This window comes from Spermophilus citellus (assembly GCF_964194105.1).
Source record: "Spermophilus citellus genome assembly, chromosome: 7".
Classification (NCBI taxonomy): Eukaryota; Metazoa; Chordata; class Mammalia; order Rodentia; family Sciuridae; genus Spermophilus; species Spermophilus citellus.
In genome coordinates, this window is record NC_138188.1 from 31,254,107 (window position 1) to 31,398,285 (window position 144,179).

Consider the following 144,179-nt stretch of genomic DNA (forward strand, 5'->3'; position numbering starts at 1 on the left):
TAGAGCAGATTATGCTTAGTAAAGCTAGCCAATCCCTAAAAAACAAATACCAAATGTATTCTTTGATATAATGAGAGCAACTATGAACAGAGCAGGGAGGAAGAGCAGGAAGAAAAGAGTAACATTAAACAGAGACATGAGATGGGAGGGAAAGGGAGAGAAAAGGGAAATTGCATGGAAATGAAGGGAGACCCTCATTGCTATACAAAATTACATATAAGAGGTTGTGAGGGGAATGGGAAAATAAACAAGGAGAGAAATGAATTACAGTAGATGGGGTAGAGAGAGAAGATGGGAGGGGAGGGGAGGGGGAATAGTAGGGGATAGGAAAGGTAGCAGAATACAACAATTACTAATAGGGCATTATGTAAAATTGTGGATGTGTAACCAACATGATTCTGCAATCTGCATTTGGGGTAAAATTGGGGGTTCATAACCCACTTCAATCTAATGTATGAAATATGATATGTCAAGAGCTTTGTAATGTTGTGAACAACCAATTAAAAAAATAAAAAATAAAAAAAAAATAAAAGATGTGTCCTCTAAATTGAAGTTATAGAAATTTTACAGCACATACAGGAAAATCATATAGAAGGTTGCCCTTTCAGACTAGCTTCTTTCACTTCGTAGTTTATTTCTAAGCCTCCTCCATGTCTTTCTGTGGTTGGATGACTATTTTCTTTTGACAGCTAAATAACATTTCGTTGTATGAGTGGACCACAGTTTCTGTGACCATTGACCTTATTGAAGAACATCTTGGTTGCTGATAGTTTTTGACAATTCCGAATAAAGCTGCTATAAGCATTCATGACTTTCATGTGAATTTTTATGTGAATATAAATTTTCAACTCATTTTGGTAAATATCCAGAAGTACAGTTGTGAGATCACATGTTAAGAATGTTTAGAGGCTGGGGATGTGGCTTCCACCGAAAACTTAAAATAAATATTAAAAAAAAATTTCTCTCTCTTCTCTCTCTCTCTCTCTTAAAAAAAAAAATGTTTAGTTTTGTAGGAAACTGACAAACTGCCTTCCAAAATGGCTATAACACTTGGCATTCCTGTTAGCAATGAATGAGAGTTCCTATTTTTTTTCTACATCCTCATCAGCATTTGGTATTATCAATTTTTTGGACTTTAGCTATTACAATAGCTAAAGTTAGAGTTATCTAATTGTGTAGATTTATCTTATGGTAATCAGCAGTTCCTTAATCATTTCATATGCTTACTGGCCATCTGAATGTCTTTATTTGTACAGTGTCTGTTCAGATCTTTTACCCCTTTTTAAATGGGCTATTTGTTTACTGAGTTCCAAGAGCTATTTGTTTATTATGGATACCAGCCCTTTATCAGATGAGTGCAAATATTTTCTACAAGTCTATTGTCTTTTTTTTTAATGTTTTAACCTTAACAAAATACAGCTTATCATTTTTTTCCTTAGATCCTTCTTTTGGAATTGATTCTAAAAACTCATCACCAAATAAAAGGTCCTATAAATTTTCTTCTATGTTATCTTCTACAGGTTTTATAGTTTTTCTTTTACATTTAGGTCCATTTTGAGTTAATTATTGAGAACGATAATAAGGTTTTTTTTTTTTTTTTGCATATAGGTAGCTAGTTGTTCCAGTACCATTTGTTGAAAAAACAGTCCTGCCTCCAATGCTTCTTTGTCAAAGACAAGTTCACTATATTTTTATGGGTCCGTATCTGCTATACTCTCTGTTCTGGTCCATTGATTGCTTTGTCTATTATCAACACATACTGTCTTGATTACTGTAGCTTTATCGTGAGTCTTGGAGGTGGGTAGTGCCAGTCCTTCAATTTTGTTCTTCCTCAGTATTGCATTGGCTATGGTCCTTTTGCCTTTCCATATGAATTTTAGAAATAGTTTGTAAATGATGTTGTGTTTTTAATTTCAAATTCCAATTGTTCATTACTGGCATATAGGAAAACATTTGACTTTTGTTTATTAACTGTGCTTATTAGTTGCAGGATTATATTTTGGGTTTGTCAGTTCTTTGGAATTTTCTACACTTGCAATCATGTAATTTGCTAATGAAGATAGTTTTATTTCTTCCTTCTTAGTCTGTACATCTTTTCTTTCCTTTTCTTATCTTAGTGCACTAGCTAGGACTTCTAGAAAGATGTTGAATAGGAGTAGTGAAAGAAGACACTTTGCCTTGTTCCCAATCTATTATGTGAAGTAGATCTCCCTAAAGTAAGTTACTAAAATCTCTTCTGTATACAAGCAGTGAATGGATAGAAGATATAAGGAAAACTATTTTTTAATTGCAACACAAAAAAAGAGCTCAAATTTAATCAAATGACTAAGACACAAAGAAAACTACAGAAACTTCACTAAAGGGCATAAAATATTTGAACAAACAGAGAAAGATGTTTCTTCTTCAAAGGGAATATTTAGTATTCTAGAGATTTCCCAAATTAGTTTATAGACTTAATGAAATCCAAATCAAAATTGAAATAGTGAAACTTTTTTATTAACCTGTAGAAAATCAGTCCAAAGTTTGTCTGGAAGTACAAACATGAGTAGTAAAGACATGATTTGAAAGAGTACTGTAATGAGAAAGAGTTTCTCTGCCCAAAATCAAAACATTTTTTCAAGTAATACTCATTAAAATATCATCTTACAGGTACAAAAGAAAAAAAAAGGTACATTAGATTAGGGCAACAGACTCCAGAGTCCAGAAATGGTTTCTAGTATATTCAAAAATTTTAAATGTAACAAAGGTAGCAGTCCAAAAACTGGGGGAAAGGTAATTCAATAAATGGTTTTGGAAAAGTTTATTGAGTATTTGGGAGAAAATGAATGAGATCTTCACCATATATGGTATGTCAGAGTAAATTATAAATGGATTGAACCATTTGTCTTAGCCAGGAGACCTGGGGGAGGAGGTTTGGCATAGGAAGTTTCACACTGGGTGCTCTGGGAAGCTGAAGGAAGGAAACCAGGCAGGAGTACAGCAGCTGCCACGCCACTAACGCAGAGTTCAGCCATCTCCTTGGAGAGCTGTCAAACTGGAACAGCCCTTTAAAGTTGTCCCAAGTCGAAATAAAGACTTCCATGCCCAGGAATTGACCAGGTGTTGAATGTGGGGTATTATGGCTTGGGTCTGAAATATGCCTCAAAAACTCACACGTGGAAGACTTGATTCCTAATGCAGCAAAGTTTAGAGTTGGAGCTTTGGGGAAGTGATTGGCTCATGAGGGCTGTCATCTCATTAGACTAATCCATGGGGTGGATTAATAATTTGAATGGCCTACTGGGAGAAACTAGAGACTACAGGCAAGTAGGGCATGGTTGGAGGAAGTAGGTCACTGGGGGCGTGACTCCAGGGACTATACCTTGTCCCTGACTCTTTTTATCTGTGTCCCACTGTATGGAGCTGAGCAGCTCTCCTCTGCCATGCCCCCCACTGTGATGTTTCTGCCTTGGTGTCAGCCAACCATGGACTGAGACTTCTGAAACCATGAGCAAAAATAAATCTTAACACATTCTCCACGCGATTTTTATAGGGTATTGATCAGCTGACTAACACATGGGGTTCACCTTGGAGGGGTGTAAACATGGGCTGGGCAGCTTTCTCTGGCAGAAGGAAAATTCCTATTGTAGCCCACCCTCCTAGTAATGTGGAGGGTAAGAGCCTCAGTCTTGGAGAGGGGATCTGAGCGACATAGACATGCACTGCATGGCTAAATGTAAAAAAATGAAATCATAGGACACAATTATAGAAGAAAACATTGGTAAATACTTCCAAAAACAGAATAGGGAAAGACTGTTCCTTGCTTCAAAAAGAATTCAGAACAAAACCCCATAGACACAACAGAGCAAATCAAAGCCAAGTAACCTATTGGGGGAAATATTTGCAGTAAACATAATAGTTAATAGGTAGATATTCTTGACATAGAAAATTGCTTATGAATAAATTTTTAAAGACTAGAACTGCAGGAGAAAGTTAGACAATGATCACAAGCAAAATAAAATAAAGATGAATAATGAATTTCTAGATAAGTATCCAACTTCACTAATAATCAAAGAAATGGAAACTTAATATAATTTTTCCTCTTCAAGATGTCCCAAAGTCACATGACTGGGCCATAACAGAGGACGCATTCAAATCCAGGGTTGAACTCTGGTTAAATGTTGCACAGTGTGGTACATGCATTGAATCAAAGCCTCATTAAACTAGATAGTACAGAAAATAGAAAAGCAACCACAGCAATGTAACTGAGGACTCTAGAAGACAAATGGAGAAGGTGTAACTTCCTTGCAAACCTGAAAACGTTGAATAATAGATTGTGACCGGGGAAGACCTAGAAGCAACCCCAGTTGACCCTGAAGAATGCCCCAAGGCTCAGGAATGGGCAGTAATCCCAGGAACCTCTAGAAATGGGAGTGAAGGCCAGAGGATTGGTTGAAAGGCCGTGTGAGAAGCATTTGGATCTCCAGAGCCTTCCCAACTTTCATGCAGCTCGGGTGTGTACTTCCCCTGGCCCCAGCAGAAGGCTGGAAAGTCACTAACAAACCTGCTCTCTGCAAACAACAAAGTGCAGGGACACGGGGGGAGCACCAGGCGCCACATACAGAAGTCAGGTGATAAAGAGAAGCATACACACTACTGCTGAGACCCTGGCTGCCTTTCTCAGCCTGCTCCTGTAGCCACCACCACCCGCTGCAAGGGCAGAGACCAAGAGGAGAGATCCAATGGCACTGACACCCTGAGTCCCTCAATCTGATTACAATAACTGTGTCATTTCTTCCATAATAGCTGGATATTTTCTAAATCATATTTTTTTTTTTAGAAAAAAGGGATTGTAAAGCAACAATTGTGACTCTTGGTTTTATTGAAGTGGGGATGTAGGAGGGAGGAGGCAGCAGTGGGAAAAGACACTAGAACCCTCAGGGGAGCTCATCTACCTGCAGGGACTGGCTTTCCTTCCCAGCTCTGCTTTACCCAAGGCCCTGAGAGGAGTAGTCTGCCTTGGTATTCAGCTGAACTTCACCTCCAGCCCCTCTCCTCCCCTCCCCAGAAGTGGGGATGCTGGAAGTTCCTACTCCATTGTCACTTGGTTGTTTCCCCTGGGCCACCTGCCCCCATCCACTGTCCAGGAGCCCTCAGCCACCAGTCAGTTTATTCTGACTGGTGTATATTTGGAGACCAAATACACATTTCTTCTTATGTCCCAGCACCTTACCAGCTATGTAACCTTAACCTTGAAATTTCTCTTAACCTGAAGGAACCAGTAAGACTTTTGAGCAGGTGGAAGAGACCCTCTTTCTGGAACACCAGGAAGCTGTAGACAAAGGTGTCACTAAGGGATGTAAAGGTGTTGGTAATGCTGCCTTCGCCCACCTACCCCAACCCCGTGAAGTATGGACAGCAGCGTGATGATGATTTTTATCTTAAGTCAGGAGATCCGGTTCCTGGAAAGTTCCTTCGACAGAAACGTCTAGTGCCAGTCTTACTTCTTCCAAAAAGAGGAAGATGCAAAATCCCAGCCTGCAAGAGCAGAGGCATAGCAAGAATTCCACCATGACTTCACATCCCAGGGTGAGGGGGCGAGGGGACCCAGGCCCAGCACTGCCATATCTGCTTCTGCCCTGTGCTGTCACCCATCTGTAACCCAATGCATTAGGACCTTCATCTATCACTCTGCCTGAGCGCTACTCATGGACTGACAGAGAAAGTCTGGGGTGTGAGATCTGAATTGGGAGAAAGGTGGAACAGTAGGGAGAAATATTCAGGCGCCTACTTATCTTCCCCAATCCCTTTATCTAAGCTCTGTCTTTCTGAAAAAAAAAAAAGAAAAAAAAAGTGCTGTGCCTTGCCTGCTAGCCAATTTGAAATCACAGAGCCCAATTCGCCCAAACTCCCTTTTATCAGTCCAGGGCAGGCAAGTGAGCTGTCACAAACTTTGTTCCTTGACATTCTGGAGGTGTTCATTGGTTGTGCATTAGTGGGTCCTGGTCCTTTAAGGTTGCTTAGCAATGAGATCACAGGAGTCAGGGCGAGGGGCTCTTGCTTCTTCCCCATAGGTTTGTTTCCACTTTGCTTCTGTTCATTTTAGTCTCCTTATTCTTCCGGAAAGTCTTGATCTCAATTTTTGTTACAAGATTTACTGCCAGTGGCTCTCCTGTTGCAAACCACCCTGCAGCCCTTTGGAAAGCATACATCACAGACAGATGCTGTCATGTCAGGCCTCTGAGTCCGCCGTGAGAACGTGGCAGGCACCACGCCGGGCGTGTGCCAGTGAGGCTCTGAGCTGGAGGCAATGCCCAGCTGTGCACATCTGGAGATGCAGACCCATGTGGAGCCACCCAAGAGATGTGGTCAGGCATCTGATGGATTCCAGCCACATCACAGGGGCACAAAAGGGTGAGCTGGCATCTGCAACATCTCCTGCCCAACCCCAGGAGAGCTTCGCCAACAAGTGTGTCTATCTCAGTGAGTCCTACAGAAAGAAATCTTAGGGTTTGTGTATTGGATTCTAGCAGCACCTCTGTGAATCAGGGTGAGGTGGAAAGAATGGGTTTGGGGTTAGACTCCTCGTAATGACCCAGTGCCCGCTCTGCCCCACCAGTGTCCTCCCCCATCACCAGATCCCACTCTGCCAGACAGAATCTGGCAGGCCCAGCTCAGAAAGGGGTCTAAGGAGCCAGGCAGACTTCTAAGCTTGTAGCAGGAGCTTGTCAGATCTTACTTTAAATGTCATCTAACCATTTTTTTTAACATGGATATAAATTTCTAATTTGGCTTCTTCCTTTACACATTCTTTTGGCATATGTGCTAAGCACATGCTTCAAAAATCTAGCTGTAGTTCAATTCTGAATTTCTTATTTAAAATGATCAGCCCTTCACACTCTTATGCATAATTCAGTATGTCAACCAAGATCCTTTTTGAGCTCACGAGAGGGAAGTGGGGTGGGCCAGCAAGTGTGAAGATAGTTGTGTGGGTCACACCAAGTTAGCACCTACACCTATCCCATAGTGAGACCTATTTCCATCCAGGTGACTTCCAGTGCCCTTCTATTTACCTGGAAGAATCTGAGAATCCCTACAGAGAATTTGGGAATAGTTGTAAAGAAAAAAAAAATGCTACATTGAGGTCTTTGGTTTGGTTTGGTTCATAAAGTTCAAAATGAGGACATTGTTTAAGTAAGCACAATGGGTTTATGTTGTTAGAGAAATTTCTGTTTGTTTTAAATCTTTCTGAAACCAGGGTGCATATCATGATCCGCCATCTGCCAGACTACTCTTTGATGCAGTTGTCACTACCTGTGTGGGGCAGGTCATGGTTCACCTCTCTATTTACATTTCACCATTTGAGGCATGTGCATTGTTGATACAATGTGAAACTTAGTGCTTTTTTTTTTTTTTTGAAGTTTTCACAAAGATTCCCTGCAACTCAAAATCGAAACAAAAGGTTGTGACTACTGAAGCAGAGTAGCAGAGATATTTGTGGAGGAAACAATAAGAATGGTCTCTAGTGGAGCACAGTGTCACACACCTGTAATCCCAACGGCTAGGCTCAGGAGGCTGAGGCAGGAGGATGGAGAGTTCAAAGCCAGCCTCAGCAACAGGGAGGCACTGAGCAACTTAATGAGACCCTGTCTCTAAATAAAACACAAAAAAGAGCTGGGGATGTGGCTAAGTGGTTGAGTGCCCCTGAGTTCAATCCCCAGTAACAACAAAAGAAAAAAAGAATGGTCTCCATTCCATGTTCTGAAGCCACAACCAAATCCTAAATGGGACCAAAAGAAAGAGGACATTTGCAAAGATAAAGCTGGATTGTTTTGTTATTGAGGTGTATAGAAAAGGATCAGCAATAGTACACCCCAAGCCATAATGGAAGGCAGCAGGGACATGTGGTAGAACTGTCTAGACACGTCTAAAGGCGCTCTTTCCGTCAAGATAGAATAAAAATTGTAAATGTAAGGAAGTGTGTCACAGTTTGATTGACAGTATTTTTCTCTCTCTCTCTCTTACTGGCACAGAAAACCATAGTGTGTTGCTTTTTTATATTTGGTGCAATAAGATTACTTAAATCAGGAGAGCTGGAATTTCCTTAGATAACTCTTACATCTATTGCCCCGTTGTTTGAAGAGAGAACTTATAAAATTCATTTCCAGAATCAAATTGGTGTAGCTCGTATCTGGATACAAGCTCCCTCACCCTCAGATAACTTGACTTGGACAACAAGGAGTTCTTGGGCTGGTAGAATGAGGGTGCTGTAAGGAAATCTGTGGTCTCAGATGTCCAAATCTCAAATTCTCAAAAACCTCAGATTCTCTGAAGCCCAGAATCCAAAGCCTCTGCTTAGGCACCAGACACTCATTGAAGAGGAACATGAAGCACAATGCACTTTCTGCCGTCCCAGGGGACTCCTGGGCATAAAGGAGTTGGAGATGAGGATGGAGAAGTGGTTGCAGACTGAAAGGTCCCTCACTGGGCTCTTGGCATTTCTATTGTCTTCCGTCTCTGCTCTGGGACACCTCTCCCCCCTCCATCCCAGCCTCCTCCGCTTCTCTCCACCCCTCTCCTCTCCTCTTGTACACCTGGAAGTGGCAGATTTGTTGGGGCAGGGAAGGAGTGGGGACATGCAGGGACAAAGAAAACAATACAAACGGCAAGGCTTCGAAAAACAGTTTGAAAGTCAACTGGAACCTTCCCTACTCAAAGCCTGCCGTGCTCTAAATCAGGAGTTGGCCAACCTGACAGCCTGCCCCTCCTCTTGGTAAATAAGGTTGTGTTGAAACATCCTCACCCGCCCACTCACCTCTCCTCTGTGGCTGCTTACACACAAGGGCAGATTGGAGTCAGGGTGACATACTCCTAAACACGTTTACCACTTGAACAGTCACAGAAAAAGTTTGCTGATTCCAGGTAAACCTGGAGTGCTTTTTAATCCCAGGACTTGGTAGATTCTTCAGTAAGCTCGTGTACACACCCTCTTTCTAAGAGGAAGCTGTCATAGATAGATTTTTTTCCCCAAGTTTTTATGGGAACCCCTTTTGCTACATTAACACCTGACAGAAAAGCAGCCACTTCAGGAAAACGGCTGCTTAAGAGTCTCCAAGACACTGTGGTAGGAAAAGCCAGGTTTGTCTAGGACACACTCATCTGTGTAAAAACTGGGTGGGAGGGCTGGGGTTGTGGCTCAGTGGTCGAGCGCTCGCCTAGCATGTGTGAGGCACTGGGTTCATTTCTCAGCACCACATAGAAATAAACTAATAAATAAAGGTCTGCAACTATTTAAAAAAATATATGAAAAAGAAACTGGGTGGGAAAACGTAGGGAAGTATTCCTGACTGTTCTGATTACCTCTGTAAAGGTCTCTCAGGGGCAGGTGACGCTGCCCACCTTTGTGGGGTGGAAACTGGGAAGTTAATGTCACACTGTATTTATTTTCTACATTTTGACTTTTGAATTATGCTAATATATTTTATTACCTAAGCAATCGATTAATCTGTCAATCAACATAATTAAGTTTTAAAATAGAAATGTGAAATGGTAAACCCCTTGGGAAAACAGTTGGGACGTTTTTAACACAGTTAAATATATACTTACCATATGTCCCAGCACTTCTGCCTCTAGGTATTTTTACCCAAGATAAATGAAAACATATGTCCACGCAAAAGCCTGTAAACAAGTGTTCAGAGCAGCTTCATTCATAATAGCCCTGAAGTGGAGGCCGCCCAGTTGTGTTTATTGACAGATGAATGATGGGCAGTACCATGTAATAGAATACTATGCAGTAATAAAAAGGGAGCAAGCCACTAATGCACACAGAAAATCGATAGGTTTCACAACTGTTAGGCTGAGTGAAAGCCAGACACACAATTCTCTCATTCCACATATGTGAAAATCTAGAACAGATAAGACAAGCCTATAATGATAGAGAGAGATTCGCTTGGACTTGTTGGGGGCAGGGGAGATTTGACTACAAAGGGACACAGGGAAACTTCATAGGGACATGGAAACGTTCTATATCTTGACTATGATTGTGGCTACTCATGTGTATTTGTCAAAACTCAGCAATCTATGTAAAGTTCAAACCAGCTGATCTTCAAAGTAAAAGACAATTAAGGAGCTATTTAACCCTTAGAACACCTCTCCTGATTGAAATGATATTATGAAGCGTTTTTAAAACATAAGAGGCCAATGTCTAAAATCCCACCAAAGTTCTAGGACAGGACAGCTGTCACCTAACCTGGGGGCCACCAGCATTCTTTGTTCCAAAGCCAAGTGTCCTTTTATACTGGATATAAGAATTAGTCTTATCTGCCAGCTTCTAAGGGTGATGTTCTTTCCTATGACATATAAAAGACCTACTGGTCATTTCTGCCTCCAGATGTTCACGTGGTATCCTTTGGAGTCTAAAAGATGTCTCTCACCCGGGATACAGACCCGCTGGGGACTGCAGCCTGTGCAGGGAATGTGGCTGGGCAAGTCAGGCGTGGCTCTCAGCCTGTGCCCAGAGCCGTTCAGTCCTGGGCATGCATCGAAGCTCTCCAGCTATGCAATTTTAGGCAAATCCCTCAACCCCTTTGCATGTTTCTGCATCTGTAAGATGGCTCGGATAATAATCCCCTGTTTCAAAAGTTATGTAGGGTTAAACAGATAATGTAAGGAGCTCCACAAAAACACCCCCCAAAACTAGCATCTTAAAATGATGACTCACTTCATTTTATTTGAAAATTGATACCTGGAAAGGACTTGGTGGGGACAGCTCATCCCTGCTTCATTCAGCACTGCAGTCACCTGAAGGTGTGCCCACTCACATCTGAGAGTGGTCACCAGGAAGACTGACAGCTGGGGCTTGGTGGGCATCTGCCACCACCTCTGTCCTCTGTCCAGCAGAGGCTTCAAGTAGCAGGACATGTCAGCCCTCATGACCTAGCCTTGGACCTCACGGTCACTATCGCCGTAGTCCACTGGGCTGCCCAGATGCAAGGGGAGAACAGAGACCCCGCTGCTCAATGAGTCAACGTCACAGGAAGAAGAGCCTGTGGGATGAGATATGTTGGCGTGTTCATGTTTAGAAAATCGAATCCAGCACAGCAGTGGGTGCGGTACCTGGAACATAACAGGATCAAATAAATGATATCTGACCATTTCTGCCTCTGCAACTGCTGTCGCTTCTATAAGCCATATTATCAGCATTGTTGCCAGGAAACTTGGTGCGGCTGTTATGCCGACCATCTGACACTTGCCCTTCCTGCTGTGGGTGGGTGACGACTACAGACTCAAAGCTACTTCTAGGAAATAAAGTAACAGGAACTTTGCTGCCGGCCCAAAAATTCTGCAGCACACTGCATGGTGCCTGAAAGTGATATTGTCGCTGTGAGCAGAGATGGCTGCCAATACATAAGCTGTAAGTGAAAATGAAACCCAGTGGGTGGACAGCAGGACAGGCTTCTGTGCCCTGCGGAGTCAGCCTCCTCCACAGAGATGATGTCCCTCCTTCCCAGCTCTCCGCCACGATCCCCAGGGAAAGAAATGTGGCCTGAGCTTACCAAGTCCTTGAATGCACAATGGATCATACCCACACTACAGTGCATGGGCTCCTCTGGATTCAAGTCCCTGTTTGGCCCCACAGAAGATCAAGGGCAGAATTTGGACCGTCCCAATTGAAAGGCATCCATTTGGTTGGAGCCCAAAGGAAAATAAAGACCATGAATCCAAAGTGCAGAATCATGGAGTTAGCGCAGCCTCCTTTCATGAAGCTCCTCCTTCTTCTCCCCTGGCTTACAAGCTCTTGGAAAGTAGATCCCTCAGGAGCCAATCCACTTGTCATTGGCTGGCTCCTGGGCTCCTGCCGCTTTTCTCTGGCACTATTTCAGGACCTCAGCTGCCCCTCTGCCCCATATTCAGTGGCTGATGAGCACACAAGAGAGAATAACAAACATGCCTTTTGAGGTCATGCTTTACAAATGCAAATTGATTCTACCAAGGGCAGACAGGTTAGATGCCATTTGTTCTTGGATCCCTTGAGCTTTAAAAAAAGGAGCAGAGGGCAGGGAGCCAGCCAGCTAGAGGGCACTGTTTCCAGAAGCAGTGGTATCTGAAGGAGCCTGGGGCACTGCCTTATGGCTCCCCTCACGCCCCTCTCCCTTCCTAGGCAGTGGACCCTGCACAGCTGGGCCCCGATCCTCTGCACTCCTTAGGCAAGAACCTCCAAACTTTGGCCAGAATCACTGGAATATTTTGTTTGTTTGTTTGTTTGTTTGAGCAGATTGATGGACCTTTCCCTGGAATTTCTCATTCATTTCCTGTAGAACTAGAGCCCAAGAGTCTATTTATACACATCCCCAGGTGCTAGAGATGCTGCTACTGGCCCATGCTTAGAGTAATTCTTGTAACAGGACATATTCCTCACTTATGATATTTATTATATTCTGCTTTTCTTTATTAATTTTAAAGCAAAGACTTAGATCAGCACCGTCCAGGAGAAATACAAGTCACAAATATAATTTCAAGTTGTGTAGTAGCCATAGCAATAAAAAATATTAAGATTTTATTTAATTCTGTATATTATCATCTTTACATGCAATCAATATCAAAAAATTAAGGGAATATTCTAGATTTTTTTTTCATATTAAGTCTCCCAATTTAGGTATGTATTTATACTCAGAGGGCGTAACTACATTTTGAGTGCTCGGTAGCTACATTTGGCTGGTGGCTACCATATTGGAAAGGGCAAACTTAATGTCTACCATGTGCCAGACAGTATTGTAAATCTCATATATATTAACTCCTCTAATCCTCACAATAATTCTACAAAGTTATTCTCGTTCTACAGATGACATAAGGAAGATAAAAAGAGCTGAAGTAACTTGCCCCAGGTCCCCCAGCTAGCAAGGGGGAGAGAAAAGTCTAAACCTCAGCAAACGGCATCAGCGAACATTATTTCTTTGTCCATAATATAGGCAATGCTTAGCTCAGATAGGACAGCCAGTCCCCAAATAATTTAAATGAGTGGGAGAGGAAGGTGGGGAAGGGATGATGGCTGTGTAAGACTTGCCCAGCCAGCAGAATTAAGTGCCTCAATGATCGCTGTGAGGGGAGATATTTTTAAATTAAATTTGAAATTATCTATTCCCAAGGAGCTTCCTAGCTAAAATAAAACAGGGAAAGGGGTGATCAGAAGCAGTGTGGGATGCAGTGGGGCATGCCTATAATACCAGGAACTTGGCAGGCTGAGGCAGGAGACCAGCCTGGCCAACTTAGGGAGACCCTGTCTCAAAATAAAAAGGACTGGGGATGTAGAGCATCCTGGGTTCAATCCAAGTACCATTAAAAAGAAGAAGAAGAAGGAGGAGGAGGAGGAGGAGGAGGAGGAGGAAGAGGAGGAAAAATCAGCAGTGTTTGGATACCAAGTATTATGGTCTAGATATTAGGTGTCCCCAAAAACTCAAGTGTAAGACAATGCAAGGTTTAAAGGAGAAACAATTGGATTATGAGAGTATTAACCCAACCAGTGAATGAATCCCCGGATGGGATAAACTAAATGGTAACTGAGGGTGGGTGGGGCATGGCTGGAGGAGGTGAGTCATTGCAGGAGTGCCTTTGGGATATATGTTTTATATCTGGTGAGTGGAGTCTCTCTCTGTTTCCTGATCATCGTGTGAGCTGCTTCCCTCTGCCACACTCTTCCACCATGATGTTCAGCCTCACCTGGAGCCCCAAGGAATGGAGCCAGCTGTCTATGGACTGAGACCTCTGAATAGTGAGCCCTCAAATAAACTTTTCCTCCCCTACAATTGTTCTGGTCAGGTCTTCTAGTTATAGCAGCAAAAAAGCTGACTGAATCACCAAGACCAGATAGAAGCTGGAAATTTGCATACAGGAAGTATTTGGGAAGTGCTTCCACATTGACACCTTTAAGAGAGTAAGGGGAGCAGTCGGGGGTTGGGGAATAGTTGGGCTGCAGTGCAGTTGCTAATCCTAAGGGGAACCCTAGACGGGGTTTGCCCTTCACCCTTAGCCTTGGCCTAGGGATTGGAGCCTTTCAGGAGATGTGCTTCAGCTTTGATTCAGATATTTTTTAGGGGTTCAACTTGGAGGCAGTTCTCCCAAACTGAGGCCAGGGCACCTGTCCTTTTAGCCCCACCTGAACCGGTCACTGGACACAGGTTTTCCAGGAATGGGGTGTAACCCTGAGCAGAGCAACTCATTTAAATCCAGGACCAATTACTTAAATAAACTCAGCTGTGCATCAGCTGCCCACATTCCTAGCAGCCAGCGGATGACAGCCTCATGGTTGGAGGGTTGGGGAAGGAATCGAGGTGGTGAACCTGGGAGTGTCTATGACACCAACTCAATGCCAAAGCTAAAAGAAACAGAGAGAAGTCACCATGATCAATGGAGGCAGCAGGCAGAATCCCCCCTGATCAGACAAACTGACGCAAGGTCATGAAGCTGGCAGGTGGATTTGTGCCTTGGGCTATCTACTTCCAGGTTTGTTTCCTCTCCACACCTCCCCAGGAAAGAAGAGAGAGGGGAAGAACTTAAGTGTCCTTTATTATACAATATCCTGTTCCTAGGTCTGTAGGGTCCAAAGACTTTGTCTTCTAGATTGTAAAGAACAGCTGGACCACATTGGGGGTGGGGTGCATTTACCTTATGCGTTTGGGGTACCAAGGTTTTGGGGAGCAGTGATTGGGGTGAAGGAGGATCAGCTAAGTAAATCTCAGAAGCAAGAAACCACCTCTCCTTCCTCCCCCTATCTAGGAGATGGGAACAGCCACTTTCCCTTGCTAAGCAGGGTGTAGAGACAACATGGGAATTCTTCTGAGCTGGGCTCTGGTAGTCCATCCCCACTTCACCCCCAGCCTTGGCCTAGGGATTAGAGCCTTTCAGGAGATGTGCTTCAGCTTTGATTCAGATCTTTTTTTAGGGGTTCAACTCAGAGGCAGGGTTTTGGACTTGGAGTGGAGACGGCCAGACAAGAGTGGCATAGCTGTCTCTAGGGAGCCTGACTCTGCTGAGGCAGCAGAATCTGCTGAATCTAAGAGCCTTTGATCGGTGGTGAGCTAACTGGGAGCAGAAGTAATCAAGACTTGCTACTAAAAGTGGTTTACAAGTGGCAGCATCCACAGGTAAACCTACTTAAGGGAGTAGGTCCTGGGGGCGGGGGGGGCTTTCCTCCCCTATTTCTTTTTTTTTTTTTTAGTGAACAATAAAATTATTTCTAAAACAGGAACATATTGATACCACTGGTTATCAGTGACGAGTCCTGCTCCCTCACATGTTGGAGTTTGAACATTAGAGAAGCATGCCCAGGCAAGCACATAAAGCAGGGTTTATTTTAAAAAGGGTAACATTGGGGCTGGGGATGTGGCTCAAGCGGTAGCGTGCTCGCCTGGCATGCGTGCGGCCCAGGTTCGATCCTCAGCACCACATACCAACAGAGATGTTGTGTCCGCCGAGAACTAAAAAATAAATTTAAAAAAAATTCTCTCTCTCTCTCTCTCTCTCTCTCTCTCTCTCTCTCTAAACAAAGGGTAACATTAGACCTCTCCCCTCCCAGGAGAGAGAAGGAGCCAGAGCTGGTATCCTGGTATCCCAAGAAGTGCGAGCTTTCTGCCTTTTTATATGTCCTGGGCTTCCTTTGTTCTTCTGCTCTCTTCCCCTTATCTCTCTCCTTGCCTACTTGACTAGGCCAGGGGAGATGCTCCCGGATGACTAAAAGGTAAGAAGCAGGGGCCAAGGTGGAATGATCCATGCAGGAAGGGGACCCAGGGTGCATTAATTAACAACTTTTACAACTCCCTGTATGGAGGGACAATGCCTGGGACAGGTTACCTTAGCAACAGGTTGGAAGAGGGGCAGGTTATCTTGATAAGGGTGGAGGAAGGGCTCTGAAGGAATTAACATTTCCATTTCTCCCTTCTCTGGATCTGACCTTTCCCTATCTGCCTGTCTAATTTTGCTTCAATACCCAGGGGAGCATCTTAGCTCCACCTTGAATGTGTGACCTTGAAAAACATCTCCCGAACCTCAGTTTTAGGCAATGAGACCCACCTCACAAAAGTTTTGGTGAGTATTAGATCAGTTTTCAGGGGTAAAATACTTGCAGACATCACAGGTGTTCAATAATGTGTATTCCTATAACGAACACGGCATCCTATAGAATGTTTCCTTCCATGTATAAACTTACCTTTCCAGAATTTTCCAGGCTTTTCCCCTACCCATATTCATTTTATGGCCCGTGGTGGGAATGAGGTGGTAGCAGCTGTGCTGACACCAGTTGACTAATTACAAAGCTACTACACTCAGCACTCCATAAATGTTTGCTAAATGTGTGAATGAAGAGATGAACAAATAGTGGAGTGATTATAGGAAGACTCAGGTCTCTCCTCTTCCTGGAAGCCTTCCAGGTTCCTCTAGCTTTCATGAGTCCCCTGACAAGCTGCTGCACATAAAATCCACCCAAAAGAGTCCATCTCCCATCTTTCCCTCCCTGTTCTGTGGGTGTGGTTCTTGTCTCTTCAGCTCAGCATGAATGGAATGACTTATTTAGCATTTCTACCATGAACTTACCTTCAGGTCCACATTGAATCATTCAGGTACCTAAATCCACAACTTTATATTCCCCCCCCCCAAAAAAAAAGAACATGTAAAAGGTGGAGGGTGGATACTCCTGTAATCCTATAGATGATTGATATTTGCTCTTAGGACTTTGTGAAGATTAAAATGAAAATGGCTTAGTTACAGTGCCTGGCACTCAGTAGGTACTCAACCAATGGAAATTTAGCATTAAAGACAATATCAGTATTGGTTATGGGGAGAAGGAAGATGGGGAGGGAAGCTTTAATTCCCCAGCACACACAGCCTGGAGGGTAGAAGGCTGTATTTCAGAATTCAATTGTGAAATCCAACTCATGCCCGAAAACCTAAATTATAGCATGGGCTATGGGCACCCTGCCTTGAAATGGGATATTAGGCAATTTCACAAGAATGCACAGATGTGTGGCCTGAGCCATTTTGTTCCTGGCAAACTGGAGCAGGCAGTGAACCTTTGGCAGTGGAGGAGAGCAGGGCCAGACAGCCCTGCAGCCAGCCTGACAGGGAACCGCGCGGGAATACCAAGCAGCTTTGCATGAGGCTCCAGAGAACCTGGAGCAGATGCCGTTCCCTCCTGTTCCCTGCCTGACCCCTCCTCCAGGATGCTTCCCCACGGGTCCCTGCCAGCTGCCACCCTTCTCCTCTCTCCTCAGAAGCTCTTTTATTGGGAAAGGGAGTTGCTAGAGGATGACACTTCAGACTGTCAACATGTCCATGAGGATGTCAAGTCAAAAGCCCCAGAGCACTGGGTTCTACGGCACACGCCTGTAATCCCAGCTTCTGGACAAGATATAGTCCCCCAGGGCACACTCCTAGAGACCAAGTCCCTGGAACCACAGGTCATAACTTTCCCAACGTCACCTCTACTGCAGGTCTCTGGGGAGAAGAGTCACAATAGGAATGGGAACAGAGTGCCCTGGGAGCTCTGGGCAGGGAGATAACATTTCTGCCCTGCAAGATGAGGAAACTCAACTTTGTCAGGATGAGGTGAAAATCAAATTGGGTTTTAGAGGTGAATTCATCATCACCTAACAGGAAAGGAGTATGGGTATGTGTAAGTCAGCTTTCATCACTGTGACAAAATATCTGAGAAAAACAACCTAATGGAGAAAAAATGTTTTGGGCTCATGGTTTCAGAGTTTGGCACAGGATGGCACAGGAAGCTACTCAGCACACAGCAACTAGGAAACAGAAAAAGGTTGGGGCTGGGGTACAAGGAGGAACCTGGGACAAGATATAGCTTCCAAGGGCACACCCCCCAGGACCTACTCCCTTCAGCAATTCCACCACCTCCCAAATACCCATTCAGCTATTCAACTATGAATTCATCAATGGATTGACCTGAATAAATTAAAACTCTCATCCAACTACTTCCCAAAAGCTTTATCTCTGAACATGGTTACAGTGGGGACCAAACCCTCAACACGTGAGCCCTTGGGGACATTCTAGAACCAAACCATAACAGGGCAGAGACTTTGAAGGAGGATGGGTGTGTTCATATCCCATACTTATCTGGCCTCTATGTTTAAGCACCAGGGCAGCAGAGCACACGGGATGATTAAGCTCTAATTTTTCCTTACCTGCTTCCTTGGTCAAGAAAGTCATGGTTATTGATGGTACACAGATGGCATTGACCCTGAGTGAGCAGTTGGAACTTTTAACCCTGAATGGGTTTGAAAAAGCTGTACGTCGAGGCTGCTAATCTCCCTGACCCTTTCACCTCCAGACTCCACACTGTGATTCCAAATGAGAATATTAAAAAGATGAAAATCAGGGAATTATCAATAGATGCAGCAATACTCATGGAGTCTTTACCGCTTCCTCTCCCTAGAAGGTTCCAAAGCCTTTCAGTAGGTAGGTTAGCCCAGAATATAGCCACTTTGCTAAAAAACCATAAGCCAGCAGCTGGCATCAGGGCAGGAAGGAACTCAGGCCCCTCCTCATCTGTCTCTCTGTGTCTTTGGGCACATGGTCCCACTCCAGGTTGCTGGGAAAGTCAACCACAAACTTCGCTTCAGTTCTGTCCCCTTCTGAGTCAGCCCATGCGATGGCCTTACGTTGTCCCCACTATCTGACCTCCATAGAGCATTTTTTTTAAATTTCTTCATTTTAGAATAGTTTTAAATCTACAGAGTTGAAAAGGCAGTACAGAGTATTCCTAGATACCTGTGATCCGTTTCCTCCGTTATTCATCTCTGACATCCTCTGGTTCATTTGTCACAATGAATGAACCAATCTGAATGCACTATCGTGAACGGAAGTCCAGACTTCATTCAGACTTCCCTCGTTCTTGCCTAATGGCCTTTTCCCATCCCAGAATCCCACCCAGGATGCCACGTTATGTTTAGCTGTCATGTCTCCTTAGGCTGCTCTTGGCCAGGACTTCCCTCATTTCTGATGACCTTGAGAGTGTTGAGGAGTGCTGGTCAGGTATTTTGTAGACTGTCCCTCAATGTGGGCTTTTATTTCCCCCCTTCTGGGGTTTATACTGGGATATGTGCTTGAGGGGGGAAAGGCTGCAAAAAAAAGCAGAATGCCATTTTCATATCGAATTCTATCCCGTCAGCATGATTTTTGCATCATGGTGGATGGTGACTTTGATCACCTGACTAAGGTAGCTGTCAGTCAAATTCTCTTCTATAAAACATATGGAGTGCTCTCTTTAAAGTTTAATTTTGTGGTGGATCAGCAGATCAGCAGCTTTTTCACTGCGGTGACCAAAAGATCTAACAAGAACAGTCAGGGGAGAGAAAGGTTATTTGGGGTTCATGGTTTCAGAGATCTCAATCCAGAGATGGCTCATGGCTGAAGAGTATGGCAGAGAGAAGGGGCTCAGCACATCTCACAAGGAAACAGAGAGAGAGCTCTGCTCAATAAGGAGGCAATGTGTACCCCAAAGGCATGCCACAGGGACCCCCTCCTCTGGCCACACCCTATCTGCTTACAGTTATCACCAAGCTAATCCCTATCCAGGGATTAATGCACCTAATGATTACGTTAAAACTCCTATAACCCTATCTATCATTTCACCTCTAAATATTCTTGCATTCTCTCACACATGAACTTTGGGGGCACACCTCATATCTAACCCTGTAACAGCAAATAGTAATTGTATTCATTTATGGGGCGCGATGTGATGTTTTGATAATGCTTACATTGTGGAATGATTCAATCAGGCTAATTAACATATCCATCACCTCAAATATTTATCATTTTTCTTTAATGGTGAAAACATTCAAAATTCTATTACTTATTTGGAAACATGCCACCCATTGCTGACTGTAGGCCCCGTGCTGTGCGACCGACCAGCGGGACTCATTCCTCCTGAGACCTAGGGCCCCTGCACCCACGTCCCCCTTGCACCAATGCCCCCACTTCCCCGCTTGACCTCACACCTGCCTTTGCATCACTTTTATGAGCCTCTTCCTTTCTGCTGGGGAGTGGGCAGGGCCAGCAAGATAGAGCACTTGTGTCAGCAAGATGTTCCCTGAATACTAACACGTTCCTGTTGTACTTTATGAGAGGCCAAGCTGACCTTTACCTCCATCTCATTCCGACTCTCCCTTTTGTCTTTGGGAGGACGCCCTCGCTGTGTGACCTCACATCCCCACCACAGCTGATTCTATTCCGTGCCTGCAGGGTAGCTCCTGGGAAGCAGCAGCCATGGCCTTCAGTCTGTGGAGCCATGTACCGTACCAGCCTCCAGCTTTATTCCGTCGACCTCCCCTCTGTGCCAGGAGCTTTGTGTCACTCCTTGTATGCACTTGCTCCTTTCTTCCTTCAGGGGAGCCTAGAGCCATGTGTCAGAGACATCATGGTGCTGTGGGAAGAGCCCAGAATCAAGATGTCTTCCTTCCCAGAGTCTGAGCAAGAGAAAGGACAGTAGGAAAACCCAATTCAAATATCCAGCACTGAAAGTCCCCTGATGTCTCAATCCATGCTGGTCACTGAAAGGGCTTTGATTTCACTTCTCTGTGAGTGGCATTCTGGTTATTATTGCTGCCTCACAAACCACCCCAAGATTGAGCAGCTTAAACCAATAGAAACCACTCATTTTGATCATCAGTGTATAGTTTGGGTAGGGATCACTGGTCTCTGCTTCACCCAGGCTGGGTGGCTTGATGATGGGTGCTGGGAGATGCTCTTCCAAGATGGCTCACCCACATGGTTGGCAGGTTGTGCCAGCTGTCATCTGGAAGTCCAGCTGGACTGAAGGCCAGGGGCCTGCCTCAGTTCCCTTCACATGGGCCCCTCCCTGGGCTGCTCAAATTTCCTCACAGCATGCTGGCTGGCATCCAAGAGGAAATACCCCAAGAACAAGGAAGAAACTTTTCATCTTTATGGCCTGGCCTTGCAAGTCAGGTGACATCTCTTCATCCAAAGTCACATTTAGAAAAAAAGAGTAGGTTGAGATGTACAGTGATGGTCATTTTTAAGCACCGCCACTGACAGACCAGACCGTGGTCATTTCCATTGAGTGAGATGCAAAGGTACAAGTGAGGTTAGAGATCACAAGCACCCAGAAGGGATTCCTAACAAAGTCTTTGAGGCCTGGGAACCCTTCCAAGAACAATCTAGGAAAATGTTTATTCCAAGTCAAAAGACCGAGATAGAAAGCTGAAGAGAAAAGGCAGCATAGTTGCCTCATGTGTGCCTGTACTTAGGAAAAGTTTATTTTAAATTGCGATGCTCAATGATAATAGTTGTTCTCATCAATAATAACAATCTTGTTGTTGTAGTCAGCTTTTCTGCTGCTGTGACTAAAATATCTTACCAGAACAATTTTATAGGAGGAAATGTTTATTTGAGGGCTCCTAGTTTCGAAGGTCTTAGTCCATAGAAAGCTGGAACCCACCAGGTGATGTCCCGAGTTAGATCCTCAGGGCTCTCGGTGAGTCGGGACATGGTAGCAGAGAGTGTGGTGGAAGGAAGCGGTTCACAAGATTAACAGGAAGCAGAGAGAGAGGTCGCCACTCACCAGTTTCAAATATATATCCCATAGGCACCCCCCAATCCCCACCTCTTCCAGCCACACCCCACCACTTCAGTTACCACTCAGTTAATCCCTATCAGGGGTTAATTCACTGATTGGGTTAAGACTCTTACAACCCAATCGTTTCTCCTCTGAACCTTCTTGCATTGTCTCACACATGAGCTTTTGGGGGACACCTCACATCCAAACCTTAACAGTTGTTATTATTGTTATCTTTAGCAATAACTCTTCTGCTCATGTAGGACATTTTCCTAGATCAAAATTTGTCAATCCATGGCCAGCGTTGTTAGTGGAATGCTCAGAAATAGCCTGCAATTCCAGCTACTCAGGAGGCTGAGGCAGGAGAATCACAAGTTCAAGGCCAGCCTCCGAAACTTAATTTGAGACCTTGTCTCAAATTAAAAATAAATAAAAAGAAAGTTCTCAGAGGTAGAAAACTCCTGAGTTCAATCCCAGTACCCAAAAGAAAAAAAAATATTTCTCAGTCAGTCCCCAGCATCTCTATGTTGAACCATGACACAAAGAAAGACCGCCAATTACAATTTTAAATCAAATTAAAGCAAGCTTATATTGTGTACCAGAGAGAGCTGGCCAGCAACTGTCTCACCCAAAGCTGGGCTAGAGAACAGCACTCCAGCTCTCCAGGAAAAAGATTTTATTGCACAAAAAGTTACAAAATGGGGTGTCTTGGGAACTTATAGCTAACGGGGTTCTGGCAAGCATAATACAAAGGCAGATAGCAGGTTAATGAGCTACATGGCTTAACATTTCAAGGTAGGGAGTAAATCGAGATTCCAACATCAGAATTTATGAGGCCCCGCTGAGGTTTTAGGGAGGGTTAGTATCTGGTCAAGGAGAGCCAGACATGGGTGAGTTTGGAATTAACTTTGTGACGAGATGGCTCCCCATCTTAGGATAGAATTAAATTGGGTTCCTCATCTGGGGCAGCCAGGATCAGAAAAGCCTGGTTTTAAATCCCGGGACTGCCACATGGTGGCCCTTTTGGCCTTAGACTTAGCAGTGAGTTAACTTGGAGATGATGGGGGGACTCAGGCTGCAGATGTGTCATGCTCACCTGTTTTTTGCTCCCAGGAAAAAGAGGTGTGTATGTGTGTGTGTGTGTGTGTGTGTATGTGTGTGTGTGTGTGTGAGAGAGAGAAAGAGAGAATGCATGCACAGGGAAATGAAAGGAAGAGCGTGCAAGTGTGGGCACATGTGTGTGCATGTACGTGTTTTTGTTGGCACACTGTGACCTGTCAGCCACTCAAAGCTGCAGTACAGGATCGATTCGTGTTGACCAGAGGCCACGGGTGTGCCTGGGGCCCCCGGGCCCGTCTCACATGGTTTTCTTGCATGTGTTCTAGAGATTGTGCTCTGGGAAACGGTTCCCAGTGGAGTCATGGACCTCATCAGTCCAGCTGTTGAACCAGTGATCTCCGGACATTTCTGGAACCCACCAGGTGATGTCCCCAGTTAGCTCTAAGTACTGAGCAGCACCTTCTGCCCTTCCGCCCTGTGGTTGGAGGCATCTCCCTAGCAGAACTTGATGGGAGGGAACTTTTGAAATGTGGCCCTATAGAAAAGGCAGCCACAAAGATCGGTTCTGAAAACTCTTTGGTTCCATTTAAAAAAAAAAAAGCACCAAGGTCACAGGTCACAGGCATGGCTTATGCCTGTTGAGAGCAGTCACTCAGCTCACCCTGAGTCAAGGCTGCATATTTATTTCTGAGTAAGGAAAACCAGGCTCCAAGGATCTAGGAGTTGATACTTAATCTTGAAGATAAAAGACATCATTGGAGTTCAGAGGTCAGAGCACACGGGAATCCTGGAACCACGGGGAATGGAGAAACTCTGACTATGGAACTTAGTGGACTTGGCCAGCAGTGAATTGGCCATGGTCCCTCCCAGCCCTCCCCCCATGTGGCTGAGTGCCCAGGGTAAGTCATTTCACTTTCTTGGGCTTCCACCTTCTCATCGGTAGGATGATACCAAGAGAGCTAACATCCCTTCCAAATAAAAGGTGATGAGCTTGAAATTAGAAAAGGTCATTTCCTGGCAAGGTTTCATATTACTGCCCATGTAGACAACGGCTTCCCTGATGGCCAGACTTGGTGTGCTGTCGACACTCTTTCCTTGTGTTCTCCAAACATCACATGCAGAAGCTAAAGTCCCAAGTGTCTTAGGTCCTTTTGTGCTGCTGTAACAAAAATGTCAGAGACCGGGTAATTTATTTTCTCACAGTTTCAGAAACTAGGAACTCCAAGATGGAGGGACTGGCATCTGTTAAGGGTCTGGTGCTGGGTTATCCCATGGCAGAAGAGATCAAAGGGGACCCAATTCATCTCTTTAAAAAGGACCGTCTTTTGCTCTAATGAACCTTCTCCCTCCAAAAGGACATGAATCCATGCATGAGGGTGGTGCCCCCATGACCCAAATACCTCCCACCGGCCCCACCTCCCCACCTTGAAATTAACAACTCATGATCTTTGGGGGACCCATTCCAACCATTGCAGCCAGCATGTTCCAATAAAAATAAAAAAATACCCATAAGAGGCTTAAAGCAGTCGCAAAATAATTTCTTTGTTCAGGAATCTCAGGGCTAACTGAGCTCAGGGAGGCAAGTTCTCACTGGGGTGGCTTGTGTGATTGCTGTCCAGGAGCCAGGCTCATCTTGTAGAACTTATTTACTGTCAGGCCTGGTGCCTGGGTGGGACTAGGACAGTGGGGGCTTCTCAGGTGTTCCTGCCGTGTGCCTCAGGGTCTACTCCATGTGCCTGCCTTGAGGGCTCTTGACTTCTCACATGGGAGTTCAAATTCCCCAAGAGAAATGCAGAAGCTGTAACCTCTTCTGCCCCAGCCATGGTAAGCATGTGATGTCACCTCTGCCGCACTCTGTTCAAAACAGTCACAAAGACCCACCTAGGCACTAAGGGAGGAAAAATAGATACCGCCACCCCCTGCTCCTCCCCACCCCCACCCCCCAGCCTTGGTGGAAGAGTTTCTGAGAACTTGCACACGTGACTTTAAAACACCATACCAAATATTCAGCATGGCTAAGCTGCTGCCTTGCTTACTGAAGTTGAATGACTCCGACTCCTGTGATTCTCTGCCACAGGGATTTCAAAAGGCAATGGCCAAGCTGGGTGTGGTGGCACACACCTGTAATCCTAGGCAGCATGGGAGGCTGAGGCAGGAGGATCACAGGTTCAAAGCCAGCCTCAGCAAGAGTGAGGCACTAAAGCAACTCAGTGAGACGCTTTCTCTAAATTAAACACAAAATAGGGATGGGGGTGTGACTCAGTGGTAGAGAGCCCCTGAGTTCAATCCCTGGTACCCAAAGGAAAAAAAAATAGCCAAAAAGATCTTGCAGTAGAAACTTAGTTTAATGTGAAAGGAGGATCTACTTACAAGAAGATATTTAAAATTGCAAGGAAATGAGATAGATTTTCTATTTTTATGAATTATCCATGGATCAAATATGCTGTGTGTCTGTGTGTAAAAGCAATTTTAAGAAAAATTTAATTTATGTATGTAATTTTTCTTCTCCCAAACAAAGGCATGCATGAGATGTCAGGATTGGGAAAGAGGAGTGAATTAAAGCAGGGGTTTCTGATGCTTTTATTGTCCTGATACAAGCTTCCCCACCCCCACCCCCATACATGCACAATAAAGCTAATTAATGAAATTATTTAAAAGAATATCAAATGTGTCAAACGAAGCCCTGGAATCAAGATAGAAGGAAATAGGTAAGAGAGAAGAGACCAGCAGGGGAAAATAATTACCAAAGATTGTAGATCATTACTTTTGACTGTGCGGAGCATCCTGAGGGGGCAGAGGGGTGGGACAGCAGAGCAGGCTTGGTAAGTGAAGTGGTTGATAGTGTAGACTCCGGGGCTACACTTCCCAGGTTCGAATCCCAGCTTGCCATTCCCCAGCTGTGTGACCATGAATGGGTTCCTCTGCCCCTCTGGCTTCTTTCTCTCAATTGTAACAGGGAGCTAGTAATAGTACTTGCCTCATCAGGTTGCTAGAGGATTAAGTATGTCCATGCAGGTTACCTTTGAGTAGTACGTGGCACATAGGAATTGCTCAGTGTATTAAACAATACTAGACATTTTTTTCTTTACCAATTGCCTTTGCCAGATGCAAATGTCATGCCCACTATGGAGTATAGGCAGCCAACCAAATAAACACACGAGAAGGAGTCCCTTTCCTTCCCTTGGCTCCTGAGATCACGTATGCAGTGGAATTCTAGGAAGAAGGAAGTCTTCCTGCGACATCTGGGCATCTGTCAATCTGTGGGCTTCCATCCCCAACACCTACCCTTATTCTGACATGTTTTAAAAATTGGTTCCACATTTTAAGCATGTCAAGCTAGATTTTCGTTTTAGTCTCTCTTAGATATTTGGAATTAGAGCCTCCAGAGTCCATTATGCAAATCAATGCAAACGATATGCAAAACAGCAGTAGCCCCAGATTGTGGGGAGGGGAGTGTGTAGGCCAGCACAAAGGGTCTTGAATGAAAATTTGCATGTGTTAGGGGAGCCCGGGTTGAAGGCCTTGCACGTTTATTGTGACAGTGTGCATCACATTCAGTTGCTAACATTTCGTGCCAAGGAGGAGAGGTGAACTCCTGTCTGATTTCCATAATGAAGGTGGCAATGGTGGTGGAAGGGCATGTTGGGGCCGTGATTTTATGATACAATTGAAAAGTTGCTTTGAAATCATGGCCGTGGTCCCGTGGTCCCGTGGTCCTGGCGGTCTCCCCAGCCAGCTGTGTGTTCTCCAACAAGTCCCCTCCGCCAGTGTCTCCCAGTGTGCAATGAAGGGATTGTGTTAGGTGAACTTTAGGGCCCTTCATTGTGACGTCCAAGTGTCATCCTCCAGGTAAAAGCCTGTGATGGCTGTACCTGTTCGTTATATCAAGGATTCACTCTAATCTCACGCAGCGGCTCACACCCGTAATCCCAGCAACTCTGAAGGCTGAAGCAGGAGGATGACAAGTTTCAGGCCAGGCTCTGCAACTTCATGAGGCCCTAAGCAACTGAGCCAGACCCTGTCTCAAATAAAAAATTTAAAAGGACTGGAGGTGTTGCCCAGTGGTTAAGCACCCCTATGTTCAATCCCCAGTACTGAAAGAAGAAGAAAAAAAAAGAAGATTAAAGAAGTGGCTGAGAGGTCATTTTACAGTCCTCCTAGAGAGGACTGTGTGACCATGAATGGGTTATAACTTCTAGGGATGCAGACAAACAGCAGCAGCAAGGGCCAAGAGACTTACAGAGTAAGTTCCAGCAAGTTCCTTGGGCTTCCTGCTGGGAGGCTCTGAGCCTGTGCAGTGCTCGCAGTTGGGGAAGTCAGGGCAATTTCTCTCCCTGAGTATTTTGAAGACTAGGCCGTATAACCCCTCTGCCTCTGAAAAAAATTCTCCTGGAGGCCAGAGTGGCTGCTCTTTCACAGCAAGCCTGTCCATGGGGCCAGTTGGTATCTTTCCCAAACCTCTGTGCCACCCTGGACTCTGCCAAAAGACCACTGTGTCCTTAGTCTCTGGGTTGTGATTGTATCAGACACATCTGGGGCTTTGCCCCAGCAATCCTCAGGAGTCTATGGTTTAACTCCAGCTGTTTCAGCCCCATCAGCTGAGTGCAGGCATAATCTGTCAGACCCTAGGCCCAAGGCTTCCCTGACTCAGCCTCATGAGGTCCAGGGAGTGCAGTGGAGGCCCACTCAGCTAGTGCAGGCTAGTGTAGAGGACAGCCCCTAGGTGAGTGAGTATTCTCCAAGCAGGCAATGTGGGGTTCAGCATACCCAGCTCCTCAGACATACCCAGTGAGTTTGAGTTGCCCACCCCATCATCTCAGAGCTGCCCCGGATGGTTTTTCCCTATTTCACTCATCTCAGACCCCGACGGCTGACCTCACATCACCTCCAATATAAACTACCTGCACACAAGCCCCTGTTTCTGTCTCTCCCTTTTCAGACAAATGCTTATATTAGTTTGTATTAGTTGGCTAGGCTTCTATAACAAAATACCACAGACCATTATCTCTTTATGGGTTCTGGAGGCAGGAAGTCCAAAATGAAGATGGCAGCAGGGTTGGATTCCTAAGGCCTCTTTCCTACCACCTACACACTTTCTGCTTTGACCTCACGATTTCATCCCTCTGCAGACAAAGCCCCTGGTGTCACTCTGTAGGTTCTAATCTCTTCGTCTTAGAAGAACACCAGTTGGACCAGATTAAAGTTGCCCTATTGGCCTCATTTTAACTTGATTATCTCCAAATATAGTCACATTCTGAGATTCTTGAGGGTTAGAACTTCCATATATAAATTCAGGGTGGGGGACACAATTCAGGTCTTAACAACATTTATATCGGACCAAGTCATTCATGAAACAACCTGGGGGCTTTTAAGGGAATATTCTATGAAACATTGCCCATCGGCCTCAAGACTGTTCCTTTGGTGCTAAGCTACAAGGTGTGTGTGGGGTTCGGTGAAGGGGAGCTGAAATAACACAGAGCCAACAAGCATAGCAACACATTGTTTCTTTTGTGGATGCAATTTCAGATCCTCTTCCTCTTCCTGTATTAATGGGTGCAGTTGACCAGGAAAAGCATACATTTAACATACTGGTTTCACATACTTCTGATATGATCTCTTCGAGCCTCAGTTTCCCACTGTGCAAAGTGGTTGTGAGGATTAAATCAAGCACATTTTTAGGACTGACTGAAATAAGCCAGGTGCTCTGTTGATGTATGATTGAAGCCATGAATGAATGCCTAAAAGAATAGGGTGCTTAGGGCTGACCATTGGTCCTAGGGATGATGGACATGGTAACCTTCACTCAACCCCCAAGTTCCTTAACCCTTCACCTCTCACTTAGAAGTTCAGGTGAGAGGCACAGGGGTCTACACATGTACCTAAGGTGATCACAGGGCTTTGGGTCCCTGCCCCTGTCAGCAGCTGCTGGCCCTCCCAGCCAGTGTGTGAATCCCATTTGGGGCCCCTGCATTGACCATATGTCCTGCTGGAATCTGGACAAGAGCTCTGACAAAGTTAGTCCAGGGGCCAAAGTCTAGAACTGCAAAGAAGTGTGTTCATATGAACAAAGGGGAGTGAGCAGGTCAGAATCAGGACCTAGGAAATGTCTGCCGCTCCTCAGCAGGAAAGACCAGCTCTTCCTAACCCACGTGCGGGCCCAGTCTGCCTGGCAGTCTGTGATCTGAGGGATCCGATGGTGTATATGAGATATTATTTTTGAAGACTGACTCATGCTACTAAGATTAATAAGACCATGCATATTTAGAAATGTTTTTAAATGTATAGGTTTTTATCTTTTGCATCTTTTCAATGAACTAAAAAGTACACACATTGACTATCATGCATTTTTTTTTAAATGTTCAAAAGGGCTCCTCCTACTCAAAAAGACTGGGTACCACCCAGGAGATTGTTCAGAGTTCAGCCACTTAGGTGCCATCAGAAGAGCTGTTACTAATAACAAAAATTACAATGCCAGCTGGCTTGTATAGAGTGTGTTTTCTATTCCAAACTCTGTATCAAGTGCTTTATGGGTGTCTGATCTGGATGCCCTTTCCCTGGACCAGTGTCCCCTTCCTTCTGTCCCTCCTCTTTGACACTGAGACACCTCTGCCTTCTTTTAGGATTGTTTGTGGATTTATGCAAGGTCATCCAGGGCCAGGTGCTGCCCTGCTCCATTTGGGGTCCTCAGGGTCAAGGAGAGGGTAGCCCCTCTTTAATTGTTCGGTGATTCGGTCTTGGTGAGCAGAGGCTCGACATTTGGACCTTTGTCCAGTTCAGAGAAGGGAAGAGAAGCTGGTTCGCTCTGCCCGGCCGGCCTTCCTCAGGCAGTTCTGAGTGGTTCATGTGGCCAAGTTGGCCTTGCTCACTCTTAAATTGTAAAAGACAAGGTACCATGGAAGCCACAGCCTCTGAAGCTCCTGCTGTGCCTTAGGCGAAGGCTGATGGCCTGAGACATTTGAGAAAGGACGGTCCAGCCAGTTCCACTGGCTCTGGGTCTCCTGGTGTTGGCATCTCTTCCTAGCCGTGTCCAGCTGCGCATATGGTTCTGTGTCCCCCTGAGTGTCGTGCATCAGTGTGAGTCTCAAACATCCTCCTGACACATCCCCTGCAATCCCAGAACTTTCTAAGGTCCTGGGTAAAGAGGGCGCCTCTATAGACGGCTCCTTGGGGATCTCACCTCTCCTCTCTGTCTCCCTCTCCAGGCTTCCTCCTGACCTTGGCACTGACCGAAGCACTGGTACTTGCTGTCCAGGAACCATCTCCCAGGGAATCTCTCCAGGTCCTCCCCTCAGGCAGTCCCCCAGGCACCATGGTGACAGCATCCCACAGCCCTACTAGACCCTCCTCCACGGCGCTGAACCCCCATCCCGATGGACCCTCCTCACAGGCCGCAGCTACCACGGCAACGACAGCCCATCCAGATGGGCACCCTCCTACAAACACTGTTCCCACCGTCGTGGTGACAGCAACCACCCCCCATCCCGAAAGGCCCCTGCTCACAGGTTCCCCTCCAGTTCCTATGGCAACCACACCCTCGCATTCAGAGGGCCGCCCCCCGGGGGAGGCCGCCCCCACCATCCTGCTGACAAAGCCAACAGGAGTCACCAGCCGGCCCACCGCAGCGGTCCCCCGGGCCACCACCCGCAGGCCCCCCAGGCCCCCCGGCTCTTCCCGAAAGGGGGCTGGGGGTTCATCGCGCCCTGTCCCACCTGCCCCCGGCGGCTACTCTGGGAGGAAAGAAGGCCACCGAGGACGCAATCAGAGCTCCACGCACCTGGGGCCGAAGCGACCCCTGGGGAAGATATTCCAGATCTACAAGGGCAACTTCACAGGGTCTGTGGACCCCGAACCCTCAGCCCTTTCCCCCAGGACCCCACCCTGGGGGAACGCCTCTTCGCCACAGCCCCAGACAGTGGCTGTGACCACAGCATCCGGAAGTACCTCGTGGGCACCCCCCACTACCCCTGCGGTGCCTGCAGAGGACAAGCCAGGCCTTAGCAGAGCAGACCAGGGGGGTGTCCCCACCTTCACCAGCCCAGGAGGGGAGCCAGTCGCCACAGCCGCCTCAGGTGCCCCTGCCCGTCCACAACCTGCCCCAGTGCCTTCTCAACGCCCCCGTGGTGACGTGCAGGACAGCCCCAGCCACAGTGACTCTTGGCTTACCGTCACCCCTGGCACCAACAGACCTCCGTCTGGCAGCTCTGGGGTCTTCCCCGCTGCCCCGGGGTCCACCCAGGCTGCCTTTGATGCCAGTGGCTCAGCCCCTTCCCAGGGGATTCCTCAGGGAGCATCCACAACCCCACAGGCCCCAGCCCGTCCCCCCGGGGCCTCAGAAAACACTGTTTCTCCAGCCGAGGAGGAGGCTGCGGCCTCCCCCACCGTGACCGACAGGGTGCCCAGTCCTCTCTCCACAGTGGTGTCCACAGCCACAGGAAATTTCCTCAACCGCCTGGTCCCCGCCGCGGGGACCTGGAAGCCCGGAACAGCAGGGAACATCTCCCACGTGGCTGAAGGAGACAAGCCCCAGCACAGAACCACCATCTGCCTGAGCAAGATGGACATCGTCTGGGTGATCCTGGCCATCAGCGTACCCATCTCCTCCTGCTGTAAGTGCCTCGCTTCTCCCCACTCCCCTCCCTCCTCCCTCTCCGCCCACCATGCCAACAGTACTCATCCTTCGCCCTAGAGTTCTCCCACCCCCACCCAGTGGGCTGCAAGGTTCCCCGAGTCCCAGGAAACCAGGGAGCAGGAGACAAGAATCGCGGCTTCACCCTGTCCCTGGTTCTGGGACCCGCCAGGCCATGGCTCAAATGTCCTCAGGTCATAAAGCCACAGTTCCCAAGAGCTGGGGAGGACCTTGCAGACAATCTAATCCAACCATGTATTTTTCAGGAAAAAAAAAAAAAAAGAAGAAGAAGAAGAAAAAATAAAAAGCTTACTCAGGTTCCAAGAGTCACAGGCAGGGCTGGGACGGGACCTTAGAGCACCTTCCAGGGAGTGCTCCTGCCATGACACTGCCCTGCCTCCTGGGCAGCCTGCCAGACCCTACAGTAACATGGCATGAAGTCAGAGGGTGAAAGCTGAGCCCTCCAAAGAAACAGCCTGCAACCAGCCAAGTCCTCACTGACCTCTCCTCCTCCGCGTTCCTTCTTGTCTTTTCATTCTTTCTCTCCTCACTCCCTTCTCCTGAGAAAGAAGAGGAGAGAATGCTTCCATGCAGTGGGGAGTTCCATTGGCCTTAGGGGGAAAAACAACAACAACATGGCTCTTGCAGCTAAAGGAAGGCTTGAGAGTTACGTGGTTATGTGCATTTTAGCTCCTCTCCGCCTGTACGCCACCCCCAGCCCGCTTTATTTGTTCTTGGGTAGTATGAGCTGGGTGCAGGGTGGACCTCATCCTTCCATTTTGCTCTCGTGAGGTCCACCAGCATCTCCTTACTGCTGCCGGTCCCTGTGTGAGTGAGGAGTCGGGGGACATTTTCCCTGATGTCTCCATAAAGAGTGTGCTGTGGTCTCTCAGAACCCTAGGGCTTCCTTCGTCTTCTCCGGGTGGTTGATCTTCTATTCTCAGTTTCTCTGGTAACCTTGCAAGAATCTTCACTGGCCTCAGCCCCATCCCACCCCACCTGGTTGCCATCCAGCCACCCCCTGGACCCTTCTAGGGATGAGAGCTCCCACCATACTCCTCACTCCCTGGACAGCCTCTTCTTCTTGGACCCTTCAGGATTTCTCCTGCTCTCCTGGGGGCCTGAAGTTGGCCCCCTCATAATTTTTACCCCATGACCCCAAGCTGTGCCTTCTGAAACCACACAAATCAGTCCATCTAACAATCTGGAAGCAATGGAACGGCTCTCAAGGGCAGCGTTCTTTGTCCAATCTGCTCATCCCTGACCTTCAAGTCTCCTTCACAGGGCTGCCTTGGCCCTGGTCCTATCTCCCATCTGTCCCCTCTGTATGGCCACCACTTTTTTCCTGTTTATCTAGAAAGGAACACAGTTTTTCACACATGCCCAGCCATGACGGAGGGAGCTAATGGTGGACGCTTTGGCCACAGTCAACCTGTGCTGGCATCAGCCCTGTTGGTTGTACTGACTTGAGGTCACGCCATGGGCTCACCTTGATCTCAGCAGGCTTCCACAGGGCAGAGGCCTCCTCCAGTGCAGGCTGAACCCAGGATTAGTGCAAGTGGTCTGTGCCTTTAACATGAGCTGTGATTTCCGCTTGGCATTAGACTCCCCCCAGATATTTTCTAATCTGGAATCTAGATTCTTCCCAGGTGCCACTTCCGCCTGCTCATTAAGCCACACAAACTTTCCGTGTTTGCAGGCAGCCTGCTGCTGCTCTAGGACCCTAATCAGGAAAAGTGAAAATATTTGCAAGTTGCATATTTCATTCTTAATAAAAGCAGCTGTATCGTCTCTCGTGGAAACACATAATTTATAAACTGTGATTGCCTACTTCTAAAATGGAAGAATGATAATGAGACAATGTAGCACTCTTGGCCAATTTTATTTATTTATTTATTTATTTATTTATTTATTTATTGTACCACGGATTGGACCTAGTGGCACTTTAGCACTGAGCCACATCCCCAGCCCTTTTCTATATAGATACATTTTTAAAAAAAAACAGGATCTCACTGAGTTGCTTAGGGTCTTGCTAAGTTGCTGAGGCTGGCTTTGAATTCATGAACCTCCTGCCCCAATAAAATGATTAATGGTCGTGTTTGAGAAGGAACCACACAAGAGACAGCTTTTTACTTTTCCACCCTTTACATGTGTCTTGGACACTCTAGTTTACAAAGTGAGTTCCCCGTATGTTTTCTTAATCATTCCTTCTTTAAAACAAACTAGTCAGAGAAAATAAAACAAAAATGGAAACAAGGTGCTGGGGTGGACTGTGGTCATCATCCACTCTTTACAGATGGGAATTAAGTTGCTAGGTAAAGTAATTTGCCCAGAGTCCCCATCTTGCAGCAGTCAGCCCCGAGGTGGTGTGTAAAATCCATTTGTCTGATTCGGTGCAGTGTTTTGCAAGTGCCCACTGTATGCCAGGCACTGTGCCAAGCACTCGGGAACCACAGATGTGCAACTCTCCCCATCTCTCAGCACCCAGTAACCCCCTGGCTGTCCTTTGCCTGAGCTAGAGAGGGCAGGGTAGACCCAAAGACCCTGCAGACCACACCCACCTGGTTTTTGCTGTTCTAAAATGACTCCTACTTCTCCCCCTGTGCTTCTGGAAAGTGTGAGTTCGAAATTAGATCCTGCTGCAAAGCTGAAAATCCCAGAGGCTGCCTACACCATGGATCCAAATGTCAGCAGAGACAGGAGCAAGGACATAGCCCAGGACTGTACCAGGAGGACACTCCTGATGTTCTGAAAGGAGACTTCAGGTGCTGGGGGTAGAACATCTTATTTTCTAAAGTGAATTATGAATGCTCTTCAAAGTAGACTCTGGTAGCCCCTTGGGAATGACAAAGCCCATCTCCATACTGAAGGCCCCTCACTTCTGCCTGACCCTGGCTGCCTTCATATCAGCTCTGTGTCCTTGTTCATGGTCCCGACTCCTATGGGACCATCATTAACTCTGTGAAGGCCCCTGTGAGAGGGAAACTAAGATAAAAAAAAAAAAAAAAGTTTATGAGCCTCTAAACCCCAGGCTGTCTCTGGAAATGTCCTCATCTGTCTGGACGATGTTCCCACCAGGTATTATAGGCCATGTGGGCTAGGTTCAAGTGCAGACTTCCTCCCTCTGGCCATTCAGACCAGCATCAGTTCTGGCCCTGGTCAGGGGGTGCATGATTTCTCTGCTTCTGGTAGAAGCAGCAGGGAGGGTTAGCAAAACCTCCCCTGTTTGTCCCAAGAAGGGCACCCACAGTTCACCTGCCCTTCCAGATCACTTGCCCCACCCAGTGACTGGAAGAATATATTTGTGCCAGGGCTAGAAAACTGAGTCCTGCCAGACACTCGCAGCCAACAGGGTTTCAGAAGTGCTAAGAACTGAAATTGATTGGATCCAAGCCACAGCCAGCCACAGCAGGGGAGCCATGTGGCTCCTGAGCTGGTCTCTGCTGCCACCATCAGGGTGCATGGTACCTACAGCCTCCTACTAGAAGCCCCTGGCCTGGCATGAATTGTGGTCCTCACCCACCAGTCAGTGGTCTGGGTTTTCACAGGAACATCAGTCCGGAGGCCCTACCAGGCTCTCTTGCCTGTGTACACGTGTCACATCCGTCCTCCAGAATATTTTCTCCCTGCCCCGCCATTAGCAATGGGGGATGAGATCAGACAGCGAGGCCCCTGGCAGGTGCTGCTCATCTGCCAAGCTGAGCCTGGCAGACAGAGTTGAGCCTCCCAGCAACCCTGGACACCTGAGAGTTCATGTGCACCTTGCTCCGGGGCAGTCTGATTCCCTCCAGACTCTGGAGCATTAGGCAGCATTCCTGAGATAACCTATCGTTGCATCCAGTGACGGGTAGCCATGTTGGTTGTTCATGCAGCCTGCTCTGAGAATATAGGTTCCTGTGTCACTCATAGGCCTTCAGTCATTTTGTAATTCTATAAGACATCCTGGGTCGGAATGACTCCTAGCAATGAAAAGAATAGAAGATGTTGGGATTAGAAGGAAGGGTGAATGGGAGGCTTTTCTCCTTAGAGTTGATGGACCAATGGAAGAAGGGGGGAGGGGGAAAGCCTAGGGCAAGGTACGGTTGTCCAGGGAATGTCACCCTGCCACAGCAGTGTCAGGCACTCATTCTGACAGCTCTTAGCAGTGCTTCCCAGCTAGCGCCCCCTGCTGGGCTTCTCTAGGCATATTCCCACCTGGAGCCAGACACTAAGCCCCACAACCTGGCTTCCCCAGGCCTCTGGCCTCATCCCACACCCTAAGGTCTCCCTGCAGGCTCCTCACTCAATCCCCAAAGGAGGGCAATGACCGTCCACAGTCCTGCTTGGTCTTCACAATGACACTACTGGGTTCTTCTACTCGCTGGTCTGTTTTCTCATCTGTAAATTGAGGGGCCCAATCTGAAATATATCACAACTTCCTGTTCTCTCCTACTTCCCTAATTTGTACCCTGCATGGCTAACCCTGCTGCGCTAGAAAGATCTGGCTCATGGAATCAAACACGCTTGCATGTCAGCCCAGCTCTTGCCACTCACCGGCTGTGGGACGCAGACGTTTCCATGTCTGCAACACCCACCTTGAAGACTTGTAAAACAGCAGAGGTGATACTTGCAAGGACTTAGGTGAGGGTCCGCCACGGAGAGGGTGCTCACAAATGGCAGCGATTGAGTCACATTCGTTATCCATCTCGTTGCTATTAGGATTTACAGTGTGTGCCCAAACGGGCCAGGCAGAGAGCCATTCAGCAGGTGTTAAGAAAGGTCGGCTCCCTGGGGACCTATGGGGCTTCATTTCCATCTCTTAGCCCATGGCAGATCCCTTCATCTGAAAGCATTTCCCCTCCCAGAAATTTGAATATAATATCTAGGGCTATGCCTTAAAATCTGTGACCTCCTCTTCTCCTGTCACATCTGACAAGCCGTGAATGGTTCCCCGTTAACATTCATGGAAAGCCAGGAGAGTTTGCTTAAATGTCAGCCCTGTTTGAAAACTCGAGGAATCAGGGGCCTCATTCATGTCTGCTGGCCCTGATGGCCATTGCCTCTGGTGACACAGACAACTGAAGATGTTCAACTAAATGGGGGAGGGAGTGGCTGGCAACCTGAGTTTGGATACACCTGTGAAGTTGGCATAGCACTCTCCATACCCAATGCAGGTGTCCCCCAGTGTTCAGGATGACATAGGATGGCAGGCATCAACTTGAAGGTCACTGAGACCTGTGTTCAAATTGCTTTAATTAACTGGGTGATCATGATCCATCTCGTTAACTCCCATGACCTTTAATTACCTCTTCCATAAATAGGATGAACACCAGTACCTTTCCAAGGTGGTTCGTGTTGAGGGCTTAAATTGGCATGTAAAGTGCTCAGGTGCTGGGAAAACATTACACACTCCACAATCTGAGTTGTATTTATCTCTTAGGTGAAATTTCAGACCACTGAAATAATGAAAATTCTAAGCCCCAGGTGGAGCTTGGGCCTCGAGCATCCCAATAGGCATGCAGCCCAGCTTTTCTTTCTAGATCTTTCTTGTGCGGGCTGCTGGGAAAACAAGAAAAAAGCATGTGTTAATGAAGCAGCCATAGTGGGTCAGGCATTGTGCTTACAACCCCATGAAGTCCATATTGGTCAGAGAGATGCAGTGGCCTACCAGGTGTAATATGTGGCAGAGCTGTGACTTGAACCCAGGCCTCTCTGCTGCCAAGCCTGCTCTCTCTGTAGTGAGTCTGGCTTCCATTAAAAAGATGAAATGGAGAGAAGCCCTGAAACTCCCTGAGAGAAACATAACCAGCCAGGCACCCTAACACCATGTGACAGGGAGAAGCATGGAAGAGAGCACCCTGTCCCAGTCCTAGGTTATCCTGCAATGGCATCAGCCCTCCCTGCAGGGTAGGATCCCTGCACCTGGCTTTCTTCAGATCCAGGGGCAATGTGGGCTGTTAGACCCAGCACTGGATGAGGGGCCAGCAGACCAGGATTCTGCCCACTTCCAGCCCCGTGGGCAAGCTCACCTCTTGGGGTTTCCATTCCCCAGTTTGTAGAGTAAGAATGTAGGATGGAAGAAGGGACAGGTTTGGTTACCCACCTACTGTTCCCAGGAACAATTTCAAGTGCCTGGTTGCATCTCATCATCCCAGAGGAGGCTGAGAAGGACTAAGTAATTTACTCAGGTCATGCGAGTGATCAACTATCATCTAGATTCTAAATTCTACATCCCTCCTGCCATTCTGACTAGGGGACAGCTAAGACCACATGGGAGGTGCAGATACCCTTCTCCCTTAAGGGGCTGCACAGACTATACAAATCTAGCTCATGGGCACCTTTCCTCCCCTGCCAGCCTGTGTTTGGGGTCTGTGTGACATGATGGGAGGTGGCTCTGAAGAGTTGAAGAGTGGCTCTGTTTGTCCCAACAGAGGAGACCTTCCTGACAACCCTCCACCAGAACAGAGCAGGAGCTGAGGGAGTGTCACTTTGCCCACATCCCTCTCTTCATGGCTTCTGTTTCACCAGTTTGAATTCCCCCACTATTTCACCATCCCAGGTCCAGGAGCCGGCTGACAGGTAGTGGCCATGAAGAAGAATCGCATCAGAAAATAAGAGAGGGGACTTGAAGTGCTGTCCCAACCCAGCCACTCACAGACCTGTGGCCAGTGGCAAGTCAGTTGGGCTTCGGGCTGTGGTGTTTCACCTGCAGAATGAGAAGGTGGCCTGAAGGAGCAGGTTTCCAGGCGGATCCTTCCTGCACCCTGTTTTCTCCTTTAACTATTTAAAAGAAAGGACTTTTAAGACAAAGGAGGGCAAGAAGGAAATCCACAAAACTCTGAATAATTAGATACCAGCTAATCTCTAGAATCCCTTTAGCCCATTCAGAAATCTCCCTTATGTTTTAGAGCCTTTTTAAAAGGAAACTGGAAGGATGAGAAGCAATTTTAAAAAGAAAAGTTCCTAGCAGATTCAAGGAAAGGGAAGCTCACCCTATCTCTTGACCTTGTTCAGAGGCCTTTCAGGTTGAGATGCCAGCAAGGCTGGCAGCTGGAAAGAAAACTACAGAATACCCAGTCACCCCCTGGGGCTCTGGGTCTGGCTCTGAGGTCTCAGTCTGCATGGATGCCAGCTTTTGCAGCTGCCTGGTGCACTGACGCGACCCACAGAATGCTGGCCAGACCCTCCGGCTGCTGTGGATGGAACCGGTGCTCTGCTGCCCCCTGGTGCTGGCTTCTGGCAGCGCAACCTGCCCCCGTTAAAGGGTTATTCAATTTATTGCTTATTGCAATTTATTGCCCGTTGTCTCACACAGAAGTGATTGGCACCACCAGGGGTTGGGTGCATGCAGCCCTGGCCATCCCCGGCGCCACACCCAGAGATTCTACTGGTAGAGAACCTAGAGTAGGATGCACTCAGTCCTCACTTACTGGCTTCTCCCCATGAGGACTTTTATCACCCTGTTGCATTGCCATCCCACTGTGTGAATTAGGATAGGCCACTCCACTCAATGACCTCAGAAGCCTTCCCTGCCAGCATGCCCAAGCCACTCTGTCCATACCTAGTTCATCCACAAAATCCAGACGTGTGCCTTCCTCCTGGGGGCTGGGAGTCCTAGCAATTAAGCGGAGAGAGCCACACGTCACAGTGGGTGCATGCAGTCAGGCCACTGAGTCCTGATCAGGCCACCTGCACAAGTTGAGCCTCTGTACCTGCCCAGCGCAGAACCATGGATGTTTAAGGGCATGGGCTTTGGAGTCCAGGTATCTAGGTTTGCTCTTGGGCATATCACTTTTCCTCCCCAAGCCTGTTTTCCTATCTATAAAATCAGTAAGCCTGGTAATACTGACCTCAAGTATTAAATGGAGAATTAAATGAAAAAGAAAATTAGGGGCGGGAAGTACAGAGAATGGAACCCAGCACTTTATTACTATGGCACATCCCCGGCCTTTTCATATTTTATTTTCCGACAGGGTCCCAGATTGGTTAGGCTAGGCTCGAACTTGCAACCTCCTGCCTCAGCCTCCCAAGTCTCAGATTACAGGTGTGTGCCACCACACCCAGCAATGAAGTCATATTTCTAATGTGCCCAGAACATAATTCTTGCATAGATTTTAGCAGGTTTTTTGGTTGCTGATTTTTCTCATGATAGTGCCAGAAAAGCTGTTCTATCAGGGATTTTCCTGTGAGCCTCTGCCCTCCAGATCCTCTATGGAAGTCAAGGGCTTATTTTGTAAAGTTCACTGAGCCCTGTTCCCCTTTCTGCCATACTTCTGCTCCAGCTGAGAATGCTCCCCTCAGTCCACACGTGCAGCTCAGGGTGCATCCACTCTTATTTGCAGCCAAGCTCTGGGGAGCCTTCCCACCAGATGAGCAAGGGAAAGACCACTCTTGGCTAACTAAAACTATAGACCTGCAGTAACAATAGATATCATCAAGCTCCATGCAAGTCCCGGGACCCTCAGCCCCTTGGGGCAGCCTCTAAACACTGCTCTGACCTCACTTCCTGCTCCACACACACACTCCATTCCACTGCTGCTCTTCCTGTTCTCCTGCACAATTAGCTTGTCCCCACCTCAGCCCCTTTGCACATGCTGTTCACCCTCCTAGAACATACTGTCCCATCCCACAATAGAACTGACTCTCTGCTCTAAGGTTACCTCCTCAGGGCAGCCCATCATGGTGATTCTAAATCAGCCTCTCCCCCAACTCCCCTCATCATCTCTCTCACTTTACCCTGTTATCTTCATTGAATGGTTATGACTCCCTGAATTTGCCTTATTTATTCATTTTGTCTGTGATTATTGTCTAACCGCTCTGCATCCCTCCATACTTGTGTTGCAATAGATGCGCAGGAAAGTTAGGGGTCCTTTTCTTCTACCCCTACCTGCTGAGAGCCACAGCCAAGTTGGAATGGCCCCTGGCATTTTGCCAGAAGTAATAGTTGAGAGGCGAGCCATTAAGATGATGCTGGATTGATTCAATTGTATATTAGACCCCTGCTGTCCGCCTCAGCCTGCTACTTTGGAGTTCTCGCAGGGATTCCTGGAGAGTTCGCATTGGTTGGGGAAGTGCCGGGAGAGGGAGTTCCAGTGTGGTGTGTTCCTGGAGGAGCCGCATGGGTGGCATTCGGGAGAGTTCCCGGGGAGTGTTCCCGGGGAGTGTGCTGGTGGAGTTTGGAAATAAAGTTTGTTCCTGTTTGAGTGGCTCGTGATTTGTGCCCAGCCAGACTGCGGCACCTACCTCCCCAATAATTTTAACAGTTTCTGGTACAAGATAGGCACTCAATATACATAGATACCGGTTGGAAGGACAAAGGAAGAGAAGAAGGAAGGATGTCTGGCCTTCACAAGCCCTGCCTGGAGACGGGCATTCATCGCCAGGACCATTGCCTCCATCCTTGTCCTTGTCACCTCCCTCTCTGACTTGTACTCTCTCCATAGCCGTCTTGCTGACTGTGTGCTGCATGAGGAGGAAGAAGAAGACAGCCAACCCCGAGAACAACCTGAGCTACTGGAACAACGCCATCACCATGGACTACTTTAACAGGCACGCCGTGGAGCTGCCCAGGGAGATTCAGTCCCTGGAGACCTCCGAGGTAAGGAGCCCCACACCTCAAGGTCCCCCAGGAGTGCAGGGAACAGCACGGCCCCTCAGAGAGAGCCACAGAGCCCCCGCCCATCCCAGTGCTCTATGCTCGGGCAGCAGCCGTCATGCCCACCCCTGCCCTGCTGAACCAGGATCTGCATTTTAACAAGAATTCCCAGGTGCCTTCTGCACATTGGAGGAGCAGTGTTCTTAGCACTCCTGGTTTCCGGGAATAATAACAAATACTGATTGAGAATCTGTTTGGTGGCAGGCACTTTGGGGGCACCATGGAGATGACAGCTTCTTCTCAGGGGCTCAAAGTCTGAGATGTGGCTGGGAGATGAACCCCAGCATCCCTCAGAAACAGACTAGGGGACACAAGGCCCGGTTACAGACAAAGAGCTACAGGGAAGAGAAGCATGCCCAGGGGAGGTGCTGGGAAGGACATCTGGATTTCAAGCAGGCATCATGGAAAAGAAGAAGCCTAAGTCCAGGAAGGGATCCGGTGGGGGTGTAGTACATCAGGCCAAGGAGAAGGCACTGGAGAGGGAGAAGTCACTGGGAGAGCTGGCCCGCGGCTACTGGCTGGCTGGCCAGTGAGAAAGCCTGGGCTTGACTCTGTGATCGGAGTCCACACTCTTTTTATTCCCCATGGAGCAGGGGGAACAGCAGGGGGGAGCAAGAAAGAGGGATGAAGAGGCCAGATGAGGCATGATCCTGGATGGGGTATCACGGATTGTGGATGTTACTTTGGGGCAGCAAAGGGTCATTGGAGGTCTCCAGGGCTGGGTGAGCCAGGGTTAGGAGAATTATGCTGTTGCCTGGTGAAGGCACTCCAAGTGTGGTCAGAGAATGAATTAGGAAGGAAAAGAAGGGTGGTTTGGTAGATGGATGAATGGATGAGAAAATAGGCAGAAAAACCAAGCAGAAATAATAGGTCAACTAGGGCTCAGTGGAGACAGGCCAAGAGAAAGATGGCGGACTTCTGAACTGGCAGGCCGGTGAGAAGAGCTCTTTGGGAGGCACACCCCCCACTTCCCCGGCAGACCATTACAAATGTCATTGTGGCCACAGAGCTCCATGCTCAAGACCCTTCTGCAGCTTCCCATTGCTCTTTAGCTAAAGTTCAAAGTGTTTTACAAAGTAGACCTGCCTCCTGCCAACATTCTGGCGTTGCTCTCCCCCTCACCTGCTGAGATCCAGCCACACGGGATCCCTCATGGTACCAAGTGACATCGCACGCTCTCTAGACCTGTGCATGGGCCATTCCCTCTCCTGTAGTGTCTCCTGTATCTCCCCTTGTTCACCTCAGTGACCTCTGCCATCATTCAGGGCCCCGTCTGCATGTGACCTTCCCTGATCTGCCAGGCTGACCTTGGCCTTCTACCCTAGGGCCTCGGCTCACTGTGCTTGTCCATTTTAGCATTTTAGCATTCACTGGAGTTGTGATCACATGGCTCCTGGTCTGATCCTGCTCACATGGAATAGCCAGTTGATTCCACACTGCTAACCCCAGTGGTCAGTTCTAAGTACCCTTCTTACCAGATCTACCAGCCGCGTGTTGCCAGTTAACCAGCCATCCCCTCCTTATTTATTTATTTATTTATTTGGTACCGGGGATTGGACCCAGTTGCACTTAACCACTGAACCACATCCCCAACCCTATTTTGTATTTTATTTAGAGACAGGGTCTCATTGAGTTGCTTAGGACCTTGCTAAGTTGCTGAGGCTGGCTTTGAACTCCCGATCCTCCTGCCTCAGCCTCCTGAACTACTGGGATTACAGGCGTGCACCACCACTGCATGTCCCTCTCCAGCTCTCCCCTACTCCTGGCAGATCCTTCCCAGTTTGTCACTGAGTCCCTGTCTTTCCCTGGCTTTTTGTCCCTGGAGCCCAGGCTCAGTCCTGCCTTGGCTCCTCTTTTTCTACTTAAGTTCCACAATTGAAAAGCCATTGCTATTGCCACATCATTGACTCCAAATTTCTCTCTTGCCTTGACATGTCTCCTGAACACCAGACCCAAATGCCCGGCCACCTACCACACACACATCTAATAATTGTCTCAAATTCCACCTGCCCAGGTCTGAATTCTTCATTCCTCTCTCCCACCCCCAAACTCAAAACTCTCATGGTTTCTTTGTTACATAGATGCCAGCAGAGGGTTTTGCCTCTGGCGCCCCAGTCTGGGAAGCCCTGCTGATCCTTCCTTCAGCAGGGCCCAGCCCAGCCTCACCCCACCTCATAATGGCTGCAGCCAGCTCTGAAATTGGGGCTCCCCATTGCCATCTGGCCACCTGCAATCTTTGAAGACAGACAGCCGCCCACCAGCCAGACCCCGTGACAACCAAGGCTCCCGACTCTCAATGGCTCCTCTTCACACATTAGATAAAATTCAGGCTCCTCCTTCCATACAGACTCTTCAGAAGCTGGCCCTGCCTACCGCCATGTCACCCCACACACCCCCAAGCCACTTAGTGGTGCTGGGATTGGACCCACAGGTGCTGTACCACTGAGCTACCTCCCCAGCACCACCACCTCCTTTTTTAAAAATTTTCCGGATTAAGTCATCCAGGCTGGCCTTGAACTTGCCATCCTCCTGCCTCAGCCTCCCAAGCAGCTGGGTTTGCACTGGTGTTTTTGCTCTTCCCCCTACCCAGGAAGCCGGCTGCCCTGGCACCTCTCTGGAATGCTTTTCTCCTGCATGTCTCCATCTCTCGATTCCTTCTGGTCTCTGTTCAAAGGTCATCTCCTGGGGGAGTCTTGCCCTCACTATTCTGAACTGATAAGAACCCCCGAATGTCACATCCTTATCCCTCTTTTGCCCTGGTTTTGGTCCATTCCCTGCTGTAATGGGGCCTTGTTCCTTGGGTTCACTACTCCATTCCCAGTACCTAGGACAGTGCCTGACCCAAGGCAGCCCTCTCTAAATCACATGAAATGAAGGAACCATGAATTCTGTTCACTGCGGTTTACCCTAACACATAGTAGTCGCTTAATAAAAAAAATAAATTAATTAAACAAAGGACAGACAGAAGGCCAGCTTCATGGGAGAATAAACTTTGAGTGGAGACAGAGCACATTCTGTATTAGAGTACGTGAAAACAATTCTAACTTGGCAAAAACTCCCTAACTGGCCCCATTTTGAGTATGGCCTGTGAGCCCCTGAACTCCCAATTTCACATATGCTTTTTGCATATCTGTAAATGAAAACCAAAGCAAAAGACAGTGCTCCAGAGCTCACCGCAGTAAAGTCCCCGCTTGCAGAGCTCCACGGTCAGGCATTATTCCAGCCTGGAGCACCAGAGCCACCGTCCAACACAAGCCAAAGCCTCTGGTGGAAAGGGCTGTCCCAGCTGCTCAGGGTCTCCAGAACAGGAGGGCGCCACCCAAGCCCCAGCTAAAAGCTCAGCTTGGCTTCAGAGCAGATTTTAGTGCTGTTTGCCTCCCGGCACTCTACTCACCTACTTCTGCTTTATTTAGAGAAATATGGCCATTTGTTCCAATTATCTGATCTCATGCTGTCTGAGGGCAGAGGAGGGCAGCCCGGAGCCTGGACAGAGACAGCTGGGGACATGCGTGGGCTGCAGACCATGCCAGATGTCCTGGAGCAAATTCCACCATGCTGTACACCTTCAGATCACCCACCCCCTGCCTTTTAGCCACCAGCTTTAGAAGCACCAAATGCTTTGCCTAAGCAAGTTTCTCTGCTCCCTGCTCCTCATCCATGTCCATGGAAGCAGCCAAGCAAATCCAGAATTAGACAGGCAAGATGGTGACAGCCAGGGGTTCCCTGGTAACTTTCCTATTCTCTCTTCTTTTTCCTCCTCCTCCTCCTCCTCCTCCTCCTCCTGCTTCTCCTCCTCCTCCTCCTCCTCCTTTCTTTCTCTCCTTTCCTGCCTTGGTTGTTTTCTAAATAACCTTCTTTCTATGCAGTGACACGTATGATGTGGTTCACCCAGGGCACATTCTTACTTTGGAAGAACTGTAAACCAGTGGACCACATTTCAACCTCCAAACCCCCTCAACCCAACAGCAAGGTGGACAAAAGGGATTTCTGTCCCCTCTGAGTGCCGCCCTGTTGTCCTTTACTACAAGGTGACCCAGGGCCACCCTCCTCAGCAAAGTCCCACCTGGGAAGGATCTTCTTGTCTCCTGAAAAGATATTTTATCAACAGTGGAGTTTCTTCTCTCCTTGTGATCCATGAAGCAATCAGCCCTCCTCAAAACGCATCGATGTTTTGTTTAAAAATAAACTACAGAGAATTAATTGTGGCTTCTTAAAAAAAAGAAAGATATTTATGGGCAGATCTGGCATGAGCCATTATACCTTAAGTCTGCTCTTGAGTTCATTTGCCCTGAAATGGCTCAGAGGGTCTTAGATTTCACTTGTTTAGTGTTGGAATAAGCTGTGGCTTTTCTTTCTTCCATTTTTCTAAATGAAACAATTAATTCCCAAGCTGTCAATTCTGTGAATATAATAATTATCTCAAAGTTACCATAAGTGGTATATTCATTGCCTCAATTTTAGTGTTTATATGTGTCCCAAATCTGGGACAATGGGACAAAATGGGTTAGTACCTGCACCTGAATCTGAGGACAGCCCTTTAGCAACCCACAGGTGTGGCAATCCTTCCTGATCCTTCCCTGCCAATGCAATCATATTGCCTTCTGAGCAGTGGATTGCCTATTGCTAGGCTTTCCTGCTCCTGGGGTTGAGCAAACAGGGCTTGAGCATTTTCCCTGACCAACTATTATACAATCGCACAGAGATTCAGGTTCCCTGAGCTCAGCTTCTAGCTATAAGCTCAGCTTCTAGCGCTACAAAAAACTGGGCAATAATCCTGAACAGGCTCTGAGAGGGTCAGGTGGAGGAGGAAAAATTGGACATCAAAGACTCTGATGGGTGACAGGAGAGGAAAGAAGTGAGTGGACATAGGTGCGTTCAGGAAGGAAGAGCAGAGACGTCTCCCAGAGATCTATGAGAAAGACACAAGTAGAGTCTGAGGTCCAAGTGAACCAATGTTTGCCCTTGAAGGAAGCAAGCCATACACACGATGTCTGTCCTGCACGGTGAGCCCCTCTCAGACTTTGTTAAGGAAAGCAGTACCATCTCTGGCAACCTTAGGGTAGGGGTAACTCAGGAAGCAGGAAGCCTTTTTTGGAAGTTGTTAGAAAAAAATCTGAAAGAACAGCAGAGAGCACTCTGCGCCCCCGCCTTGGCAGTAGAGGTGACAAACGCATACCAAGCGATCCTGAAATAAATGTTCCTCTGTGTGCATTTGTTTGAGAACACCTTCCCCAGCTCACAGCATCTCCTCCCTCTCTCTCCCCAGGACCAGCTCTCAGAGCCCCGGTCCCCAGCCAACGGCGACTATCGAGACACGGGGATGGTCCTCGTGAACCCTTTCTGTCAAGAGACACTGTTCGTGGGAAACGATCAAGTGTCCGAGATCTAGCTGCAGCAGCCTTCACTCTGCCGTTCCCTATTTTTCATCTCTAAATTATAAATATACAAATATATATATTATAAATATAACCTTTGTGTAACCCTGACTTAATGAGAAACATTTTCAGCTTTTTTTCCTAAGAATTGTCAACATCTTTTTTATAAGTGTGGTTTAAAATCAGAAAAAAAAAAAAAAAACTTTACAGAATGACCCGTGGCTTTATAAAATAAAGGTATTTCTAAGCAAAGCAGTGGCATCAGTTGCTTCTCTTGATAACTGTCTCTGAGCCCTCAGGGAGTCGTAGGAGCCCGGGCAGGTGAAGGAAGAGATCGACCTCCTGGACAAGCAGAATGCTAAAGTGGTCAAGGGCATGGTCTGTTGCCCGATTCCTTAGATTGGAGACCGGTCTCCTCCCTCCTCATGTGCACATGCGTGAAGGGGACTGGGCCACCCAGGAGGAGCACGAGGTACAGCATACTCAAACCAAAGCAGGAAAAGCGAAAATGTCTTCACCCTGGAGGACAGGAACCCTGGGGACTCGCGGTGACACCATTGGATGTCAAGTTCAATGCCAATGTCGTAGGCGGAGGCAGGAGCCGACCACCCTCAGGAGATCTGAGGAGGACGTGGAAGCATCCTAAGGCGCCTGCCCTGTGATCACCCCATGGGTGCTCCCGCCAGGCCAACCACAGGACCTCCCGTCCCTGGAAGCCCCACATCTGCATCCCACAATGGCACCTCTTCTCTCGGGGAGGGTGTAGGCACAGGTCCCAACCCTGGAGCTTTAGAACCCTCGCCCTTCCTTAAGGATCAGATGTTCATTGGGGTTTTCTCCAAAAGTGATGATGGTATTGTGTCCCAAGGAGCAGGTCTAAGGGCTTGCCACTTTTGAAACCTTCCTCCTGCACTCCTAAAGCAAACCAGATTGCCAAAGCCAGCCACTTGGGAGAAGCCAGAAGCTGGTTCCGTCCACCTGCAGAGGTACTGCAGACCCTCTTGCCCCTTGGGCCCAAGGATCTGCTATGGGCTCTTCTTTTGCCCTCCTTTCTCTCTCCTGCTCCCCGCATCCCGCCAGGCTGCCTCCGGACTCCCACGGTGCCCAGAGACCAGTACCAGTGAGGCTCAGACTCTCAGCCACACAAGAGGGGCTTCAAGAGGTGGCTAGAAGAGAAGATAACTGCTTTGACACTTCCTTTCTCTAAAAAAGAAAAATAGTTTGATAGTATATTTTGAATATAGATGTTCTTATAGGCAGATTGGGAATTGAAATTGAATGTCGGTTCATCCGTTTGTGTTGTTACTTACTGTGGTCTTCTTACCATGACTTTCTCCTTCCCACCCATGTTGCCCTTTTTCAAAAAAGCAAGATGGCCTTCGAAAATGTGTGTTCTCGATGTCTGTATGAACCTCCTCGACCCGAGTTCTGTGGTCTCTCAGCCCCCAAAGGAGCAGGTTAAATGTTGCCCTGAGATTTGTTTTCTCTGTTACTGTCTATGTTGTTCTCTGACCTTAACCTTCTCATGTTTCTTTAGCTATTGCATTGACTGTATCAACGTGTGTGAGTATATAGAGTGAGAAATCTGTTTGTAAAGTAAAATTTATATATAATATATGTAATCAAGGATACATATGTTATATATACATTTGTGGATGTATGACTTATTTTTCCGTACCCACAGAATTCCGCTACCATGGATATATAAATAAACTTATTTTATTACCCAAAGGATTAAGTCGCTAATATATTTTGCCTTCTTTTTCATCAGAAAATAACTTTCAAGTCTCGCTAATACGTGTCCGTCTGTGTTTTTTAATCTGCTTGCACGTGAAGTTGGGTTTTGTGAGTATGATGAGATAATAGGATGAGCAGTGTGTCATTTGGTAAAGCGGGTCCTTTAGAACATGCTTGTGACTTTTCCAGAGGAGAATCCTCTCTCTTAGGGTCTCTGGGGTGGATGGTTGGTGTCCATCAGGGTACCTTCCTTCCCCATTCTCCACTCTGTGGATTTATGGTAAATATCCTTGAGTCAGAAAGACCTGTAAATTAACCTGGCGACTGAGTGTTACCATTTGGTGCAATAACAGTGCATGAACATGACACCTTTGCCAACATTTTAATGGGTAGCTTGATCCCTTCAGTTAGCTTGGTAGGTACATCCTGGAATTGATAGAGTACAGATCCTCAGGACCCAGCCAACATCACCTGTTGCAGGAGGATGTCCTTGTGATACAGTCTTCAGTGCACCATGGGCCCTTCTTGTGCACTGCAGGGATGCCACACCCAAATAAACCAGGGTCCTGTAGGCCTTGACTTATCCAGAGGGCTCCTCCATCTGTTAATCAAATAGCAAACATTTGCATTTATAAAGTACCTTCCATGTCATCTCAAATAGACAATGTGGAAGGGGGAAATGAAACAGACAGAAGGAAGGGTTATGGTATCCTAATCACACAGAACATTCTGGTAGGCAACCAGATTTTTTTTTTTAAGAGAGAGAGAATTTTTTAATATTTATTTTTTAGTTTTCGGTGAACACAACATCTTTATTTATTTTTTTTTTATTTTTATGTGGTGCTGAGGATCAAACCCAGCACCCCGCACATGCCAGGCAAGCACGTTACCGCTTGAGCCACATCCCCAGCCCGCAACCAGATTTTTTTAACTTTGCCTGTGTGACATCAGATAGGTGCTCTGCTTTCTGGGTGGTGGGCACCAGAGAGGGTCCTAAATAAGTTCCTGGACTAGGAGTCAGAAGAAGCCTTCTTAGCTTAGCTCTGCTACTTTCTGAACAAAGGACCTTAGGCGAGTCACTTCAGTTCTCAGGGTCCTTATCACATAGGGGGACAATAGCCAATTGTAGACAGGTGATCATGAGTTGTGCAGGACACAGCCCGAACAGCCATACATGTCAACTCATCTTCCAAGGTAGAATTAAGATTTCAGTGAAACAAAGATGGAATCAGGTACGGCACTGGGATGGAATTTGACTTCCCTCCTCTTATCTCACCTGAGGCACATTTCCACATTTCATAAATATCCAGCTCTACATTTGGGCCGTCTGGTTTTTCCAGGGCAAAACTTCAGTGCAGTGATTTGTAAGTCCATTTTGTCATCCCTGGGGCTGGAGGCACCTTTCTGATCCTCTGGAAGGGACTGGGGTATCAACCTTAGCAGCATGACTTAGTGACCACTCAGGGTAGGAACTAAAACCGAGAGGATCCCACCAAATCCTAACCTGGAGCTCCCTCGGAGACCTTACCAGAAAACACTCTCTTGGTTGTTTTTTGTTTGTGAGTTTTCTGATAAATGGGGAAATGGCAGCGTGGGGGACAGACGGAGCAAGCAGGTGTCCAGTACGTGGCATCTAAACTTGCTCAAGAGCCCATCAGAGGGGCTGGGGTTGTGGCTCAGTGGTAGAGCACTTGCCTAGCATGTGTGAGGCACTGGGTTGGATTCTCAGCACCACATAAAAATAAAGATCCATTGACAACTAAGAAATATTAAAAAATTAAAAAAATCAGCGAGTCTGAGGAAGTAAAGTCCAGAAGGTCAAGCAGCAGGTCAAGTGCAGACTCTTGGAGGGCAGAGATGAGAATGAGGAGAGGGACCTGAATCAGGGGGGGACCTGAAACTGCTTCTCTGGAGCTGAGAAGCAGGGAAGAAGCAGCAGGCTGCCTCCTGTGGGGCTGGTTCCGGTCCATTCTCCACTTCAATCACCTGTCAGGTATTTGTGCATCTTCCCCCACACCAGCACATGTAGGAAGGTGGAAAGCATCAGAATTGGCTCTGAAACACCTATGTAGAGTCCTGGCTTGCAGCTGAAATCTGGGGAAAGTGATCTTTACACTTGTGATCAGAGGTCCCTGGGCATCAGTTTGTAACCTGTGAAATGGGGCGGCAGGGGGCCTACTTTGCCCTCTCTCCGGTTGTGAGATCAACAAACCCCAATCAGCCGCCCCCACAGCCTGCACTGACCCAGCCTCCCCCACCACCAGCAGAAAACTCTGGGAGGTTGGGCACCTGACCCCACATCAGAGAACGCATGAGCGCCTTTCTGCACGCAGCCCTGGGCAGGGCCCATTGCTCTTTCAGCTCAGTGAATGGTGGAAGCTCATGGAAGGCAGCAGACAAAGAGCCCCCGGGGTAGGGGAGCTTCCAGAGAGGCCCATGACCAGGCCACAGGGCTGCTGGGGCTGGAACCCAAAAGCCACTGGACTCTAACCCTGCTGGGCGCTGCAGAGGCAGAGGAGTGATGAGTGAGAGGAGGGTGGTGGTGGACTCGCCCGCCGGCACCAGCTCCAGCATGCCCCTCCAGAGGCGCAGGACATCTTTCAGGGGGACAAGATCATCGTCCTCCCTGGACAGCCCCCCAGCCTCCAGGACCAATGTCATGGGCAGCCTCATCCGCACCCCTGGGGTCTATGTAGGGACAACGCCCAGCGGGGGCATAGGTGGCCTGGGTGCCCGTGTGACCCGCCGGGCCCTGGGCATCAGCAGTGTGTTCCTGCAGGGCCTGCGGAGCTCAGGCCTGGCGGCGGTGCCTGCTCCGGGCCTGGAAAGGGACCATGCTTCTGTGGAGGACCTAGGGGGCTGCCTGGTGGAGTACATGGCTAAGGTGCACGCCCTCGAGCAAGTCAGCCAGGAGATGGAGACGCAGCTGCGGATGCACCTGGAGAGCAAGGCCAAGCGTTCTGGGGGTTGGGGCGCCCTCCGGGCCTCCTGGGCCAGCAGCTGCCAGCAGGTGAGTACCAGGCCATGCCCAAGGGCTCGGCAGACAGCTCTCAGAGGGGATGCTGAGGGCAAGGGGAAGGGTCGTGGGTGCTCTGAGGCCAGAAAAATTGGCCACACCACCCACACTTTCATATTAAAAATGCTAATGGTCCAACGATGAGGACATCGGGCCCCCATTTACTGAGTCTTAAAGAGGCAGGACCTGCTAGTCCAGCTCATGCACTTCTTTCTGGAACATTCAAAGCCATGCTGTGTGTCGAATCACCATGGATTGCAATTTTCAGATGGAGAAACTAAGGCATGTAATTTGGTCATAAGCTAATAGGGAGATGGAGCTGAGATTTGAAGCTGAAGATCCCCAGCTCCAAAGTTGCCTTTGTCCCATTACCCTGAGCTGCCGCTATTGAGAAAGGGTTTTTACAGACTTCATCTGACTGAATACACTGAATGAATGGGTATTAAAAACTATGAATAAATGGACATGTCACCACTGGTGTGTGGCCGGGTAATGCTGAGCAGATGCCCACAGGGACTCTCCATCAGCCTCCTGCCCCTGCCCCATTTCACTCTGCAATAGCACTGTCCAACAGAAATATGAGCCACGTCAATAATTTATGTTTCCATTACCTACAGTAAAAGAAAGGAAAAAGAAACAGGTGAAGTTAATATTAATATCATATCTGAATTTACTTAGTATATCCACAATGATGGGATTATTTTAATATGTACTCAATAGAAAAAAATATTAATGATATGGTGTGGATTCAAATAGAACCTTCTAGAGCAATGGAAATGTATGTGTATCATCCAATCAGCCAGCCACTAGCCATTTGTGGCGAGAGAGCACTGGACATGTGGCCAATGAGATTGAGGAATAGAATTTTTTATTTTAATTTAATTTTCGTGACTTTAAATAGCAACATGTGAGTAGTGGTTATCTTACTGGACAAGGCAGGATGTGGAGGTTCCTGTCTCTTGCTTGGTGGCCCCAGCTTTCCTGCCCTCCAGAGTGATTTCTGCAGAGCATGGCACTCATCCATCATGTCTGCCTGCAGCCTGAGGTTCTAATGCTGAACTTCCGCCAGCACTGCCCGTCTCAGCTGGGCTCTCTGTGGGTGGCTGGCTTCTTTCCTCCTGTCCCTTCCCCAAGTGCTGGCCTTGGGATCCCTCTGAGCTAAATCAGTCTCTAATCCTGAGAGGAACTGATAACTCAGACACTTTGCCCCCTGGGGCATCATGCAGTCTCCCAAGAGGTCACAAATCATTGGTGTGTGACCGGGTGATGCTGAGCAGATGCACACAGGGACTCTCCATCAGCCTCCCGCCCCTACCGCATTTCACTCCACAATGCTGCTTCTTTGCTGTCACCAGCATCTGAAGGACAGCACAGTACACACGATATACAACATTGTCCTCTCAGGCTTCCCCAGGGCTACTGTTCCACTCCCATCCATCTGGGCTGTGGAGAGAGAGCCATCTTAGAACATTCTGGAGCCTTCTATCTGTCGGGACAAAGAGGCTGCTATTCCTCCAGAGTGTCCACAATAGTCCTGTTTCCAAATATGGTGCCCTAGCAGCCATTAGAACACCCAGATATTCCAGCGTGTCAGCATCTTCTGGACAAGTGCATTTGGCCACGCAGACATGCCCAGAGGAATCAAGCATTACAATACCGAGGTTAGGAAGTATGGCCACAAAACCTACTCACGCTCAATAGATGCTGACTTGCTATAGAAGTTTTTGCAACTTACTCCACTGCTCTGGACCTCAATTTCCTCATCTGCAGAGTGGGTGTAATAATGCCTGAATAATTCAGCAAATCCATAGATAAGCAGACTAGAGACTGGAGAGCTGTAAAAGAACCTCGTGGCAGAACAGCACAGAAGGACTGCAGGCCAAGACTTTCGACCTCTGCCTCTAGGGCTCAGAATCCCCAAAAGGAGTCATGTTCCTCTTTAGTGCCCATAAATGAAGTCCTATATGTGAATAGAGACCTATGATTTTTCTTTTTTCTTTTTTGAATATGGACTTAAAGATATAGTTAACCAACCTAAAAAAAATGGAGTTATTTCTGCCTTGCTGATCTGCCTTCTAGTTATTATGAAGCTCTATTCCATCAAAAAAAAAGAGCAAAAGATCACTCTGCATACCATAAATACACATGATTTTTCCAGCCAGCCCCCAGCCCCTGCCAGGCCTAATGGAGAGCCCACCCAGAGTCAAGTGACCTTCATGAAGTGCTGTCCCCTCCTCCCTTGGGGATCAGAGGCAGCCACGTTGTGCTCAGTGCTCCCAGCCTCCAGGAATCCAGAGCTCCCTCACTGACACTTCTCGTTCTGGGGCGCACGTTCTGAACTCTGACCCTCTCCCCTTTGTAGCCTCCTTTTCTCCATCAGCAGCCACCTCCTGCCCAGCCCGTCTGTATAGAGGAACACTTTCTCCTTCCAGCCCAACCCCAGGCGCTCAGCTTTCCTGGTCCTCTTTGCCTTCACCAGGCCCACAGCACAAAATCTCAGAGCAAGTTCCCAGTCACGGCCCTGAACCGGCTGAAAGGTGGCCAGGCACCTGGAGAAAAATCCCTCGTGCTCCTTACAAACAGCTCCCAAGAGGACCTGAGTCCCCCAAGAGCAGGTCGGAGGACACCTGTTTGCATGGTACTGTCTCAGACCAGCCTGGAAGCAATTTGGGAGGGAAATTCAAAGCATTACCTCTATAGATGTGTTTCAAAGGAACCTGTTTTCCCAGGGAATACAAAAGGGTTGGGAGGAAGCAGACTCTGCCTCCCCTCACCCTCCTCACCCTCCGGAATGCAGAAAGTTGCCAAAGCCATTCTGGGAAGTGGGGCCACCTCTGTCCTGGAATCTCCTACTACCTGCAAGAAGACAATGGAGGGCTTTCAGAAAAACAAGGAAGAGGGCAAGAGGGGAAGGAATGGGTGCTATCACTGCAGAAAGTCATGACTCAGAAAGCAACACAAAACTTAGGGACCAGGAGGGCACCACCCACCTTGTCAGAATCAGCAAAGTGTCCTGGGTTGGGGAATTTTCTCCAACCTTGCCACTACCTCTGTTTGTGAGGTTTGGATGGTCATCCCGAGGGACAAGGCTGGCTTCCCTGGAGCCCCATGAGTGCAGTCCCACAGGACCCTGTTCTCACAAAGGCCACACTTGGGTCTTGATGCTCTGAGGTCACCATCTTGACATTCTCAACAGTTTCATCTTTAACTTGTGTTTTGTTGACTGAGGCCACACCGTAGAGACCGTGTGGGAGCTCCTGCTGGCTCTCATCCCCTTCTGGCTCCCTGGGATAGGTTCTCGGCTGCCCATTTCCCTGCCTCCCGAAGCACCAGCCCCTCTAGAGTGGCATGTGGCCCCTGGGGGTGACACCAGCTGGAGAGAAAAGACAAGCCTCTTGGGCACTCTGATCCAGGTCTACAGGGTGGCCCTGAGGTTCTAATGCTTTGGGAGTCAACATCTCTTCAACTATCTGCCACCAGAACAGCCCAGTAGCTGGTGAGAAAGGTAACCCAGCAGCTGGTGGGCTGTACACATGATGGAGCAAGCCCCGGGTGTCCACAAGGGTCTACCTGAGTATCTCCAAGCCCAAGAGAGCGCAGGTTTAAATAGCAAATAAAATCACCATAACAAGAGCCTGACCGTAAAGCAGTGTATGGTGGTGCACACCTATAATCCAAGCAAAGAAAAAGAAAGAGACCATGAAAGAAAAAAAAAAGCTTTATATTTTAATTGTCCTTTTGTCCTGCTATTTGAATAAGGGGCCCTGCATTTTCATTTTGACTGGAACCTACAAATCATGCAGCCAGTCCCGGGTTCATATCATACAAAATGTCTTTTCAATTCCAATCTTCTCTCTCTCAGGTCCTCAGCCATGTTAGCACCACCCTGTCCCTTCTCCCACTCAGCAGTGGAAACAAATGGGAAAAGTCCCAGGTGGTGGCCCCCAGGAAGACCTGGACACCCTCCCCACTGCTCAGGCAGAAGGTGGCCATTTCCCTCCTGGCCTTGCTCTTGCCAAGTGAATGATGCTGATAATAAGCTCTGTTGGCAACCCCAGGCCTTTCCTTCTCCAGTAGGCTAAACACAAGCTTGGAATGAGGCCATCTCCCTGTCCGGGAGCTACAGAGGGAAGGACAGAGGGACAGCAGGCACACTGTGAGTCCCAATGCAAGAGGAAGCAGCCAAGGGCCAGGCAAGGACAAAGCTGCAGGGGGAAGAAAGGGGACCACAGAGGCTCTCAGTGGAGAAGCAGGACGTTGGCTGTCTCCCCGGGAGGACACAGCAGCTCACCCCTCTGCCAGCCAAGACTGTCAGCCCAGGCAGGGGAAATCAAAATGACGGAAAGGCACAAGGGCTAGAGTTTGAAATGGGCCTGACAGGACTCGCTCTCCTGCTGCTCACACCCCGTCTCTGTCCCTTGGCAAGACAGCCCATACTCTGCACATTTATTTGCCAAATTGGGGAAACTGCTGGAAACTCCAGCAGCTTAGATCAGGGCTAGGTTCTCCCCCACAGAACCTGTGGCCCTAGGAAATATTTTTGAAACCCACCAATGGGGTGGGGTGTAGCTCCGTGGTACAGTGCTTGCCTAGCATGCATGAGGCCCTGGGTTCAATCCCCAGCACCTCTCTGGAAAAAAAAAAAGAAAAAAGAAAAAAAGAACTAATTAATCCTACCCATAGGGTCATTGTTCATGATTGACAAGCTGATGGCCCTGAAAGGAAGCACGGGAGCGAGGCAGAACAGGACTGAGCTATTTTGGTACCTGCACAAGACTGGATGAGTTTCTCCCAGACAAAATCACCCAGGGGATTTCTTACTAACTGCAGTGTGTTTAGCAGAGCAGAACACTATAGTTTGGTTAGAAATGTAATAACAAGGAAGAATATATTCAGGAGACTTTTTCGTAGGGAGAGAGATGAATAAGATTGGAAGAAATAGATAGGGCAGAGGGGGACAGGCAGCAGTAGACTGATCTCAAAGGTGGTTGCTAAACTGTTTTGCTAGGCAGCAGGAGTCTGGGAATGAGGAAGACGCTAAAGAGAGGAAGGAAGAGCCTGGGCCTGGCACTCAAGGCCTTGTTTCCCGCCCTTCCCATAGGCTGCACTTCGCCACCCTTGACCCTCTTTAAATATCTTAAAAGTTGAGTTTGGAGTAATGAAAAACAGGGAGGGGTGCTATGGAAGATCCCAGGTTTTGAAGCCCAAGGTCAAACCCAGGCCCTGACACTCAATAACTGCATAACCTTGAGCCAAGTTCTTCATTGATCTCTCTATAGCTCGGGATATTTGGAGATGTCTTTGATTTGATAAAAAGAATATCTCTAAGGAGGACATGGTAGAGACCTTCTGCAGAAATTAGGGTATTAGGAATGATAAAAGGATGTCCAGTCTCTCCCCTGCTCTGTAACCTTGGTCAGAGGTAGTAGTCTATGTGATTAGACAAGAGAAAGCAATGATGTAAGAATTAGAAAGAATAAGGGGAAATCTTGATCTTTGTGGAAAACCCAGAAAGATGTAGGTAAAAACTATATAATAAGCAATAAGATGATTGAATAAAATAGTAGGTTCCAAAAAACATGTCAAAAATCAATGATGTTTATCTGTATAAACAAAGATACAATTGAAGAGAAATTTTCACTTGGGATAGCATAAAATAAAATGAAATTCCTCTGAATAAACTTTTTAAATGTCTCAAATCTCTATGAGACAATAGCAAAACCCTCCCAAAAGACTCAGAAGTAGTCTGGAACAAATGGAAAGAAATCCCATGTGCTCAAATAGAAAGATTCATTAGCATAGAGAGAGCAAATTCTCCCTAAACTCACTTATAAATGTAATGTCCTTAGAATTTTTTTAATTTCATCTTTCTTTCCCAGAGCTAGATGAGTAGAGTATAAATTCTATTTGTAAGAACAAAGGCAAGCTGGGTTGTGGCTCAGTGGTGTAGTGCTCACCTTGCACATCCAAGGTGCTGGGTTTGATCCTCAGCACCACATAAAAATAAATTAATTAATTAAATAAAGGTATTTTTTAAAAAAAAGAACAAAGGCAAGGATAAATTAAAATGACACAAAATCAAGAGGGAAGACACTAAGACATACTACCCTCTAGAACTATTTCATTTAGAAGAAGATAGGACGCCCAATGGAACAGAATAGAAAATCCAAAGGCAGGCACCTTTGCGCGTGGAAATGCATTTGTTGATAAAGACAGCATTTGAGGCCAATAATGGATTCATGGTCTCAGATAAGTGACATTCCAACAGTTAGATAGTCACAAGGAATATAATAAAACTGGATCCATCCCTTGCTGTATGCTAGAATGGATTCTAAGCATATCCTAGATTTAAGTGTTAAAAGGAAATACACATAGAAATATATGATGAATTTCTTTATAATCTGCAGATGGAAAGTATTTTCCTCATTAAAATTCAAAATCCAAGAGCAACAAGGAGACATATTGATAAATTTCATTACCAAAAATTTAAAAAAATGTTTGCATTGCAAAATAACACCATAAGAAAAATTAAAAGATAATGGTAAACTAGAAACAATATTTACAACTTTGAAGACAAAGGATTCATATCTCTATTTTATAAATAGCATTTAAAATTTGAGGTTAAAAAGAGTTATCAGAACTACTTATAAATAGACGAGCGATATAAAAGGTTGACATAAAAATAAATGAAAAATTTCTGGATGATATAAAAGGATGCTCAACCAGCATAAGAGAAATTTTTAAAACCTATCTGAGATACCAGTTTCACCACTCAGATTGTCAAAACATTAAAAGTGTGTCCACTTATTTGTGTGTGTGTGTGTATGTATGTGTGTGTGTGAGTGTGTATGTGTGACTCTGGGGAAACAGACATATTTTTGCCATGCTGGCAGGACTAGAAAATGATACAACCCCTATGGAGAAGAATTTGGCAGCATGTAGGCAAATGATATAGGCATTTATGTGGAATGTGACCTAAGAATCCTACTTTGAGGTCTCTCTGCCAATGATACATTGGCAAAAATCTGATACGAATGTTCATTTCAATCCTATGTGTAATACCAAGAGACTGGAAGTGATCCAATTGCCTATGAGTAGGGATACTTCTCTGCAGATGGGAAATCATCCATATTATGCAGTGATTCTTTCCAGGACAAGTTAAAAGACAAGTTAAAAGGGAGAGTGTGCTGTCTGTCCTATTCTCTACAGCAGAATACATCAGACACTAGAATGGCAATATGTAAATCAAGGGAAGTGTAACTGATGTGATACAGCAATCTGTATACGGGGTAAAAATGGGAGTTCATAACCCACTTGAATCAAACTGTGAAATATGATATGTCAAGAACTATGTAATGTTTTGAACGACCAACAATAAAAAAAATAAATAAATAAATAAAAAATTTTAAAAAAAAAAGGGAGAGTGTGGACTTTACCCCTTAAGAAAGAGGAAGAGAGCCAGGCATGGTGGCACAAGCCTGTAATCCCAGAAGCTCAGGAGGCTGAGGCAGGAGGATTATGAGATCAAAGCCAGCCTCAGCAAAATTGAGGAGCTAAGCAAGCTCAGGGAGATCCTGTCTCTAAATAAAATGCAAAATAGGGCTGGGGATGTGGCTCAGGAGTCGAGTGCTCCTGAGTTTAATCCCTGGTAGAGAGAAAGAAAGAAAAGAAAGAAAGAAGGAAGGAAGGAAAGGAAGGAAGGAAGGAAGGAAGGAAGGAAGGAAGGAAGGAAGGAAGGAAGGAAGGAAGGAAGGAAGGAAAAATGTATTTAAATGATTCCTTAAAAGAGGAGGGAGTAAATAGATGGAGGGAAGGAGGAATGGACACTGGAGTTTTTTAATTTATCTTCTTATGTGGAGATGATTTGGGAACCATGAAAATATTTTACATAATTGTAAAGCAGAATTAAATCTTAAGCAAACCCTAAAATATAAAAGAAAACAAATGAATCCAATGATGTATCAAGTTGATGGTGTAATTACACACAGAAGAACTATTCAAAGTGATTATTTAAACCACAGTAATTTGTCTGTACATCCCTAAGAGGAATGTATAAGAGAACTGGGGGCGAGGGTGCTTAAGTTTTCAGGAATCACATCGTTGGCAGTAGCATTGGTGTTTTTCTGACACTGGTGTGTGTGTGTATGTGTGTGTGTGTGTGTGTGTGTGTGTAGATGTATACTGTAGGATAAAGTGAAAGAATCATTATATTTGTGTTATTAAGAACTGAGACTTTAGTGTGGGTGAATGGAGATACTATTGAAAGACTGATTAAATTTCATGGCAATTCTTTAGTCCTGGATTTAAACTTGGAATTATCAGTACAAACCTGTGATGTCTGTGATCATAAAAATAAAAATATACCTATTTCCAAATATGAACCACTGAAAAGATCTAGGAACGATGAAAAGCAGCAATGGCCAACCTATTGGCAGTGGACAGTTTTAGGCTCCAATTTTGGTCTCTAACAACCATGTTTCATGAAAAGCTGAGTTCCTTGGAGAAGTGGCTGAATCCATGTTTGGGGAACCGTAGATGTACAAGATGAATCTGGAACATTTTGTCATACCAGAAAGCAAGGAAGCTGTCCAGAACCACTAGAGTCATGTCAAAAGACACAGAAATCAATCCCAATATTCCCACTATCCAAAGATGGTTCCATAGATTTTAACTGGGTGGGGCAGTGGCACATTTCGGTAATCCCAGAAACTTGGGAGTCTGAGGCAGGAGAATTGCAAGTTTGAGGCCAGCCCCAGAAACTTAGCAAAACCCTAGAAACTTAGTGAGATTCTGTCTCAAAATAAAAAGAACTTGGGATGCACCTCAATGGTAAATTACCCCTGGGTTCAATCTCCAGTGCCCCAATAATAATAATAATAATAATAATAATAATAACTGGAGTGGGTCAAAACACATCAAATACATTTTAATCCATGAATTCAGTATAAAACAAAAAGAATTAATTAATCACCTTTGTAGTCTGCTGGGAAACCAGCTCATTACTTTGAAAACTGGTAAATATTGAGGAAGAATTAAATATTTTTCCTCACCTACAGATGCATCAGGTGGGGGAAAAAATAGAAATAATTGAAGACATCATTGTGTAGAAGTATTCCAACTAATAAAGAAACATTATTAATCTTTATGATTTTATTAAATAGAATTATAACATCACCATTTTGCAACCATAATAAAACCTTGGCTCCAGATCATAAAAAATCATTGAATAACTACTAACATCACAAAAAGAGACCAGCAGGCATCTGTACCTTGCTGATAGAGTACAAAAAAAAAAACACCTAGGAAATAGGCTTGGGGGGAAAAAATCAAAACTAAATGTGACTAAGACTCAAGATTAAACTACTAATTTATAGAAAAATACAAGGATCAAAACAACATGTTAATTGACATACAGGGATGAAATGAGCAAAACCTAGACTTCGAGAAAGTCTATAGAATAAAAGACTCAATTTTTTCATAAATAAAAAATTGCTAGGGGAAGGAGGAAAATGGAGGGAGAAAGCTGTAAATTCAGAGACCAAGTTGATGCCAACCCACGGAGATGTTCTTTGTCTGGATCACTATTCAAAGTGTTAAAAAATATATTAGACCAAGGAAGGGAAATGAACATCAAATGGATATTTGATGGTATGGAAGAATTATTAATTTTTAAATATGACCATGTTTGTGAAGTTATAAATTTTTAAAAACCATTTTTTTATATAAATGAAACAAAATAAGTCACACGTTTACATTCATGGAACTGGGTGATGGGCCTATGGGGGTCCATTCTTTCTTTTTATATGGGTTTGAAATGTTCTGCATCAAAACAAAGATAGAAGACCTTCTTCATTGGGTTGGTCCATGGGTATTAAATGAAATAACCTATATATATCACTGGTGCATAATCAGTGACAAATTCAAGGTTATGGAATTGAGTGAACTTGAAGATACACACCTTGGGTGAGGAGTCGCATAAACAGCCGTGTTTCTCACATACAGTCATGAGTTCAACCCACACAGGCTGCAGGCGTTCTCAGAAAGAGCAGGAGGTAGAGGATACTCAGGTGTAGAGACTGACTATGGATCCAAAGTGCATCCCTTCAGACTGGGGCCCAGCGTGGACCAAGGATGAGGAGTGGCCACGGCAGGGCAGCCTGCAACTGTGTCCCTCTTCTATTCCCAGAGCCTGGCACTGAGAGGTAATACAGGGCACATAGCAGGTATCCAACCAATGTCTGCTGTGAGAGCTGAATATGGAGCTACACAGGCTCAAATCAAATCCAACCTGAAGATGGGGGGGAGGTGGGGGTCTTCTTTAAAATTCCAGACCAGAAAAGAAAGGGAACAGCTTCAGCATCTAATACCCCTGAATAACTGGGCAATCCTTTGCAGTTGTAAGAAAAGAACAAGGGAGCTCAGTACATACTGATGTAGAATAGCACCAAGATGTAGGGGTGGGTAAAAAGCAGACCACCAAACCGTGTCTGTGTACTCCCAATACTTGTGTTTAAGAAAAGCCACAGTGGAAGGGCAGCGTACATGGGGGAAATAGCAGTGAGGGATTCAGGGAGAGGGCCGGGTGCCTGAGACGTGGCTGCCTTTGGCTACATGCTCTTTGGCACTGTTAGAACATTTAGCTTAAATAAAATATGTAGCAATAAATAAAACTCCTGCCAGCAGCTTATTACTAGTGGTGATGTTAGGAGGTGGACCCTGCCAGGTCCAGAACAGGGAAGCCCTTGTAGCCTCAGAGAACCTTCCATGAGCATCCCCTGGCAAGAAGGGAGAAGACCCTTCCTCTCAAATCAAAAACCCAGCAAAACTCAACATCCATACACAATAGTGGTAGCTCCTGCTAACGGGCCACCCTCTCCAGAAGAACTAAATTAAATCTTAATCCAGGCGGTTGGCACAAGTGTTGAAGACAAAGGTATGGTGGCTCTTTCTGGGGAATTTCTGAAAGGAGGGCTGAAGTGCAGGGTCCCCCAGGGAGCCCCCGCAGGGTTCATGCTGAAGTCGAAGTCTCAATTTAGGCAAATAAAACATCATTTATGGTCATCTGGCTGGGGAACGGCATATAAAGACTCATTTATCTGGTTGTAAACGAGCCAGTGGAGCTGACAATCACAGATGCATTATTCAGCAGAATCGAGAAGCTATTTGAGTATTACGAGGAGGTAATGAAAAGAGAGAGACAGTTCGACCACAGCCCTGACCGGCTAGGGAAAACAACTTGCAATTTTTATTTATTTATTTCATGGGCCAATGAATCACCATCTGAACAAGTCTCGGGGGTGGGGGTGGGAGTGTGCAGAGAGAAATGATGCTAGCAGGCTCTGGGCACCGTTTCACAGAAGACAATGCACTGTGCCTGAGCCCTGCCCAGCCCAGCCCCAGCCACCTGAGCCCTGAGCTGCAAAGAAACGACCCCAGCTGCAGATCTCACTACCTCTTCCTCATCTTCTTCCCACCCCCAGGTAAGACCCCCTCCTTCAGGCCTGCTCTCAGCCAGCTCTGGGGACAAAGGTTCCCTGATAAAGGAATCTTTCTGCCAACTGACTAGAACCTTGTCCAGTCCCCTAACTTACAAGAGCTTAGGTTCCTCTGCCTAAGGAAGGTGTAGACATCCCTCATGAGTAGTGGGAGGAGTAAATGAGATAAGGAGGTGGATCCCTGGGGCCTGCCGGGGGCTCACGGGTGTCAGCTGGTGGTCCCCAAGTAGCAGCACCTGGGAAATGAGTGGCTTTGGTGGTATTTCAGACAGACTGCAGGTTCGAAGGAGGGAGCAAGCCCAGGCCAGGAATCACCTCCAGGGACAGCTGTGGAAAGGCCCTCAATTCCCAGGTGCAGTGTTGCTAGATCCAGTCACCCCCAGAGTCAGCTCAGGGTAGGATCTTGTTAGGTTGCCCAGTCTGGCCTCAAACTTGCGATCCTCCTGCCTCAGCTTTCCGACTCACTGGGACTGCAGCTGTGCACCACCAGACCTGGCCACCTGCTAGTTTACTTGCTGTCTTTTCTGGTCCTCAGAACAGTATATGGAGCTACCTAGCATGATGGGGTTAGTCAGCTCGGGCTGCCAGAACAAAGAACCCCAGACTGGGAGCTTCAACAATAGAAATTTATTTCTTGCTTGTCTGACACGGCTGGAAGTCCAAGATCAAGGTGTGGGCAGGACTGTCTTTTCTGAGGCCTCTCTCCTTGGTGCATAGATGGGCCTCTTCTGCAAGAGCCATCCAATGATCTCATCCCTGTATATGTGTCCAACTTTCTTTTTACAAATACCCCAGTCACATTGGATTAGAGTTCACCCTCTTGACCTCATTTTAACTAATTACCCCTTAAAAGACCCTCTCTCCATAAACACTCCCGTTTTGAGATACTGGGGAGTTATGATATGGGAGGGGTCACCATTCAGGGCATAACCCTCATTTTATAAAGAAACTGAGGCCTCCAGAGATTAAGTCCCTCACTGAGTTCATGCTCCAACCAGAAACAATTTGGTGTGGTTTCGACCGCCAAAATATTACTTAAGAGCTTCCTATTACAGGCCAGAGGGGCCTGTCCCAAAATGCTTGGGGCTCAGCAGGACCACTGTCTACTTTGACCTCCTTCCGTTTGGTAAACTGGATCAGCACCAGCAAAGAGCCTCCCCAGTGGGTTCAAATCTAAGGGTTGTGCCTCCTTTCTGTCCCCTTCTCTGCCTCCTTTAGTTTGGAAGAAACTGTCAGAAAGGAGGATTGATCCTCATCCAAACTCAGCTGTGGCTGGAAATAACTGCTTGAATTGGGACGCAGGAGGCCGGGGTGGCTTCCAGGTCACCAGAGAGCTCAAGACTGGGGCTGGAAAGCTTCATGGCCTTGCTGCCGGGGAGGGGCGGCCTCCCTGGGGATTTCTATTTTTTTTTTTTTTTTCCTTTTCAGTGATTCTAATGCTCAGGAAAAAATATGCTGAGCAGTGGGCCCTTGAGGCAGGACATCTTTATCTTCGTAGATTCAGAGATTCCCCAAGGTGTGTGGCTCCAGCTACCCCAAGCCACTCCACCACCAGAGGTGGTCACCTGCCTGTGAGGGAGAGGCCTCTACCCCCCCCCCATGACACCTACATCAGGTTGGGATCCCTGTCCCCCACAGGGCCACCGTCTCCCACCAGCACCTGGTTTCCTGGGCAACCTGGAGAGCTAAGGGATCCTTGCAGGAGATGAAGCCACACTTAGTATCAGGGGCCCCAGATGCTAAATCCCATGGGTCCTGGGGCTGTGGGGTGAAGCATGTGCCTCTTAAATCCCACCAGCCAAAGGCCACTGAGAACATACTTATGGAGGGAAGAGGATGGGTGGGCAAAGTCAGGCTTATTAGTTTGTTGCAGCAAAAGAGAAGAAACCAGGGCAGGTGCAGTGGCACATGCTGTAATCCCAGTGGCTCAGGAGGCTGAGGCAGGAGGATCACGAGTTCAAAACCAGCCTCAGCAACTTACCAAGATCCTAAGCAACTCAGCAAGACCCTGTCTCTAAATAAAAATATTAGAAAGGTCTAGGGATATGGCTCCATGGTTACGTGTCCCTGGGAGAGAGAAACATGGGCAGAACCTGGTGTCTTGGGAGGAGGAAACAGGAGAGACTTGTTAGGATTGAGTTCATGCTGGGTGGTTTTGGAAGGAAAGGTTGAAGAAGTGAGGGTTTGCTCTGCATTGGATGCCGGCAGGAAGTAGGGTGGGCTCGATGACTGGGAATCTTACTGGAATTTTCCCAGGAGGCCTGAGGAATGAGGGGGGGCATAGAGCCGCCACCACCGGGAAACCACGTCGCTCATCCCTAAGGCCGGCTGGAAGAGGGCTGTTGGGTTTCCGTGGTTGATAATGTTCTTGCCTCTTGTTCAGATCTAATCACAGCAGGCCCTTGTCTCTGTCCCTTTCTGCCATGATCACAGGGCAGCCTTGTCTGATGGTGGCCCATGCTCTGTGTGTGTTCACATGCAGGTGAGCAGGGCCTCGCTGTTGGCTGCCAACTCTCAGGCTGTGAGAGTTCCTCACACCAAACCAGGTTCCTCAGCCTCCTCGCCCACAGTGTGGCAGGACTGAGGACACAGAACTGATATGCAGGGACCTCTCATCTCGCAGGGCCACGAGGGTGGCCACGGGCTGAGGCAGAGTCCTGGGCCCACTGTGCCTAACAGGTGCTGAGAAGGGCTCACCCTCCTGCCCATCCCCTTCCTGCCCTGCAGAGCCTGTGCCAGCGCTCACACACATGAGCAGCTCACAGGTAGAACAGAGCCAAGTCCAAGCCCGTCTATGTCCTTAACAGAACCCCCCCCCCAGATCCTGTTCCTTCTCTATAAATTGAGGGAGAATAATCTCTATTTCATAGAATTGTCACAGAGGAGCTCAAGGCAAGCTGGCTTTCTCCAGCTCCCAGGACGGTGCCTGGCACATCATAATATTTAATCAATAAATATTGATGAAATCAACCAAAAGACATGCCCAGCAAAATCGTAAAAGGCAGCTGTGTCTGCCTCCTAGGGCGGCCATGGCAATGTGCCACCAACTGAGTGGCTCAAAATAACAACAACAAAAAAATTATTCTCTCGTAGTCCTGGAATGGAATTGGAAATCAAGGTATCATGGAGGTGGGTTCCCCTTGAGGTTCTGAAGGACAATATGGTCCACACAGCTCTAACTCCTGGCAATGGCTACAAGTCCTTGGCGGTGGTGGTCCTGGCTTGTACCCACAGCCCCCACCCCCAAGTTCTGCCTCGTTCTCTCCGTGTCTGTGTCCAGATGCCCCTCTTCTCATAAGGACGTCAATTGCATTAGAGTAAGATCCACCCTCATGACCTCATCTTAACCTGAGTTACACTTCAAAGACCTTATTTCCAAAGAAGATCATATTCACAGATCCTAGGGACAGGACTTCTGCTTATCTTTTGGTATCTGACCTGTACTGGGAGCTGTTGGAGGGGGGAGCAGAGTTGTTCTGTTCACAGTTGGAAATACCTGATTTCCAACATTTTGTTCTATTTTCTCAAAAGCCACTTAAAAAGTTCCCTGAAAAACCAATGCTTTTTCACCTGACCCTCTTCCTTTTGCATTTGAAATCAGATCCTACATCCTGTTTAAACCACATGGGACTTGGGGTTCAGAAAGGAAAGTCAAAATACAGAAAGCCCTGGAGAATACTACTCATGTAGTAGAAGCACAGCAAATGTCCCTAAATTACTGTGTGACATTGTGACAAGTTATCCTACCTCTCTGAACCTTAGTTTCCTCAACAGGTAAACGAAGGGATTAGATCTCACTGACATCTTCCTGCAGACACAAAGGAAATGGACCAGATTCCCTTTCATGAGTCTGGCAGGCACATGAAATGGATCCTCTTCATGGACATGGACTCCCAGGGTAATTAATTATTTACCCTGAGACAAATCCTTTTCCCTCTGGGGCTCTTCATTTGTAAAATCAGAAGGTAGAATTCTCTGACCTCTCAATCCTTTAGATAGAGACAGTTTCCAGGGGTATAGTACAGTGGTAGAGTGCTTGTCTAGTATGCACAAGGCCCTGTGTTCAATCTGAGAGAGAAGGAGAGAGAGAGAGAGAGAGAGAGAGAGAGAGAGAGAGAGAGAGAGAGAGAGAGAACCCTTCCTGAGCCCATTTCTCTAATCCTCATCAGCTCAGCTGGGTGGCTGTTGAAGGCTGGAAATGTTCAGGACACGTGGGCCTCCTCCCTCATCCCTAAGCATCAGGTGGTGGCCTGTGCCCCAACATTGATGAAGCAATAGTTCTATCAGCCAGAATATATCCCCAGTGTTGCCAAATGAGGGTGAGGGGAGAAATCACCTAGGCAGGGGGTTTACTAACAATAAGCAAAGTCCACTCCTGATCCAAACTCATAAAAATCCAGATGAAAGTAAACCAAAGAACAACTGAGATTTCCAGCTTGGATGACCCGTTGCATCGCGTCCCGGGTGAAGTTGGTGCTGAATACCTCTGAACATTCTTTCCCCTTTTGGACACAGACCATGACAGCTCGGGTCCCCCAGGGCCGCCATTCTCAGTCTACTCATTCTACTCATTCTACTTCATACCTCAAGAGCAGAGGTATGTTCCCATCATTCCTGAACCTAACGGGTACCTAGCACAATACCAGATATGAAGTACAGAAGGGAGGCAGGAAGGAAAGAGAAGATGGAGGGAAGCATACCATGATAGCATACCACAGCGGTGACTGGTGCAAGAGACAGGACCTAAAGAAGTGAGTTCAAACTCTGGCTTGGCCATCCACCAACCTCGTAAGCTTTACAACAAATCCCTTTACCTCTTTGAACTTCGATGTTCTTGTTGCTGAAAGCTCGGTCCTTGTCCCCAGTGCCAATCCAGTAATGAGGGCACAGTTTTGAGAAAATGGAAAAACAAGGTTTATTGCTTTGTTAGTAAAGGAGAAACACAGGAGACTCCTGTCCCAGCGGCTGTGATTCTGCCCATCAGCCAGAACAGGGGGCTTTTAAAGAGGTGATTCAAAGGCTAGTTCTGTTCCTTGTGTTCTCTGCTGGAATTGTAATTCACTTGTTAATTTGGGAGATAGTCACTTCTGAGATCTTCTGATGCCATCCCCAAAGTCTGGATTACTTCGTTCCTATGGTGGATGTGTACACAGGAACAGATAACTCTGCCTAGGATGGGGAAGAAAGGTAATCCTGTTTCCCTTGAGATCAGGGAGGGGGAGACATTAGGGAGGAGCCAGGAGAGAAGAAGAGAAATAACCATGTCCACTTTAAAAATAAGTCACAATGGCACAGCAGCAAGGGCCATATTCAGAGCATAAAGTGGACACTGTGACACTCTGATTTGTAAAATGAGGGTAATATTTCATGCCCACAAGGTGGTTGTGGGAATTAAATCAAATAATTTACCTGAAGCACCTAGTATAGGGGCCTGACCATGGTGAGCACTCAATTAACTGTGGGAGTAATTTGTGTCCTTATTTGCATTTGTTAAAATAATCATAATCACACAGGGCCCTTCTATCACCACCTGCCCTGCCAACTCTGCAGTATCTCAGGGGGAAGGAATTAGCATTTGCCCAACAGCACATAAGTGTGGGACCTTGGTGTCTTAGGAGCATCCCTCTTTGTGGTAGCAATCCCAGAGTGGCCTCCAAGCCCCTTGGTGGGGGAGTCCCAGGCTCCTACCTTTGACCTGGTTACCTTTGCAAGTGGCACCACCTGCTGGCTGCTCCTGGACTGGTCTTGCACACCTAGGTTGCCCTCCAACCCTCCCCTGCAAAACGTTGTTAGTGTCAAGTCCTGGATTCCTATAATCATCTTCTCACTGCCAGAGCCTCCTTGATCTTGGGATGGAAGCCACACAATTCTCACCACCCTGCATTTGCTCTATCATGTCAGAATTTCCATGACAGCTCCCAATTTCCTGAGGATTATATATCAACCATAAAATTTCTCTCTGCCCTAAGACTTTGCATAGATTAGCCCAGCATAGCTGCCCCTATTCTCTGCTGCTGCTATTAGTGACAGAAGAAATGCTCCCGAAGTCTCCTCCCTCCTTTGCTTTTTCATTTGTATTTCGTGTTTAGAGCAGAGATGGAGTTTGGAGTCAGGGGTCCTGAGTTCCAGTCTTAGTTCACCAAAATACTTTGACCAGCTTCCTAATCTCTCCATCAGCCATCAGCTAGCCTCCTCCTCTGCAAAGGAAGGAGATAATTACACTTGCCCTCAGCTGCGGTCCTTTTGAAGCTTAAGGGGAAATCACAGGAGCGGGAAAGGCTCTGTCAGTGTCAGAGTAGAGACCACACGCCTCAGCCAGGGTGTGTAATTAGTGTCACATGCATTGGCCCTGCCTCCGCCCACACCAGCAGCACCAAGTGTGACATTTGTCATTGTAGATACTACGGGGATGACACAGAATTCGCTTTTATTCCATTCCCCTATGTGACACTCAGTGTGGCTCTTCCATGCACCAGGTCCTGTGAGATTCGAATATCAAAGTGCTAAGGTTCTCAGACTCTGGGCTGTAGGAGTCTAAAGGGGATTACGAGTTAACACAGTTAACACGTCCACACTGTGGTCCAGCCCTGTTAAGTGCCTGCGAAGTGCCAGCACAGTGTGGGCTGTGTGATGAATATCAACATGCATTGAACAGCAGGGACTCATGAAGTCGAGTTATAAAGGCAGCTTTGGTCTGAGAGTGCCCTCTCCCAGGATCTCATCAGACTGCTCAGGATGAGGCTGATCCTGCATCTTGGTTTCTGGATAAAAGCAGTTCCATGATTTTTCTGATCCATAGTAGGTAACTAAAAATTCTACACTCTCACTTTAAGTCACAAAACACAGTCCTAATTCAGGAAATAGAATATCTGATCAATACCTTCTTCAACACATCAAACCTTATTTTCACCCCCTTCTGCAGAGTAGGCCTAATGTCTGGGGAGGGGTGAGGTCAGCTAGGTTTTCTCTTTGGTTGTTCTTCTCAACCCCATTTCTCTGTTCTTTGCTGTCTTTAACCCAACTACAGTCTAAGCAAAAAGAAGGGAGAGGACAAGAGGGCAGGAAAGTTCTTCCTTGGTAGACACGGCGTCTGGGTCTGGCTAACGTTTAGACAAGATATTTGCTCTTGAGGACACGTTTTTGTATTCTGAGACGTCTCTGCTCCACCATCTGCAAACACAAGACCTGCCTTCAGCAGTGTGTGAATGATCCCCCCACTTCTGACCCTGGCAGGATACCCCACTGACATGCCCTCACCTTGCAGGCTGCCCTTTCAAATGACCCTCCCTGTCCCAGGCTCCACATCTGCTCCCCAGGATGGGTACACCTAAGGGTCTCTGTAAGAGGAGGGCAGTGACTCAGATCAGGCAATTGAGTTTCCTGTTTCTTATATGTCTCTTTAAATCATCCGTAATTCAAAGGAGAAAGTTTTCTGATCCCCATTGTTACGGTTTGGATACAAGGTGTCCCCTCAGAAGCTCATGGGATAGACAATACAGGAATGTTCAGAGGTGAAATGATTGCATTATGAGAGCTGGGACCTAACCCATGCACTAATCCATTTGATGGATTGACAATTTGAATGGATTACCCAGTAGTCACTGTAGGAAGGTGGGGTGTGGCTAGAGAAAGCAGGTAACTTAGGTGTGACCTTGGGATATGACCTCAGGGTTTTGCTCTTATCTCCCTGGCTCTTGTGCTCTCACTCTCTCTCTTTCCTGGCTGTCATGAGTGGAGCCATTTTCCTCAGCTATTCATTTCCACCATGATGTTCTGCCTTACCTTTGGCCCAGAGCAATGGTGTTAGCAATGGACCTCTGAAGCCGTGAACATGAAATAAATTTTTCCTCCTCTAAGTTGCTCCGGTCAGGTATTTTGGTCACAGTGATGAGAAGCTGACTAATTCAGAAACCCACTCTATGAATAGGGAGACTTTCAGAGCGTCAGGCAATCCCTGAGTGACAAAGGTGGGATTTGAGCCCTGTCTGTCTGAATCAAAGCCCATGATTTTCCCCTGAGTCCTTGCTGCTGGGCTTTAGAAGCACAGGACCCACTCTGGGACTTTGCATGAGCCATTAAACCCCTGCCTTGATCAACTTTCGTGACCTCTAAGAGCCCTTTGCATTCTAAAATACTCTTCAGTTCCAGGGTAGAGGTCACCTAGAGGCACAAGGTGGAGAATCCTGCAGAGGTGGGAGGGTCTGCTGCTAGCTCCTCCCCTTTCTGCTCTGACACCCTCCTCCTGTGGGCTTATGGCTTCAGGTAGCCTGAGGACCACCAGCTAAGCGGGGCTGGCACTTCCATTCCCTCCAGGAGATGCCCAAGCCCGGGGGGCAGCTGGAAGGCACGCATCTGCTTCCCTTCAAAGATACTGGGTTCTCTGTGCCTCTCAGATGGGTGGGTGTGCCATACTGGAGCTTGAGGCTGGTGTCGCAAGAGAGGAACTTTCCAGATAACAGGATTCCTAGTTGAAACCAAGGGTCCCATCTATGGTTCAACCAGAGCGACAGCAATCTGTCCAAATGCTGACCTTATTGACGGGTCTCTGAGCCCTGCCCTTCTAAAGGTCTCAGTGTTCTAAAGGTCGCCGTGTTCTCCTAGGGCCCTCACTTTGCCAGTGCAGATGGGACTCCAGGGCCTAGCAGCCCAGGGAACCTGGCTCGTTCTCCCTGCCGTGTCCCCTAGCTCCTCACAGCCTCCCTGTGTAGTAAGCAGAGCAGGTTTAGTTACCTCCTTCTGACAGAGAGGGAAACTGAGGCTCAGAGATGAGAAACAGAGCCAGGATTGGCACTTTGGTTTCTCAATCCCCTCTGATACTTTGACTCCTTTATCCTCTTCATTTCTGTTACTTGCACAAAACTAAGTGACTGGAACATTCTTCTCCCGTTCCTGATCCTCCACCCACCAGAATCCCATTCCCTGACCTATGGGCCCCAAGACATTTCCCTGTTTTTCTGTCCGCTTAGATTGGGGGGGTGGGATAAAGTCTCAGGCAGAGCAAAGGTGAGGATTCTTCTAATCTTTCAACAGAATATCAACCACATCCACCCTGCCAACAATCTACAACATTGCCCATTCTGTTCTATCAGAATAAATTGAGGTTCTATGTCTGCACAGCAGAGCACAATTCTGCATTAAATTAGGCTGGCTTTGAAGACCTAGGCTCATGGGTAAATCATTTCTATTCCTTGATTACTCATAAGTTTCCCTTGGTTTCAGTGAAGAATAGGAAAACTAAAATTTATTGAGCACTTACTATAGAATTTGTTCTGAGGGCTTTGCACATCCTGATTCCTTAACCTCACAACCCGATGAGGTCATGATTTTCATTACCATATGTGTGTGGGGGGGGGGGGCGGGTAATGGATCAGGAAACCAAAGCCCAAAGCAGTTATATAATTTTTCCAAAATCCCACAGCTAGGAAGTGATAGAGATAAGACTTTGAACTTAGGTCTTGTGTTCCAGAACCTGGGTGCCCAGGTCCACTCCAGACTAAGACTCCAGATAGATGGTACCCCTGAGAGTTTCCAGGAAGAGGAGCACAAGGCAGAGAAAAACACGGGGCTCAGGTGCAATTCCCAAGAAGCAGAACCCCAGTCCAGGATGCTGTGGAAGTGCTCCGGGGAGTCTTGCAGGGAGCAGGAAAGGACAGGAGAGGCTCCAGCAAGGGGCCCATCTCTGGCCAAATCCCAGCTTCAGTCTCAGTGTTGCTCTGACCCCAAGCAAAGGTGCTAGGCCTTCACGTTCCAGCAGCTGTCTATCATGTGAACTTAAAGGGGGGTTCTGGAGGCCTGGAGGCTCTGCTCCAAACAGAGCCACTGTCCTGGCTGTGGGAAGTGAAAGGACAAGGAAACTGGGGACATAAGAAAAATGATTTTTTTTTTTTAAAGAAAAACCTAGAAGATCTGTTGGCCACACCTAAGCAGGAAAGGAGTGCCTGTGATCTGGTTTAAGCCTCAACAAGTCCTGAGCGTTTTTCTGAGGACATAAATTCCTCTGATGTTGGCTGAGCGCCCAAAGTCGGGGATAATGGTTTCTGCACGTCCCCACCTCCAGGCCCATGGAAAGGGCCTCCTGGACAACAGGGGCATCTGTGTTGATATCCAAGTGACCCACCCACTGCCTGCGCTTCTGCAGACTCCCTGTGCGCTGCTCCCTGTGGCCACACTCCAGGCCCCAGTGAATCCCACTCTGTTTCACTGCTGCCACCTTCACAGGCTCTGGCCTGGCCACCACCTACTCACTCCCTACTGGCTCTGGCCTGCCTTCCCCATCAAACCTGCCCCAGCTGGTCTCTCTACCAGGGACCATCATGCGTCAGCCACTGTGCTAGTTTTTTTTTCAGGTTGATTTTGCTGATGTCACCTTATATTTTTATTCTGAATTCTTCTGAACGTATAAAAAGGGTCCCCAACACTCAGCATGGTCAAGTCTCAACATCATGTGCTGCAGGCTTCACTTTAACCTAAAATGAAAGGCTTTAGGTACAATAGAAACCCCTTCCTGATCTACCGTGATTCAGTTCCCCTCCACAGAGGTCACTCCTGCTCTTAATGTGGCACCTGTCATTCCCATGCATATTGCTCCATTTTTACTACAAATGTATAGAAACCCTTTATAGGATTGTTTTATGTGATTCGAAACTTTATATTAAATTGTATTATACTGTGTATTAGAGCTATCCAGAGAAACAGAACCGAGAGAGAGAAAGAGAGAGAGAGAGAGAGAGAGAGAGAGAGAGAGAGAGGGAGAGAGATTGATTGATAGATATTGGTATCAAGGATGGAACCCAGGGATCTTTAACCACTGAGCTACATTCTCAGTCCATTTTATTTATTCATTTATTTTTTAGATTTTGAGACAAGGTCTCACTAAGTTGCTTAGGGCTTCGCTAAATTGATGAGGCTGGCTTTGAACTTGCCATCCTCCTGCCTCAGGCTCCGAGTCACTGGGATTACAGGCATGAGCTACCATGCCCAGCATATAGATTGATTTTTAGGAAATTGGTTCACATGATCCTTGAGTCCATGATCAAGGTGTCAGTTGGTTGGAAGGCCAGGCAAGAGCTAATGTTACAGCTCAGTTCCAGTCTGAAGACCATTGACTGGTAATTTCAGTTTTCCCAGAGAACCTCAATCTCTGCTCTATTCAATTCTGCAACTCATTGGAGGAGACCCACCCCCATTATGGAGGGCAATCTCCTTGACACGAAGTCCACTGATGTAAATGTTAATCTCATCCCAAAACATTCTCACAGAAACATCTAGAATACTCGGTTGACCAAATATCTGGGCTCTGTGGCCCAGAGAGAATGACACATAGAATTGACTAGCACATGCTTAATTTCCTTCTGAAACTTGCTTTCTTTGCTCTTTCTGTTTTTGAGATTCATCTGTGTTCAAAAATGTAGCATTTCATTCTATATGTACCATAGGTTATGAATTTTTCTACTGATGGACTTGGTTTCTTGCAGTTTTCTGTGTCACAAGTAGGCTAGGGTATAAACTGTCTTCCTCATATTCGCATAGCCTAGTTTCTCTAAGTCAGAGGTGTACCATCTGTTTTTGTAAATAAAGTTTTATTAGAACACGGTCATGTTCTGTTTTTGTAAATAAAGTTTTATTATAACACGGTCATGACCATTCTTGTACTGCCTACAGCTGCTTTTGCATTGCAAGAGCAGAGTTGTATAATGGCAATAAAGATGTGTGACCCACAAAACCTAAGATATTTGCCACCTGTTCTTGGAAAGAAAGGCTTCCCAACCTGCTCTAGGTTAGAAATAGAATCAACAACTTTTTTTTTCCTTTTTTAAGGTCCTAGGGATTGAACCCAGGTATACTCGACCTCTGAGCCACATTCCCAGCCATTTTAATTTTATTTTGAGACAGAATCTCACTAAGTTGCCCAGGCTGGTCTCCAACTTTCGATCCTCTTGGCTCAGCCTCTTGAGTAGCTGGGATTACAGGACTGCTCCACCTTGTCTGGCTACAATCCAGCTTTTATATATCATTGCCCAATTTTTCTCCCAAGTGGCTACATAAATTTACCCTCCCAGAAACAATGTGTAAGAGCTCTGATTCCTTCATATTCTCATCTCCCTTGGTTTTTCAGACATGAAAAGATTTGCCAATCAGATAACTTGCGAACTGGTTTCCTCATTGTTTCCATCTTTGGCTCTTTCGAAGTATATCACTTATTGAACAAACATGTATTAGGGGATTTGTATGCACCCAGGACTATTGAGATAAAACTGACCCATTTTTCAAGGGAAGGAGCAGAGCTCTTGAATGTTAGAATCACAATTTCAACAGGGCGTCAAGGCAGGATGGCTGAGCATGGATTCCACAGGCCCGCCCTGAGGGCGCACCAGGAGAAATAGTCAAATAGTTGGCATTATTCTGCAGGCCCAGGGATGCTCAGTTGGGAAGTAAAACAACAATTTGGCCATCTGCCCGCAGCTCCTGACAGCCAGGGGCACCTACATCGTAATTCTTAGCAGAAAAGACCTTTATTTCACACAGGCAGAAGCACAGGAGTTTGGTAATTAAATTGGGGTGTTTTTTTGTGTTTATTTTTTTGTCTTCCCTTTTGACCTTAGAAAATAAAACATCTGTGATCATAAAAGAGAGAGTACAAGCAATTGTCTATAATTGATACAAGAAGAAATAGAGCTTTATTATTTAAAGTCACCAAGTTAGCCAGTAGAAAGGGAGGGAGATGACATCCTCATCTGCCAGCTGGGAAGTCAGTAAACAATGTCTGGCTGGTAACTCAGTGGACCAGAAAGATGTACAGTCATCAGGGCAAGCTCTAGACAAAAGAAAAAAATGAAATTTCTGGAAGCAGGTTGTGGGGGAAAAGAAGATGATGTGAGACAGGGAATTGATTTTCTTTATAAGATCTTCAGTACTACTGAATATTTAAAACCAAGCATAGGTGTTATTGTAATAATTTGGGGGAAAGGGGCAGAGCTGAGGATTGAACTCAGGAGTGCTTAACCACTGAGCCACATCCCCAGCCCTTTTCATTTTGAGACAGAATCTTGCCAAGTTGCTTAGGGTCTCACTAAATTGCTGAGGCTGGCCTCAAACTTGCAATCCTTCTGCCTCAGCCTCCCGAATTGCTGGAATTACAGACAGGAGCCATGGTACCCAACTTTATTTTAAATTAAAAAACAAACTTTTTAAAATTAAAAAACAAAAACAAAAAAATAGAGCAAGGACTACTGAAATAATTATAGATATTTCAAGTGCTGGATGTAGGATAATCTCAGAGATGGAGATAGAAAATGGTATAGGAGTTTTTTAAAATTAAACATGAGATTTCGACTGTTGAAGCAGGAAGATGTGGGTTAGTGTTCTTGTCTCCCTCTAACTTAACATAACATTGTATTTTTTTTAATTTTCCACAATAAGAAAAAAAAGATCATGGGCTGTGAAGTCAGAGAGTTGTGAGCTAAGTTCTTCCTGGGCCACTTAGTTATGTGGGCAAGTTACCTAAACTCTCTGGGCCTCAGTTTCCTCATCTGTACAATGGAAACAAGAGATGTAGGCCCATTTTGTACAATCTTTTGGCATGAGGTATAGGGATTAAAGAGATCATGCCTGCAAAGTGTCTATTATTGCAGCACACACAGTAAGTGCTTTAAAAAGCTTGAATTTGGTGGATTCTATTTTAGACTTTATAAAGTTTGACCCTAAAATTTGAGTTCTGCTGCTCAGAAATCTTCTATTTATTTCTCTGCCTTCACCTGTGTCCTGCCTTATGTTTACTAGAATAGTGGGTTGATTTTCTCTCTTCAGCAAGCTGCTTCATCCATTCAGTTAACATTTATTGAGCACCTGCGTGCCAGGCACTGGACTGGGTGCTAAGGAGGCAGAAATGAGAGATTGTCCCTGACCCCAGGACACCAATGTCAATGGTAGAAAGAAAAAAGATTAGAATAAAATACAGCATGACAACTTCAGAGACTGAGATCCACCTCAGGAGGTCTGAGTAGAGGATACCCAGCGCTGCCTGAGTCGGGTTTTAAGGGATGAATAGGAGTTCACTGGGCAAAGTAAAATACAGAAGCAGGGGCTGGTAGGTCACGATGTATAGAAGCAGCAGCATTAGTCAAGGTCTGGAAGCTGGAATGGCCTGAGTCTATGCAGAAAATTAATTCAGTCCATGCAAGCAAATGAGGAAAAGATCAAACTAGAGAGAAGAACAAGCCCTAAATTGTAAGGGGCCTTGTACCCCAGGCTAAAGAGTTCATGGGGCATGGGGACCTGGGAGGGTTTGTTCAGGAGCACACTTTGAATAGTGTGTGAGTTCAAATCTGTATCTTGTAAGGACATCTAGTAGACGAGGGGATGATGGGAGGCAGAAAGCAGAGAGGTCCTAGAGGGAGGCCAGCTGGCTGTCCAGACGTCCCCAGGATCCCTGAATCTTGACGTGCTTGATGTTTACAACTTAGACATTATAAGGCATCCAGAGAAAATCAAGCCTTGAGAAGCTGGCTCTTGACAAATTCTGCAGACCTATGCACCCAGGAAGGTGTTATAAGTATTTGGGGTGAGACCTCTGCGGTGTCTGGCACTGGTTCCTGTAGCCCAAAGCCACCCCCCTAGCTCCAAGGAGGCTCCAGGTGCAAGGCCAGGTGAGCCCTGCACCAGAACCTGAGGGGTGGAGAGGTTCCCAGGAAAGGTGGGGCCTAAGGACGGGTCCTCATCGTGGCAGAGGGCAACTCCTAGGAACCAAAATGTTCCTGTTTGCCCAACAAGGGCAACAAATGTCCCCCACCAGTTTCAGCCCCACTGTCCCTGCTCCCCCTCTACAAGGGTACTCCTCCTTCAGCCAGAGCCCAGCCTGACGCCGTCAAGGGTTACTGCAGTCCAGCCTCAGTAGTGTCCACGGCTCTGACCTTCCAAAGCACGCCCCAGCCTTGACCCTCACGTGTCCCTCATGCTCCTAGGACACCCAATGGCTGCGACTGTGTTTGGGTTGAACTGTCTCCAGAGATGGCTGACCTCCTCCCTAACTGGATGACGGTTCCCTGGGTCCACTTCCAGATGCCCTCTTCACCTCAGTGCTTGAATTTCTTCCCTTCATCCCCAGGTAGCAACTGCCAGGTTAAACCAAAGAAGAGACATTAGGGCTTGAAGCAAGTTGGATAATGGAAGGGGAGTGGATTGGGAAGTTAGATAGATAGATAGATAGATGATAGATAGATAGAGAGATAGATAGATAGATAGATAGATAGATAGATAGAGAGATGGAATTGGTAGTGTTTTGACTTAGAGATAAGGAATGGGAAAGTATCCGTGGTGATTCTCAGGTTGGAGTCAGGTGGGAACCTGGGAGTTCTCTGAGGGCAGGAGGCAGCTCGTCCCCTGCTTTGGTTCCACATAAGGAGGCAGCACTCTTTGCTGGGCTCATTAACTCCACTGACCCTACTGTACCAGACGCTGTGCTAGGACAGAAAAACCAAGAGGACAGGAAAGGGAGTTTCTCTAGTTAATCACCAAATAAAAACTGATCATAATTACAAGTCATAGCAAGTGTTTGAAGGAAAACTAACAAGACAGAGGGGGACGGAACCAATGAAGCTCTACTTTAGGTAAAGGAATCAGGGTGAGAGAGCTACCCAGGCAAAGGAGAGAAGATGAGGAATCCAGGCACAGGCATCAGCATTGCTAAGGATTTGAGGTAGGAGGGAGCCCGGAGTGGTATCTAAAGACCAGAGACCAGCATGGTTGGAGCCTTGTGAGCACTGGGAAGATGGACAGGGTCTTAAAGGCCATTGTCATGAGTTTGGGTTTTATTCCACCTCTAAAGAGTTGGATTTAATTAAATCAGGCTGACATGATCTGATTTGGGGAGCTTAAGACAATCCCTCTGGAAGCAAGATGTAGAATACACTGGAGGAGAGAAGAACAGAACAAGGAGTTAGAAGACGTGGCTTGGGAGAACGTGATGGTGACATGCATGGGTGACAACAGGAGAGATGGAGATGAGCAGATGGATCTGACGTGCCCCATGGGGCACAGCGGATAGACCCCGTGTTAGATTTAACTTGTAGATCAGAGAAAGTGAGAAGTCGAGATGACACCCTGGTTTCTGGGGAAATGGGAAAAGGAAAGATTTGAGGGCAAAAAAAATCTAGATTTCCATCTTGGGGACATGTTCAGTTTGAAGATGCCAGGGAGAGTGGGTCTGCATGTCTGGAGTCAGAAGGACAGTTTCTGAGCTAGGGATGTACAGGTGGAAGTCACTAGCATGTGCAATGGCGCTTAAGTCCGTGTGAACAGATCAGATCAAAGGAAGCCCCTAAACCTGAGGCCAAGAAACTCTACCACTTAGGGGTCTGGTAAGGGAGAACAACCTATTAAACAAGAGAATGGTGAGAAAAAAATAATCAATGAAGTGGGAGGGAGAGCAGGAGAGAGTGGTGTCATGGAAACCAAGAGAGAAAAGTGCATCTTCTGCAACCCGTGAAACTGGAAGGTCAAGATGAACGCAGAGAAGCACCTGAAGCTTTGGTCATAGGGCAGGCTCCGCCATCTTGGTAAGGTCAGTGTGGCTAGGTGCTGGGATAGATGATGGCTTCTTGTTCATTTATTGTTAGAAGCAAGTCATGCTGAGCATCCCTCCTAAACTTGAAAGTCAAAGAAATGTGATAAGGATTTCCAAGGGAATCCTGCCTCTCGCCTCTGTGCCAGCTGAGTTTAATTTCCCAGGAGCCCCGTCTTGCCAGCCTCCTCCCCAAGCCCGCAATTCCAGCTGCTGGGATGCCAATATCCTTAACTCTGAGTAAAACGTTAATTGTACTCTTGGGTCCAAATGATAATCTTTTTTAAAATGCTGCTTGTCTTTGCCTTTTTTAAACACAATAATGTTCCAATCCCTCATTTGCCACTACCAGCTCCGTTCGTTTTAATAACCACATCCCTGATGCAGACAGTGGTAGGAAAGGATAAAATCCTCATCCTCATAATACAAATGATCAGGGTTTTTCAAATCACTCTGGACAGGAAAAACTGAAAGAAAGAAAAAAAATTATTTTATATATATATATATATTAATAATCAAGCCACTAGATGGAAATCTTTTTCCAACTGCCTATGCATTCAGAAAAACTGGAACAGAGGAATCTGGGGATGCAGCTCAGTGGTAGAGAATGTGCCTAGCATATGCAAAGCCCTGGGTTCAATCCCCAGCACCCAACAAAAAGAAGAAGAAAGAAGGAAAAAGTGGAGTGCGAACAGTGTCCGACTATACAAACCAATCTAATTCATTCGACATTCATTGAACAACTGCTTTGTACAAAGACAAATAACAATAATAATAATGGGCACTATTCATAGCGTGCTCAGCCTGTGCCAGGCGGTCTGCGAGTGCTTCCCATACATGGGCTCATTTAATGCTCCCAACCACCCCAGGGAGGTAGGGAGTGCTGTTATCCTCCTTATATGGATGAGGAAACCAAATCTTAGCATTACTTTCAGTTACTGGCCCAAGCTGGTGAGTGGAGGAGTTAAGTTAAAGAATAAGAGCTGCTGTCATTGACTCTAAAGTACATCACACTGAATGTGGTAAAGCAGGGATAACAGGCCACTGGGGTGGGGTGCAGATACAAGGATGATCCATGGAGAAGGAAGAGCATCAACAAAGGCCACACCATGTTTTCAGTTGCTCGGGCTACACACCTAGGAGTCATCCTCCATTCTTTTCCCTCCATCTCCCATGACTACTCCAACCCCAAGAACTGCCCATTCCATCCCCCACTATGTCAAACCTATCTGCTGCTCTTCACCTTCCCTAATCCACCCTCAGGGATGCCACCATCAATAAGATAGACTCCCTGGACTATGCAGGAGCCTCCTGGCTGACCCTCGGCATCCTCTCCAGCTCCCTCCATTCTCCTCTCCTTGGTAGTCAGGGGGGTCTGCTTAACACAGAGGCCATGTCTCTTCCCAGCAAATCCCATCTTCTTTCCCTGGTCTCTGGGGCCGTCCTTCCAAAATCAGGACTTTGCCTACCTTTTAAACCTCAGCTCCTACATTGGCTGCTAATTCTCCAACAACTGGCCCAGAAACTGGCATCAAATCACCAACAATTACATGCAGAGGAAATGAAGGTGAGAATAAATGGTTTCTCAAGCAAGAATGGCTGGGAGTGCGAGGTGGTAAAGCAAGGTGCTCCAGGTATCACGGACAACAGCTTCAATGAGGGCCAGGGCGTGCTGCTACAGTGTGCAATGAGCAAGCCTGGGGGCGGGTCTCAGGAAAGCGTGGTTCTCAAAGTCCAGTGGGCATGGAAGCCCCTGAGAGCAGGCTGCCTGGCACCGGAGAAGCATTCCATGAATAGTGGCCATCATGACGATTGTTGCTTGTCTTTGCACAAAGCAGTTGTTCAGTGACTGTCGGATGAATTGTTCAAATAAGAATCGTTGCAACCCACCCCCAGAAATCCTGATTCATACATTGGAGATAGGCTCTAAGAATTTGCATTTCTCATGAGCTTCCAAGTCATACTGATACTGTGGGCCCAGTAAGCAAATTTTGAGAACCACCGACATGAAATGGGCTAAAGGAAGCCCCCTGTGGAGGAGCAGAGGAAGATGGCCCTAGTGACCTCTTCCTCCTCGATCTCACCCTCCTGGGATCTTGACCTATGACCTTCTACAACCCATTCCCCTGGAACTCGCCCTGGCCATCTCCTTTGGACAGCATATTATGCTTTGAAACACTAGTTTCTCTCTCCTCTGAAACTCATCCCCAAAACCACCTAATTTCACGTGGCAATTCACACTAGTGATGTCCTGACAGGGTCTCTTTTTAACAAGAAGCCTGGTATGAAAACATGTGGCCATGACGTGTCATCTTCAGCTCTGATTAGGCAGGAAGGTCAGAGGAGAGGACTTCCCCTCGTGCCCACCCCCCAGCACTCCTGGTAGCATGCTGCTGGCTGCCCACCCTTCAGATTTACACACAAAGGCCACTATCACATTCATGTGCACTTTTTTCCCATTAGAGAAGAGGATAGAGATGGTTGCAAGGTCTTGAGTAAATATTCTGTTACTCATAGCATCAGCCCAATGGCTGGACATCATCACATTTGGTATTTTTTATTGCCTTCTGCCCTGGAAAGAAAAGTTGATCCAAGAGGCAACGTTAATTTGCATCCACTTCAACCAAATATCAGACAGGATCCGATCATTAATGTATACCTCTTGCAGCTTAAGATACAAGTGATCTTTCTTCTCTGGGACTCAAAAGGGAAGTGCTTAGTAGCACAAGTTCCCCAGGTCCTCATTTGAGCCCATAGATCTGTCTCCTGCTCTCCTCAGTTTACAGGGATCTGAGATAAGGCTGAGGGGTTTGAAGTGGGTGCTAGTTTGGTCCTGTTACAGGAAAAAGGCAGAAAATAATTCTGCACAAGAATGTAATGTGCCTTTGAGTTTTCAAAGCTAATGACAAAATTCTGCACATTTTTGAGTCACATTGACATGGGTTGGTGTTCTGGTTCTGCTAATTTCCAGCTATGTGGTTTGGGATAACTGACATAGGCTCTCTGAGCCTCGATACTCTCATTTGTGAAATGGGGCTGTTGCTATCAGCTTTAGAGGGATGTCATGATCATTTAATGAAGCTGTGCATATTGAGTATCTAGTTCAGTATAGAGCACTGTCAGTGAACTGGTGCCTGCTTAAGAGCTGGCTGTCCTTTGCAGGATTGTCTATTATAGTCACGGGAGACTGAGGTAGGAGGATCCAGAGTTCAAGGCCAGCCTGGACAACTTAGTGGGACCCTGTCTGAAAATAAAAAACAAAAAGGTCCAGGGATGTAGCTCAGTGCTAATGCATCTTTTTGTACTGGGTTCAAATCCCAGTACAAAAAAAAAAAAAAAGCTGGTATCCATGAATAAGTCTCTGGTTTATAGTTGTTTGCCAATTTCCCTGGTGTAAATACTCTCACCATGGCTGACATTGAGCTAACAACATGTTGCTGAATGAGAACTTGGGAAGACACATCACCACAGAAGGAAGTAACCTCAAGAACAGAACAGACACGTAGACATAGCAAAATAATTAATAAGTGAGGATACTTACACTTGCCTTTGGAATACTTACTGCCTTTTTTTTTCCTTCCACCTTTTTATTGGTGCATTATAGTGCTACATAATGGTGGGATTTGTTAAGACATTCACATATGCACACAATGTAACAATCGAATTTGATGGCCTTTGTTTTTTTAAAGGGATTAATTAAAAGTTTACATAATTTAATTTTTCATGCTGGCTGTATTTCACAAACAGCTCATGAAAACTCCTAAAATATTTAACAACCGACTCTCACCAGCCAGCTCCAGCATGTGGCTGGGCACACGTGTAGTGGTCAATAAATTTAACTGACCCTCCCTCTTTCTTTGCTGTCCACAGCCCTGGGGGAGATTTCATGAAGGTTTTCCCAAGTGGAGACAAAGACATTCTCTGTTCCCCTGCAGGCTCCTTACCTTTGGCCTCAACCCCTCTGGGCCATCATCCCAGTCCTCAATCTGAGCTAAACCTCAGGGAAGGTCCTAATCCTTCTCTTGCCCCCTGACTGGTCTTTCTCCAGCTGAGAAGCCAAGGAACAACTAACTACAGAGAAGGGGTTGACTATGCTTAGTGGGGAGGTCTCCTCTCTATGGCTAGAGAGTGGAGACTGCGGGTTTATTTTAGGATCTCTGTCTGGAAAGGAGATGGGTAAACAGGGCCAGCAAGCTGTACTTTGGCAAGCCAGGGCCTATAATTAGGCTCTGGTTGAGGGTGAAATAAACCCCTGGTTGTTACTAAACAACAGAAAAAGCAGGAAGGCCTCCAATTTCTCCAGCCATACAAGCCTCCAAGGACAGACATTTGGACAGAGCCACCCTATCTGCAAGAAGCATCCAAATTACCCTCAGAAGTCACCCTTGTTCCTTCCCAGATCAGAGTGGGAACTCAGAGGTCACCCAGGAGCAAGGACACTGAGAAGCAGAGCTCGGCCTCACCTCACCTTCAAGCCCTCCTCGTTTCCTCCCCAGCCCCTTCACAGGTTGACGGCCCCAGGCATCCTCTTCCTTATAAACAGTTTCCAATAAACTGGAGAAATATTACCAACTCACTCCGTACAGGACAAAGCAAAGCCACAGTTTTGTGGGACAAAGTCCAAAAGTCCAGCGGTGTTGATTCTGCCCAGCAGGACTCTGGGGTGACTAGGTTTCTACTCATCTTTCTGCTTTTCCAGAATTTAATCCCCCCCCCACACACACACCAAGGCTTTGTTTGGGTTTTTTTGTTTGTTTGTTTGTTTCTTTTATTTCTGCTGTCTATAGCCTGGGTCCCAAGTTCAAAACGTCAAAACAAATACACAAATAAAATTAAGTTGTACCAAAGCGGAGAACTTAAAAGCTTTGGGTCCTTCACCTGCACACGTCCCCTCCTGGGTCCTGTAACTTATTCTAATCCCTTACATCAATTAATTAATTAATTATTGGTATCAGAGATTGAACCCAGGGGTGCTTAACCACTTAGCCACATCCTCAGCCCTTTTTATTTTTCATTTTGAGACAGGGTCTCACTAAGTTGTTTAGGGCCTTGCTAAATTGCTGAGGCTGGCTTTTTGAAATTGTGATCCTCCTGACTCAGCCTCCTGAGCCACTAGTTTTTTTTATACGCATGCGCCCCTCAGTCAGTTAAAATTCTTTTTCTTAAAGAGGTTCTCCCAAGTTTTATCAGCGAATGCCCTACATCCGTCTTCATCAGCCCCTGCATGGCCACTAGTCTGAACCACTTTTGAAGCAACCTTCTTTATAACCTTTATAACCTTCTGCATTGGTTGTTTTTGAGCACACAATCTGGACACCAGCCATGACCCAAGGTCCAATGCTTGAGTGGAACATTTTCCAGAGGCATCACTGTGAAAAATCAGCCTTAAATAGTCAACTGTAAAATGTTATCTTGAAAGTACAGGTTAAGAGCCGTGATAAGGGAAGGCTGAGGAGCCCAGAGGCTGAAGCAAGTCCCATCTAGGGAGGTAGCAATGATTATGCACCCTTCTTGTTCCAATATGGTCACCTTATTTTGTTTCATTTCATTGAATTTCCCACTGGCAAAACTAATCTTTTCTCTGTTCTGGCCTGGCCCTCAGGCATACTGCAGAAGGGATAAACTAGGATCCTCCCCCATTTATTTCTGATCTTATTCCTGTCTTTCGTCTCTGGTGTGTGGAGTCCTTCTTCTAATCAGTAAAGAACTTGCAACTAAAGATAGAAACCCACAAGTGGGATTGCTGAATCATGTGGTTGTAAGTGTTTTGAGAAACCTGCAGACTGTCTTCCAAAGTGACTGCACTAATTCACATCCCTGCCAGCAGGAGTCCTTCCCTCCACGTCCTCGCCAGCACTTGTGATCCTTCACCTTTTTGATAACAGACATCCTAACTGGTGCAATGTGATATATCTTCTTGTGGTTTTCATTTGCATTTCCCTGAGGATTGTTGGTGCCGAGCATGTTAATTAGCTTGATTTAATCATTCCACAATGCAAAATAAATATTTTTAAAAAGTAGATGGCACCCGTAAATACATGAAATTATTATTTGTCAATTAAAAATAAAAGATTTTTTAAAGAACTTGCTATATATATAAATAATACACATATGTATGTGTGCATATATGTATATATGTTTATGTATATGTGTAAATACATATGGGTGTTGTATATATACACACTGGTGTGTGTGTGTATATATATAAGCATATATATGTGTACATATATAAGCACACTATATTTACATACACTAGTCCCTACCCATGAGGGACCAAATTTAAAAACTACTCTTCAAGCCTCCATGAAACTCTGAGGGTGAATGAAATTCTACCGTCACACTACATGGTGGCCAACTGCCACGTGTAGTTATTTAAATTTAAATTAAATACAGTTAAATTAAATTGAATTTTCAGCCCCTCAGCCCCTGCTTGCTCCATCTTGAGTGTCAGTAGCCACTTGTGGCCACCGTGTTGTACCTGCTGATCTAGCACTTGCCGGGCACCACAGGAAGTCCTGCTGGGCTGCATTGGTCTAGAGGCATCTGTGATTGGATAGTGTTAAGAGCTGCTAAGCAAAGCCAGTGACACTTTGTTTTAAGGAGTCAGAACTCTTCCCCAGAGAGTCAGAGCTCCTCACTGTGAGAGGGGCTGTGGTCAAGTCTGCCTTTGGATGATCCTTTTGTTCCAAAAATCAAATTCTAAAAACTCCTAAGAGACATCCAGAAGTTGGGCCTTCTCATCTCTTCCTCCTCCCCCTTTTCAATTAATTCTAAAAACATGTAGGGAAATGAATTCTAAAAACATTTGCCTGGTGAAAGGTGCTTCCAGTTCCCCAGAGCCTCTGTGTCCCTCGAGGGTCACAGTGGTCAGTAACCTTACCTCCCTTGATGTGTGTCGTTGCAGGTGGGCGAGGCTGTTCTGGAAAATGCCAGGCTCATGCTGCAGAATGAGACTCTCCAGGCAGGTGCTGATGACTTTAAAGAGAGGTAAGGCTCTGCAGCAGAGGGGACGTCCCCTCCACACCCCCAGAGTCCTGGGCAACACAGACCGCACTGTCCTGGAGTCTGCATCTCTCACGTCCATCCTCATGGGAGGCTGGGGTAAGATAACAGAGGCCCAGGAGACTGCAGATCCATAAATGTTAGGCCTCAAGGGCACTTGGTTTAGAGCAGGGTTCTCAAGATCTTGGGTGCATCCTGATCACTGTGGGACCTTACAGAAATCACCAACTGCTGGGCCCCACCCTGAGTTTCTGATTCCAAGGGTCTAGAGTGGCACCTGACATTTCCATATTAATGAGTTCCCAGGTGTGCTGATTCTGCTGATCCTCACACCACACTTTGAGAGTCACTGATTTAGAGTAAGAACTTGCAACCCTGGCTGCATATTGGAATTACCTGGATACCTAAAATACCAGCACACCAAACCCCAAGGAATAATTCAATCAAAATCCCTGGCAGTGGGGCCTGGGCTTCAAGATTTTTAAAGCTCACAGGTACCTTACCATGTACCCAGGCCTGAGAACCACTGATATGAAGTTTAACACAGTATTTCTTCATGTGTGATGTGCATACTATTTTTGCAGGTTGTTTTAAGTAATATAAGAACAAACATTTTATTTTTATAATTTTTTTTTTGAGAGAGAGAATTTTTAATATTTATTTTTTAGTTTTCGGTGGACACAACATCTTTGTTTGTATGTGGTGCTGAGGATCAAACCCAGGCCACACACTTGCCAGGCCAGCTGCGCTACCACTTGAGCCACATCCCCAGCCCACAAACATTTTATTTTTAACAGTGATGTATTTATTTTTATAGTTATCTTCTGTTTATGACCCATGAGGTTATTTTCCCACTATAGTAGCACCATTTAGAGTAGCAACTTAAAGTTTAGTTTATATAAAGAGATTTTAAACTTTAAGATTTACTGGGGGGAGGGGCTACCAGGGGTAATTAACCACTGAGCCACACCTCCAGCCTTTTTTGTGTTTTATTTAGAGACAGGGTCTCACTGAGCAACTCATAAATTGCTGAGGCTGGCTTTAAACTTGAGATCCTGCCTCAGGCTCCTGAGCTGCTGGAATTACAGGCAAGCGCCACCATGCCTAGCACATTTGCTTTATTTTATTTTATTTTTGTGGTGCTGGGAATTGAACCCAGGGCCTTATGCATGTGAGGCAAGTGCTCTACCAACTGAGCTACCTCTCCAGCCCAAGATTTACCTTTTCAGTAGCTACATTTAAGGAAAAATAGAAAGTAAATAGTGATACGGGGGATATGCATTTAGAGCAAAATCATATAGATGAATGAAGTTTGGGAACCAGTGGTCGAATGGAGAAGCAAAATGAGGAAGATCTTGAGAGAAGAGCATCCTGGGAGCTGGGTTCGTGGATGGGCAATGGGATTACTTCAAGGGACTCTTCCCCTAAATTGATGAAGACAAGAGAGGAAAAGTATATGGTTTGGAGTCTCCACAGAAGAACCTGATCCCATTACCATCTTATCTAAGGATGAGGACACCTTAGGGTAAACTTGAGAGCCCAGGTTTCTCCATCTGCTAGATGTATACCCATTATAAGTCACCCTGGGGTCAAGGAGATTCTCAGCCAAACAGTGTGGCTGGGTCACCCACGTCCCATTCAGAGCAGCCCCATGGAGTGAAGCCACCACCCCAGCCTCTGACAGCTATGCAAAGAGAGACTCCAGTGGACATAAAGCCACGCGCAGTAACTTTTAAATAGCAGGTATGGTGGCACACACCTTGAATCCCAGCAATGTGGGAGACTGAGGCAGGAGGATCACAGGGTTGAGGCCAGACTCTGCTATGTAGCAAGACCTGGTCTCAAAATATAAATAAATAAATAAATAGGACTGGGGATCTAGTTCAGTGGTAAAGTGCCCTTGGGTTCCATCCCCAGTAACACAAAAATAAATATATTTAAAATGGAACTTCATAATAGTATGAAATTAAGGGAGGAACTGGCTGCAATTTATTTCACTCATTCATCCACTGATGCATTTATTTATTCAGTACACACTTCTTCCACGCCACAGACTAGCACATGACACACCAAAAGCAAGGTCTTGGTCTATTTCACTTCTCGCTATCACAGTTCCAGGCACGAGATGAATGCTCCACAGATACTTGTTGAATCAATAAACGAATCAATTCAACAAATATTTGAATGCCAGCTCTGTGCCCGGCGCCATGCCAGGTGCTGGGAATGAGGTGAACGGGACGTGGTAAAGTTGCTGTAGGGATAATGACATTGCAGGATGGATGGGCACAGGTGAGGAAGGTCATTTAGCTCTGCCAGGTGATACCCAGTTTGGGTCCCAAAGCTCAGGAAGGAGTTGGCCTGGCCACGGAGGAGGCACACGTGTAAGGACAGAGGTACAGCAGAGTGCTTTGGGGGGGGTGTAAAGCAGCCCGTGCACATGGAGGGAATGAGGTGGGGAACACAGATAAGGCTGGAAACCCAGAGAGAGACCAAATCCTAGGAGACCTTGTCAGTCCTACCAAAGATTGTGCCAATGTAAGAGCAGGGAAACCCACAGAAAGAAAAGCCTTGAGCAGTGACTCATGGAGACCAGATTTAGCTCTAAAGGGGTCTCTGCCTTGATGAGAGATATGTAATTTATTTTGAGACCAGGTCTTGCTAAGTAGCAGAGTCTGGCCTCAACCCGATGATCCTCCTGCCTCAGTCTCCCACATATGCTGGCAAGATGCTCCCACAAGGCCAGCAGGAGAGAAGGGACTGGGCCAGGATTGGGAGTTGTTGGGAAATAAGGTGGATCCGATTATTAAGGAGGCTGAAGTCCTCTGATCAGAACACTGACCCTCTGTGGTTAATGATGGTCACTCTAGGGCCAAACTTAAAGGAGGCAACTCGGAGGCCACTGTAGTTCAGGCACAAGTGTTGAGGGCCTGCTCAGGACGGTAGCCACGGGCTGACATAAGCAACCGTCTAAGAAAGTATCAGCAGGATCTGACAATAATCTGCATACCCAGTCTGAAACGAGGAAGTAAAGGTCAATTCCAGGTTTTGACCCTGAACTAAGGAGAAGACTTGTGATTCTATTTACTGAAATAAGAATGGAGGAGGGAATGCCTGTCCAGCTTTCAGGGCTACACGACAAATTCAGAGCTGAGTGGTGGTGGAGGAGCCCAGGAGAAGTGGCAGGGCTAGGCCAGGCCGTTCTGGGTGTCAGGAGCTCAGAGGTGCTCACCAAAGACTTCAGGGTGGAGGGAAAGGGAAAGAGGGGAGCAAGAAAAGGCTAAAATCTTACATCAGCCTTGGGGGCATCACAGGGTGTTTTGAATCCTTAGAGAAATTTTTTTTTAAAAAGTCTATATGGGACCTAAGGGTACAAACAAATCCTGATTGACATCGGTGGGTTTTCACTTCAGCTGGAGGGACAGAATTTGTTTCCCGAAGGGCTAAAATATGAAGGAAGGGGCTGGAGTGTAGCTCAGCAATAGACTGTGGGCTTAGCAGGCATGAGACCCTGGGTTCAACCTCTAGCATCCAAAAGAAGAAAAAAAAATACAAAACGTCAATGAAAATACATTCCTTCCTAAAGAATACATTCAGGTAGAAAAATCTAATCCTACAGAAAGGGGTTCACAAGAACGCTTCAGAAGCCATCCCCTGAGAGCTGATTCAAGGTGCAGGTCTCCTTGATCCCTTCATTTAACTTTTTATTTGTTTGTTTGGTTGGTTGGTTAGGTTTTTCATGTTGGGATCCAACAAAGACCTCTACCACTGAGCCACATCCCCAGCCCCCTTTGACTATCTTTAACTTCACGGTACATGGTCCAAGGTCTGGCTAAATGACAGGTCATACAAACCCAAGAGGGACCGTGAAGACTAAGGGTGGCAGAATTGGGATTAAAAATGACCCCAACACCTAGAACAATGGGCCAGGAAAATTGAAAGAGGACAGATATCAACTTCTACTTTGGGGTTTGGGGAAATCAGGCTTTGAGGAGCTCTGGTGGAAATGCTCCGGGGTTCAGGTTGACAGGAGGTTCTAAATGAGTCAGCAGCAAACACGGCGGGTCATCAAATGAGCAAATGTGCTAAGAGACGAAAAGCCACAAAATCAATCTTGGGGAGCACGATGAAAAGAATTTGAGTCAAACAAAGGAGCAGAGGGCCTCACAGGAATCTGAATTCATCCAGCAACATCTGGAGTTCTGAGTTCAGTTTTCTGTTTCATATTTTAAGATAGACACAGACCAATAGAAGCATTTCTTATTAGTCCACAAATATATCTGAAGCCTAAAGTGGGGTGCAGGGAACGCAAAGAGGGGAAGGCCGCAGTCCTTGACAATTACGTGGAAGCCATCTACCTGAGGAATGGAGGAAGGAACTGAAAACGTTTAATCTGAAAAAGAAAAGGCTTGTGGGGATGGGGTGTGGGGGGAGGACGCTAAATATCTGTAGGACTGCCAATGGCAGGGTCAGCGGACTCTGGGTGTTCCAGATATTAGAACTCAAAGAGTTTTACAGGAATCGAGATTTAAACTCTTGAAGGAAGCAACCCAAAGATGGAAAGGTGACCTTAAAAGGTGACAATTTGGCCAGCCCTAAAAATAAGCAAGCAGAGGCTGCCATGATGGTCTGTCAGGAATGCCATCGAGGGATTGTCACGGGGTAGGGGTTTGTCTGCGGACCTCTAAAGTCCCTTATAATTCTAAGACCCTAAGAGGCTTCCTGGAATGAGCAGTGTGAGACTCCTCCCTTCTGGGGAACGGATGGAGGTCAGGTGGGAAGTTTGCATGTCAGAGCCAAGGAAGGGCGGGAACTGCACTGGAGAAATTAGGCAAAGATGGCAGGTATTTTCTAGAAATAAAGTTCTGTTGCAAACCATCGATTTTGAGAACTAGGATTGAAACAGAACAGAGTAGGCAGTGTAGGTGTGTGTGTGTGTGTGTGTGTGTGTGTGTGCATGTATGCGTGAGTGTGCATGTACACACACTGGTGCACACATGCATGTTATTACATACATTGTAGGTGTTTAAAACTCTGGATATGTCATATGTAAATCCTAGCTTTCTGCTTCTCTGGAAGAGATCTGTGTCGAGCCCCTTCCCACACAATGGAGAGAAAATGGGCAGCAGTGCCCCCTATAGGTTAAGCACGAGTTCTGCAGTGTACTTCCACCCCCACCTTTCCCTTGAGGTCCCTCATCCACATTCCCCTTTTGGGTTTGCAGCCACAGTCCGGAATTTCAGCACAGTCCCCATTTGGGGATTCCCCAGCCTGGTCCTTAGCAGGATCTCAGTGATGTCCATTAAATGGTCCTCAGGTGAAAAGGAGGACAATTCAGGACAGCGAGGAAGATGCTGGACCCCTTACAGGGATCTGAACTCCTGGAGAAGCCTTCCCTAGAGAGCTGAGCTGCAAAGGCCCCAGGAGGGTGACAGCCCATGAAGCTAGCTTACCAGATGTTAGCTGCGATCGCTTTCATTTAGGAAATTGACCTGGGAACAACCAACAGGGCTCTCAAAGTTATTGGAACAAATAGTCTGTCCCGTAATCGGCCTTCTGGTAGTATCTGATTTTTTTTTCCTTTGGGTCAGCCAGATATGCTGATTGAGTTCCTTTATCTGCAGATATGAAAATGAGCAGCCATTTCGCAAGGCAGCGGAAGAGGAAATCAGCTCTCTGTATAAAGTCATTGATGACGCTAATTTGGCAAAGATGGATCTGGAGAGTCAAATAGAAAGTCTGAAAGAAGAACTTGGCTTTCTGTCAAGGAACTACGAAGAGGTGGGTGGCACCTGGATGGCAGGGTTGACCACAGGGACAAGGCGCTGGCCTGGCCATAGCCACGAGAGCTCCTCTTGTCCTCTCTGCATTCACTGCCTACCCAGGTCTGCAGGGAAAATGCCAGTGAAATACTATCAAATCCTCAAAGTGGGTCAGGTTTCCCTAGAAGTCAAACTCAAATGGCTTCAGGAACCAGGATGCTACATAAATGGGGGAAGCCTCAGGTCTAAGCTGAGGAGAGAGAGAGATGGAACCTGTTTTGACTGAAGGGCATACTCCAGATACTTTTTCAACCCTGTCTAGGATCAACAAGATAACTCTGAGCTCAGACCTAAGCTGTGGACCACACACACTCATGAATAAAACTAGGTCAGATCTCTGAGTGACAGGACTAAAGGACACCTCCTACCGTCACTTGGTCCATCCAATTCCCCCAGCACTGCACTGACTCTAAACCACCTCATCACATTATTGTCTGATCCACCATTTAAAGTTCTTCCAGTTAAAAGAATCCAAACCCACTTAACAACACTCACATCAGGAAGTTCCTCTTTGTGTCCAACCTTAAGCTAACCAGCCACCGTAAGCCCACTTCCTGCTGCTCCTATCTCCATCATTTCAGACCACATTCTGACAGTAATCCTTTAGAGACTCCAAAGTTATCCTTAAATGTCTTTCGGCCCAGCCTGACTTTATGCCTAAGTATTCTTGCATACTTTGTTTTTGTTTTTATTTAGTTATGTATTTTGATTTTTGCTTGGGGCCTGGCCTTGTGGACATGGCCTTGGGCATTTGTAATGCCCAAGAAATGCACCCTTGGGAAGGGAACACGGTTCCTATGCCAGGAGGAGGAGCAGGGACTTTGCCGGTCTTTGTAAGGCCCATGTTTGGCAGAGAGAAGCATTAGGGGCCGGACTTCTGCTGGCTAGAATCTCATGGCTTTGCTTTTTCTCCTGGAACTCACCTAGGGTGTTCCTGTCGTTTTCAGGATGTAAAGGTGCTGTACAAACAGCTCGCAGGGTCTGAGCTGGAGCAAATGAACGTTCCCATGGGCACTGGTCTGGATGGCATCCTTGAGACAATCAGGATTCAGTGGGAGAGAGACGTTGAAAAGAATCGGGCAGAGGCAGGAGCCCTGCTCCAGGCTAAGGTAAGAGGCAGGGCCAGCATCCTGCGCCCAGCCCCTCGCCCAAGGATCCCAGGCAAACATGAAAGGCATCATCTTGCAGGAGAAGAAGCGCAACGGCTGAGCAGCAAGCTCAGTCTCATTTAACATGGAAAAAAATACAAATTAACATATTAACTTTTTTTTCAGTATTGGGGATTGAACCCAGGAGCACATGACCACTCAGCTACACCCCAGAGCTCCCTTCATTTATTTTTTTAAATTTTGAGACAGGGTCTCCCTAAGTTGCCCAGGCTGGCCTTGAACTTGCAATCCTCCTGCCTCAGCCTCTGGAGTCTCTGGGGTTACAGGCATGCACTAATACATGTAAACAATAATAATTGTTTTGTGGACCTATTTAAAAGCAGAAGATGGTTCAAATGATAATCCCAGCAGGTATGTAGAAAAGTAGTTTCTTTGCTGGGTTATTGAAGAGCATGAACCAGTATAACACCCTTGAATATGGGTGAATATTGGCAATATGTATCAAGAGCCTTAAAAGCTCCATATCTACCAGCTGAAAAATCTATATCCTTAAAAAAAATCCTAAAATAAAATAACTGAAAATATAAGGGCCAGGGTATAGCTCAGTGGTAGAGTGCTTGCACAAGGCCCCAGGTTCAGTCCCCAACACTGCAATAAAAAAAGAAAATACAAATAGTTAATGCCCAAATACACTCACTGAAGCATTATAAAAGTGAAAAAAAATGGAAGCCAAAGTATATACATGTTTGATAGTAGGAGAGAGGCTAAGCCACAAGCTCACTATGCTGTGTGCAATGAGATAGAAAGCAGTCCTTAGGAATGGCATTTACAAAGTATTTACAAGAAGATGGGAGAATGTTCATGGTAAAAAAGGAAACAGGAAAAAGCAGAATGGTATATTCTAGGGGCCAACAAGCTTTTTTGAAAGAACTAAATAGTAAATATTTCGGACTACAGAGGCTGAATGGTCTCTGTTGGAACTGCTCAGCTCCGCTACAGTAGCATGAAAGCCACCAGAGGCCAAGGGAGAGACAAACATGACTGTGTTCCAATAAAACTTTATTTACAAAAAACAACCAGGAGCTTAGCCCTGTTTGGTCTTCAGGTAGCTGTGTGTCTGTGCCTGGTATGTGCAGTAGAGTAAAGCATTCAAGCAAGGAAACTGAGCCTCAAGAAACATTAACAGGGCTGGGGGTGTGGCTCAGTGGTAGAGCACTTGCCTACCATGTTCAAGGCCTTGGAACCAAAAAATAAAGAATGCAAAGAGGACTAATAGATTAATGGTGCTGGCTGGGGTGGCACATACCTACGTCCCAGCAACTTGGGAGGCTGAGGTAAGAGGATCTCAATTTGGAGGCTAACCTTAGACAAATTAGCAGGAACCTGCCTCAAAATTTTAAAAATAACATTCTGGGCTGACGATGTCACTCAGTGTTAGAGCGCCCCTGGGTTTGATCCACAACATCACAAAAGAAGAAGAAAAGAGAAGGAAAAAAAATAAAGGTATATTAATGGTATTAGCAGTGGTTTTCTTGGAGTAACGGATTATTCTGACACTTGGAGGTATTTTTTTCTTTTTTGGTCTTGACTATTTCTCTAATTTTTCTTAAGCAGTAAGAATTATACTCAAGGAGGGGAAAGCAACTTTTATTAAAGTCTCATGAACGGCAAAGGAATTAACCAGAAAAATAGAATGCAGAAGATTGTTTTTGGCCGGGAGGGGATACTGGGGATTGAACTCAGGGGCACTCAACCACTGAGCCACATCCCCAGCCCTATTTTGTTTTTTATTTAGAGATGGGGTCTCACTAAGTTGCTTTGCACCTCACCATTGCTAAGGCTGGCTTTGAACTCAGGATCCTCCTGTCTCAGCCTCCCGGGCTGCTGGGATTACAGGCATGTGCCATCGCGCCCTGAGCTAGAATACAGAGGTTTTATTCTTCCCTTCTCTGTCTCCCACTCTTTCTTGGTGCTGAATTTTGAGGCAGAGGATGCAAAAAAGCAGAAGAGCAAGGAGAATGCAAAGGCGTGGGGACAGACGGTAGCTGTTTAAGTAAAGGCCAGAGGGCCGCCTCGGTGCTCTGGGTTTTCAGCCAGAGGTTCTAATCCTGGTTGCCCAGCAGAACTATTTCAGAGCATTTTCCAAAACGCCAATGCCCAGGCTCTATTCCAAAACAATTAAATCAGAAGGATCGGAGGGACTTTGTGGTTTTTGACAAGCTCTCTGGATGATTCTAACACACAGCCAGGCTTGAGAATCAGTGATGGTTATAAAAGCCACCCAAGGAAACCAGGAGAGCCCATTCTGTGCTTTCTTCTGCCAGGTCCCCCACCTCCCAGACGCCCAAGGACCAACAGGAACCAGCAATGATCTTTCCCAGTTCTTGGAACCCCCCCATTTTTCACTAACCCAAGAAACATCTTATAATCCCCCATTCCTCTACCCCTTGACCTTTTTTGATAACTTCTTTCCTTTCTGTTCATCAATTCCTTAAGCCAGATCACTACCAACACTTTCTGTGGCAAATGGTACCCAGCACCTCCAGAAAATGACCCCCCCATACACCTCTACCCAAACTGGTGACAGGTGTAGACCAAAGAGGTGAAGTGAGGCCAAACCACGGATTCAGTTTTGCCTCTTCTTTTAAGAAATATGTGATTGGATCCCATTCCCTCTTTTTAGAGGTAAGGAAACTTGAAAGCCAGAGAGCACAGTTGGTTTTCTAAGGTTCCACAGCAAGATGGTAGCACCAAATTCAACCCCCCTGGCTCTTAGTGCAGGGACCTTTTTGCTTCCTTGGTCTGCATGGTTTCTTTCCTAGCTCTGTTCCCAAAGCTAAATCCCAGAGGCCCAGTGGGATTTGCAATTTTACAACTGTCCCAGCCTTGCTGAGGTGTAGGCCATACTGTAGTGGCCTTTTCTTTGGCAAAAGGCAAGGCCATCATAATTATCAAAACTAAATCCTGCTAGCCAGAAGTAGTGGTGCACACCTATAATCCCAACGACTCAAGAGGCTGAGGCAGGAGGATCCCAAGTTTGAGGATCAGCCTCAGCAACTTAGCAAGACTATTCTCAAAATAAAAAGGGCTAGGGGTATGGCTCAGTGGGTCAAGTGCCCTGGTTTCAAATGCCTGATCTGAGGAAGGAAGGAAGGAAGTCCTTAAATTCTGCCTACTGTGAAAAAAAGAAAAAAGAAACTGGGCATTATTATTCACACCTCACCCCTTTGAGAATCATTACCAGTCCAACAGTAACTCCAACATTAATTCTGAACAGACTCATTAGTGTTTTTTTAATAGAGTAATCTGAAAGCTACATCTCAGAGAAAACAGACAGTTCTTGTTTTCGTTTGGCCAGGGCTGCCTGGGCCTCTTGCAGAGAGGCAGAGCTCAGAAAATATTTGCAGAATGAGTGAATTCCTCTGATCATCAACAAAGATCAGAACTGACAGCCAGAATTCCTCCAATAAATAGTTTTGTCAGCTGCAGTTCTGCCCTCGGGGGCTGACATTTGCCCGTCCTGAGCGTCTCTTGTCTGTTTCTTGGCAGCAGAGCCTAAATGTGAAATGGCTTAGCGCACACGACGACTTTCAAAAGCTTTTGTAAAGAGAATGCAAACATGCATTTAATTACCTTTCAGCCCAAGGAGGCTGAAAATTAATTAACATGATTAATTCATGTCTTAGTTTAAGTTCCCCCAGAAGCAGATCTTGAGACAAATATTGGAAGTGGAAGCCGTTTATTGGGAAGTTAGTGAGCGCTGGGAGGAGACCCACAAAATACCCAATAAAGGAGAAGCAGAGAGGGAGCCAACAAAGAGTGTATTATGAAAGCAGCTACCCCCTGGAGATTGGCGCATAGGCCCAGGGGGATTCTGGGAAAGGGTCTAGACTGCAGGAGGGGAGAGGCTGGGAGCTGGGGTATTAATGCTCTCTCCTGTCAGTCCTCCCCCATCTGCTAACAGAGTGACCTTTCAAAAGCTTCAGGGAAAGCTCTCAGACAGAGAGGCAGAATCCAGTGGTGGGAAGCCCAGGAAGCGCTAAACCTTGAGGGCCTGAGGGATGAGGGCAGGTGCCTTGAGCACCTGCTACAACCTATCTGCCAACTCTTTTCTGTTTTTTAATTGTTAAAAGCAGTTCTGGCCAGAGTCAGTACAGTGACCGCACTCCCTTCAGCCAGGGTGGTCTGGTGTCAGGAACCTTGGGGGTCCAGGATTCTGAGCTGTATGGTTCAGGGGTTGCAGAAATCAGGCTGGTTCAGAGAATGCATGTTCCTGAAGTCTGGCTCTTTGTTGTGTATTTGCTGTGGTTTCCTAACTCCAGGTACTTAGGGATACTCAGGAACTTCAAACAATGTGCTCCTACTCTCCAGACCTCCTGTTTAGCCTTGTGAAAAAAGAAAAGAAAAAAAACACTTTCTTTATTTTTCTTTTGCACATGCTCTATCACTGGACTAGATCCCCAGCCCTTCATATATATATATACGGTAAATGGAAACAATATCTTTATTTTTTTTTTAATGTAGTGCTTAGAATTGAACTCAGTGCCTCACTCATGCTAGGCAAACACTCTACCACTGAGCCACAACCCCAGCCCCTCTTATTTGTTATTTTGAGATGGGGGGGTCTCCCTAAGTTGCAGAAGCTAGCCTCCAATTTGTGATCCTCCTGTCTCAGCCTCCCAAGTTGCTGGGATCACAGGTGTGTGCCATCACCCCCAGTTTAAAACTTTCCCCCTATGCTCTCACACAACTTCTGACACTTCTCCTGCCAGAGGACAAAAATCACAACTTAGTTTAATGACCCTAATGGCCTTTATTTTCGATTCCAGGCTCAGGCAACACATCCTTTTGTAAGACAGAATAGTATTGTGGTGAGCAGAGGAGGTTGGTTTTATAGACAGAAAAGGGTTGAAGAAAGCAGAAATAACGACAAAAAAGTAGATTGGTCCTTTCAAGTTTATTTTCCTTGGGAAACAGGACCTGGGAGACAGAACAATAGAAAAAAACCACCGATTGGTAAGCATCAGGTAAAGATTATAGCAGAGAGAAGAACTTCATTATCATGTGAATCAAAACTGGATGGTGTGGGGAAATTTGGCTGCTCTCTCTCTAATCCTGATGATTTTTCTGAAGGTCAGAAGCAGCTTAGTTTTAGCTTTAATGAGGTGGAACTTTAGCGTGAGTGACTCCATTTTGATTTCTAGCCTGGTCTGTTGGGGGCAGGTGCAGGAGTTTCATCTAAAACAATGTCCTCCTGTCATTTTGATTTAACACACAAAACGTGTAGTCCCCAAATGCCAGCGGGGTGTCCCACAGTTCAGCTCCATTCTGACACCAGAGTTGCCATCGGGTCTCACGAGTTAAGGGCTCAGTCCCATAAGAATGCCCTGTCGTCGTCACAGATGACAATCACAAGTCTGGACCTCTTCCACTAATGACCAGCTGTGTGTGGGACCAAGAGCCACCTTCCCAGCACCTGTTCCCCAACTTGGAAGTTCAAGCCCCACCCTTTCAGGGTTTTGTGCAGAACTCATTTCCTAGGGAGGATTGATCAGATCACCATTGGTGGTTCAGTCCCTTTTTCTCCCTGGGACCAGGGGTGGGGCAGAAAGTTCCAATCCCCTCATCACATGAATGAATTTCCCAAGCCACCAGCACCCCGTCCTTAAGGGTAGCCCCAAAGACATCTCCTTAATCTAAACTCAGGTGTGGCTGAAAGAGGTTTGTTAGGAACGACTTAGGAAAGGACACACTCCTTTAGTTTATCAACCTGAGCTATTTCAGGCCCTGGAGACAAAAACTAATTATAACAAAAGATGCTCCTATGGTTTTCTTTGTTCTTTTCTTTTCTTTGGCGCTGGGGATTGAACCTATGGCACTTTATCAGTGAACTACATCCTCAGCCTTTTTTAGATTTTATCTTGTGACAAGATCTCTGCTAAGTTGCTGAGGTTGGCCTGTGAACTTGGATCTTCCTGCCTCAGCCTCCCAAATTGCTGGGATTACAGGTGTGCAACACCACCCCAGGCTGGCTCTTATTATTTAGGAAATCGTAAGGATTTTAAGAGTTATGCCCAGGAGCCAAGGACAAAGCCCAAATATAAAAAATATATATTTCTCATTGTATCACAACCTCACACCATGGAATGTATTCCCAGGTCTGTAGTCAGGTGGCCTTAAGAAGACCACCTTGAGGCTGCATGCAGTGGCACATAATTGTAATCCTAACAGCTTGGGAGGCTGAGGCAGGAAGATTACAAGTTCAAAGCTAGCCTCAGCAACAGCGAGGTGCTAAGCAACTCAGTGAGACCCTGTCTCTAAATAAAATACAAAATAGGGCTGGGAATGTGGCTCAGTGGTCAAGTGCCCCTGAGTTCAATCCCCAGTACCAAAAAAAAAAAAAAAAAGAAAAGAAAAAAAAGACCACCTTGAGTTGAGAAATCACCAAATGTCTTGCTGTCATTCACCCTTTTCCTAGATTTTTAAACTGAGGCGTTTCCATTTTATGGAGGTACAAACAAAAAAGAGAAATCTAATGCTCTGCCTTTATGTTGGCTGTGTTGAGATATCATAACACCCTTCTTCTCTAAAACTTTAGTGGAACCCATGGGCTCAGACAATCACTCCATCAATCATTATTAAAAGGCTTAGCTGGGTGTAGTGGTGCATGCCCGTAATCTCAGTGACTCAGGAGGCTGAGGCAGGAGGATCACAAGTTTGAGGCTAGGGAGACCCTGTCTCAAAGTAAAATATAAAAAGGGCCAGGGATGTAGCTCAGTGGTAAAGCCCCCTGGGTTCAATCCCCAGAACCAAAACTTTTAAAAGACCTAAAATTCAGGAATAAAACTAATAACACGATGAGAACCATAAATCTTTGACATCTGAACAATAAACCTTTTCTGCTCATTAAATTCTCATGACAGGACTAGGGATGTAGCTCACTGGTAGAGCACTTGCCTAGCAATCCTTAAGACCACCAAGAGAAAAAAGAAACAGAATCAGTACAAATTCTTATGACAGCCTCATAAGCAGCAGCTATTTTTTTTTGGGGGGGGGGGGTGGGTATCAAGGATTGAACTCCGGGGCACTGGACCACTGAGCCACATGCTCAGCCCTACTTTGTATTTTATTTAGAGACAGGGTCTCACTGAGTTCCTTAGCGCCTCACTATTGCTGAGGCTGACTTTGAATGGGAGATCCTCCTGCTTCAGCCTCCCAACCACTGGGATCACAGGCATGCACCACAATGCCTGGCTAGCAGCAGCTATCTTACTTCCCATTTTACCAGTGTATAGAATGGGAAGGAAAGAAGGAAAGGAACAGAGAGCTGCTAGCTTTTCCAAGTTTCTGCCAAGGTTTTCTTTCACAGAAATGTTGCCATTTCAAAGGTCCATAGGACCAACAGAAAAATGACGCTCTGGGGAGCCAAAAGACACTTTCAAGAAAATGACGCAAATTTCCTCTTTCCTGTGGGTGTCAGTTCGTGATGATGAATATAATCTAGAATTTCTTCCAACTGACCTTTTTCTTAAAATGTGTGATCTTCCTGGAAACAGGCCACTCGGCAAAATCAGGGCTTCCAAAGTCTCTGAATGAAGCTGTTTGGAATTCGAAAGGTTGAACTTCCCCACTTCTGTTTCCCATTGAAGGATTAGAATTTCCCGGCTTAAACAACAAACATTTATGATCTCACAGTTTCTGTGGGTCAGGAATTGGGTTGTGACATAAGGGTCCTCTGCTCAGGGTCTCACAGGTCTCAATCAAGGTATCCACAGGGCCCATAATCTCATCATCAGATGGCTGGCATAATTCAATTCCTTGTAGGTTTAGAAGAAGGTCCTCAACTCCTAGAAGCCCTCCTCCCCGCCCCCAATAGACACTTTGTTCCTTCAAGGCCAGGAAAAGAGCATCAATCAAAGCCAGGCCCACCTAGATACTTTCCCTGTTGATCAACTCAAAATGAACTGACTTAGGAACAGAAACCTGAAAAATCCCCCACCATTGACATATAATATCCTCACCTGGTTGTGAGACAATCCCAGAGGGCAGGGGAGGCCATCTTGGGATCCTGCCCACGAGACCAGGCCCCAGCACTGGAGCAGAGAACCTCATGTGACTCTCCTACCTCCTGTCACTGTCCTCTGCCTGGCAGACAGCTCACCTTCTCCAGGGGCACACAGAGCCCCTTTTCTTTGTCCAGTTTCTCAGCCTGGGCAAGGAGAAGACTTTGCTTCCTGGCCGCGCGCCTGGTCTGCAGTGTGCTTGCAGCAAGGCAAGCTCTGTTTTGCCCCCTAACATCCTCCTGGGGATGTCCCTTCCATTCTCTTTTGCCCAGAACTGGTTCTACCTTTCCTGTTCCTTTCTCACTGCAGCAGTGGCATGTACAACAGCCAAAAGTTTATTCAGTGACTCAGAGGGGCTGAGAGAACTCAGCCCCTCTGAGTGGTCTTCACCGGCAGAAACCCACTGAGATAGGGTCTCACTATATTGCTGAGACCACCCTGAAATTTACCATCCTCCTGCCTCATCTTTCTGCCTCATCCTTCCGAGTCCCTGAGATTACAAGCATGCACCTCCACCCTCCACGCCCAGCCCCACACAAATTACTCTCTTGTGTGGCTCTGATAATAGGTCTGTACTTGCCTTGGGGTTATTTGAGGCATTAGGGGTCAGGAACTTAATCTGAGCTGGGCCCACCATGCCTTAAACAGTCAGGATGACCGATTATGGAAAACCATTAAGAATGAGAGATATAGATAGATTGAAAGGAATAGTGAATTTCTCAGAACTGGAAAGACATTAGAGATTGTCTGCAGCAGGGTCATCTACTAGAAAGCCTTGGCGTGGTGGATGGAATAGTCCAGTCTCTGCAGTAATCCAGCATGGTAGCAACTGGCCACACGTGCTTATGTAACTCTTTTTTTTTTAATGTAAAAGAATTTTATTATAAGTGAAGGTAAAGTGGAAGCAAATTGAAAAAGTAAGGCTCAAGCAGATTGCTCTATATGTTGTCTAAAAGAAGCACTTTAGATATAAAGACACAAATAAAGTAAAAGTAAAAGGAAGAAAATATATCAAGCGAACGGGTCGTTATCTTAATATCAGAAAAAGTACACTAAAATACAACATTACAAGAGATAAAGATAGACATTTCATAATGGTAAGGTATCAATTAAACAGTAAGACATAAAAGTCATGAATGTATGCTCACTTAATAACTGAACATAAAAATACATGAAGCAAAAATGGAAATAATTACTATAAAGAACAAATAAAAAATTTTTAAAATTTATTACTTATTACTTATTCTATTACTTACTGATTCACTGGACACAATTGCAGCACAATTTTCATTTCTCTGGTTGTACACATTATAATGTCGAACCATATGTGCAGTAATGCATGTACTTAGGGTAATGATGTCCATCTCATTCCACCATCTTTACTGACCCCATACCCCCTCCCTTCCTCCCTCCCCTTTGCCCCATCAAAGTTCCTCCATTCTTCCCACCCCCACCCCCACCCTCCGCCCACTATGGATCAGCATCCATTTATCAGAGAGAACATTCAGCCTTTGGTTTGGGGGGATTGACTTACTTCACTGAGCATGATATTCTCCAACTCCATCCCTTTACCTGCAAATGCCATAATTTTGTTCTCTTTTAATGCTGAGTAATATTCCACTGTGTATATATACCACAGTTTCTTTATCCATCCGTCTATCGAAGTGCATCTAGTTTGCTTCCACAGTTTAGCTATTGTGAATTGAGCTGCTATAAACATTGATGTGGCTGTGTCCCTGTAGTATGCTGATTTTAAGCCCCTTGGATATAGACTGAGGAGTGGGATAGCTGGGTCATATGGTGGTTCCATTATGAGTTTTCTAAGGAACCTCCATACTGCTTTCCAGAGTGGTTGCACCAATTTGCAGTCCCACCAGCAATGTATGAGTGTGCCTTTTCCCCACATCCTTGTCAACATTCACTGTTGTCTATATCTTTGATAACTGCCACTCTGACTGGCAACTATGCCATTTTCATTACTATAGCTTTGTAATATAGTTTAAGGTCTGGTATTGTGGTGCCTCCTGCTTCACTCTTCTTGCTAAGGATTGCTTTGGCTATTCTGAGTCTCTTATTTTTCCAAATGAATTTCATGATTGCTTTTTCTATTTCTATAAGGAATGAGTTTATGTAGCTCTTGAGATGCTGGCTGAGGAACTGAAATTTTAGTTTACCTGATTTTATTTGGTGTTTATTGAAGTAGCTACATATGACTAGAGGCTACCATGTTGGGCAGCATAGGTCTAGATTTACTTGTGAGGAAATGAGAAGCCTTGGGTAGCACTTCTCCGTGTCATCCATATTCATGTACAATAATTTGCCTTATAAAGGTAAATATTCAATATAATCTATCTCTGCCTTGCCTGGCTTGCTTTCACCTAGAAGAGCTGATATTTTCTAGAATATGTGCAATTGAATTAAAATGAGGTTCTGCTTCTCTGAATCTAGTCTATGAAATGGCCTGATGTGATGTTGCCACATTAGCCAACTAGGGAACCTTCTTTTAAAGAGGATAGAAAGGGCATAGTGGAGAACACCTATAGTCTGGGAGGCTGAGGCAGGAGGATCACTTGAGGATGACTTTGAGGCCAGTTTGGGCAGCTTAGCAAGATCCTGTCTCAAAGAAAAGGTTTCTTTTTTTTTTTTTTAAGGACCAGGAGTGTCAATGGTAGAGCATTTACCTAGCGTGAGTGAGGCCCTGGGTTCAATCCCCAGTAGAGCAGAACCCTGATAACATCTGTAATCCAGAAACCCCTGTGTGTGGATAGCTGGCTATAATTCCCCATGGCTCTACAGGGAAATAAGCTATGGCTATACCCATGTGCTCATAGAAAGCCCTAAGGAGAATTGCCTAGCATTTCCATATTTGCTTACGTTGTAGAGAGCTTGGCAAAAGGGCCCCAGTTTACCCTTTTTTTGGCACTAGGAATTGAACCCAGGGGTACATAACCACTGAGCCACATCCCCAGCCTGTTTAATATTTTTTATATTGAGACAGGGTCTCTGTAAGTTGCTTAGGGCCTCACTAAGTTGCTGAGGCTGGCTTGGAACTCAGAAATCCTTCTGCCTCAGCCTCCCAAGATGCTGAATTACAAAGCATGCAGCCCTGTGCCTGGCCCTTTATTTAGTTTTTAAATTATTTATATTTTTACTTTAAAGATAACTCATTGACTTCATTCAAAATTCAAATGTACAAAAGTGAAAAGTATCTTACAATCCAGTTCTTTTCTTTGGAGTGAATTAATGTTATTTTCTTTTGTCCTTTAAGAAAAATTTATATATATATATATATATATATATATATATATATATATATATATATCCACAAATTATAATATTCAGACCAGATTGCTTTACAACTGCATGATATTATATCACAAAGGGTAGCAAACTACAGATTGTAAGTCAAAAATCAGCTCACTGCCTGTTTTTGCAAATAAAGTTTTATTGGAACACAGCCACACGCACAGTCATTTACATATTATCTAAGCCTGCACCTTCACTGCATTAGCAGAGTGAATGGTTGCAACAGAGACCACATGGCCTGCTGAGGCTAAAATATTTACTCTCTGGTCCTTCACAGGAAAAGCCAGTGACCCCTGCTCTGGCTAATGGATGCCCCAGAACCCATGTAGCCTCTGTGCTATTGATAGCATGCAGGTGGCCTCCAATCTTTTGCTGTTACAAGTAAGATTATAGTTACTATAATCTATAATTTTGTACATCCATCATTTCCAAAATATAGCAATGGATCTGTTGGATAAATTCCTTGATAAGGAATTTCTGGCTTGAAAACCATGTGTCCTGGTAATTTTGAGAAGCAAGAGCCAAATTACCCTCTACAAGAGCTACAACAATACACATTCGCATCCGAATTATTTGATTACCCTTTTCCCCACATCCTCACCAATATAGTACATATGCTCTTGGCCAATATTTTAGGGAAACAATGCTTATTCATTCTATCTCTATTTTGAATTTCCCAAAAGGAAGGTGGAACATCTTTGTATATACTAGGCTTCATACATATTTGCTTCTGTATGTACTACTGGCTCTTATCTTTTGCCCATTTTTCACCAGATTTTGTATTTTTTAATTACTGATTTGTCGTGGTTGGTCCTATGATATAAGTTGCATATATTTCCCCAGACAGTTATTTGTCATTTTTAATTAGTTTATGGTACTAAACTATTTTTCAAGTCATAGGTTAGCCAGTGAGGAAGGGTTATTACAAAAATACTTTAATTCAGACTTCTCCAGCAATTACTTTAAGAAGGAGAATCTATTCTTCTCCTTTAAGCAGGAAAATCTATTCTTCTCCCTCATGGCCGAGCTCTTCTGCTACTTTTATCAATATAGTGTGTTTTCTAACAACCCAGGGGGACTGGGAGTCCACAAAGCCATTTTCTCATCTGTATTTAGCAGCTTTCTCAAGAGGCTGAGACTTGTTCCTATGCCCCCAAAAAAGAGCAGCTTCAACAGATAGGCAGTTCTTTTTAATTTTTTTTCCCATATTTTTTAATAGGTGGCCAGGCAGTTCTTGTATAAACTCAAGGAGAAAATTATGCTTGCCTACTAAGGCAAGCTGTTCTGCCAGTAATGAAGTTTTACCCAGTGAGACACACACTTCTTTTCAATTCCTGCTGAGGAGGACCCGTGTCACCAGAGTAGACTGAATGCCATCCAGCCTTTTCCCAAATAAATCCTACATCTAGCTAGGGGAGATCGGGAATATGTGTGCTACCTGTCAACAGCTGTCCTTAACTAAACACATAACATCCCATGACTGTAAAGTGATATTCAACTGCTGTAATAATGGTAACTGATCCTTCTAATATGAAGATTTGGTCTAATTCCATCCCTGGTACATTCTCCTCTTCTTCCAGTCCCTAGCAGGTACCTGGCACAAACTGTAGACATTCAATAAAAATTGCTGGGCCTGGTGGTGCATACCTAGAATCCCAGTGGCTTGGGAGGCTGAGACAGGGGGATTGCAAATTCAAAGCCAGCCTCTGCAACTTAGCAAGACTCTGTCTCAAAAAAAAAAAAAAAAATATATATATATATATATATATATATATACACATACATATAAAAGGTTGCGGATGTGGCTCAGTGGTAAAGCACCCCTGGGTTCAATTCATAGTTCCAAAAAAAAAGAAAGAAAAGAAAAAAGAAACTGTCAAGCATATTCTAGGTGTAAAAAGCCATGTTAGGATCCCCCCGGGGTGGGGGGGGGGTGGTGGTGGGAAGACAGGAGAGAGGTTGCCTCTGCATACAAGGTACCCTCAATCTAATGTGAAGGTTGCTAGGGTAGGGACAATAGGAAGGAATGGAGAGAAAAGCCACTGTTCTGTGCACTTGACAGGTCTAGATGGGTACTGCCATCAATGCTCTCAACTGCTAGGCTGAACTACACAGATCACAAATACGGAGGAATTCTGATTCACCGTTAGAAGGAGCAGGTGAGCCAGACATAGTGTCACCTACCTGTAAGTCCCAGTGCTTAGGAGCCTAAGGCAGGACATCACTTGACACCAGGAGATTGAGACTAGCCTGGGCAATGTAGTGAGACCCTGTCTCAAACAAAAAACAAACAAAAAAAGGGCTGGGGTAGAGCTTAGTGGTAGAGCACTTGCCTGGCATGTGCAAGGCCCTAGATTTAATCCCCCAAACCACAAAAAAAAATAAAAATTAAAAAAGGTCAAAAATAAAAATAAGCAAGAGGTATCTGTTGGGATATGTGCCTGGGGATGCCTTTGTCCTGAGGACTGAAGATTATGCCAGACTTCTCTCAGGATCTTTCCAAACCAGCCAACGTTCCTTTCTCTTCTGCAAGGTAAGACGTTTCTTAGAAGGATGTTGTTCACCAGTTGCCAAAACCAGAGAGCTCCGGAGCCTTGCTCAAACCCACACAGCAACTGCTTGGGGGAAGGCAGAAGTCACCTTGCAACCCCCGAGTGCCCATCCTGGTTACAAGATCTGTCAAGAATCCGCCAGCTAGTTTAGCATTAGGGAGCCTCACCACTCTCACTTCCCTCTGCTTCCTCCTGAGCATCCACTCTTCCTGAACACTGGTGGCACTTCTTCTAGTTCAGAGTCATGGCCATGGCTGTGGCAAAGGTGGTCAGCAAAGTGGGGCAGGTTTGGAGATGGCTCTATTTCCCTTTTCTCCCCATACTTGTATCCCCAAAAGGCTAAATCTCAATTATTTGACTATAATTAAAATTTTTGAAATTTGAAAATCTTTATTTTACAACACACATATGTGCCAGGCATGGTGAGTGGTGCACACCTGTAATCCCAGCGACTCAGGAGGCTAAGGCTCCTAGGAGGATCACAAGTTCAAGGCTAGACTGGGCAGATTAGACCCCATCTCAAAATAAAAAATAAAAAGGGCTGGGGATGTAGCTCAGTGATAGAGCACCTCTGGGTTCTATCCCCTGTACCACCAAATAATAATAATAACAATAATAATAATAATAATAATAATAATATGCTCTCCTGCCCCAGAAATATAGATGGAGTGCAAATATGAGCAGATCAGCTCCTGCACAGAGGAGCCACAATTTCAAGCTGGTTTCAAAAGTTGGGGACCGATGTGTTTGAATTTCATCACACACTCTACCAGCTGCCCTGAGCATCTACCTACAGGGTCCTACCTACCCATTCTCAGGGGCTAAGATCGCACACCTACTATTTGGTCCAAGAGAAGAAATCTGGAGGCAGTGGGTTGAAATGGAAATAGAAATAGGGTTATTATAGTAACCAGAAAATATGAATCTAAAAATCCACTGGGAAAAAAAACATGTACTTTTAGGTGAGTTAAAGCTACTACTCACTTGCACTCTGTTGATGTGAGGCGTGGGATACAATATTAGATGACATTGGAGCTCAGAGTGACCAAATGAATTTTTTTCTCTCTTTGAGGATTAAACTAGAAGAAAGTCTCTGTCCAATGCTGGCAGGTCTTTAACACCTCTGTTATTCATCTCACCTTTCAACAAATAGAAAATAGGCCTAGAGACTTGGCAGTTTAGCAGGCAACGGTGGCTAAAATGTAAGAGTATTGGTTTTTAATTTTATTAATTTTTCAGTTATCTCCTACCTATGGCAAGCAAGATTGTCTTATCGGTTTCTATAGCAATCTAGAACTTTGCTTCCTGGAAGTGAGAAATGCAGATTCCTGGGTCTGGCTGAGGATCTCCTGCCTCAGAGCCTACATCTTCGAGATCCCAGGTCATGCTCTTGCTCAGTAATGTGTGAGAACAGAGCAATCCACCTAATTTCAGGGGAAGGTCCCTCCCATTTCAAAGGTCTTCAATGGATGGATTGGCAGAGGCAGCAGCATTCAATACTGGCTGGAGGCCAAGCTCTGGGGTCCTGCTGGACTTGCCTCCTGGTCCTGTCCCTATGGGCCATCTGATCTGGAGCAAATAACTCAATCTCTCTGCACCACTGTATCCTCGGGGACAATGAGAATAATAAGGGCATTTGCGTTACAGGGTTGTCAAGGTTACATGAGAAAATAGACCTAAGGCTGTTAACATGATGCTCGGCCCAGAGAGAGCACCTTATGCATATTAATTAGCCATAGTGGTCTTCAGCTCCCAGTGGCTTTCACACACCCATTGGTTGGCTATTGTTACTTTTAACATATAGAAAACATATGCAGCCATATTTCCATGCTTTTCAGCTCCTAAAAAGCTTCTATAATCATAAAAAAAAAATGGATGCCCCATAGTGACCCAGGAGGTACTCATACGATTATCATTCTTCTTTCACTGTCGCCTGCATTCTGTGGGAAGGGAGAATTTGGGGGTCTGAATGATGGCCATTGACTGACCAGTCGAGCTGGCCCCACCTCTGCTCTCCTTCAGCCACTCCCAGGCCTTCAATGGTCACTCTTGGGAGTTCTTTGAAGCCTTTGAACAGCAAGAGCTGGAGATACTATGACTGAGATGGGAGCCTCTCAGCGTGGGGTATCTCAGCCAGGCAATGAGGCTGGACTATTTTTGTATTCTATAAATAATGTTCATATGTGGCAAAAAAAGGGGGGGGGGGTAAAATTCAGGAAGTCAGAAACCTAGAGGAGAAAATGGGATTTTTCCCCTCCTCCCACATCATTGACTGGGAGACAGTCCATCAGACTACATTGAAGAAAATGAGGGGGTGGGCTGGGGATGTGGCTCAAGCGGTAGCGCGCTCGCCTGGCATGCGTGCGGCCCGGGTTCGATCCTCAGCACCACATACCAACAAAGATGTCGTGTCCGCCAATAACTTAAAAAATAAATAAATAAATATTTTTAAAAAAAGAAAATGAGGGGGTGAGCTCTCATTTTTCACCTTTTCCCAGCAAAGAGGATCCCAGGAATCTGCATTTCTCACTTCTTGTTTTCATAGTTGGTTTTCATAAGGAAACAGAGACTATCAGATTAATGGAGATCAGGATGGATAATCCCTTGTCTGAGGATGATGTGGGGCAGCTGGCACTGTCTTCTGGTTCTGGAAGGGATGACAGGTTGTCTGAAGGACAATTTGGAAGCGCTCTCCAAAATCACAAATACTTGCCCTTTAAGCCAGCAATGTAACCGGAGAAATGCCCCCTCAGAGACACACCTTGGAGTGTAAAATGAGAAATGGAAAGTAATTCTTTGCAACACTGTAATGGGGAAAATTTGGAAACAATATAAGTATCCATTAGTAAGGACTTTTAAATAAATTACAGTTCTTCCAAACAAGACAACGCTATGCAGCCATTAAAAAGAATGTATTCTGGGATGGGGGTGTAGCTCAGTGGTAGAGTGCTTGCCTCATATGTGTGTGTGTGTGTGTGTGTGTGTAATTTAAAAGAAAAGACTGTAATCCATCTCTATAAACTGATGTAGAATAATTCTCAAGATGTAGTAAGTACTGTACTAAAGCAAGGGAGGGAGTGATCCACATTTATTTTGTAAATACAACCATGCTCCATATAACACTATTTCAGCAGATGATGGACCCAATATGCAATGGTGGTCCCATGAGATTATCTCATCTAGTGACATCAAAGCCATCTTAGTTTGTACAGGGACACTCTGTGCTGTTCACACAACTGCATAGACTGATGTCATGTTACTCAGGACATATCCCCATCATTAATCAACACATAACTATATGAAATATGGCTGGAAGGAGGTGAAAGAAATGGGAGACAGGAGAACTGTGTAATTAGGGCACAAGGAGAAAAGGAGATTGTCTACCATCTAGTTTTTAGAAGGTTATTTCATTTGCATTCTATGTTTAAACTAAATAGAACTTTGTATACATACTGGTGAGGAAGCCAGTAAAGATGAGGGATTTGTTGTTGTTGTTGTTGTTGTTGGTACTGGGGATTGAACTCAGGGGTGCTTGACCACTGAGCCTCATCCCCAGCCCTTTTTAATATTTTATTTAGAGACAGGATTGATAAATTGCTTAGGGCCTCACTAAATTGCTAAGGCTGACCTTGAACTCACAATTCTCCTGCCTCAGCCTCCCAAGCCCTTTGGATTACAGGCATGTGCTACAGCACCCTGCTGAGGAGGGGGATTTTTTAATTGGTCAGGGTGTTTTCCTCTGGTTAGAGGCAATCAGGAGATTAGGAAGGCTGGGAAGGGAGAGGGATCCAGGCTCCTGACTCATCCTTGCTCACCCTGAGACCTGCCTCTCCACAGCAACACACGGAGGTGGCCTGCGTGTCTCAGACCCAGGAAGAGAAGCTGGCTGCTACCCTCAGGGTAGAGTTACACAACACTTCATGCCAAGTCCAGAGCCTCCAGGCCGAGACGGAATCCTTACGGGCTCTGGTAAGTGGCCAAGAAGAGCCCCAGCCTTTCTTGTATTAATTATAACTCTGGACTGACAGATTCTAGTCATGCATACAGGCCACAGTTTGCAAAGGAATCCCATCTCATGGCACACGACTTTGGAGTCTGAAAGGTCTTCTGACTCCCGAGGATCATCAAAGATTGAATCCTAACAAGTACAGTGGACACTGTAGTGCCCACCAAGACATCCCTCAGTAGGATGCTGCTGGGAATGTTGGTGGCTAACACCCACAGCTGCCCCTTTTCAGTAGCCCACATCCCCAGAGAATGGCCATTCATCAGACAGAAGGATCCTGACCCCAGAGGTCAGGATTGACCTGACCTGACAGGGGGGTGTAAAAGCCCAGCCCACTTGCTCCAAGGTGGAATGGTTCACACTCCAGAACCTTCCAGCTGAGCCAGGTCCCGACTCAGCACCTTCCCCTTCCCTGTTCTGCTTTCCTCTCCCCTCCTTTTCCTGAGAACATTCTGTTATTTATAAGAAGAGGAATGACAGGTTGTCTGAAATTCCAAAATCCTTGTCCCAGGCTCTAGTTCTGAAGAACTCAACCTAAGACCCATCCCCGGACTCACTGTGCTCTGCAGGCAGGACTCTTGCAGTTATTAATTTTTATGAAAGTCATTATCGTCAGTCCTCTGTACCCACAGATCCCACATCAGTGGATCCTACCAAACCTGGACTGAAAATATTCAGAAAAAAAATGCCCCCGTACTGCATATGTACAATTTTTTTTTCCTTGTTGCATCCTAAAAAAACAGTATAACAACAATGCACAGTGCATTTACATGGGTTAGGTATAAAAGACAGGAGGGTTGCATAAGTTATATGCAAATACAACACCATTTTCCCTAAGGGATGTGGGCATCCACAGATTTTGGTCTCCCCAGCTGTCCTGAAACCATGCCCTGCAGACTCCAGTGGTCACCTGTGTTAATAATGCTGCAGTCCACCCCTGATCCCCAAAGGACTGAAGTTCTATTGGGGTGAGTCAGACATAGCTCCTCCAAGGTGCCGCTTCCGGGAGCCCTTGTATTGCTCTACCCACAAGCACTGTCGGTGCAGGTCTGAGTGTGTAAAGGAGTTGGTGCATGTAATCCTCGTGCAGCTGAGAGGCTCTGGAGTCCAGCAAGGCCAATAACAGGATCTGCGTCAAGGCAAGGGGATGAGAGGAAAGGATCTGAGGGCAGCAAAAGCAAGAGTCATGCAATCAGCCAGGTGTGCTCCACCGCTCAGCACCTATGTAAATGGCCAATTCCTGCATCATATTTTCCCTTCTGCAAGACGGGTGAAATCACGATCCACCCACTTCTCAGTGTTTCCGGGAGGATCCCACGAGAGAATGAACATGTGCATGCTCTTCCTACTCCATGCCTCTCATTGAAAGACGTGCTACGTTCCTGGAACTGAACCAAGTGCTTTGAGGACACAAGACTAATTAATCCCCAAGGAGTCCCCAAGGGGACTTCAGTGGAGGAACAGATATAACCCCAGAAATGAGAGACCTCGGCATGGAAGTGGGTGGCAGGTAGGGTGATCGCTCCCACGTGGGAGGGAGTCAGCCGCAGGCCTCATGGTCAGTGTGGCAGAGAAGGTAGAGATGGGTGGAGTTAGGGCCGGGGTCTGCAGGACTCCATGCACCACGGCGTCCACCTCTGACTCTACTTTTCTAGTAGGTACAGCAGTCCTATGGGATTGGGGACTGCTGCTCAGATGCTAGAAGGTGTGTGGCTGTGTGACCCCCTCTCAGCCTCAAGTGAGGGTCTACTCTGTTTTGCATATCTATCTGGTGGCTTATGACAATAGGGAATCATTTGTTCCCTCCTCCTGTGATTTAGGCAGAGTTCTGCAGGGATAGCTCTTCTCTGTTTCAAGTGCAACTGTCCGGGGCTGGGACACACAGGAGTGGCTTCTTCAACTCACACATGTGGTGGTTGGGTTATGCATCTCCTTCTCTAGCTGTGTGACCTCTCCGGGTAGCTAGCTGGGGTCTCTCATCTCATAGAGTCTCAAAGCCTTACAGTACTTGGACTTCTGATGTGGCATCTGGCTTCCCTCAGACATGGAGCACAGAAGCTACCAGGCCTCTTGACACTTGAGTTTCGAAGTCCCTGAATATGGCTCAGACCCACATTCTCTTGATGAAAGCAATGACAAGACCAGCCAGCTCCAACAGGAAAGGAGATAAACCCCCCTCTTGATGGAACAGCAATGACAAGGTCACATTGAGAAAGACCGTGTGGGATGGTGATAATGGTAGCAGCTGCCTTTGGAAATGTGATCCACTGTAAGATCAGAATAGTAATTTACCTCATGAAGTGAAACCAGGAGGATTCGTTAGGTAACGCATATCCAGCCCTAGTGCTGTGCCCAGCACAGAGGGGTCAGTCAATAAATGGCATCTATTATTATGTGTCATATAAAATTATAACTAATAGTTCAGTTACCCCGAGTTGGCATGATCAGCCACCGGTGACCTCATTTAGACCCTGTGGTCCTAACTTTTGGGACAAATGTGCACCCCAAGTTCCCACTGCCCACCTAAACTTCAGATGGCCAAGCTGGCTGGACTTTCAGTCCCCTTTGCCACATTCAAGCCCCAGACTGAAGTCTACTCAACATTCACTAAACCAGGACTGGGAGGAAGTCAGGCACAAAAGCCACAGGCAGGTGCTGTTTTGCTTTCTGGAGGGTTTAGAAATCCAACAAGTCCCTTCAAGTCTCCAGAGACCTAGGGACTAAGTGATCTTCTGTGAGTTCAGTCCCCTGCTGCAGAGCTGTGGATGAGGTGAAGCAGAAGAGACAGAAGCCCGGATCTGGGCTCTGGACACGCACTGTGCTTGCTGTGTGGGGAATGTTCATGGAACAGGGATTAGAAGCAGGGAGATAAGCAAAGAGGCCACTGAGCTGACCCCAGGAGAAAGGTGATGAGCCTCTGATCCCGGGTCCTGGAGTCTGGGAAGGAGAAGACACAAATGTGAAAAGCTCCCAGCCCATACAGGAGGGAAGCCCCAGAGAGAGTGATGATGGCATTTGGAAGAGAAGAAAGAGCTCTGAGCTCAGCTCTGGCTGATTCACCAGCTGAAGCCCAGAACCCCAGGGGCCAACAGATTCTGAAGGAAACCACAAGGCGCCATTTGGAACCCCTTGATCTGAGGTCTGAGGATATATTTCCCAGGAAGAAGTTCAGTAGCCGCCCACAGCTGGGGGGACAGGGCGCCAGAGGTTCCCAGGCAGGAGTCATCAGCCTAGGGAGGACCACTAAAATTTCAAATGAGGTGGAGGTCAACCAGCTGCACCCCAGGATGGTGGCTCAGAACCGGTGGGGCTCAGTGAGAAGCCCAAAGTGAAGGAGCAGGAACATGCTACTGAAATACTAGAAGGAAATGCTGAGCGTGGAAGGCCAGAGACTCCATTCCAACCGCAGTGATCTGGGAGAGGGCGCTGGAGGACCCGAGTTCTAACCTAAGGATGGATGGCAGGGCCTCAGGCACTAGAGGGCAAGGGCTCCCGCAGGCATTCCCGGAAGAGAGGAGATTTTTCTTTGAAAAACATCTTGTGAGTCCTCTCTTCTCTCTCCTTTCCTTCCTCCTTCCCCCACTCCTGCCTTTTTTCCTTTCTTCCCCCTCCTTGCCATTAAATACATATACACACACAGATAGATGGACGGACAGATAGAATCACACTAAACCAAACCCTGGCCTCCTGACAATTCTAGATTTTTCCATGAGTCCTAGGAGACGGTTGCCCATCAGTGTTCAAACGGTCAAGGCCGTTGTCCAGAGGAATGGGCAGCCCCCACCAAGCCAGCCCGGGCCCTCCTCCCGCTCTGCACACCCGCCCCTCCGGGACCCAGCCTGTCGGCCCTGGGTGTGAACCAGGTTGCTCTTTCCTAGAAACGAGGCCTGGAGAACACCCTGCATGACGCCAAGCACTGGCACGACATGGAGCTGCAGAACCTGGGCGCCGTGGTGGGCCGACTGGAGGCCGAGCTCCGCGAGATCCGCACGGAGGCCGAGCAGCAGCAGCAGGAGCGCGCGCACCTGCTGGCCCGCAAGTGCCAGCTGCAGAAGGACGTGGCGTCCTACCACGCCCTGCTGGACCGGGAGGAGAGCAGGTACGTGGCGGCTCCTCTTCACGCACAGGGAAAGCACATGCGTGTATTAAACATTGTTTTTCACCCAAACTTTATACCAGTCATTAAGGGCTTGTTGGCGCATACCTGCAATCCCAAGGGCTTAGGAGGCTGAGGCAGGAGGATCTCAAGTTCAAAGCCAGCCTAAGGAACTTGGAGAGGCCCTAAGGAACTCAGCAAGGCCCTGTCTCTAAATAAAATGCAAAAAAAAAAAAAAAAAAAAAAAAGCTGGGGATGTTGCTTAGTGGTTAAGTGCCCTGGGTTCAATGGTTCAATACCAGTACAAAAAAAGGAAGGAAGGAAGGAAGGGAGGAAGGAAGGAAGAAAGGAAGGGAGGGAGGGAGGGAGGATGGATGAATTAAGATTAAAAGGAAAAAATCACTCGGGAGCTCCCTCCATCCACACCATACTCACATTCCCACTCCCATAGTTTAGCTGTGTTCTTCCAGGATTTTTCTATTCACATTCGTATATTTTTTCACATATACATATATGTATATTATATATGCATGTGTAGATGTATATGTACTTTTGTGTGTGTGGCCCTGGGAATTGAATCCAGAGACACTATACCACTGAGTTACATCCCCAGTCCTTTTTATTTTTATTTATTTATTTATTTATTTATTTATTTATTTATTTATTTTGAGAGACTCTCTATTTCAGAGTCTCAAAAATAGGGGATGTAGGCTGTTCAATGATTTCACTAAGGACTCCAGCTCTTTCCATCTTTCCAACATAACACAATATCTTGGCTTTTTTGGTCTTTTTTTTTTTTTACCCTGTGGTTGCCCAAATGCCTGCCACAGCTCTAGACATCACATCCTTATTCATGGCCAAAAGAAGAGAGAGGGAAGAGGTAGCAGCAAAACCTCTTACCCCTGAGTGGCTCTCTCTTTTTATCAGTGAAGAAAAAAAATTTTTTTGAGAAGGTGTCCAGCGAAGCTGTTCATGTTTCCATACCTACCTGCAAGAGACACTAGGAAGGCAACTGGCTATTCCAGTCTCGGTAATGAAGGCAGGCCAGGCACTGGGAATGGCACTTGGGCTGGCCAGCACAGGGTCTGCCATCATCACATGCCCCACATACATGAATACATGAGCACATACGCAGTCTTTTCTTAATAGATAGGGATTCCAGAGTCATCCACGTCAGTGTGGGGCTTAGCTCCATCCCAAACTCCCTCCAGAAATCCAGGACTTTATTTATTTATTGTTTTCATAGTTCTGTAGCCTCCTATGTCCCTCCAGGGTCCCATATATTGGAAAAGGAGCAGGACAGAAGCTGTAAGGGACAGTTAGGGATCATGCAGCCCACCGCCCCCCTCCCCATAAAGAGAATGCACAGGCCCTGGCCGGAAGAGATGGGTGAACCATGACATGCAGGGGAGAAGCATAACCAGGACCAGAGCCAGGTTCCCCGGTCACTCCAGCAGTGTGTCAGCTCTGCCTTGGGAGGGAAAGCAAGAGAGCCACATGGAAGTCACCTAACCCTAACCCACAGGCTCCCTTCCAACCATCTTCTCATCGAATGGCTTTCTTGGGGTTATAAAAGCCAGATGTTCCTAACAAAGCTAATTCTTTCGAATGCCTGCGAACATCTGAGTAAATACACAGAGTCATTTTAAACAGACACCAGGAGTGGTGAGTAAGGCTGAATCCACTCCAGGAACGTGAAGTGCTCCACTTGGTGAGTGCCTGCCCTGCCGCCTACGAAGTCCTAACTCCTGTTATCTTCATTTCTCCTCCCTGAAGTCCCCAGGACTGCATCCCATCATCCCCACGGTGCAGACAGGAAACAAAGTCTCAGAGAGGTTAAATCATCTGCCCCAGGTCACACAGCAAAAGGCCATGGAACAGGGATTTAAAACCCAGCACAGTGGTTCTAAATTATTTCCCATCTGCCTTTCCCGTAATCCTATTATTTTGATAATGTTACCATGTGCTTCACCGATGGCTTCTGATTCACATGTGTTTCTTTTCAGCTAGTGGAGAAACTTCCTCCTGTCCTTTCTCACCAACTGAATGGACGCTGCTTGCGGAGTTCCAGTTCCTGCTGGATTGTCTAGTTGGTTCAGTGAGAGCTGAAAAATCTTCCTGGAAATGGAGGGGGGCTGTCCTTCTGCTTTCCATTTAAGTAGCCTGTAGCTTGAGCAAACTCCCTGGTCCTTCTCCAAATAAATGCTTTGTGTGCAGCCTCTAGTTCTGCCTCCCGGGTTTAATCACCAGTGGGTGGACACATCACTTTTCTTTTTCTTTTCCTTTTTTAAAACCTGTTGATGCTTGGGATGGAACCCAGAGCTCTGAGCATGCTAAGTATTCACTACTCTACCACAGAGCCACACCCCCAGCCCAGGGAGCCATTCTTGCAGGTTTCTGGAAGGTTCTTTGAATGTGATACCATCAGCCTCACCATCAAAGGTCAACCATTCTTGGGTTTATCAATATCCAAGGGCTGCTTGGGCAAAAGTCATAGCATGCAGAGGGCACAACTTGGGGGGGGGGGGGTCAAAATACTCCCACTTTTGCCGCAGAGGGATTAGCCCAGTGCTTGATTGCATATGTCATGACGACGGGTGTCACAGCGTACCCAGACCTCTCTCAGGTGCTCTGCATGAATACTGAAGTGCAGATCCACAGAGGAGTTGGCTCATGGTTTAAATCAACTGATTTAAAGGAAATGTCACTTGAAACCTGTGGGAGACTAACTAGGTCATGGTTGTGCCACCCTCTTGGCCTCAGAATTTTCTTCCAGGGTCCCTTCCCAGCCCTCTCAGATGGGGGGGAGAGGGGGGGCTTGGGTCAGCTAAATATAGTTTGTGCATCTGCCCCCAACCCAGGCCAGCTCTCCTCCTGCCTTCTGATTAAAATTGAAACCACCACCTGCGTCCTATCGTGCCTCTAAAACCACAAAAGAAAAAAAGAAAGAAAGAAAGCCCAACCTCAAACTCAATGTCTGAATTCTTTCCCTCAAGTTTCTGTCCGTCTTAGTCAAGTTTCATGCAGAATTAGACCAACCTATCCAAACACAGTCTTTGTCCCATGAGCTACCAATCCAGACAGAGGCATGTACCCGATACAGGCACAGTTGAAGACCTCCGTACCTGAGGTTCCAGATCACCAAGGCTAACCAAGCAAAAGAAACCTTGTTTGTTTATTTATTTATTTATCTGGTTTTTTTTAAAAAAAGATAGAGAGATAGAAAATTTCAATATTTATTTTTCAGTTTTCGGCAGACACAACATCTTTGTTTGTATGTGGTGCTGAGGATCAAACCCGGGCTGCACACATACCAGGCGAGCGTGCTACCGCTTGAGCCACATCCTCAGCCCTGTTTGTTTGTTTAAATGAATAAAAAAAGAAGCAAAGCAAGAAATGGGGCTGGAATTGTTCCACCTGGCTTTCCTTTCTAGTCTGCAGGATCAAAAGAATTGTATTAATAAGTGACAGGGGCAGAATGGCTTTTCACAGTGCAGAATGGCTTTTTACAGCGTGCCCAACACCTCTACATAATTCAGTTTGTCATCTGAGGCTCGGCTTTTGGCAAGAGGCCACCTAACGCGACAGCATCCATTTCTCCTCCGCAGCTGCCTGGTAACTGCACACCTGGGTACAAGGGCAGCTCCCAAAGACAAACGCGGCTGCCCCAGCTATGTTGGATGCACCGGACACCGAGGGCGCTTTCTTTGCTTGCTTTCCTGTTACTGTGATTGTTGCCCCAGCCAAAACCTAAATCCCAGGGTCCGCTATCAAAGGGAGGTACTTGTATGTCTAAGTGGCCATGCATGTTGCAGAACTCAAAATCTATCTAGCCATGGAGGAGAGAATGGATGTGCACTCTCCATTTTCCCCCAGACAGCACGCTGCGCAGAGCTGCACACCTTCAAAGAGCAGCTACTGTCAATCATTCAGTTAATCACCCTTTGGCAAGGAGAGCTATGGTGGCCTGGAGCTTCCAGTTTTCAGCTCAAGCTCTAGCTGTTTCTAATGAGGCTTCAGTAACAGGTAGGAAAAGGCACTGCTGCCCCCTGCCCCTGACTTGGCCAGGGCCTTATTTAAACCAGACTTCCTCTCACAACATCCTGGTACAATTACCCTTTGGCAGCATTCACTGACAGGTGGTAAGGGAGGCGGCTGCTGGTGTTGGGGTCAAGGACACAGCATTTGTTCTGGAGCAGACCAGAGAATGGCCTCCGACGGACTCCGGCTAAGCCAGGGTTGACCTCTCTTTCTGCACCAGGCAACCCCACTGGTCTCCAGCCTTACTTCTGGAACACAGTGTGAACTCCCAGAGAGACTGTTGGGACATCCACTGGCTTTCAGACCCCATTTTCTTTTATACTAATGTTTTTAAATCTCACCCTCATGATCATCTGTAACACTTCTTGGCATGCATTGGTGCCCAGTTGGACTTTAAGGGACACCAATAAAAAGGAGAGTTCCTGCTTTTTTTGGGTTTACAATCCTGGTAGGGATTCCAGACGTGCCTATAAAAGGGTCAAAATGAAGGATAAACAAAACAAAACAGGTACAGCAGCATATTACAGTTTGCACGACTCCTTCATAAAATTCATTATGTCATCAAAGACATGAAAATAGACATTGATGGGCTGGGGTGCAGCTCAGTGCTAAAGTGCTTGCCTCGCATGTGGGAGGCCCTGGGTCCAAATCCCCACCACTGCAGAAGAAAAAGAGAGAAAGAAAACAGACATCCAAATCTAATCTCAGTTGCTTTTCAGCAAGATAATTCAGTAAGAACCATCCAGCACCATGCAGGTCTCTGATTATGTCTAAATGCCCCACAGATATTCTTTAATGAACCTTTAAACCTTCTCACCTATTTTGAGAAACACTGGGTTGACTCTTTAGGGGCAAATCTAAGATCTTCTCTGGGGTTTCCAGACTTAGCAAATAAAAATGGAGGATGCAGACTGGGGCTATAGCTCAGTTGGTGGAATGCTTGCTTGTATGCACATGCACCCTGGGTTCAATCCCTAGCACCATACACACACACACACACACACACACACACACACATATATACAAAGGAGGATGCCCAGATTAATTTGGATTTCAGAAAAACAATGAATTAACTTTTAGCACGACAATATCCCACATGCTGCATAAGATATACCAAAAAATTATCCAGCAACCTTAATAAGATCAGACAGAAACAGTCCACACTTTGTACCTCCCGCAATGTTCTCTAACCCCATGTGATAGGTGAAGGATTGGCCAAGACAACCCAACAGAATCAAGGAAAGGGGTGACCTAGACTGTGTCCTCTCCCAGTCTCCATTGGGAATCGTCCCCTGACACAACAGCACACAAGTGTTCAAGAGAGAAATCTGCTAGCAGAGTGAAGAAATAAAACAAGCTGTTTTCTCAGCTGAAGGGACTGGCTTAATTAGATCATATACACTGGTTATTTTGAACAAAAGGTTGAACAGGACCGGGAATAGATCCCAGCATAGATGGGTTGCAATACAAAGTCAACAGAAAACCTAATTTTCCCTGACACGCCCAAAAGGAAATTCTGCGCTGTTTTCTTCCACTCCTCCAGTGAATGGAAGGTAATTTACACCATGGGGAGTCAGGCTTTTAGGTTAATTCTGAGATTGGACACAAAAGCCACCTTGCATCTTAGGGGAAGGGATTTTCAAAGCAGATGAACAATTAACTACTGAATTCCTTTGGCCAAGTCAGAAGTGCTTTCATTTTTTGTTTTCTGCAACTAGCGTTCTTATTGACATTTGAGACAGGAAAAAATGTATGAGATTCAATGCACAAAGCTGTGGATGTAGCTCTGTGGTGAAGCAGTTGCCTAGCATGCACGAGGCCCCAGGTTTGGTCCCCAGCACTGCCAAAAAATAAAATAAATAGATAAATAAACCTAACACAATTTAAAACTCAAGAGACTAGCTGGCAAAGCTAACTAGATTATAAGGCAAGTTGTTGCAACTTTATGATTATTAGTGGTGCTTTGAATGTTGGAGAGGGAAACAAAGGAGGAGAGACAGGAAATCAAGAGACTGGTCTGAGGTCAGCCCTTGCCATTGGGCTGATGGTGAGCCAGAGAAGAACATGGGGGAGAGAGGGTGATTTGTCACCCTGAGGAAGTGGCATTGCAGCTTCACATACTATTTTGGAAATTCAGTCCTAGAGAAAAACTCCCTCCAAGAGTAGATCTTCTCCCTCCATAAATATTTATGCAACTTTTACATGGTCTTATGTTAAGTGACTTTTTTTTTTCCAGTACCAGAGATTGAGCCCTGGGGTACAATACTACTAAGTTATACCCCAAACCTTGTTTATTTTTATTTTTTATTTTAAATATTTTTAGTTGTAGATGGACATAATACCTTTATTTTATTTATTTATTTTTATGTGGTGCTAAGGATCAAACCCAGTGCCTCACGTGTGCCAGGCAAGCGATCTGCCACTGAGCTACAGCCCCAACCTTGTTTATTTTTATTTTATGACAGGGTCTCTCTAAGTTGCTGAGGCTGGCTTCGAACTTTCGATCCTCCTGCCTCAGCCTCCTGAGTTGCTGGGATCACAGGTGTGCGTCACCATACCCAGCTAGGAGCCACATTTTTATAAAGAGGGAAATAAACAGGTGAAAATGATTTTAATAATACATTTTAAATTATCTCATCATATTAAAGATCTTATCATTTCATCATTATTTTTTAAAATCTATATTTTAAAATCATGAATGAGATATTTTACTTTGGGTGAGGTGCTAAGTCTTCTAATCTGTATTTTACCCTGATAGCCCATCTCAATTCAGATACTATATATTCATCTCAAATACATGATCTATACATATTAAGATTACATAAAATTTTTACTTGAATACAGAAGACTCACTTATCCAAGTTGTTTCAAACATAGTTAAAAGTTTTCCAGTAATTGAATTTAGGACCCCCCCCCAATTGTTTTCCTTTGATATTCACGTTCAAATTGACATAACTGGTTCACCTTTTTTAGAAGAATTCATTTGACTTTGAAGCAAAAGGATATTAGTTTCAAAACTTCTCCTGTCCAAGTTAAGTAACTCCTGGTAACCCAGTGTTACCAACATCATGTTCAAAGATGTATTACGTATATTGAAAATAAACTCTGAATTTTCAATATAAATAAAACCTTTTGAGTTTTTCTTATAAGTTTGACAGGACAAATGTTTTATGCTGCTTCGGGTGTTTTGGGGTTTTGTCTGTTTGTTTTTGTGGGTTTGTCTGTTTTATTTTGTCTTGTCTTTTTGCAGTGCCGGGGATGAAATCCAGGACCTCCCGCACTCCAAGCAAGGACTCTACCACTGAGCCCTATCTCTAGCCCTTGTGTTGCTTCAATGCCAAAATTCAATTTCGCATCCATGAAAATTAGATAACATTTAAAATTCAGTTTCTCAGTCACACTGGTCACATTTCAAAAACTGCACAGCCACACGTGGACAGTGGCTGCCATAGTGAACAGTACAAGCAGAAGTTGTGTAGGAGAAGATGGAAAGTGCGATGGGTTTGGGAGGTTGATCTGTATGTGGGAATGATTGAAGCCATATGGTGGGGTTATTTTTGAGAAATCCTACTTTTCCCCCAATTTCTGTGAAATTCCCCATAGGCAGGCAGGTAGGTATCTCACCTATAAAATTGCCATTCCAACAGTTCCACTGGCTTCCCACTTGGCTTAGGCGACTCTTCCACTCTCCTGCACTGCTTGCCATAACCAGCTCTTCTGGAAGAGTTCATTAACAGAGCTGAGTCGACGATGATCTATGTCTTCCATGTCAGGCAACACCCCTCTCTCCCTCTCTTCCTTAATCTAATGCAATCCCTGGGAGGGGCGAGCTGAATCCACACAGGCAGCATGAACTCACAGCTAGGCCCTGACCACTCACCTGGACCAGTCTGCCACTTTCTTCTCTCCCTAGTGGTGAGGGCCCATAGCCTCACTTTCAGTCTAGCTTCAGTCTGTCTGTTGGAGGGACTCACCTCCAACCACTTCCGGTCTTCAAGCAGATAACCCTATCTCTGGGCTGAATTTTTATTACCTTTCCATGGAAATAAAAGCAAGTGACCAGGCATCTGTTTCAATATCCCCAAACACTTCCTGTTTTGTTTTTTAACTCCCTTTTGGTTGTCATTAAGGGGCTAATCCACTCCGATTCCAGAGGGACCTCTAGGGGGCAGTGTTGTCCAAACTCCACAAACTTTTGCAGGTCTCAGCGGGACCCAACCTGAGTACAGACCATCCCTGATTTACCATATTTTGATTTCTGATTTTTTAATTTTCAGAGTGCTGTGAAAGTGATACAAATCCAGTAGACACTGTATCTCAAATTTTGAATTTTGATCTTTTCCCTGGCTAGTGATAAGTGGTACCATATGCTCATACCACACTGGGCTGCAACAGTAAGCTGCATCTTCTGGTCCATCACTTGATCACAAAAATAAACTACCAGTACTCTAGAGTGAACTGTGTTGCTAAGCTATGATGTTTCATAAATTAGGTGTATTGAATGTTTTTTTTGTTGTTGTTTTTGTTCGGGGAGGGGGGTAATGGGAGAATGAACTCAAGGGCACTCGACCACTGAGCCACACTCAGCCCTATTTTCCTATTTTGTATTTTATTTTAGAGACAGGTTCTGAGTTTCTTACTGCCTCCCTTTTGCTGAGGCTGGCTTTGAACTCAGGATCCTCCTGCCTCAGCCTCCTGAGCCGCTGATTACAGATGCGCGCCACCCCACGCCTGGTTTAAATACATTTTTGAGTTATGATATTCTCAGCTTAGTATGGGTTCATTGAAGCAGAACCCCGTTGTAAGTCAAGGAGCAGCTGTACCCTATAGCATACTATGTTCATGGAACCTAATACCTCACTGATTGTAAAATGTGCCCTTGCTGAATGTGCCACTAAGAAAGAAAACCACTTCAAATGGGAGTCTACTGGACCCCGAAGACACTAAACGCCTCCCTATAGGGATAAGTAATAAATATAGAAAAGATAGAGGAAGAAAAGGACCTGTAGAGAGAACAGCAAGAGAAGTTTCACGCTTGAATTTTACCACTGAGTGGAGGAAGAGAAATAGTTCCCCCTGGTAATTTGAAACTCAAGTTGGTTCAGACTTGTGGGTACTACTTGTACAGTCATTTACAGAATTTATTTTAAGGTAGTCTCATAGTATTATGAGTTCCCTGGCAGGGATAGAGCCCAAAGGTTATATAACCTGGCCTTTAAGGAAAAAAAGTGCAAAATATATTTTTCTTGCAAAATTTAAAAACCATGATCACATGAAGCCGTAAAAGATCCCTTCTCAGGACTTGAAAGAGATATGCAATTGAGGGTATCCCAAACTCTAGTTTCATTTGAGTCTGCCCCAAAGTGACTGGCAGGCGGAAGTCAAAATCCCCATGTGAATAAACTCAACCTTAATCCAGTTTGACGGCAATCAGAATACACCTTCAAATGTTATTACATCCCGATCTCAGAGATGTTAAAGTGTGAAACAGTGTGCTTCTTAGGATCAGTGAAATATGCTACTTCAAAAAGAAAAGTGGAAATAGTATAAAATTTGACCCGGAGTTGGCTAAAACAATAACAATGATGATAGCTACCGCTTATCAAGCTCTTGCAATGAGCAGACCTTCTTACAAGTTTTTTTCTCTGATTCTCACAGAAGCTTAGTGCCATCAACAAAGACTTGGAAGATGCAGAAGGCTGATTCCTACAGTACCCACAATAACTCATCTGTTTGAGTGTGTGTGTGTGTGTGTGTGTGTGTGTGTGTGTAGGCCAGGTTGTCATGGAGAGTGACTGCAGATTATTAGAGTGATTCGGCAGAGAGAGGAAATGCAACAAGAATCACAGAGGTGGCATTTTTCCTGGAGGAAATCCACAAGGTCCCTGACGCCTGTGCCGTGACTGACCTGGCCAGCGCTCTCCCCCTCCCAATCCTCTTGCTACAGCTTAAGATCTTGAATATTCTCCCAAAGGCCCACGTACTAAAAGGCTTGGTCTCCAAATTGGCACTATTGGGAGGTAGATGGTAGAACCTTTAAAAGCCGGGGCCTACTGGGAGGTTTGAGGTTATGGAGGGTGTGCCCTCCTAGGGGATTGTAGGATACCTGTCTCTTCCTTTTTCTCCTCTCTATTCCTGGCCATGAAGTGAACAGGCCTCCTCTGTAGCATGCTCCCTCCATGATGTACTTCCCTCTCTTTAAGTTGATTCATATGTGGAATTTGTTACAGTAGCGAAAAACTGACTCACACAGTTCTCCTACTCTACTCTAACAGGAACAGAAGTATATCTTTGCTGTCTTGCCTCTGGGCTATGTGAGTTTGCCTGCCCTTGATCAGGATGTCACCTGGAAAGCCCAGGAAAGAAGTCCAAGCTGTTCCATTACATATTTTCATCATACTAATCGGGCTCGCTAAATTGCCTAAGTCCTCACTAATTTGCTGAGGCTGGCTTTGAACTTGAAAACCTCCTGCCTGAACCTCCCAAGTCTCTGGGATTGCACCACCATGCACCCTAAGGTTGCTCAGTAAATGTCCTCCATGACTGAGAATGGGAGATAAGCCCTGAGACCTCCCAAGAGCATAACACGTGGACAAAGCTGCTGAGAGTCTGAGTTTGTTGGGATAGATCTTGCAAAGTGAGAGGCAAGCTGTACTTTATACCAACCACCGTGGAGAGAGAGACACACAAAGCCTGATTTCAAAAGTAACACAAATCAGATTGGTGGCTGTGAATCATTAACTCAGTAATTGATTAGACTACAAGGTGTTTTTTCTTTATTTTTGATTGATTGATTAATATCATGGTACTAAGACCTAAGGGCACTTTCCCACTGGGCTACATGCCCAGTCCTTTGTATTTTTTGAGACAGAGTCTCACTAAGTTGCTGAGCCTGGCCTCAAACTTAAATCCTCCTGCCTTAGCCTTCTGAATTGCTAGGATTGTAGCTACAAACTACCATGCCCGGCTCTTGCTTTATCTTCAGTCTGGCAAAATTTCAGACTTAGGAAGAATTGGAAGAATGAGCAAAAAAATCCCTGTACATGCCTAACTCAAATTACGTAAATATTAGTATTCTCATAGGCAGCTGCCATAGCCCGCCCCAAAATGCTTAATGCACTTTGGAACTTCATTAACTTTGGAAGCCAAAGTGCTATGAAACCTAATCAAAAAAAATTGTTTTTTAAGTTGTATTTAAATTTCTTTTATACTTATGGACTGGAATTTTCACCAGCAAACATTGCAACAAAAACTTAAGTGTTAAAATTTTAATTATTCAAAGCTAAAAAATTAAATAATAATTTAAATTATTGTCAAATTTAAATTAGTAGGCTTTATTTTGGAAAGGCTTTCAGTGTCCAGTTGTTCCAGCACCTTTTGTTGAAAACTCTTCTTAGGTGGTCTTTGATTATCTGTCAATGATGAGTTGACTACATTCATGTGGCTCTATTTCTGGGCCATTTTGTTCCACTGATTTCTTTGTTCTCTCACAAACCACTCTGTCTTGACTACTTTAGCTATACAGTAAGCCTGGAAGTCAGGCAGTACCAGTATTGTTCTTCAGAATCGTGATCCCTCTTCTGGGTCTTTGACCCTAAACTTTAGTCACTTTGTCAATATCTACAAAATAACTTGCTGTGACTTCTGAACCAGCTGAAAGTCAATAGCAGGCATGATGTTCCTTTACCCTAAAAAATTCAATAAGTGTTTCTTTTTCTTTTCTTTTAAGTTGTAATTGGACACAATGCCTTGATTTTATTTATTTTTATGTGGTGCTAAAAATCAAACCCAGGGCCTCGCATGTGCTAGGCGAGCGCTCTACCACTGAGCCACAGCCACAGCCCCCACAATGAGTGTTTCTTAAAAAGGAAATGCTTGGGGCTGGGAGGGTGACTCAGTGGTAGCACACTTGCCTTTCATGCATGAGGTCCTGGGTTGGATCCCCAGCACCACAAAAGAAGAAAAGGGAATTCTCTTAACGTTGACAATAATATTATTATTCAATCTGAAAACCCTATTTAGACTTCACCAGGGGTCTCAATGACATCCTTTAGAGCCAAAAGAAAATTCCAGTCATGGGTTACATTCAATTGCCGTGGATCTTTAGTCTTCCTAAAAAGCCCAGTCTTTGCATGTATGTTTTGTGACATCAGCATTTGACAAGCACAGGTATGCTCATTTCCTGGGCCACCTTAACAAATTGCATGAATTGGATGGCCTCAAACAGTAGGAACGTGTAGTCTCACACTTTTGGAGACAAGAAGTCCAAAGTCAAGGTGTCAGCAAGGCCCTGCCCTCTGAACCCTGCAGGAGGGAGAAAGGGGGGGGTTGTTCCCTGCCTCTCCCAGTTCCTGGTGGCATTGCAGCATGTCAGCCTCTGCCTCTGTCTTCACGTGACACTCTTCCCCTGTGGATCTGTGTCTCTGCTTCTCTTTCTAGAAGGACACAGCAATATTGGGTCAGAGCCCACCTCAGTATGACCCATCTTTTTATTTATTGATTTATTTATTTTTAGATCCAGGGATAGAGCCCCAGGGCACTTTACCACTGAGCTCTATCCCCAACCCCTTTTATTTTTTATGTTGAGACAGTGTCTAAATTGCCCAGTCTGACCTCAAATTTGCCATCCTCCTGCCTCAGCTTCTGGGATCACGGGTGTGTACCACCATGCCCAGCAAGTATGACCTCATCTTAACAATGCATCTGCAGTGACCCTATTTTCAGTCAGGTCACATTCCGAGGTATACCAGGAATTAGGACTTCAAGATATCTATTTGGGAGACATAATTCAACCCACCCCAATAGACTAATTATTTTATAGAAGCCCCTCCACTTGGATTCTTCTGATATTTCCTCAGATTGGGTCTGCACACATTAGGTTGGAATACCATAGAATGGAACAAGAGGCACATGGTATCAAATAAAGACAACTAAAGAGACGTGACAACCAAATGGCCGTGAACCTGGACTGGATCCTGCATTGCAATTGTTTTTTGTTTTATTTTTTTTTTCTTTTGTTATAAAAGGCATATTTGAAACAATGGATAAAATTTGACTAAAGTCTGTAAGTTAGATAACAGTATGAGATTTATTTCCTTATTTTGATCTTTGTGCTACTGTGATGTCAGAGATGTCTTCAGTTTTAGGAAAACCCCCTGAGGTGTTAGTGGATCAAGGGAGCCTGGTGTCTGCAACCTTCTTCCAAATGGAAAAGAAGGAAAAACAAACACCTAGGGAGATGAGAAGGTGAATGAGGTAGACAATAAGTCTTTGGGGAAACATAGATAAAGGGGAAACGGAGAATTCTTTGTATTATTTTTGCAACATTTCTGAAAGTCTGAGCTTATTTCAAAATAAAAATCAGATGAGATTGAAAATATTCATAATGGTCTGGCCTTAAACTCAAAAATCAAAAAATCCTGAGCATTATGGGAACCTTGCACCATGCTGAGAAGTTTAAATAAGAAACAGTGAAGAGGCACATGCCTGTAATCCCATGGGCGCAGGAGGCTGAGGCTGGAGGATCACAAGTTCAAAGCCAGCCTCAGCAAAAGTGAGGCACTAAGCAACTCAGTGAGACCCTGTTTCTAAATACAATACAAAAAAAAAAAAAAGGGCTGGGGATGTGGCTCAGTGGGTGAGTGCCCCTAAATTCAATCCCCAGTAACCTTCCCACCACAAAAAAAGAAACAATGAAGTGCCGCAGTCTGGCTGGGCACAATTCAGGAGCCACTTGTCAAAAGAAACTAACTTTATTTTTAGAACTACAAACGCCAAACAAAACAGCTCCTCAGGAAAAAACCCTCAGAGCCCAACTGCCACCACCGGCTTCCCACAAGCCTCTCACACCCACACAACCCTCACCACCTCCCACAATCCTCCTGTTCTTGAGGCCGATTGGCTAGGTTGCGTGGGTGGAGCCAAAGAAGTCCCCCAATCAGCAGCTCCGTGGAGGAGCCAATCAGCTAGATGTTGCTGGGGCCTCTGTGAGCCAATCATCAGCTGGCAGTCTGAAGGGCAGGGAAACAGCTCAATGAACATCACCGCAGAGGAGCCAATCAGCTAGATGTTGCTGGGGCTGCTGTGAGCCAATCATCAGCTGGCAGTCTGAAGTTTGCTGGCAGCTGGAAGTTTGCTGGGGCCCCTTTGGCTGTGGCTCTCAACAATGAAGCACTTAAAATCTCACCATCCACCTCACCCCTGAGAGGGCTTGGGTAATCATCTTCAAAGCCCTCTGTGCCTCAATGCACAGGAAGGATTGATGGTAGAGAGAGATTCAAAAGAAGCCACTACAAATCACTCCATGCAATTAGGTTTGTGTTACACATGCTGTTTTTAAGAAAACTGAGTTTTTAGTTTAATTTCACTTAAATTTAATACAAGGATAAAAAGCAAAATGAAATTAAAATACAAAGCCTGATATATATATATATATATATATATATATATATATATATATATATATAAAATCTCAGAATAATAGTTGCTATAGGATTGCTATAGGATTCTTCTTGGCATAGAATTTTTTTAAAGAGAGAATAAAACTGTTAAGAGGTTGTAATAGTATGTCTTATTTTTTTTATATTTTTGGTAGTGCTGGAGATTGAACCCAGGGCCTTGTGCATGGGAGGCAAGCACTCTACCAACTGAGCTATATTCCCAGCTCCCAGTATGTCTTTTTTTAAAATATAGTTTTCAATTTTATACAGCATCAATTTTGTCTCTATACTATAAAACATAATTATTAGCTGGCACCGTGATACATACCTGTAATTCCAGCAGCTCAGGAGGCTGAGGCAGGAAAATCACAAGTTCAAGGGAGGCTCAGCAAATTAGCAAGACCCTAAGCCACTTAGCAAGACCCTGTAAAGTTTCTTGGAAAATTCCTGAAAGATAAAAACATGACCAAGAGGTGAAGGAAGAAAAGAATCCACGCCAGGAGTGCTGTTGTATGCCTATAATCCCAGCAACTCAGACGCTGGGGGAGAATCACAAGTTTGAGGCCAGCCTCAGCAACTTAGCAAAACCTGTCTCAAAATAAAAAATAGGGCTGGGGATACAGCTCAGTGATCAAGCACCCCTGGGTTCAATTTCTGGTGTCAAAAAAATGTAATCATGAGCATAAAAACAATTTTTCTTCTCTCTTTCTCTCTCTCTCTCTCTCTCTCTCTCTCTCTCTCTCTCTCTCTCCACACACACACACAAACACACTCATTACTTCAACAAGGTTTATAATATTCAGTTTTCTGCAACTATAATTCCTCTTGCTATGTAGTCTCAGTCTACCTATATTAAGTGAACTATTAATACTATTGTTTTTTGTTTTTTTTTCCTGGGTTCCTCTTTTTGTATTTGTTGATGTTTGCAGTACTAGGAATTGAACCCAGCGGTGTTTTACCACTGAGTTACACCTCCAGCCTTAGTTTTTATTTAAGTTGTTAAGGCTGGCCTTGAACCTGTGATCCTCCTCCCCTTGGGCCTCCCAAGTTTCTGGGATTACAGGTATGTACCCCACCCCACCTACTGTGGATTCTTTATTTTGCTCACTTCTTGGAAGTGGTTTTATCTTTCAGGAGTTTTCCAAGAATGGCTGATAGATATTTATACTACCTGATTTCTTTCTTGTTTGATCATGCCTGACCATTTCTGTTATGTTTAAATGAGAACTTGACTAGAAACAATGTTCTTGATTCACATAGTTTCCCTCAGAGATGGAAGACTTTGCTTCATGGTCTCTTGGCTTTGAATATTGTGAAAAGTCGGGTCAGTCTAATTCTTTACCCCTACTGCTTCCTCCTGGGTACTGAATCAATTCTCTTCATTTTTCAAATTCTTGAGTAAATCAAAATGTAGCCAGGTATGATGGCACATGTATATAGTCCCAGTTATTTGGGAGGCTATAGCAGAAGGATCACTGGAGCCCAAGAACTTGAGGCTAGCCTGGGCAACATAGTGAGACCCAATGTGTTTACAAGAAGAATGTAAAAAATGATCATGTAACAATCAATCAATAAGTACATGAAAAAATGCTAACCATCGCTAGCAGTCAGAGAAATGCAAATCAAAACCACCCTAAGATACCATCTCACTCCAGTAAGATTGGCAGCCATTAAGAAGTCCAACAACAACAAGTGCTGGAGAGGATGCGGGGGAAAAGGGTACACTTGTTCATTGTTTGTGGGACTGCAAATTGGTGCAGCCAATTTGGAAAGCAGTATGGAGATTTCTTGGAAAGCTGGGAATGGAACCACCATTTGACCCAGCTATTCCCCTTCTGGGTCTATTCCCTAAAGACCTAACAAGAGCATGCTACAGGGACACTGCTACATCGATGTTCATAGCAGCACAATTCACGATAGCAAGATTGTGGAACCAACCTAGATGCCCTTCAATAGATGAATGGATAAAAAAAAATGTGGCATTTATACACAATGGAGTATTACTCTGCAATAAGAAATGACAAAATCATAGAATTTGGAGGGAAATGGATGGCATTAGAGCAGATTATGCTAAGTGAAGCTAGCCAATCCTTAAAAAACAAATGCCAAATGACTGCTTTGATATAAGGGGAGTAACCAAGGACAGGGTAGGGACGAAGAGCTTGAGAAGAAGATTAACATTAAACAGGGATGAGAGGTGGGAGGGAAAGGGAGTGAGAAGGGAAATCGCATGGAAATGGAAGGTGATCCTCAGGGTTATACAAAATTACATATAAGAGGAAAGGAGGGGTAAGAGAAAAATAATACAAGTGGAAGAAATGATTTACAGTAGAGGGGGTAGAGAGAGAAAAGGGGAGGGGAGGGGAGGGGAGGGGAAGGGGGATAGTAGAGAATAGGATAGACAGCAGAATACATCAGTCACTAGAATGGCAATATGTAAATCAATGGAAGTGTAACTGATGTGATACAGCAATCTGTATACGGGGTAAAAATGGGAGTTCATAACCCACTTGAATCAAACTGTGAAATATGATATATTAAGAACTATGTAATGTTTTGAACGACCAACAATAAAAAAAAAGAAAAAAAATGATCATATAAACATACTTTGTCATCATTCTTAATCATTTTTTCCCAGTATATGATATGCCACTTCTGCCTGAAAATTTTATTCTTCTTCTATTTCAGGACAACTTTCAAGTATTATATCTTCAATATTTTTGTTTCATTTGTTAGAGTCTCTACTTCAAGGCTATCAAAGAACTGTCTTCACTCTCTTCTATGTCTATCATCTCTCTACTTTTTAAAAATTTTTCTCCCTTTTTTCTCTGCGTTAACTGTGACGATCTCAAGACTCTCCACCAAAATTTGACTTTCAGCCACATCCAGCTTCTAATTTAGTGTTTATCTACTTACAAAACTAATAGTGTTCATTTTTCTTTATCTCTGCAATGTCCTCTTTAATCCATTCTGTTCTCTTAGCTTATCATCTCATAGATCTTATTATATAAATATTCCATGTGTTCCTACAGGGTAAACACTTACGGAGGATATACCTCTGCATGAGAATGGTAATTGCTTTTCACCGGTGTCTTCCTGTGTCTTTTGCTTTTTAAAGCAGGTACCAGGAATTAAACTCATGGGCACCCGACCACTGAGCCACATCCACAGCCCTGTTTTATATTTTATTTAGCGACAGGGGTCTCACTGAGTTCCTTAGTGCCTCGCTTGTGCTGAGACTGGCTTTGAACTCACAATCTTCCAGCCTCATCCTCCCAAGGTGCTGGATTACAGGGGTGCACCACCACACTCGGCTTGCTTTTGCATTTTAATTATTTATTCAACACACACTTCAGTTACTACTACAAAAAAAATTGGCTTTGTTGACATCCCAGAAGAGAATGTCTTTTTTCATGGCGTTTATATTGTACATGTGTGCTTCTGTGTGTGTACATGTGTGTGTTATGTTTGGGACTGCTGTGAATGTTTACAATGTAGCTACACCATTTCCTGCCCTTTTGCTGATAATTAAAACTGGACTGTGCTACCCAGGTCTTTCATCATCTAATAAAGTGGAAGTAAATTTTCCTTGACATTGTTTTCACATTATCTGGAACCAGTCTGAATTCCCTTGAGGGCTTCAGATTAAACTCTACACGTTGATTTTGATCCACTTTTCTGTAGCCCCGGGATAGAATTGTTATGATTAAATCAGCAGGCTTCAACCTCACACATGTGAACTCAGTTTGTTATCAGAATAATTTTTTCTTTATAAATTTAATTGTAATTACAAATAATAGACCACATTTTTTAATTGGAAAAAAAATTGCCCATACATGATTCTATGGAAAAACAATTTTTTTTTTTAGTAGCTGAACTATTACCTAAAAATAAAAGCTGAGGGACCCAATAGAACTAGCCTATCGTCTCCATGGTAACCTATAAGAAGATTCATCATGTGACTTTGAAAACTCTTTATTGATTGTTTAGAAGCAAACTACCAAGGTTTTTCTAACAACTCCAGCAAATGAATGATTCTGAATGGGTTCCAGTTCTTAGCTTTATTTCTTATCAAAACCAACCTTTTCTGTTTTGTTTTCATTTCTCCTTTGTGGTGGTGCTCAGGATGTGTTCGACCTTGTGCCTGTTAGGTGCACCCTCAGCTCCCAACCGTATCTATGTCCACATGCAAGCGTAATTTCTTGTGTTCTAACTGGAAACATGACCTTCGCCTTCTCATGGGTCTTCCTCTTGGTCAAAAATCATGCTGGTTTCTTGGGTGGAATGGAAAGGAGTGGTGACAAGTTTGGGGGCGAGGCGGGGGAGGGGGTGGAGATCTTTTCCCTCTAGGGTATCTCCAAAGCCAAAAAGAGAAGGCAGGAGTCAAGAGCATTAGCTAATTTAAAAAAAAAAAAAAAAAGTTGCCTTAGGTAGCCACAAAGAACTGCTTTCAAAAGGTGTAACAAACTCTCAAAGGCATCAAGTACAGAATGAAAATATCAACCTGGAGTAAAGAAAAGTTCCTGTATCTTAGCAGAAAATGTATTTCTAGGTTTCCTGACTGCCAGGGCAAAGGGAGAAATAAAGCAGGAAGGGTGTTTCCTTTTGTTTTTAAAGGAGTTAAGTCCCAAAGTATAATAGAAGACTCACATTTTCTTCCAATCTTTGAATTCTGAAAGGACAAATTTTTACATGGATCATTACGTATGGGATCGTGAGCAGTGGAATAGGCAATATTCTCAGTAACCATATTAACAAAAAATAAGTAGAGAGGTTGAGGTTGTGGCTCAGTGGTAGAGCGCTTGCCTATCAAGTTGTGAGGCACTGGGTTTGAATCTCACACCACACATAAATAAGTAAATAAAATAAAGGTCCATCAACAACTAATAAAAAATATTTTAAAAAATAAGTAAGAGATTTACTGATCACTGTTTCTTCTATCCTCCCGGAGGGGAAAATGTCAATGCAAGAGGTAGTTTGATAAAGTCGATGCTACAAAAAGAATTTTTAGAAGTCCTGTCTGGACTCCTGAATCCATCCTGCAATATTCTTCTTATTCACTGTTCCCCTTTCTGCTGCTTCTGTGTTCCTACTTTGTCTCTGATCCTGTTTCTCTCCTGGGGACAAAAGCATTGCCTGTTACAAGCCATCATTTTACAAACCACCTTGACAAGTCAGAAGAGAATAAGGAGGAGACTGTGCTCAGAGAAGGCCCTGGTAAAAACAGAAAGCCGAGAGCATTTTGCCTTTGATGACACTCTCACTCCCCATGCTTTGGATTCTTCCAATTCCTGCTGGTCCTTACTGCTCACTGGGCTTATCACCTTCCAGGGAGGCTCACCTTCTCAAACACAGCCACCATGTTTGTTTTAAAATTAACCCCTCTTGGCTGGATGCAGTGGCACACGCCTGTAATCCCAGCGGCTCAGGAGGCTAAGGCAGGAGGATTATTAGGTCAAAGCCAGCCTCAGCAAAAGTAAGGCCCTAAGCAACTCAGTGAGATTCTGTTTCTAAATAAAATACAAAAAAGGGCTGGGAGTGTGGCTCAGTGGGTAAGTGTTCCTGAGTTCAATTCCTGGTAACATAAAAAAAAAAAAAAATTAACTCCTCTTTTTATTTTCTTTCAAAACCTCTCCTTCCTCGGGGCTGAGTACAGCATCAAAAAGGAAATTATTTCTATCAATCCAGGCTCAGAAAGGCAGACCTGCAAAGAGCAGGGGAGTTATGCCTCACACAATGATGGAAAAGGAGGGTCAGACGAGCAGCAAGATGAGAGTCAATAACCTGTTAACCTGAGAAGTACATCCCACTGTCAAAGTCAAGGGGTAGAGAAATCTGTAAGAAGCTGTTGGCTGCATTGGTTATGGGCCTACAGCCATCCATCTGGTAATGGGTCTTAGAAAAGCAGGTCACAGAGTGCAGAAGGGCAAGGACAAGCTGGTACCTGCTGGCCACCTCTGCATCTCTCTGCATCTAGCCATGTGATGAGCCCCTGAGACTAATGGTTGTCACTTCTCCATTTTTGCAATTCCCTGCAAGCAAGTTACACTATGGCCAACTCTAACCAGAAATCAGGAAATTGGATTCTGGAAATCAAATTCCCAGTTATCCAAGTTAGCAATAGAACAATCCAGATCAGTATGTTTCGATAAATTTCCAAGTTGCAAATGAATTGTATTCTCTGATACTTCTCCTCAGGGGGATGCTTTCCGGTTAAGGAAGATTTTCAGCTCAAAGGAGTCTCAGACTCTACAGTCTGGTAAGGAATATATGGGGTAGGAGGATTAAGATATTTTCCTGGTGGCATAGTTTTATTTTTTCCAGGGCTTTCAACTTTCTACCAATAACCCCTTGATTATAGAGAAAATTTACTTGTGTAGACAGACTGGGATCATAGCCCAATGGGGACTACCACAAACTCATAATCATTATCCTGCAAATGATTTCTGCAAATCTTGTATCTTCGTTTATGTTGTATGGGTGCTTGATTTAGTATACTTTAGTAAACTTTAAGTGGCTTCTTGGATATAGTTCTTAACTTTTTATCCTTTGATGCTTTACTTGCAAAAATATGCACCCATTTATCCTGTGGCTTCAAAAACCCAAATCATATCACCAGGAGCCCAGAAAGTGCATATCCAACACCGAGAAATGAGCTTTCCCTATGCTCCCCTGCCCTGCTTCAAACCTTCACAGGCTCCCAGTACCCCCCCAGGATGGAGTCCAGCTGCCTGAACCACAACCCCAGGCCTCCCTAATCTGAGGCCCATCCATCATCATGCTTTTTCACAGGCCCTATAAAATTCATTTTTTTCAATGATGTGAAAAAAAAAGTCAAAACATCTTCAGGGCTAAAGTTTTGTATTTTTTCTCTTCTGGTTTTGAAGGAGTCAAAGCATTATAGTAGCCTCCCCAAAATATCATGGACCCTGGTGTTGTGCCCATGTGTCTCCTGGGCCTAATGGGCGAATTGGTCACAGGTCAGTTCTATCACCCTCCCCATTTCACAGAGAACTTCAGACCATCCCAGAAATCCTTCATCTAGAATGTGGTGGAGGCAGGATTTGACTCTGTTCTGTGTAACTCCGGAGCCTCTTCTCTTAACTGGTACTTCAGTGTGTTCCAAATATTTTTTAAGATGACTCTTAATAAAAAATCAATTTTATAGCACAACACAATGCTTATATGCCCATACGTATACATATTAAATCAAGAGTTTCATTCAACTGTATTGATCCTTACCACACAGGTAATTTACACTGATGTTTTCTATTCTATTTTATTTGGATCTATTGCATTGTTTAAAATGCTGCTTGCAGAAACAACAAAACAAAACAAACACTGCTTGAATCTCAAATATATAGGGTTCATGACCCAGCAATAATACGGTGGCCCACATCTTCAAAACCCCATACACCCCTATAATATCATTTAATAAATATTTCTTGAATAAAGGTCTTGGGTACAAGGACAGGGTAGGGACATCACCCAACAAAAATGTTTTCAGCCAAACAGTGATCAGTTTCATCAGTCTCTTTAACAACTGAAATAACATGAAAAGAGAACATGTGTTATCTTAGAAATAAGAAACCAGTGCTTGATTTAATATTTGCCTGGAAAGAATGTCGTGAGTGCTCTGATTTTATATGGTTCTGTCTTGAATATGTCTTGACATCCCATCAGTCTTCAGCTGTTCTAAAGGCAGGAGATGAATATGTGGTTAAGAAAATCCACGTACCTGGGATGGCTCACTCTCTTAGGCCTGTGAATGGCTGTTTTCTCCTTGATTAATCAAACACAAGCCTTTCACTGAGTTTCCTTAACTGTGCACTAGGGGAGGAAAGGAGAATGTCAAAATGGCTAGTTGGAGAAAGAATCCTTATTAAACCAGATCCAAAATGCAGACCAGGCAGTGTAAACATGCCACCTGGCTGATCTAAAGTCTCTCTGAAGCCTATAGGACTTCAGAACCCTGAAATGAGGGTGCTTATAAGTCCCTAGGTGGTCTCAAGGGACGGCTTTCCTTCTACATTTGGGGACCAGTCTCGATAATGGAGATGACACATAACCTTCATTCACTAGGACCTTCTGACAGTCAGCTCTACACCCAGTGCCCAGAGTGGTACTGGGTACCAAAGACCAGTCAATGGGTGATGGGTGGATAGAGGCCTGCAAAAAAGAATGCATGAATGTTGGGATGAGAATAATGTACTCAAATCAAGGAAGTTCAGACCCAAGGAGCTGTAAGACCCACTCCTGAGAGCGAGGCTCAAAAAATGGGGGAAGGCAAGAAGAGAAAGTACAAAGAACTTCAGGATGCAGAGATCGTGGTGTGAGGGGAAGGGTTCAGAACAGGCAGGTAGGGGGCTGGGTATGGTTGATCTTGTTGTCTAGTTTGCTGTGCAATTTGGGCAATAGCCTTCACCTTTCTGGACCTTTGTTCCCTCAGCTCTAAGTTGTCTGGGCATTGGAGGTCCGCTGCTAGTCAGAAGGTTCTAGTAAATAAAGACCCCATGCTACTTTCATGATGGAGACTAGTCCTCAAATATAGGAGGAAATCCATCTCCTCCGTGTTATTTGAGAAGGTCTTGTGATGTGTTAGCCTCTATTTGGGGATGTGTCCAGCCAATGATATTTAAGACTCCTTTCAGTCTTTGATTTCAGAATTCTATGTAATCAGAGATCTGAACAACTATGGAGAGTGGTAACAAAGAATGGGAGAGCAGTGTCTGAAATTGGGGTCTCTGATGACGTTATGGCTGTGACATGCTTAGTGCCTGGGAAAATTTCTATGCAAAGGTGCAGGATGCCTAGATGCTATAATGCCCTCCATGAGGAGGCTCTGTGTTAGAGTCTTATCAGCCTCGACCCTGATCTCAGGCACACAGCTCCAGGGAATAGAGGAACTCTCATGCTAGACAACCACAGTGTTTCACCAGCTCCCTGCTCCTGAATCGGCCTGTAGAACAGTGACTTTAAACAATGGACTTTCTTGAGAGAAACACAAAGCTCCAAACACTGCACGTTGCAACTGTAGAATGTAACCAGGGAATAAGCTGCATAATGCTGCTAACTCGTTAACATTCATGAGTACAAAGAATAATACTTGCATAGTCTTTAATAATGAGACATATATAAATAAAGACTGCATGCAGAATTCTTTAGACCTGCTTCTCCATCAGAGAGCAGTGCCCCACCTGACCCCAGCTGTTATCTTCAAAATCTGAGTCTGTGAGTCTTTATTTTTCTTATCCCCCTTCGCCCCTTGCCAGAATCTGTTAGATTGGTGTGATGGTCATAGGTCCTGTCTGTGTTAGGCCATGAGCAAGGAGGAGGGTCTTTTGGAAATTTTGACATTAGAAGGGCATCCTCATGCCCAAGAGGGCTGGGACTTACACTCACCTCTTCACTGGGTGCACTGTTTTATTTAATCTGGGTTTTAGAATCCAAGTTCCAGCACTGAGTTCCCAGATAACCTAGGAGAAGCCCTGGCAACACTTCTACCTTTTGCTTTATTTATTTATGACCGTATAGAGGATTGAACCCAGGGCTCTCACACTCTAAGCAAGTACTCTGCCCCTGAGCTACATCCCCAGCCCCTGGCAACCCTTCTAATTCTTTAATGTTCCTGATTATGATTTAAAGTACAATTGTGTCTGACATTGTACTAATTCCTTTTTTTTTTTAATGGTACTGGATATTGAAACCAAGGCCTTGCATATTTTAAACAAGCACTCTACCATTAAGTTATGCCCCCAGCTCTTTTTATTTTTTTTTATTTGGAGACCTTGCTAAACTGCCCAGGCTGGCCTTATATTTACGATCCTCCTGCCTCAGCCTCCCAAGCTGCTGGGATGACAGGTGTGCTCCTCACTCTGGGCTTGGTGCTAAATTCTTCATCTGTGTGAACTCATTTTGTTCTTAGAGCTGAAGACTATTTATTATTCAGCTGATGGTGGTAGAGGGGAGTCAGGGAAGGCAAGTGCCTGCCCTAAATCATCTAGCTGTGGAAGTGGTACAAGTTAGATTTAAACCCAAATAAATTGGTCTCTAATTCCCCTGAGTCCTTTCTATAGCAGCTGACTGCTCAAGTTTCAATGTTAACAAAAACGTGAATTCCCTTTCACGTGAGAGGAGTAAAGATATATCCTATTTGGTACTTTCATTCCTTTATAATCTGTAGTCCCTGAGTTCAATCCTAAGCAGTGAAAAAAAGTATTACAATACCTATTAGAACAGTTTAAAAAAAAAAAAACTCAGGTAACACAAATGATTGCAGGTTTTAAAATGATGAAAACTACACAAAATGTATAGTCAACCATTATCAATTTCCTGGTTTATTATTATACTACAGCTATATGAGATGAGTCTTTTGTTGGTTGGGAGTGTGATTAAATGGTAGAGCACCTGATAATGTACAAGGCCCTGGGTTTGATTTTTAAAAAAAGTCTCTTTTTGGGAGAAACTGTTCAGGATGCATGAAACTTTTCATGCTATTTTTGTAACTTCCTATAGTCCAGAAATATAAATGTGAGTGAGTGTGTATGTGTGTGTGTGGCAGTGAACTGAGCAGTGAACCCAGAGGTGCTTTACCACTGAGCTACATTTCCATCCTTTTTTTTTTTTTTTGACTCAGGGTCTCACCAAATTGCTAAGGGTCTTGATAGATTGCTAACGCTGGCCTCAGACTTGTGATCCTCCTGCTTCAGCGTCTCAAGTCACTGAGATTATAGGCATGTGCTATTGTACCTGGCTGGAATACTTTTAAAAATAAATTGGTAACAGGAACCTTGAATGTCATATATCAGGATCTAGTAGTCAATTTATTTTCTGTTCTGGTTACACAGACTATATATTCCTACTTCTTTGGAATTTAGAATGGCGGTATCAGGGAGTTCTAGCCAACAGAAGGAGGAATGGATGGGAATGGATGGGTACCACTTCCAGCTCTGATCTGTGAAATCCACCAAACTTCCATGCTTTTTCTTGCAATGTCCCATGCTCTTTCCCTTCCCAATAACTGAAAGCAGAAGATTGACAGATTCTAGAGGATGGTAGGGCTACAGTATATGGAAGAAGGTATAGTGTCTCATCAGTCAGGGGTGATCAGTACATCTCTGACCCAGTACATCAACAAGAAATAAAACCCTTTTAGGGACTGAGGTTGTAGTTCAGTGGTTGAGTACCTGCCCCGCGTGTGTAAGGCACTGTGTTTGATCCTCAGCATCACATACAAATAAAATAAAGGTATTGTGTCCATCTACAACTAAAGAAATATATTTTTTAAAACCCTGTTAGTTTCAACCATAAGCCCTTTACACTTCTGTAGTGAAAAGGGGGAGTATTTTAATAGCCATTTTTAGAAAATTGTGGATATTCTTCATTGATACTATATCTAAACCTGCAATCCTCCTGCCTCAGCCTCTGAGTCACGGGGATCACAGGTGTGCACCACCACACCAGCAACAAGTGATAGGTTCTTAAAGGTTATTTTTGCAATGTGAGATCTGAAAACACATTGGCGAACTTTTTCTTATCTCATTATATGAAAAAATCTATTGGTTTTTATCTTGTACTTAGAATGGATCTTTTACCCATACATGATTTTGTGACATCATCCATTGCTCATTTGAATAATGAGTTATGCAGATCTTTCAAATGTTGACACATTTTGTTGTACAATATTTGAAGAAATCACATTTGTTAATATCACCACCAACCTGATTTGAAAAAATCTTTAAATATGAAGAAAAAGCAAGGTTCAAAATGGTAGATACAAGTTTTCCATAATTCTGATTTTCACTTGAAAGCCTGAGTATTGTCACTGGTGACATATACTGTCTGTTATGGTTTAGATGTGAGGTGTCCCCCTAAAGATCACTTATGAGATAGTGCAAGCCGATTTAGAGGTGAAATAATAGAGAGCCTTAATTCAATCAGTTGATTAATCCTGTGATGGAATTAACTGAAGGCAGGTAGGGTGTGGCTAGAGGGGGCGGGTCCCTGGGGGGGCGTGACTTTGGGTATATAGTTTGTATCTGGCAAGTGGAGTCTCTGCTTTCTGATTATTATGTGAGCTGCTTCTCTCTGCCACACTCTTGCACCATGATATTCTTCCTCACTTGGAGCCCCAAGGAATGGAGCCAGCTGCATATGGACTGAAACCATGAACCCTCAAATAAACTTGTTCTAGTTTAAAAATTGTTCTAGTTTAAAATTGTTCTAGTCAGATCTTTTAGTCACAGCAGCGAAAAGGCTGACTAAAACACTGACATTTGTTTTCTTTAAAGTGACAGGCTCACTTTGTTCAGTAAAATGTCTGTCCGACACCCCAGCTTGAATGGTGATAGTTGGTCTGTCATTTATTCTTCCAGGTACAACTGATGTGCCTTGTGAAAGCTCTAGCTCATTCAGGTCACAACTCCATTGTATTAGTGCTTTTTCCCCAAGAAAACCACCAGGGACTCTGGTAGATAAGATCGCTGCTGTGTGCACACTTCCCATTCTGCCTGGTGGAATATTAAAAACACAGACATTCAAAGGTTGTGGTCTAACTGCATCAGCAAGTTTTCTTACTCATCACGGACCCTCTTATGTGAAACTGGCATTTCTCTCCACTGTGAGTGCATGATGGGAAAGAATCTAAGGATCACCAAAACCATGGGATGGCATCAAATCTCAATAAGGATCTCAGCCAAAGCCATTGTGTTCATCAGCGCTCTTTTCAAGGGTACCTGGGGCAAATCTGCACCAAACCAGCAGCTGCAGTTGCTTCCATTCTCTTTTAGCTCCATGAAGTTTCCCTTGGCCAAAAACAAAGTAAACCTTCTCCAAGTTCAAAGCATTCAGCAAACCATAGCAAGGCAGAGCCACCAGACTCATAAACCTGATTTCCGTGACAAATATGGTAATTCTGTATTAGCTGGTGGAGCCACTTTCCTTATTGCTGTCTGAACTTAGGCAGCAACAGGAATTGGAATAGAACAGAACCTGTGCCCTGTTGCCAGAGTCATCCTAAAGGAATGGAGAAGTCAGTAATCATGCCAGCTGATGTAATACTGAATTGTTTCAAAACCATCTCATAATTGATGCCAAGTAAAAGCACCGTGTGCCTATTAAATATGGCATAGTGGAAAAATAAAGTACACTTGAGAGCTTAAAAAAAATGGGATGGGTGGTAGCATTGTCTTGATTCATCCTGAACTTCCACTTTTTATTGTTATAAAAAAGGTTTGATCTTGGGCTGGGGCTTAGCTCAGTGGCAGAGCACTTACCTAGCACCCGTGAGGCACTGGATTCCATCTTCAGCACCACATAAAAGAATAAATAAATAAAGATGATTAAAATGGCCACGGGTATCAAGGTTGGGAGATCCACAGAGACCACACAGGTCCTGACCATCTACAACTATTAAAAAAAATTTTTTTTAAAGGTTTGATCTTATAGACCCCCTTAAACACTTGTGAGGAATCATTCCTCTCCCCCCCCCCCCAGAGTTCCTCGGACCACATTTTGAGAAATATTAGAAGCCTCATGGAGGGCCAGCCTTGAACTCTGTTACTTTCTTTTCCTCTTCCTTCTCTTAATCATCTCAGCTTAGTCATTGGCAGGTCCTCAAAGCAATGAATTCAAGGATGACACAGTTGACTCTGTTTAATATCCTCAGAGGTCTGAAAATGTAAGCTGGAATTATAACTTACATCTTTCCCTTTTTCTGGTGGTCAGATTTTTTAAAGTGATACCTTTTGGCTGGTGTTACTCATATTTTATGAGGTTTTTCTTTTTTCTTTTTTTTGTTGTGCTGCCCCAAAATCATCAGGATTTCTGATTTTCATAACAGAGATTCCAGCAGTCCCAAAGGCTTCTGGGAAATTATTGAACTGAAAGGGAGAGGAATGTCCCTTCTCTGGAAGGCTGTCTGATTCTTTCTCATTAAAATGGCCACGAGTATCAAGGTTGGGAGATCCACAGTGACCACACAGGTCCTGCCGTGACTCAGATGGGAATTCCAGACCCTCTTCCATTCCACTATTGCGACTATCTTCCCACCTGGACGAATTTCATTTTCTAATTTTTGGCTTATTTTTCCCCCCTTATTCCCAGCTTTCAAACTCCTTGCATAGGCCCCTGCCTGACCCCCTAAATTTGATTATCCTTCCTCTCTCTTGGTTAAATCAACTACAGAAATCACCCAACATTCTATTACTTGATCCCCTAATACAGTGTTTGCCCCCCATGCTTTACTCTACTGTCCCTCGTGTTTATCTACTCTTGTTGCTTTAGGAATTCAACCTGGGCCTCTGGTATTTACTACTCTCCATCTGATGTGCTGCCAGATCACCTGAGTGATTTTTAAATTAATCGTTCAATTTCTCATTCTTGAACACTGTGAAAACACCCTGGAGTGTAAGTGTGGCTCCTCCACTCCCTGAGAATTGCCTCATTCACCTTCAGGGATGTGGCCTGGCAGCCACTTTGGCCCTCCCTTCCCTGAATCATAGCAGATGGGCCAAGGGTCATGTGATGGATATAATTTTAGTTATCAACTTGACTGGATTAAGGAATCTCAGATAGCTGGGAAAGCATTATTCCTGGATATGCCCATAAGGATGTTTCTGGAAGAGACTGGCATTTGACTCAGTGGGCTAAGTAAGACAGAGACACCCACCACCCACGGGAGCAGGCAT

At 45.4% G+C, this 144,179-nt stretch overlaps 2 protein-coding genes and 1 long non-coding RNA gene across 6 annotated transcripts in view; 2 read left to right on the forward strand and 1 right to left on the reverse strand.

Moving 5' to 3' along the window:
- TMEM108 (transmembrane protein 108) overlaps positions 1–47,374 on the forward strand; it is a 303,875-nt gene extending 256,501 nt beyond the window's left edge. For 2 of the 4 annotated variants that reach the window (XM_081300783.1, XM_081300784.1), the window contains exons 4-7: positions 22,945–23,040; positions 29,821–31,224; positions 40,667–40,821; positions 46,145–47,374. In XM_081300783.1, coding sequence (XP_081156909.1) covers positions 22,945–23,040; positions 29,821–31,224; positions 40,667–40,821; positions 46,145–46,267 — 1,778 coding nt within the window. In that variant the 3' untranslated portion in view covers positions 46,268–47,374. The remainder of the gene's footprint in view (positions 1–22,944; positions 23,041–29,820; positions 31,225–40,666; positions 40,822–46,144) is intronic. The other 2 variants (XM_081300785.1, XM_081300786.1) reach the window with 1 other exon arrangement.
- LOC308652823 lies at positions 36,569–38,286 on the reverse strand. The gene is made up of 3 exons (XR_014022904.1): positions 38,216–38,286; positions 37,883–38,003; positions 36,569–36,782 (listed from the first exon to the last, which is right to left on the reverse strand). It is a non-coding gene; the product is annotated as an uncharacterized lncRNA (long non-coding RNA).
- Positions 47,375–50,511: 3,137 nt separating the features above from the next.
- BFSP2 (beaded filament structural protein 2) lies at positions 50,512–117,142 on the forward strand (the record flags this gene model as incomplete). Its single annotated transcript, XM_081300727.1, has 7 exons — positions 50,512–51,000; positions 85,964–86,046; positions 91,683–91,839; positions 92,828–92,989; positions 110,748–110,879; positions 114,795–115,015; positions 117,019–117,142. 7 exons carry the CDS (start codon positions 50,512–50,514, stop codon positions 117,020–117,022), a joined length of 1,248 nt encoding a protein of 415 aa, XP_081156853.1. The 3' UTR covers positions 117,023–117,142.
- Between the last annotated feature and the right edge of the window lie 27,037 nt (positions 117,143–144,179).